Source organism: Brassica rapa, chromosome A10 (genome assembly GCF_000309985.2).
Source record: "Brassica rapa cultivar Chiifu-401-42 chromosome A10, CAAS_Brap_v3.01, whole genome shotgun sequence".
NCBI lineage: Eukaryota > Viridiplantae > Streptophyta > Magnoliopsida > Brassicales > Brassicaceae > Brassica > Brassica rapa.
The window spans coordinates 7,002,320-7,124,215 of NC_024804.2; the positions used below are offsets into that span (position 1 = coordinate 7,002,320).

Here is a 121,896-nt window from a genome sequence, read left to right on the forward strand (position 1 = left end):
GGTCTCCGGAGAGATGCTCGATTCATATCAAACAAGTCGTATAAGCCGAGAACCTATCGCGGACTTTAAACCGATACGAATCAGGAAGAAATTGTAACAGGAAAAACGATAGCCGGCTAGTCACCGCACAAGCCTTAAACCGAAAGTAAACCTAGGTCTTGCCCTAAACCCAGCGCATTGGTCTCTAACATCTCAAGGCATGATATCGAAAGATACGAGATTCCTAAACCATGCCTCTATGTTTATTTTTGACATCTTCAGCGCCCTCGCGAAGCTCACATCTCGCGGAAGAACTCTCAAAAGAGATCTCGAATGAAACATTTCACAATCGAAGAAGAATATGAGACGACAACTCATCGCCTTCCTTCCCACTATACACAAACTCATAAAAAAGTGCCATTTGATTATCTTATCATAAAAAAAAGCCGCAGAGCGGCAGGGACTCAAAGCCACACACGGCCAGTCTCGAAATACAAAACAAGGCCGTTCAAGGCCGAAACATAAAAACATAAAAACATAAAAAAAATCTCTCGCAAGAGATCTAACCCAAGTCATCCTCAGAACTCACACCCGCTCTTCACCCATCGCCTCGTCCGAGCCTGGAGCCGCGTCACCTCCGTTTTCTCTGACAACCGGGTTTTTCCCCTCTGGGTCTTCTGAACACGTCGGAAGGAAGCACGCGGATTTTAGGTCAGCTAGGATATGATCGAAATCTCCATCCACGGCCGCCATACCTCCCTTACAACCGGACAGTCAGGCCTCTTCCGCCTCCAAGGTCGGGGGAGTCTCGTTTTGGAACGACCAAACCACGGCCATCCCGTCCTCAATCGTTGCCAAAGCTAAATCCCTGTTCCGGATACGCTCGAGGGAACCCAGGGAAGCAGAAATTTTCGCCAAGCAAGCCTGAAACTCTCCGCGAAGAGCATCAGTGGCCTCTTCGATCCCGCGGCTCGCTAGTCCCGCATCACCCCCGATCTGACGCTGGAGCCAACGCACCTCCGAGGATTTAGCCTTCCTGGCCTTCTTCTCCTTAAGCAGGGAACTCGCCGTCTTCCCAAGATCCCTCTCGAGCTCCCCTATCGCGACCTCGAGCTTCGACACTTTTGCGGAGTGGGAATCCTTGACAGCCGTCAGCATGGCCTCGGTTTCAGACCACCTACCCTGAAGCTCCACCAACTCCCCGTCAAGGCGACTGGTCTCAGAACCGCATCGCTGATCATCCCAATCAACGACATGAACTGCGAACAATAAAAATCCTTAAGACTAGGTCCGAGAAAGAATGTACATGAGACGATCAAGAATTGAAGCAAGAGACAAACCTTTCCGCGAAGTCCCGACGCTAGGCTCGATCCACCTTGCTGCGAAGTCTCCCCATCACCACTCTTGACAAGTTTCCTCATCCGACTCTTAGGCTGAGCAACCGGAACAGCACTAGGAGCGCGCAACGCCAGAACGATTACTTTCCTTGCTGGAGGAGGAGGCATAGAGTCAGCGGCCCTTTCCTTTTCCTCGACGAGGATCGGAGTCGTGGATGATCCCGTAGGTAGCGCTTGCGGAAGAGGAGCCATGACCTCGGTCCCATGACCCGGGGCAACAACCCGCGCAGAAGAAGACGGGAACTCGAAGCCAGCTTGAGCCAGTTCTTTCTCGGCTTGGCGACGATCTAGTTTCTCTCGGAAGGAGAGATGACCAGCAACACAAGCCGGCGCTTCAGTCGGAAAACACGGAACCGGAGCCGGAGAAGTGGTCTCGCCCATCTCGACGTCAGAATCGCTCTTGTCACCTTGGGAGGAAGACATGTTAAAAGCAAAAGTTTTGCAACTAGAGAGGTTTTTGAAGGTATGAAGGAGGGGAGGTGTGAAGAAAATGAATGACAAAAGCTCACTACTTATAGAAGTATGGGTTCGGAATTCGTAACATACATACTGTCTCGATAACTTTCCTTCCGCGGAGTTTAAAGTGTGAATTTCGTCCAATACGCTTAACCTTGTCAAAATCATCAATCCGCCCGCTAGAGTCACGACTCTAACGAGATGGGGGGCTAACTGTTGGGGTCAAAAACGGTTGCAAAAAATTTAACATTTAAAACGCCCGAGGAAGAAAATAAGAATTTATCCGATGAATACTTTTCGAAATAGATTCTTTCTTACGAAAAAGCTTTGCGGAAGAAAGAACGAGACGTCCGACAAAAGCTCGAAACAGGTCGTTACGCAGCGACTAAGCGCGCCACGCTCGGTCGCTACGTAGCGACCGAGCGAGACGCGCCCGAGCCAAGCTCGGTCGCTACGTAGCGACCAAGCCTGAGCCAAGCTCGGTCGCTACATAGCAACCGAGCGCCGTAGCGACCGAGCCCGAGCCAAGTTCGGTCGCTGCGTAGCGACCGAGCTCTTCCGAAACGTCGAGATGACACCAGTCCATGCATTCTCGTTAAACCTTCAAATGCTATCTCCCGAATACCGTAGCGAGCTCAGTCTATGATTTCTGCTATTCTAAATCATCGATCAAACTTTGCGGATTAATACTGCGGAAAGTTCGTTCCTAATCGAAAGAAATCGTAATAAACACTTCGAGTCGGAAGACGGCGAAAGGGACCTAAAACATGACTCGAGGCCCATCCTACGATTTCTTAACCAAAAGCCTGTAAACCACAGCACGGTTTACGCTTGGTCCACAAGAAAAGATAAATGTCAAGTTTCCGCGGATAAATACGGATGTTTTAAGGATAATCACGAAGATCGGAAAAAGCAGAATATCTCTATTTTATGCTATGACGGCTTAAGGGCAGAAGAGTAAAAGTGTAAACCGACCTTGGAGCTAGTATATAAGGAGTCCTAGGCAAGGAGCGTGAGAGGGACGATATTTTCAGAGCAAACTTAGCACTTAGAGCAATTTAGGCAATTTTCCGTTTTTGTTATTTCGAGCTGCGACTCAATTAGGTTTAGCAGTCTTAGGGTTGCTAGAACTAGGAATCTCGTCGACAGCTCTCGAGCCCTGGCTTATACCTTGTTGTAAACGCTCATACGCAAATTCGGAATAAGATCTTCTTTGCTCTCTTTTCGATTTCTTATTTTTATCGTTGTTATTCTTGTGTTCTGATTGCTTGACGTGTGGTATTAGCAGATATCTGGGTCCTCTGGGAAATTAGGGTTTTCTTAGTTTCCTTATTTAAATGGAAATCGACAGTGCGAATTTCGGTTCCCACAAGTAACTAACTAGAACCATGATATTAGGATAATTAGGGACATGCCACAACTTGGTCTTTTACTTCAATTGATTCTTATTGAGATATGATTGCTAGAAACAAACGACAGTTGATCTAAGAAAACTAGTGAACCATTCAGATAACACCTTTAACCCGATTCAAGGTACCGTCGATCGACGTTAGAAAGGTAACATCGATCGATGGTCACTCCGTGTTCATATAGCGAAAGCTGAATACTGGGCTTGAGTAACAAGTAGACTCACATGCGACATTTGAATATTTTTACATTTGAAACTTCGATTTTTAGTATCCTATAAACAACTTTAGCTTCTATATCATTATAATCCTGAATACCTGAATAGAAATCCTAGATCTAGCGCTTTCATCTAATTGTTTAAAAACCTCAAACCAATCAACTGAACGAATACCTTGTTCGCTTTGCTTATTTACTGTTTTCATAATTTACCTAGCTTAATCACTGCTGATTATGATCTATTTGTGTGTCCTACCTCCTTGTGGATTCGTTCTCTAAGTACTACAAGTAAACCTCTTATTTGAAAGAGTAAAAGTCACTCCTTAGGGTAATTTGGGTGATATCAAATCTGACGCCATCGCCAGGGAGAGCTTTTATCGCCATTAGATCCTAGCTAGTTAGATTTAGTCTAGGTTTTTCTACTGTTCAAGAAATCTCATAAACAATTTTTTCTTGTCTTTCAGGTGCATGTCCAGCAGTACCAGAAGCAACAAGGAGCAACTGCTATTCTTTTTAGATCATGCACGCTTAGAACGTTCAATCCATAAAAAGAGAGGCACCCCATTGATCGACTCAGTTCGCCGACTAACACTTTTCAGCAAACGTCGACCAATACTACGGATCCGTCGACCAACACTTCTCAGCCAACATCGATCGACACCACACCGAACGCCGATCCATACTCAACCGCGAGATATGGTTGCGACTCTAGTTCTTATTTAAAAGGAGTTTGGAAACCTTCATGACAAGGATGGTCATATGCATAATGCAGAAGGTCAGAGGATAGATTATCAGGGGGCTTCAAACCCTGATCCTGAGGCAGCTGCTGCTCAAGCTGCAGACAAGGCTGCTCGACCCATAACGTTGGCTGATTATAACCATCCAGATCAATACTACGGCAACAGATCTGGTATTCATCCTCCAGCTATCAAGCATAACGATTTCGAGCTGAAGCCCCATTACTTAATACTCATGGGACATACACCATAGTGTGGTCTATCACATGAGCATCCTGTGGACCATCTGGAACGATTCGACGATCTGGTTTATGCCATTAAAGCCAAAGGAGTCCCTGAGGACTATCTCTTTTGCAAGCTCTTCAAGTACTCATTTTCTGGAGAAACTTCACACTGGCTTAAGCAGTTACCACCAGGATCTCTTACATCCTGGGCATACATCAAGAACGCATTTCGGTATAATTTCTTTGATGAGTCAGGCGCTGAGGATTTAAGGATCAAGAATGCTACATTCACACATGAGCCTACATAATCATTCAGAACCTCCTGGATCAGATTCAAGTCCTATCAGAGAGATTGTACACACCATGGATTCAATGAAGTGCAGCTGCTTAGCACTTTCTTCAAAGGCATCACGCTGGAATATCAGATGGCTCTAGACACTGCTAGTGAAGGAAACTTCAACACTAGGAATCCATAAGAGGCTGTGAGACTTATTAAGAACTTAGCATCTAGCAATAGCACCAAGAACACTGATTTTGAGAGGAGAAATTTGGCTGCCCTAGGAAAGGAGGAGATGGACAATTTTCGGGAAAAATACTCAGGTATTGAATTCCTCCAGACCCCAGGCAGGACACCGGCCTTTGGATCCCCGCTGGAAGGAACCCCGGTTCCCAGGATCCCCGCTATAAGGAATCCCGGTTCCCAGGATCCCCGCTATAAGGAATCCCGGTTCCCCGCTATGGAGTTTTCCGGGCCCGGTCCCAGGATTGCCCCCTTCCTCCGGGAAATGGAAAACTTTCGATAAGGAGAACCTTCCATATTTCCGAATATGAAAGAATTTAACCTACTCCAACCGGTAAATATCCGCCTTAAGAAGACAATATAAAGGGAATCTAAACCCTAAAGCAAGGGATCGACACTTCAAGACTTAGAGCTTATAGCTAGGCGGCTAGAACTAGAGTTTAGACACGAATCATTGTAGTTCCGGCTTGTTCTATCTAATAAAACATCTCTTCAAGTCTATTTCTCTCAAACACATACGAAATATATACAAACACTAGCCTTGTCTATCGTTCTGTGGTACTCACAAAGATCCTACAAAAAAAATCCCCTAATAGTTTGGCGCTAGAAGGAGGGGAGTAATCTAAACTACGTGATAATGGTGGTGGATGAGCATGACGAGCTACCCGAAGCTACCCAGAGAGAAGCCGAACTCAAGAGGCAAATCGATGATCTGCAAGGTCAAGTAACCGGGTTGCATCAAACTCGGGAAGAGACCAATCTCGAGCTTTCCTCGGAGTTCCAGATCCTGAGGGAAAAGCTCAAAACACTCCAAGCAACTGGAGCAGACCGCCGAGAAGCTCAGTACGCTCGAATCGGAGAATCTAACCCTCCGAGACGAGAACAAAGCCCTTAACGCGACAACCAAAAAGAAGCGTCGATTATGGACTCAGGTTCGCCTATGCCGACTCTGGAAACACCCAACTCTGGGACGGGCGCGAACTTCCCAACTACGTCCCCAGAAGGAGACGCATCTACGTGAGAAAAAGGCCAAAAAGGCCAAGGATGCTCGACCTACGACATGGAGGATAGCGACTCGGAGCCCGAGCCTGATAAGGAAAAATCAGACGGAGCAGCGAGAACATAGTCTCCCATGATCACTCACCTTCACAAGATGTTCTACGATTGGCTCGACGCCATGCAGTCCATGGTAGAGAGACTCCCGGGGGTAGCTCCCCTATTTGGAAGAGCAACCCCGACTCCTACGCCGATACTCCTTTCACGGATGAGATCACCTTGATCGAGATGCCCAGGAAGTTATCTTTCCCAGCATAAAGGCGTACGACGGCACCACTGATCCGGACGACCACATCACCCAATACAGACAAACGATACTCGCCGTAGCACTTCCAAAGGGGTCACGTGAAGCTACCATGTGCAAAGGTTTCGGCTCCACCCTGACCGGACCCGCTCTGCAGTGGTACATCAACTTACCCTCCAGGTCCATAGCCTCCTTAGCGGTTCTCAGCGACATATTCGTGGAGCAATTCGCAAGCAGAAGGGACCTGGAGAAAACCTCCGACAGCCTCTACGAAATCCTCCAGTTTCGAGCAGAACCCCTGCGAGGCTACATAGCCCGCTTCAATCAAGAGAAGGTGGCTATCCCCAAATGCAGTATCCCCAACGCTATATCCGCTTTCAAGAGAGGTCTGCTCCCCGACGGAGACCTGTACAAGGAGCTGACCAAATATCAGTGCAACACCATGGAAGACGTCCTATCTCGAGCCTGGGCGCAGGTCATGTGGGAGGAGGACGTCGCCAGCAGGGCCAAAGCGCAGCAAAAGCAATATCCCAAGACGATCAGACCAGACCGAACCGATTTAGACGAGAAACCCTCTCAAAGATCAGCTAGGGACTCCAGAAATCGAAACTGGGGCAGGTACCAGAACCGGCCGATCGAGAAGGCAAAAAGGGATGGCAGTGGCCACGGGGCCAAACATCTCTCACCTCTCTGTCTCAGTGCCGGAGCTGATCAATGTTCTGAGGCAGATGGGCCAACAGGTCAAGTGGCCTCAGAAGATGAAAGCTCCCGACTCTTTCCGGAACCCTGGCTTTTGGTGCGACTTCCATCGAGACCACGGTCACAAAACGGAGGACTGCGTCGCACTAAAGATCGAGGTCAACGAACTGCTTAGGAAAGGGCACCTCAGGGAGTTCCTTTCTGATAAGGCCAAGAGCCATCTAAGCAAGGAGACAACGGGTAAGCCCGTCTCGCCACCGCGACAGGACCGAGTGGTACATGTCATTTCGGGCGGTTCAGAAATTAGCGGCATAAGGCATGCAGCTGCAAAGAAAAGCACTTGGAACCCCAAGCATGGCCTAGAGGCGGCCAAGCCAAAACATATGCTCCTAGGAACATACGAGATAAGCTTCACGGACAAGGAGCAGGAGAAAGACCTCACTCCGCATCACAACGCTCTGGTTATCTTGCTCACTGTAGCGAACTGCCTGGTAAAAAGGACACTGGTCGATGATGGAAGCTCCGGCAACATCATCTTCCAGGCCGCATACAAAGACCTAGGGCTGGATGAAGGGGCTCTAACTCAGAGGGTAACCCCCCATATAGGGTTCAACGGGGAAGTCAAATAAACCACCGGAGAGATAACCCTCCCCGTATACGCCGAAGGAATCAACATGTCAACCAACTTCCTCGTGGTTGACTGCGACTCGTCTTACAACATAATTCTAGGACGGCCCTAGATTCACGGAATGGGGGCCGTCCCCTCGACTCTTCACCAAATGGTGAAATTTCCTACACCCTGTTGCATAAAGGCAATCAGAGGAGATCAGGAATATTCCCGCTCCTCCTATCAGACCACTCTGAAGGGAAAGACCAAGGTCTTATAGTAATTATAGAAAAAAACCTCCGGCTCGTCAAACCGAGGAACCGGAGGTAGAGGAAATGGACGAGGTGCCATTAACCGATGGATATCAGACCCGACATCTCAAGATCGATTCCAAGCTAACCGAAGGATTGAGAAGAAGACTGGTAGACTTCCTCAGGTCTAACTTCGACTGCTTCGCTTGGTCCCATGTAGATATGCCTGGGATCGATCCAGAGATCATCATGCACAAGCTACAGGTAGATCCCCTACATCAACCCGTCAGACAAAAGAGACGGAAGTTAACCCCCGAGAGAGACGTGATCATCAAGTCGAGAGCCTGCTCGGCGCGGGGTTCATTCATGAGGTGCAGTACCCAGAATGGCTAGCCAACGTCGTCATGGTCAAGAAAAAGAACGGGAAGTGGAGAGGCTGCATCGATTTCACGGACCTCAACAAGTCCTATCTAAAGGACCCCTTCCCGCTACCTCATACTGACAAGCTGGTGGACGCCACCGCGGGGCACCAGTTGATGAGCTTCATAGACGCGTTCTCCGGCTACAATCAGATACTTATGCATTCGGAAGAACAGGAGAAAACATCCTTCATGACGTCCAGAGAGATTTACTGCTACAAGGTCATTCCCTTCGGCCTAAAGAACGCAGGATCGACCTATCAACGGTTGGTCAAAACGATGTTCGCCGACAAAATCGGGAGAACCATAGAGGTCTACATCGATGACATGTTGGTAAAATCCCTGGAAGCGGAAGACCACATATCTCAACTGAAGCAAGCCTTCTCCACCCTCAGGAAATATAACATGAAGCTCAACCCGGCTAAATGCTCATTTGGGGTCAGTTCTGGCAAGTTCCTCGGCTATATCGTAACCCACGGGGGCATCGAGGTCAACCCGGAGCAAATCATTGCCATTCATTCAATGTAACACCCCCGAACTGTCCTAAGCATAGGTCGACCCACCGGCCAACAATCAAACAAGAACATGACCGACGGACGACCCACACCAAGGGTTGGAGATGAAAGGCCAACCGGCCAGCCAACAATCAAACAAGAACATGACTGACCGTCCAACCCAACACCATGGTCCAGAAGCGCTACGTGACGGGCAAGGGACAATCCGGTCAGAGTCACAAACTTTACTCCACGACCTAGACCAGTTCATCCACTAACTCGTCCCGCTGCGTCAAGGCATATAAGGCTTTGCAACCCGTACCTAGAGTTAGCGTTTTCCGTTAGATCAAGGCTTAAGGCTTTTCAACCCGTACCTCGACCTAACGTTGTGTTAGACCGGACTAGTCAAATATCAGAGTACTCATGAAGCGCATATAAAACAATTACTTTTATTGATTCAAGAAATATTCATACATTGAATAATTCAAGACTGGGCCCGGCCTAATGCCAAATCGAGTCAACATAACACAATTCACAATACCGTTTACAAAAGGCATGAAAATCAACACCGGCGGTCCTAACGTCCAGCACCAAGCTATCCGATCATCCTTACCTAAAGCGACCTGCAAAAAGGACAACAGAGTTGGATGAGTAATCTAGTATTACTCAGTGAGCTGGCGGCCTCTACCCACAACCTAGACTCTACCCAGACAACCCAAAATAACAATCAATCTAGCCCTAGCATGCAATAAAAGCTAAGGCTAAGCAAACCGTTACTAAGTTAGACTTGGCCTCCTGCCATGATCTAGCTTCAAGTAACGGGAACCTGCAATAAAACAAGTCAACAAACAATCCCTAGTTAACCATATATATGCCTGAGTTCAATACTCATGTAGTGTTAGACACTTAGACTATGCAAGTATCATTAATCGATCGACCAACAATCAAACAAGAACATGATCGGCCAACCAATGATACCGCATAGCTTTAATATCCACCACCCTTCACAAGCAATCACTCAAACACATACAGGCCAACGTCAGGCCTACACTAACGAAATACACATCAAGCCTAATCCGGTACCTAAACCAGACTTAGGACTTAATGTCATAACCTGCAAGCAAATCAATCAACCACAATTACAATAATAACTATGAGTATCACGACTCGATCTAACTAGTAACACCATATATCGGTGCTACACTGACTCGAGGGTTCCATAACCCTCTACGACACTCTAACACAACACAACACACTACCCCGGGAAATGGTGACTTAGTGTTCATCCTCTCTATCGGCAATATCCTATCTTCCTACCACAAAAACCAGAAGAAGGAACTTTCAACCGACCGCGGCCCACAGTCCTTCGGGTCACCGCGCGACAGCCCACAGTCCTTCGGGTCACTGCCACATTACACCGTCGTGTAATACTCAGCCATAGTACATGACACCGTTCGTCTGAGTCTTCCCGATCCAGCGAATAAGGGGTTTCCTTGAACCCGCTGGGTACGAGGCCGAGGAAACACTAATCACCCCTACGCACATACTGTCGGCACCACTCTCACAACACAAACTCAATCTAGAACCTAACGTAACGATAAAGTTCCAGATCCTAACTAGACACTCAACTCTACAACACAAACTAGTAGTACCAGTAGTCCGGCCTATATGGCCTAAGACCCTTAGTACTAACTACTAAACAATAATATCAATACTAAACAATACAATCAAACCGTTACCCAGATAGTCCAGCCTCCCGCTGAGAAACTATCTTTAAAGATAACGGGAACCTGCACTCAACCATATCAACACGCAAGAAGAGAAAACATGATGCATCCTAATCCTAGTCCTAATCAGGTTATCAGCTCAGTCTTAATTCCTTTCATCTCAGCTTAGCCCGTGCTAAAACTGAGTCCGGTTCCATAAATAAAATAACCCTAAGGACTCTACCATTCAATAGCGTGAGCATTCTACTCTATATGCAACTCGATCTAACCTAAGCTCCAAGTGGAACTCAAACAAAACCAACTCACAGTGTTCTTGCAGCTGGTTGATCGGAGAGAGCCTAGCCAAAACCCAATGCCTCTGTCTTTAATGGACTGGTATGGACGAATCAGGACTTGGACAGAACCTCCTCGGACTTCTGGATCTTCTTCTCGAACTTTCGGTAGAACAATGGCTCTTAAAAATGCTCTAACTTCTTCAAAACAGCTCCAAATCCTTCACTTCCTTTTTCTACTTCACTTTCTCTCTCTAGCCCAAGTTTTAGAGTGATGTTTGAGTGTGTGGAATGAATGAAACGAGCTGGGAGAGCTGGGTTTATATAGATATGGCCAACCATTGAAATGGTGCCACTCCATCGCCTGTGTGTCGTCCCGCATGCTTCCGGTCGCATGCGCGGCGACACACGGGCGTCCAAATGTCACCATGCATGACTCCTCTGCATGTCAGAAGCCAGCACCACGTCCAGATGTCATTCAGCATGGCTGGAGCTCATGCACCGCGACACACGGGCCTCTGGGTGTCAAGACGATGCCATGTCGTGCTTTGGGTGTCATGCTGCATGTGAGGCTTCATCCTGCGGAGACATGTCATGCTACGGAGACACTAAGATGCTTGGATGAAGGACAGCATGTCCTGATCCCTCAGATAGGGCCACCTCGAGCTTCCCGGTTGATTTGTGCGATTTCGGTCTTTCTGGTGAATTTTCGTCCCGCGATCAATCCCGAATATTTTTCCGCTCCCATTGTGATTCTCTAAATATTTTTAATAAACTCCAGATGAATACTGAGATCCTCTAAAAATATTTCCCGAGCCTCCGGCTTCTTCCAATAATTTCGAAAAACCGAAATTAGGGTTTTCGACCAACTTCGGGTTTTCCCGTCGTGCTTGCTTCCCGTCCTGCTTACTCCCGTCATGCTTCCAAATTATAATATCTCTGAAATAATATTCTGATGATAGATGTGAAGTTTCGCGGAAAACTTAGTGGCTAAAAAACGTCGGGTTTCTGAAACGTCGAGCTTCTAAACCCTCGTGCTTCCAAAAATGTGATTCTTCCAAAATCTTCGTCTGATCAATCTAAGACTCTTCTAAGAAAGGTAGAGCAGCTTAATATGTCTCATGGTTCACTCACGATCCATTCTTCGACCACATCCTACTTCGAACTTCTCGGTTGGCCCGTACCGCCCGCGGTTCGATCATCAAGTTGATGCTCGACCAATCTTCTGTCTTCTCCGAACCATGTTAAGTTTTGTGTGATCAAAACTCAACATTACTCCAAATATGTAATCTCCCAAAAGCTTGGCTCCAGATTCTGACTTTCCCTTGCTCGACCATTTTATCCCGAAGGGCGGGTTATCACATTCAATCCCTTCCCCGAAGAACGTCAAGGAGGTTCAAAAGCAAACGGGAAGGATGGCAGCCTTGAGCAGGTTCATCTCCAGACTCTTCGACAAATCTCACGCCTTTTTCGGAACTCTCAAGAATCCGAATGATTTCCAGTGGACGGGAGAATGCGAATCCGCTCTCCAAGAGCTAAAATCGTATCTCACCACTCTTCCTCTCCTGTCCAAACCACTACTCGGTGAAGTCATGCTGCTATATCTAGCGGTCTCCAAACACACCGTGAGCGCTGGTCTAAGTTGGCGAGGAGGAAAACAAGCAGCAACCAATCTATTATGTAAGCAAGGTTCTCCTAGACGCGGAGACCCGCTATACTCACCTAGAAAAGTTGACCTTAGCCATGGTAGTCGCCGCTCGTAAGCTCCGACCCTACTTTCAGGCTCATCCAATCGTGGTTGTTACCTCCTTCCCTGTAAAGTTGGTCCTTCATAAACCAGAAGTTTCCGCACGCCTAGCCAAATGGACCGTGGAACTAGGGGAGTACGATATAATATTTCGACCCGCCACGGCAATAAAGTCACAGGTCCTAGCAGACTTCATGGCTGAATTCTCCCCTACCTTGCTCCCAGCTCTGGAGCAGGAGGTACGCCTCCGAGGCGAAAGTAAAGGCGAGGGAGAATGGATCCTACACGTTGATGGATCCAGCAACGTCAGAGGAGATGGAGTAGGGATAGTGCTTACCTCGCCAACAGGGAACACAGCCTCAAGGGTAGTGAGGTGCAACTTCAAAGCAACCAACAACGAAAGCGAGTATGAGGCCCTAATCGCAGGCCTAACCCTCGCCCATCAAATGGGGGCAGAGAACATCCATGTCTTCGGCGACTCCCAGCTGATAATCAACCAGGTACAAGGGGAGTACCAAGCAAAAGACGACAGCATGATCCAGTATATGGCGGTCGCTCAGCGACTAATCAAGAAGTTCAAGAGCTGCAAGCTCACTCAAATCCCCTGGGAACAGAATTCACAAGCCGACGCTATGGGTAATCTAGGGTCCGCTCTTGTAACGAATAGCCAGGTGAGTATCCCTTTGCTCGTGCTTCAATGGCCAGTTACCATGGAGGAAGCCCCGTCAGAGGAGGTCTCCGCCGTCGAAGAAGGCAAAACCTGGTTGACCCCCCTAATCTGGTACCTGGAGGCCGACATCCTCCCGGAAGACCGTAGCGAGGCTAGAAAGATCAAAAAGCAAGCCGCGAGGTATTGTATCTCCCAGGAGAAGCTGTACTGGAGATCTTTCTCTGGTCCGTATCTGAGGTGCGTCCCACCCCGAGAGGACGCTAGAATCCTTGTAGAACTACATGAAGGAGATTGTGGATCCCACTCTAGCGGTTGAGCCTGGTGCTCAGAGCCAGAAGGGCCGATTACTATTGGCCCACGATGGCCACCGACGCCGATAGACAAGCCAAGCACTGCGACCAATGCCAAAGGCACGCCCGGAGAACCTCAAGTCCTTAAGCTCACCATGGCCCTTCAGAAAGTGGAGTATGGATATAGTAGGGAAATTTCCTATGGCGCCGGGGCAGAAGGTCTTCCAAGTGGGTCGAAGCAGAAGCGCTCAGCCGCAAAACAGACCTCCAGATCCGTAAGTTCTTGTGGACCAACATAATCACTCGCTTCGGCGTCCCCCACGAGATCGTCACAGAAAATGGACCCCAATTCACGAGCCACAACTTCAAGGAGTTCTGCAAGGACTGGGGCAAAAAACAAACTTTCGCCACACCCCGATAGCCCCAGTTTAACGGACCAGCGGAGTCCACGAACAAAACAGTGGTCAACATGCTTGAAAAGCGACTGGAGGGCTCTCACGGGAAGTGGGCGGAGTAACTACACGGAGTCCTCTGGGCTTACCAGACCACTCCTAAAACAACAACAGGGGAAACCCTCTACTCGCTAGTCTACGGCTCTGAGACCATTGTACCTACAGAGATGCACATAAGAACAACGGTCTCCAGATCTACCTCTCAGGAGGAGAATAACGAGCTGATGGCGCTAAGCCTCGACCTGCTCGACGAGAAGAGAGAGGCCGCTCGACTGAGAAACTGGTCCTACCAGCAAGACGTCGCCAGGACGTACAACAAGAAAGTCATAACAAGAACCTTCCAGTACGGAGACTGAGTTCTACGACGAGCAGAAAAAACAACGGGGAAACTCACCTGAGGGTGGGAAGGAACCTATAAGGTCATCGAGGTGCGGAGAGCAGGCGCCTACAGGCTGCAAGATAGCAAAGGTAAAATACAACCCAACTGCTGGAACGCCCTTTAGTTGGGTTGTATTTTACCTTTGCTATCTTGCAGCCTGTAGGCTCCTGCTCTCCGCACCTCGATGACCTTATAGGGTTCTTCCCACCCTGGGGTGAGTTTTTCCGTTGTTTTTTCTGCTCGTCGTAGAACCCAGTCCCCTTGCTGGAAGGTTCTGGTTCTGGTGCATTTTCTTGTTTGATTGATGCATGGCTGGTCGAGTCAACTTTTACTTAGACCAAATCGGGGGTGTCACATGAATGCTAATTGTTTCTACCGTGGCGGTGGTACTCTCTTGAGTCGGAATGACTTCGTCAGAACAAGTGAATTCGTTGTTGAGGATGAATTTTTTGTGTTGGGTTCCATTTCACTCTGACAGATCTTTGATCGGGCTCTTGAATTAGATATATCTTTTTATATCTCTCCACAGATGGCGCCAAATTATCAGAAACTTAATAAAGATAGAGTAAGGTTTAGAGAAACGGTTGGAAAGGTTTCTATGAGTAGATCTCTAAAATAGTTTGCACGAACTGGACTGATATATTATTTAAAGTGAATCCAAAATACACAAAGAACAAAGCAAAAGAGAACTCTATCTCTCAAGAAAGTCAATCTCCCAAAAGATATTTGTAAACGATCTTAGCTTTTCCTTTTATGCTGGTCAGCTCCCCCCCCCCCCCAACTACTCTGTCTATCTAGGGTGTATGTGTCGTGCCTAACTCCTGAAATCTTGGCATGTTTCGTAACTGCTTGAGCACGAGATGACTGGGTCTTTAGACGTTATCTGTACATTTAGAGCTCGCTACCTCAAGCTACGAGATATCTCTTTGGGCCGGAATTTCCGGGCTTCGCCGTTCACTCCATTGCGCTTTGGGCTTTTGTCGGACTGGATATATTTAATAAATCCTGCTCCAGCACTATGTAGCTACACAGGGACTCTTCCTTATGTTGTAGGATCTCATCCATATCGTCAATCGTTTCTCCAAGTATGACTTCTTTCAAATTTCTCAACAGAAAGATTAGTTAGAGCTGCAAATGAGTGAATTGAGTCATTGGGAAGGTTGAGTAACCATTGGAATTCAGGTCTAATGCAAGTTGAACCAAACCCTTTGCACATCTTGGCCTCTCATTGCTCCTTCTAGATTTTGCTATATTAAGTATCATCTACATGTATTAGGCAATGTGATTTTCTTGATTATTGCATAATACATATTCATATTCTTGATTAAATAAGTCTCATTGCGTAGGAATCCATAGCGCCTCTCCTGATAGGCAGAGAGCTACGCTAATAAGTTGTTCAATCAGCGCATTCACAACCTCAAATATGTTGGAGAAAACTACATCTAGGTAGGCAGTCTCCACTGACTTCTTAATTGTTGATGCCTCCAGTCTCGTCATCTTTACATTCAGTATGTTTCCGCAGTTTGCATTTGGGAATTTTTTTTTTATCTATGATTTGTTCCATGTTTCTTATGGGATTAAAGAGGATGTTGTTCTCTGCTCCAGTGAGAGTATTTGGGGTTTGCATTTGTCAAAATTGATTTCGAATTATCCGCCAGTTTCTGCCGGTTGTAATGTCTTATGTTTTTAATGGTTTTAGCTTTTTGTTTAGCTTATTTTTGTCCATTTATATTACATTTAGAAGCGTATATTGCATTTGCATGTTTATTTTCATCTACAGATATTGGAGCGATTCCTTTCGAATTTTGCAGCATTTTGAACAGATGTATGTCAAATAACCGGAACAAGACACAACAAAGTAAGATGGGAGAGAATCATACTAGAATGAGCAGGAATGGCACCCCAGCCGCTAGCAACAACGAATTTTAGGATTTAGAGACACAAAAATGACAGTTTTTATCCACTAATATCATACAAGGAAACCATTACAATCGTGTTACACAGCTCTTACACTTCATGGATCATATCCGTTTAGTATCGTCGAGTATCTTTAAAATGTCTTCTCCACAGTTCATTGGATCTTCGTATACCTAGTTAATAACATTTAACTCACCATTACAATCTTCAGTTCAATTATCAAATCATGAACTAATATTTCAAATTTCTAACAACTTGAACCGTATTAACATCTCATCCATCAACTTAGGACATTACGTTATAAAGAATTGAAACTTTTTATCTTTGTATGTAGTTGCTTAAGCAAGGTCGTCCTTTTTTTTTTGTGCACAACTTAAGCAAGGTCGTCAAATCATTAAAGTTTAAAAGTAAAAAGAAAACTGAAAGGCAACATCTTAGAGGGGAAGAAAAGTACCAAATCCAAATCGCTGCGTGGGGAGTACAACGTCAGATTCTTATTTGAAAACTTAATCTTTTCTATTTCTTTTACTAACATACAAATTGCAATTACTTTTTTTCGTGACGGGAATGCCATACTAAAGAATTTGTACAATAAAACAATAATACTTTCAATTTTTAATCTGTGTCTGTGACATCACTAAAACAAACAGCTTAATTATAAGGTTGGTTGAAAAAACTAGAGATCAGTTTTACTCAAAATTCTAGAGATCAACTTTGTGGAATTTAAAGAGAAGTATATTTTTATCACACAAATATAATATTTTTGTTTTTATACAATATTCCCGGACTATAAGCGAGCTTTTCACAACTTGTATTATTCTCAAATATAGCCTTGCATTCAAATTCAGATTCAACAGAATAGTCATCTAACAGATGAGTATAAATGCATTTCCTTAACGTCGAAACAATTATCTTTATTCTTTTAAAAGGGATACTAAGTGTAACTTTAGAGTATACAAGATTACATTATACATATAAAAGAAGTAAACATAAATGCTATTTCTAAATTCAAAGTCTGATGCTGGAAAGCTGAAGGCAAAAAATACAACAACTTTGGTTTGGCGGACTTTGCGATCTTTATTGCTCGACGGGAGAAAAGGAGAATTAAAAAGCAAAACCACCGGTCCAAAGATAAAGAAATTACAATATTAAAACCAAAATAATTGAAAATAAGGAAATGAGAGTAGAAAATTGAGTCAGACCAACATCTCATAACTTACTCGTTAAGTCAGCCTCTCTCTCAAATCTTAAGTTGGGATCGACTTGGACTCTCTTTCAGTTTCACTTTTGTTTTTCTAAATATACTTTTTTTAAAAAAAATTTCTTAATTCTTAATCATTGCTTATGCATTTTTCCAATCATATTTCTTGTTTAAAAACGTATTCCATCCAGACATTGTTATCTCACATGTTATCTCGCATGCGATATTGTATGGACCAAGAATTGTCTGATTCCAAGATGATTTATTCTTACATTTATGATATATGTTCGATTCATAGCCTAGCCGTATATATACGTTTTCTTTTCCACCTATATTTGTATAAAAAAGGGTTTTTGGATCTATAAACTTTTTGCACGTAAAGAATTTCGGTTACATTTTTGTTGTACATTTATCTTTAAACAAGAAAAGTTATTCCGACATTAGTATATCTTTCACATGCTAGAGAAAACAAAACTGATCCCATTATATCTTGTATATATTTATATATATGCATGCTTCAGATATGGGTCAAGTTTTTGGCACGGATTATCGATGATTCAAGATTCGGAAGCATGGCCCAACTTCTCAACTGAATTGGACGAGCTGCAGAAGCTGAAGAGCAGATTCTCAGAATTCTCTATTGTTTTTATTTCTCGATCTGAAAATGTATCGTCTGATTTATTAGCTAAGATAGCGAGATCCTTTCATAGGAACATGTATTACATTGGTTGTTCTATTCCATTTTAGTTCCCCATACCGCCTCAAGCTTGAGTAATAAATCCACCGTTTGATTCCAAAATAAAATATAAAAAAAAATACGGCGTACGCAGTCATATATACGGTTCTTTACTGTTTGGATGATGTACGGTAAATATAATTTTTAAATTCTATAGCCCATTATAGGAAAATATGGCATTTACGGGGCAAATATTTTTTTTCATTTTTTTGACAAAAAATAAAAAAAATAATCACCACACAAATTTGTAAAAACATTTTATATAATCATTATTTGTAGATTTTGGTTTTTTACTATTTTATTTTAAGGAAATCTTACTAAAAGATATAATATATTTTGAACGATAACAATGTATAACAAACCTTATATTTACTCTATTTATTCATTTTAAATAATTATGACTTATAAATCTTATTTTTTCAAAATATATATTTTATTTAATAAATCAATATAAAGTATATATGAACAATATTATATTATATTTAGTAAAAAAATATAAATAGTATATATTATATATAAACATTCTAAAGTTGTTCTCGTAACAGTGCTGGACAATTAATTTATTCACATGGGGCTGCAATCCTTGATGCTACTATTATTGTTGGATTTGAAAGACAGAAGACATTTAGGGACTACAAATAGACAGAAGGAGTTCTACGTTGACGATGCGTCGTTCTAAATGGTAGAGGAATGATTGCACCCTGCGGGAAAAGATCTGGAGAGTTTACCAAAGTATAGCATCGTTCAGCACCCAGCTGATATAGATCGACACTCATGGTTGGAGGAACTGTCATGTTGCATGATTGAGCTGGAACCAATTGAGAAGAGAATGTACAAGTCCAAGGCCTCACACCTTGATGTCCCTGAACATCTGAAACCACCTATCTGCATAGAAGAGGCTGTTGGTTTTCACAAACGAGTGAAGAGGATACATGATCCTATGAAAATTTTTGGTTCGCTTCTCTATTTATGAAGTTGAATTTCCTATCCCACCAGATAAAAGTGTGTATCAAAGTTCTTACACTGTGATATTTGATGAGCCTCTTCATGAAGTAGCTCCTTAGAAAGGCTTGTGATATAAAAGTTACGTCGACCGAGACCCATCGGTACCATAAATACCACTTCGGTATTGCTTGAGACACCTTTGGAAATTCTAGAGCTTTTGAGATGTAAAACTGCATAGATTGATCAGAAGTTTAGCAACGGATGGAGGCCTTCCCACGGTGATATTAATCTCATCTTTTGACATAAAATAGATATTTGAGTTAGCTTTCCAATTCGATCGGGTTAAGGTCAATCAAGATACTGAATCAAAAGTTATGATTGTTTTACTGAAGAGTGGTCTTTCTGACGCACGAAGAGAAGATGTCGAGAAAGAAGAAGTGTCGAATGACACTCAAGAGCGACGATCAACACTCCTCCAAATCAGCAAACCGATGATTTTTTTAATAAAGTTTCAAAAATTGTAAATGTGCCCCCAAAGTTTCCATTATTTACAGAAGACCCCATTTTGTGTCTAGATCTTATACATAATGTTTTGTTAAGCCATTGGGGAGTCTATGCTTTTATTTTTGAGTGAATTGGGTTAAAATCCTAAAAGAATCAACTAATTAGCAAAATACCGTAAATAAAAGTTGTGTGGGCAGAAATATGCAAGTTGGAGAGGTGAAATGTCTGAACTGTCCTTATGTTGCAAAGGAAAATATTAATGCTAGGTCAACCTTACGTAACACGTGACACGGGATAAGCAGGAAAGTTTTGGCGAATCAGAGGCTGAACAATTCTGACACAAGCCTTATACTAAGGGCCTGACTGGTTTAACCGCAGCGGTTGCGGGAGTTTGCGGATGCAGGTGGTTACGGTTTTTAGCGGTTTTAAGAGATTTGTACGACTGGTTCTGCGGTTAGAAATTTGTGCGTTTGCGGGATACTTATGACTGGTTAACTACCAAATGCAGCAGCTGTTAAATAATAAATTAATAATATTTACATTTTATACAATTATAAAAATATCAAAAATAATAATATTATAATAAATATAAAATTTATATTTAGAAAGTTATAGTTTAAATTTTTTAAAAATATAGAAAATATTTTTATTTTAAAGTTTTATAATATTAATTAAAATTTAATTGATATATTTTAGCATTTTTATAATTTCACTTTAATTTTTTTATTGAATTTTTTTATTTTTGTATTTATATTGTTTTGGAAAAAAAAAAAATTTATCCTCCCGCAAACGCCCGCAACCGCAAACGCTAGCTGGAACCAGCTTTTGAATTTATGAGGTTCAAAGCGATTTGGAGCGATTTGGAGCGGTTTGAGCGATTGTTGCAAAACGCCAGCAACCGCTACTAACCGCAAAAGCTGCGTTTGCGGGTGGTAGCGGGAAAACCAGTCATACCCTAAACTTCATGCTGTTCTCGGTGGAGAATCTTTTCTTGATTATTTTTTTGGTGGACAAGACCTTTGAAAAAAAACTTTCTGGTGGACCAAGTGATATTGAACCTAGAAAAAAATGAAATTGTTTTCTTTTTAATTGTTTAACAATAGATGTTTGCCATTAAATATGTTAGCAATATTAATAAATTATTATATTTTATTTAAAAGTCCTTGACTTCTGTTTGGTAGACATGAAATAAAATGTTCGGAAAATAATCATTTGCTCATTTGAAATACATAATAATTATAGCTCATATTAGTTGTCTTACATTTGTTTTATTCCAAGTGAACTAGTCTTACAATACGGTTTTGAGATGAGTTGGAGAAATTACAACTACTTCAATATCAAAAGGCAATGCTCCGATACTATAACAATTTGCCAGCTAAAATATTTTATTAATGGATAAATAATAAATTAGATATCAATATTTGGTTTTAAAATATTTTACATTAGATTTGACGGATAACTAAATTGTTACACATAATTAAATATATGTTAGCCATCTAACAATAAATTTGGATGAATAATCCAATAAATAAATTGTTATGTATAACAAGTTACGTCGGATAATTATATTGTTATATGTTATTAAATATATTACCCATATAACAATTATTTTAGAGTCTAATTCAAAGAAAATCATAACTGTCTACTATTTTTTTATTTATTACAATGTACCAATAAATTATTGTAGCCGTCTAACCCCATTTACATTACAATTTTTTTTTAATATAATTTGTGTAAATGAAATAATATCAGTCTATGTATTAGTTTTGTAAACTGGTCTTGGCATATTCTTCAAATAATATATGGTTTAAATCTGTATTGTCTCAAGAATATGTAAGTTAGCAAGTTAAACAACTATAAAAATCACAATTACAAAGGTACAGATTGAGGAGTGAAAATACACGTGCCACCGTCAGCTCAAGGAACAGGGGGAGAAAGCATAGTTTCTTAACCAGAAAAATCCATTAAACCCTTGAAAATCAGTAGTATAACACAACAATTACAAAGTATTGAACTTGGTGTAAGGAAGAGAGAGTTCGGATTTGCATAGATCATGTAGAGGGTTTAGAAACTGAAACAAGTTTAGTAGAGGAAAGAGGGTGAGTTGTAATACAAAAAAATAATTAATATCTTCGACAAGGAAATATAAAAATTCTCTCAGGAATTGGACATAGGTGCTTGCACATCGTCTTCCTTCATTGTTAATAACATGACTATGGTTTGAGATATCAAATATAAGAACAGCAAATGTATACGGAAAGAGAGAAGACTAAAAGTTTCTAGGGATAATTGTAAGTGGGGTAGGAAGAGAGAATGATGGAAAAAGATTTTGAGATTAAAAAATTAAAAAAAGAATAGAGTAAGCAAGAGAGAAGAATTGATGTGGTTTTCGATTTTATTTAAACAATAGGGGCAACACAGTAATTACAACTCAAAAAAACAGTGGGGACCATTTGAAATGTGTATATAACAAAATAGACTATAATGTGTGTGTGTAGAGTGCAAATACTCTTTATTTTTTGACTTTCTTTTAGGATTTCCATTAGATTTGGAGAGAAGTGAAAAACTCCTTCAGATTTCTTTTGAAACTCCAGTTTTTATTTATTATATGATATTTATTATTTTTTTGTTTAGGTTTTCATCTATCATATCTGAGTAGAGCACTTGTTAGGTTTAAAGTTTTCTAGGGTTTGATGATCTTCTGAAATATAGAACTTCTAGGGTGTTATATTGTGTACTTCACATGATTGTCCTTATTTCTTGTTTCTACGATAATTAACTAAAAACCTGAACATAGGATAATTGGGGCACTCGAGAGCATGGTCAATTACATGAATAAAATCATGTTGAGCCAGGTTGTTAGGCGCATACGAGAGTTGGTTTAATTAAATTCGTGAACAAATCGATATGAACATTAATGCTTGTCTAAAAGTATTATCGATCAACACTCTATAGTATCCATTGACACTCTTCCTTAATTGGCATACGGAAGTTGGATTATAGGATTCAGACTTCTGATTAGACTAGCAGCGAGAGCAGGATATCTTTCTAATTTAATTTGAGTTTGAGGGTCAAACCCTTAGTATCTATAGATTTAAGTTCTAATAACCTGCATGAAACCCAAATCTAGCATTTTTTTCATCGCTTACAACTCCTCTATTTACTTTCTTGGTATTTATATTCTTCAGCAGGGTTGAGCTCATCGGCTGCTCAGATCTGGTTCAGATCCGGTGTCTCAAAAGCGTTTGCGGTCGGGATTTTGATGATGGTGGTGCTAGAGAATAGCGGCTTCTCCTCTTTGGGTTTGTTCTAATTTATGTTCTCGTGTATCTGTCTGATATTGATTTTCTCTTTTTTTGCTAATTCCTTTAAGAGTGGTGCGCGTGTGACGTTGAGAAGCATGTCGGTACTTGTGTTCTCCTGTTTCTGGCGTTTGTTTAGGTTTTTTATTTTTTGGATCAAGAGTATTTTGCTCCTACTCTTCGAGTGGTACTTGGTAGAAGCGTGTGAGCTTCTTTGGGTTGGGTTCCATCTAGCATCAACATTAAACGCTAAGTTCAGCATTCCATCTACATACTTGGCCAACAACAATCCTCTCTCACCAGCAAGACAGATTTTTCCCTTCGTTCATCAAGTAAATGGAGGACGAAGAACTCATACATACCTCGCATGTAGATGGCCTCTAGATTACTGGATTGGTAGCACCTAAGCCTGAATGTCCTTAACAAATTAGCCTCATCAATCCAGTCATTCAAGTTAAAGAGATCCGCAGATCGGTAGAAGTATTCTTCTCTGCCAATTTGACTGAACCCGGAGAAAGCTACTCTTGCACTACTGAAGTCCCGGAGATGGCTTGTTGCTACCTTTGAGAGAATCTTATGAAGCATGGAAGGAGGGAGAGAAGCCAAGTTAAAGTTCGACATAGAGAGATATTTGTTTAATCAAGTAAATGGAGAAATTTTCGTTTACTTATTTGGAGAAGGTGATAAACCCTTTTATAATGAGGATGATCCTCTAACCGAAATACACGTAGTAGGGAAGTTCAACTGACGTGAAGAGATAAGTATAAACTGAGTATTTATTACCCAACTTAAGGGTGATTTGATAGACGCCTTGAGAAGACACGAGTTCAGAAGACACGACTCCTCGGTGCGCATGGGTTGGATTTGAAACTTTGAAAAACTCTAATCGTTAAAGATATATAACTGTGTATAAGTAAGTGAAAGTAACTGATTTAGATTATCTAAATTCATGAAACTAAGCACAAATTAAAAATTTAGATTGTCTCAATATATGAAACTATGTAAAACATTAAGAAAATGTGATATTATATTGTTAAAATTTGCTAGAAATAGCATCCGAAATAATAAATGAAAATTCTAATATTTTGGAACTTTATTTCATGTTATTTAATTCTCGATTTATTACCCCAACTATTCTGCAAGTTGTAACTCTTCCATTTAAGGGGAGACGGCTCAACGAGACACGAGTTCAGAAGACACGGCTTCTCTCTCCTACAGTCGCATCTCTTGGAATTGGAACTTTGTATAACTTTAACTTATTAAGATATATAACTATGCATAAGTAAGTGAAACTAAGTGATTTAGACTGTCTAAATTTATGAAACTAAGAAAAAAATAACAATTTAGATTGTATAAATATTTGAAACTATGTAAAACTTAACGAAATTTAGATAGTATATTGCTATATTTTGCAAGATATGATCAACATCCAAATATTATTATACTTAGTGGCTATATTTAATGACATAAACTAGCAGTACATGAGATAATAAATGTAAAAGTTAATATTTAGTTTGAGAAAAATCATGTAATTAATGATTCAAACAGTGGCGTGTCCATTTAAGGGTGATTTGATTGACTCCCCGAGAAAGCAAGACTTCTCTCACACGCCTTCTGACTCCAACAGTCGCATGTCTTGAATTTTGAAATTTGTATAACATTAATTTATTAAGATTTATAACTATGTATAAATAAATGAAACTAAGTTATTTAGATTGTCTAAATTTATGAAACTAAGAAAAACATAACAATTTAAATTGTATAAATATTTGAAACTATGTAAAACTTAACAAAATTTAGATAGTATATTATTATATTTTGATAGAAATGATCAGTATCCAAAACTTATTATACTTAGTGGATATTAATGACAAATATTAGCAGTATATGAGATAATAAATGTAAATGTTAATATTTGGTTTGAGAAAAATCTGTGACTAATGATTACACTACACTGTCTACAATCATCATCACCATTGCATTTAAACTCCACCACAGTAAGTTAAATCGTCTCCTTCAGTCCGGATATAACATCTCTCTGAAAAATTCACCAAAAAGAAAAGCAAAGAAAGGATTCATCATCTCCTCTCTCTCAACAAACAAGATGACACACTACAATAAGTTTTCTGAAGTTTCTTATAACTCCAAGATCACGTCTTGGCGTTTCAGAGTCAAAATACACAGGATCTACCCTTTCTATTCTTATGTTACCAGCAGTGGACCTTTCTATAAATATGTCCTAGCACATGAAGAGGTACGTGTTAAATCATCATCTCTCGAGTTTATTTATGTAGGGAACCAAGATGGAGATGACCATTTATGGGAATTCTGATAGGTTTCGAAGCCTAGAGAAGCAAGCGGAAAAATGGGTGGAAATCTTTCTGGTAGAAGTTAACCGTTCCTAACCAGGTTTCCATGCAACTAACTCTCAGTTCAATCTATCTGCTACGCGCAATACGCAAGTCCACATCATCGATCCTCTGAACAATCAGCTTTTCATGGACTTCAAGAACATCCATGTTATCCCTCACATGGACCACAGGGACCGAAACTATCTCATAGGTATGAATGCTACTAAAATTTAAATATATTCACATATTTAGATGTTAGTAACCGCAACAGTCGTATGTCTTGGATTCAGAACTTTGTATAGCTTTAATGTATTAACAATATAACTATGTATAAGTAAGTGAAACTAAGTGATTTAGATTATCTAAATTTATGAAACTAAGAAAAACGTAACACTTATCTGGTAGATACAATGGGAGTGGTGTTCAACACGGAAGCCCATTTCGATGATCCTGCAAGTCTAGGGATGGTGTTTTACATAAGGGACTACATGTAAGTAGAAAGTAACATATGATCAAAGCAAAATTTATCTATACAGTAATCGACGCACCTTTTTTATTCTGAATAGTGACAGTCTGATAAAATGTGTGGCAACTAGCGCTCATGCTTATGCCTTCCGGGATGGTCTTGAAAACATGAAAGATCGTGGACAGGTGATTGTGGTCCTTAAGATGTGGAGGGTCTGAAAATTTTGGAGTAAGTGTAGTTTATGTGTCTAATTTTAAATGTGATAGTTCAGTAAAACGTTTACTAAACTCATTTATACAGATTATTTTGGTCATCCTGATCTATGGCTTGAGACCAAGGGTAGATTATCTGACTTCAGGTTCAATCCGCGTTTGCCGGAGGTTGAGGAGTTCAGGCAGTCTCTACTACGCAATGACCCTTATGTTCAGCGATATGGGGTTGTAGGTCTTTTGTAAATCTTGTTGTTCTCAATGTTCTCCATCTTCGTACTTGTCTTGAACTTGGTGAAACTTTGTTTAAATGTTGGTGAAACTTCGTGGTTTTAACTTTTTCAATTTTCTAACTTCAAAAAAAAAGATGAACTACAAGTTCGTGCTCGTATAAACTGGTAAAAAATGTGTTTTCACTTAATCAATTTTCCAACTTTGTAAAATTTAGACAAAATTGAAATTCGCGTTCGTATAAATAGGTCAGACTTTGTGTTACTTTCACTTTCTCAATTGTCTAACATCGTACAAATTATAGAAACTTTTTCGATAGATCAAACTACATATTTATCTAACTTCACATAACTTAGGAGAAACTTACAAAAAAACTTAGAAAAAAACAGAAATTAGCTGGAAGTCTCTTAGGAATTACTTCTTTTACATCATAATTCCTAGAACTAAAACACATCAAGAATAACACAACCTCCTGATATCTTTATCTTGGGCATCTTGGACTCCATTATTTTGGGACCTTCACTGAGTTCACCTTCACTCCTTATTGTTGCTTTGAGAAATTGAACTTCTTCTTCTAGCATTCGAACTTGGTAGTCCAACTGTTGTATCTTATCGGTGAAAGCTTCATCAACCCATTTGAGACGTGATTGTCGTTCTCAAGCTACAACGGATTAAACATACCAATTAAAAGAAGAACGAGTAAGCCTTCAATAACTAAAGCTCAGCGGATGTACCCTTAGTGACGCCGCATAGATACACCGATAATACGAGTGATATGGGCTTTGATTGGTTTTGGAGATGAGCTCAGTGATGCCCACCCCGCACCAACACTTACTAGGCATTCCTGGAGTTCGTACTCATCTCCGACTACCGGTCGTGGAAGATGAAGCAGACATCTCCATTATTTCTCTCTCGGGGTTGGGGGAGTTTGAATGAGAGAGAGATAAATTAGGGAAGGGGGAGAAAGGAGAAGAAAGCGAATAGGGAAAACAAAAAAAATATGTCTTTAATACTTCGATTAAACAATTTTGGAGTTTTAAAAAATTGGGAAGAGGGAAATTCGAAATTAGAAAAGCTGGGCGGAAAATTTTATCCAAGGATTTTCGTGGTAGAAGTTTCACCAAATTCTTAGTTTTACAGAAAACATCAAAGTTGTACTTTTTAATTATTTCCATTTATATTAGTTATACTCTACTTAAATGACTGATTTTATAGTTATACCAATAAAATAATGTTTCCTTGGTTCATTTCTCATACGATCATGTACACATAAACTTGATTTCCTGCCATAAGCAAATTTTTAAATGTAACGAGGTGAGTATTAACGAAAAAGCTATGAGAACTCAGTGTATTTTCTAAATGATTGCTAACAAGCAATGAGATGAAATTTTTATAATTCTGATTAGATCATAATTTTAATAATAAATCACCATCTTATTACTTCTATGACTTATTAACAAGTTTAGAATTTACAATCACTCAGTTTACCTATCGTAGTTATACCAGTAAAGAAAAAAAAGTTTCATTTGGTTGTACAACACACAAATACAAATTTCACCTCACAACGTTCCCATATGATAAAAACATCAAAACTGAAAGTGAAAGGCTTACAACCTACTTTACATCAAAACTAAAAGCAAAAGGTTTACAACCTACTCCTCTTATGTTTCTTGTGGGGGTGTTGATCGTGTTCCAAACTAGTGCCCACATTCTCTTCTTCTCCATATCCACTCTCACACTCACTGTAATTCCTACTACAAGAGCTTTCTCCAACTCTTGATAGTTGCTCGGTTATTTGAACTATTTGCAATTCTTGGATGTCCTCCACATGCAAAATACTTCTTCTTTGGTCTCTATCCATTGATGTTAGATAAACAAACACATCTTCATCATCCAATATATATGATTGCCTCTTAGGTTCCACTACCAACGGAATGTAACCCAAATTGAGCCTCTTCGTTAAAGGATCTATTCCCATCTTCCTGCATATCCTCTCCTTCAACAATGAATAAGTGATCTCCTCCAATGTTGATGTCTTAAAAGATATAGCATACAAACGAGCATCGGTTGGAATCCATTCATAATCATCTTCAGCCTTCGAATAATGTCCATCATAATCAAAGTGTATGTTCGTCGAAAAATGACACATTGTCTGCAATATAAAAAAATTAAACCATTAAAGGTATACATGGTTATACAGTTATACCATTAAAGTTATACTTCGTTATACCATGTTACAGAGTTTTGTCAGTAATCAGCCCGTCTAATCTAACCAATTTTCTCCAAGTTTCAGAGTTCTAGATGTTTCTCTGAAAACCAAATAGTAGTCAGCTTTATTTGATTCAATCGTCCTTTCATTCCCGACATTCAATCATACAGTTGTTGAATATCAGTTGAGTAATAGACAGACCATCCACACTTTATGTTCCTTATACACAAATGAATAAGAAATTTTCCATTACTACGAATCGAGTCTTCAATTCAAAACCAAATTGTAATCAGCTTTGATTCCCGACATGCAATTATACAGTTGTTGATTATCGAATTCCCTAATAAACAGACCATCCAAACTTTTCGATCCTCGACTAGTTCATACACAAATATGAAATCTTCTATCCAAAATGGAATCCCTGTGAATAGATTTAATCGTCTATGGTGGATGAGGATTTTAAAACGATTTGAGAGATACCATGTAAAACGGAATCAATAGCTCAATGATTCAGCATTCAAGCGATGCAACCGAGTTAGCAATTCGATGATAGCGAGGATGAACAGCACGACGAGGACGAGAGAGGATCGAGGGCTCGAGTGGAGGCTCGAGAGAGAGTAGAAGAATTGAATTCGATTAATTAATTATTTCATTAATTTAAGTTTAAATCAACCAGGGGCACTTTCGACATTAACAACATTCCAAGAAAGTATCAGAATAGAAAAGAGTACGCCAGAATTCGTAAGAGTATGCCAGAATAATTTTTGTCTTAGATTATGACTCCACTACAAGAAAATAGAGATATTGTGACTAAATTTTGGTACTGATAATATTTGTCACAGATTTGTGACATTGTTGATACAATATTGTAACCAAAATTTTATGTGACAAATACGTTGTTATTTTGTCACAATGTTAGAACTATTTTAACTGTAGCTAAATTTCGTCCCAATTAGAAACAAAACTGTGACAAAAGTGATAGTTGTAACTAAGGGTGACAATATTATGACCAAATGCATGGTCAGAACTTTGTTATTTGTTATGAATTGGTTGTCTTAGTTTATGATGATAGGGTGACTAAACATGAGTTAGTAGTACGAATGCAAATTTTTTTTTATTTGTAGCAGACTGCAACCAAATGATGTAATTAACAAGTTCATTGTATTTCTAATGTATTATATAAAATTACTTATTATCATTTTAGTCATTCGTATATATACTATCTTTATAACAAAAATGAACATATCATATTATAATTTAAATCATTATTTTGATTGATATTTGTACAGAATTGTTTTTCTATTAGATAAAAATATTAAGTCAAAAATGAAAGAGAAATACTAACTTTTTATATATAATACCCTCTACAATACATATATATATATATATATATATATATATATAATTTGTACCAAATTGTTTTAATATATAATTCCCTCTACAATATTACGTGACACAAAAATCATGAGACTTAATAATATTTACAGTTAATTATTTTACCTATATCCTTAAAGCCCATTTAAAATCTATTATTATGTAACCCTAAAAAGAGGTGCCTCTGTATATATATGTACAGACTTTCTTGCATTCTATAAAAATCTAAAGCTGCCGCTGGCTTAGAGAGAGAGCTTATCGTTATGGTTAAAAAAATCGAAGGAGTTTCTCTCCGATACTATCATCATTCATCCTTGACGCTGAGGTGGTGTTTGCCGGCAGCATGGTCAGTAAGGAGAACAATGGAGAAGTAAGATTGCCCAGTCAAGGGAAGAGGTGGAGCAGATCGGGGTCGGGGTAAAAGAAATCATCGAAGAAGACGAAGACAATTTTACTGTTAGATTTTGTTTAGAGATTATGGCCGGATCTGAATCGAAAATATCATAGTATAGGAAGTCTCCATATCGTTTGCTTTATGTGCAAGAATCATAAAGTGTTAAGTTGTTAACGCTATTGTCTATATGAATGTTATCTTGTATTGTATTTTTGTATATTCTAGTTACAAATAATGAATAGCTTCAAACGACTAGATGCTTCTATCAACACATAAGTAACTGCAACACTTCATGAATTAGTGAAAAAACTATGACAAAGTAGTAACTAATTGCAATGGCTTTATGATGATATTTAAGTTATAAAATATACAAATTTGTGACTAACAGGTAGTCGTAACTGAAGACACATTTGTGATGATTTTTCAGTCTTTATTTGTGACAGTTTAAGACTAAAGTTCTGTTGTAATGAGTGACGGAGTTAACACGTTATCGCAGTCACATAATATGACAGTTTTGTGACATTATTTTTAGTTGGTAATTATAACCAATTTGTAACTTGTATATATTGTTACTGTTTGTGACTGAATCATTACTGTATTAATGTGTCGCAAACACAGTGACAATTTTGTTACTAAGAAACATTTGTGACGATGGTATTGTAACTGTTTTCAAATTGTCACAATTATGTCACAATATCTTTATTGTTCTGTTACGGATTATTTAACATTGTTACTAAAAAAATTGTCATAATATAGTATTTTTTTTGTAGTGCTCCCACGCAGAAAGAAAAGTCGTATTTAGAATCTTAATAACGTTGACTGCATGGGCACATGCACAACAATTTAATCGCGATCCTCCCTTTTTGTTATACAAAAGTAATATCAATTGAACTCCAACTCTGAATTGGCAGTTAAGTAACGATAATTTATCATTTAATCTCTTGAAATTAATTGTAAAGTATTTAAAGGAAAAGTATTATCCGCTTTACTAAAGGTGATACTCATATCAGTATATAAACAACATAAACCAAACACAAAACATATCTATAACTACTGATGGACATTTCTACCCAGAGATTTTCCATGAACGGAAGAAGTATGAGACTACCTCCTGGGTTTCGGTTCGATCCGGATGATGAAGATCTTGTTTTCGAGTATCTAGCCAAGAAGGTCCTCCACCGTCCGATGGACTTCGACCTCCCTGAGCTCCGTTCTTGCAATGTTGATCCTTGGGACTTGCTAGGTTTGCTCCAAACTCTTCTCTCTAGTCATATTAAATGTATTGATTAATGTGGTCTAAAGAATGTATTTTACGTATACGTTGTTATAGGAGATAAGAACACGGAAATGTATTACTTTGTGAAGAAGGAAGAGCGAGAGAAGAAGGGAAGAGAGACGTTATCCGGTTACTGGGAAGAGTGTGAAGAAGAGGAAGTAATGGAATCTGGAGATCGTGGTTGTAATTATTTAGAAGGAAGGAAAAAGACATTTGCTTTCTATATTGGGCAAAGACCTCGTGGAACAATAACTCCATGGATAAAGTACGAGTTTCGGCTTCTTTCCTCTAGGGCTACACGGTGGTCATCGTCCTCTCTGCCTCGCGTAAGCCATGCGTCCACTCGTTCGTTCTCGTATTAGATTCGAGCGGTTATTTTAATGTTTTGATAGTTTTGGTTAATGTTTTGGGGGTTAAGGGTGCGGTAGAGAACTGGAGAGCGGTGAAGGTGATCGTAAAGGAAGAGAATGAGGAGGAGATCGAGGAGGATGAGCAGGCGTCGGATGAGTCAGATGGCGAAGAGGTTGTTCAAAGCCGGTGACGACCGATCGATGTCATGTTGATGCCACATGTATTATGTACGCAAATGGTTTTGTAAGTGGCAAATCATTTGAGTTTAGTTAGTAACTTGGTACTGATAGAATATAGGGAAGTATCTTAGATGAAAATGAGGCTGCTTAATTTGTCTTATTGGCTTCCAAGCCTTTTGGAATGTAATAGAGGATGTGTTGCGACATGTGGCTTTGACTCTCCTGTCTTATTTATCTTCTCCCAAATATATATTTAATTATCTATTATCCTATCATCAATAGCTATCTTGAATTCTAGATTCCTTAATATAAGAACCCTGAAATCCATATTTTAACTTCTTAGAAAAACATATACATGGTTAGTTCATGAAGGTTATTGACTAATTAATTATATAGATTTCAAATCCATATGGATGACAATAATAATTTATTCTTTTTTTTTAATGACTGTCCTTGGTTTATTATTTTCTACAGTATCACACAGTTCGAGATACTCGATAAAATAAAATAAAAGATTGAAGCAATGTTTTTTTTTTTTGTCACGAAAAGATTGAAGCAATGTAACTAGAATAATTACAGCTCTTAATTTGTTGGTTGTGTATGAGTTCAATTTAGGTTATTATTTTCATATTCTTTTGTACGCAAGTGGTTCAACTACTTTTATGTGCATCAATAGAACCAATAAAGAATTTTTATTTTTGGTATTATATATACATAATATTAAGAGCTTCATAAGTAAATACGAAGAAGATTCTTCTAAAGTAAAAGATCAGGCAGGATACGTTGAACAATGCGTTGACGATTACAATAAATTAGTCATCGAAATTATCTGTAATTGAGGAGAGGCTAACTGTAAGTCAAAAATGACAACAAGAATGAATATGTCACTTAGATAAATTTGCCTTAATAAATCACTAGTTGCCAAATTTAGCAAATAAATTGCAACTAACCAATTAATTCATCATACAATCTCAACCCTTTAACAGTATCGCATCCTCTCCCTCTTCTTCATAAATACTATCTTCCATTCATCACCCTCTCAATTAATTGGCTCTCTTCTCTCCTCTTGTCTCCTTTTTTCTCAAGAATATACTCCCGCCACCCACGCGCCGCCGTATGATCTGTTTCGTGGCAGCGGTTAAATTATCTTTTTGTTAATTGTATTGATATGGGTTGCGGTGGTTCAAGGCTAGGAGGTGCAGCGGCGGCTAGAGCGGATGAGGGCGGCCTTGTCCCACTTCCGGTGGGAATACGTCCGCTTCTCCGGCGGAGATTAGAGGAGATGAAGAAACGGAGCCATGCAAACGTTTTTAAAGGGAACGATACGCTATCCAAGACGGAGCTTCTAAGGCACAACTCATCCGAGGACGGAGACGAGAAGGAGGAGAACGTCGACAGCTTGAAGTTATCGGCTAAGGTGGCTCCTACGCCTGATCATCACGTGGAAGAGAAGAAAGAGGTTATTTACGAGAAGATTTCGTCCATAGATGAGATTAAAGAGGAGAAAGAGGTTGTTAAGAAACAAGATGAGAAAAATGATGATGCCATCAACGTTAATAAAGAAGGAAATAATGGTACAAATCATGATGGGGTCCTCATTGCTAAGAAGGAAGGAGATGATGGTGTTGCTCATGATGATTGTATAAATCTTGATGAGGTCATCATTGCTAAGAAGGAAGGAAAAAAGGGTGTTGATCATGATGAAGGGAGGATGAGCAATTTAGATGAGAGGATGATATGTCCTGGATCTCCAAGCTTTAGGGTTTATTGCATCGATGTTGCTTCTGATGATGACGAAGAAGGTAAACCTTACGTTCTTAAATTTTTTTTAAGAAAACCTAAAGTTCTTAACGCCATTTTACATATATGCGTACCAAATAAAATTGTAATAAGGTGAAATACGCCATTTTACACCATCTGTGGTGGCCTAGTGGTTTCCACTGGAGGAGGAGTTGCCTTGTTAGTCCAAGCCAGGGATCGATTTTCCTACATTGCGAAATTATTAGCTCCACATGTAGCTACGCGGATATGAATCCATGTTTACGGTCCATTTAAATACCCAGGAGAGGATCCATCCGTGAGTTACACCTCCCATCTGAGGATTAGTTCTGTGTCTTTAATAGATTCGGATTTAACTCTTTTTCGGTTCAAAAAAAAAATGGCAACATTAATCATAGCGACATGCACGTTACACGTATGCATAAATTGCTGAAAATTCTTAAATTAAAAAACTATGCAGATATTACGTAAGATATGTTTTGTTTAGTTTTTATATGGTTTTCGATGCACAATAAGGTTCAAAATTGACTTCATTAAAACAAATTATCCATTGTCTTGTGCAGAAAAAGAAGGTGAAGTCCCGAGAAAGTCGATGGAAACCGAAAGCGTCATCATAGAACCAAAAGAGGTAAAATATCGTTTTACAACAATTTAAATGAATTACCAATAAACAAAAAGTGAATCACATTCATTCATTATACAATAGGAAGAAAGCATCGTGAAAAAGGAGAAAAGAGAAAGAAAAGGAAATATATTCGGAATAGCATTGCCAAGGAAGTATTTAGCTAATGTGACTGCACAGTGCTATGCAAATGCAGGATGCATGGGCAATAACACTCACACTCGTCGTGTGCAAGAGAAATCGAGCCAGTGAATAATATGTTTGCCATCTTTGAATTGATTTGTTGAGGGAAGAATAATGTGTGGTGTTCGTACGAGGCCAATGGATATTTAAAAACCACCCCAACATGGAAAACACTAATACCCTTTTAATTAGACCTTTATTTGTTTTGAGAGACGCTTGTTTAAGAATTTGTACACCTCTTCGTCTCTTTGTTTTCTCTCAGGATAAGTTAGTGTTTAACGAATTTTACCTTTTTACTTTCACGTGGATAAATGTAAGTAATTGAACGTGTGCAATGAGAAAATGTTGTCTATCTGTATTTTTATTTTTGTTTAAGTTTCGGCAGAAGATATGAAAATTGGAACTCGACTATGATCTGGTTACTCTTGCGGTTCATCTCTTTCGTCCAGTTGATGATGCCCTGACGGCAAGCATTGAGCTTACCAATAACCGATCTTAGCGGATCCTGGTTCCACGTTTCCTCCACTAGGTCTATAACTTCCGCATTCTCTGTTAGGGTTCTATTGAACCGGAAGATACCTTGCTTTCTGGATCGCGATTTATTGGAGTATGTGAGCAGGGGTCTGTGATCACTGCCTTCAAAACGCAAGTAACTGCTTCGCCCCATAGGGAAGGCTTCTGACCAACTGCAGTTCGCCATGGATCTATCCAGACGTTATCTAATAAAATGACAGTATCATCTACCTCGCCACGAGAGATGATTGCCGGAGTGCTTAAGATCCCAAAGGCCGTTTTGTGAAACAAAGGAGCGAAAGGCTGTGAATGACCCTTCCCATCGTACTGGTCCTCCCACCTTCTCCTTGTTGTTTAGAATATCGTTGAAGTCACCCGTTAATAGCCATGGTACATCACTTCCTCTGCCAATCTGAGATACAGTATCCCAAAAATATGATCTATTTCCAACCTCAGGAGCTCCATAAATGAAGGAAACATAAGAAGAGGTTCCTTTGAATTTAATTTCAGCATCAATAATGTTTGGAGAAGATTTTAGTACATCCAAGGTCACTGCATCTCTCCAAAACAAAGATAAACCACCACTAAGGCCTAACGGTGGAACAAAGAAGTAACCAGAAAAAATTAACGACTGGAGCTTTCCTTGATGAAGTTGTCTTGCTGTTTTGTCTCCATGAGGAACAGGATATCTGGAACGAAGGAACGATTGATATCCTTCAGACGTCGAATTGTCGAGGGGTTCCCCAACAATTCATCCCTGATTGCTGAAGCTCTGGCGATCCGGAAAGCGGTGCTTGAAGCGTTTATATCTAATGCGGACTCCCTATTAGTGTTATCTGATTCACAGGCGCTAAGTGAAGCTATTCAAGACTAAGGGTTCAAGGACGGAATTGAACAATATCCTCACCGATATCTACTACTATAGCAGCCAGTTAAAGGCCTGCTCTATTTATTATATTTCTCGTTTATGTAATGTTCAGGCTGACTTAGTGGCAAAGTTAGAGCTTGTATCTGTAAACTCATAATTCCCTAGAGGAGGCTAAACTTTTTTTTATGCAATGAAATCGTAGTTTGACCAAAAAAAAAGATATGAAAATTAGAGTCAAAGAAGAAAAAATAATTTATGTTAGGGTAAAATTAAATCAATTCTTGGTAATACTATGAAAGGAAGAAATCAAAGTCTTCTTTTATTACCTTTATGATCAAAGTGTCCAGATACAACTTGTAAAATACGAAACCCTATGTAACGACCCGGTTCTCTGGTTCTCTAAACCAATCAGTTTATATATTAATTGTTTTTAAATCATATAAGTCTAGCTAGTCTTTTAATTTGATACATGTGTTGTTTACATATTTATTTATATATATAATAATAAATATCTCCTTCTTACCTTTTAACCTAGCCGTCATCACGAAGAGGTGAAAGAAGTCTTCAATGTTGCCGTTCACCCCATCTCTCCTATGGTCAATTCCTCTTCTTCTCTTCTTATTTTGTTCCTCATGTCATGATCTGCTTCTGTTCGTTTGCTTGTGCTCGTGTGAGGGAAAGAGGTATGTCGCACCAGAGCCGATTGATGGAGGACGTGAGCAACGCCATAGTCACCGTCTCAACACCACCAGATGTGGAGCTGTACAACCGTGAGTAGAACGTCACCGGAAATGATGTCTTGATGTTGGAGATCCTGTCTTGTCATTATCCGAGGAGAGATCTAGTCCTTGCTTGCCCAGAAGTTAGAAGTCTTACTCTTGCTTAATCGCTTAACCCTCATCAATCCATATTGAGTTTTATTTGTTTCTTGCGGTGAAAGCAATCCATCTGCTCGTGAACTTAAAATGTTCCTGTGCAGTGAGTAACCTTGAACTGGATACTTGACTTGTGCAGCAAGTGATCTATTCTTTAACCTAAGGGCGAGTCTTGTGGGGCAAGGTATATCAGCTTCCAGACCTTTTTTACACATCTTCGATATTCGCTAAGGTGAGGGTTACTCCGTTAAATCCAAAGCTAGTTTAGTATTACTATTATAGAAAGTCTAGTTTTGAAACATGATTTGTCTCTGTGAATCGAGTTTGTTTGAGGGTCTTGCTTGTTTATTCATTATTATTTGCTTGTTAAATTGAAAATATGATTATAGAGGATTCAACAGCTGACTTAATTGAATGAGTTAATAACTGTTACATATACACATAAGTCTGTTATGAGATTGCGGGGCACATACGTTGTGCTAACGGCGCATTGTGTGGAGATTGCGGGACACATAGACGTTTTGTGTTAGTGGCGCATTGTATAGAGATTGCAGGGTATATGGACGTCTATGCTAGCGGTGCATTGTATGGGATTGAAGGGTACAAAGACGTTGTACTAGCAGCGCATAGGTGATTACGGGGTACAAGGATGGACTCTTGTACTAGTGGCGCATAGAGTTATATATTTATATCCGTATAAGGGGAATGCAAAGTGTGTGATCTAGTTATGCATTATCAGCACATTTGATGTTTTATCTGGTGTATTAGATACCGTGTTTGTTTCATGCTAAAGCTAGGCCTACATAGTCGTAGTGCTATGTACTGAGTCAGTAGTTTGCGGTTTAGCATTCCATACCTCATTGAGTGACTCTCCTGTTGCTCATCCCTCTTTCTTTCTCCCTTTCAGGTGAGACCGACGGACATGAGTGATTGCTATTGGATTGGTGCTTTAGAAGTTTTATTTCTTTCTTTTTCAGACTTTCAGTTTTTATGCTTTTATCATTATTTTCGGGATTTATTATGTTATTTGGATTCATGGCTATTTATTGAATTTATAGAGTGTGGAGACGATTCATGAAGATTAATAAATGGAGATTTCAGGATTATTATTTATTATTTTATTTTTGAGAATACGGGTGTTACAATTTGGTATCATAGCGGAGTTCCGTCCCCGCTCTGACCCAGGAAGGCAATTTATGGGACTCGAATTTCAACGATTTTTAATGTTTCAGGATTGGGAAATTTTTGAAAAAAAAATGACACCCTTCTGTCCAGTATTTTTCGGTTAGTTGTTAGTGTTTTTAACTCTTATATTTGCAGTAGAAGACCAAGTTTCGATTCGTTTCGATTCGTTTCTATTGTTATCCCGTGTTATTCAATCTTTTGTAGACGTTGAAGTTATTCTCGGGTTCTTGCTTGGAATTCGGGACGAATTCCGTTTAAGTGTAGGAGAATTGTAACAACCCAATTCTGCGGTTCTATAAACCAATCAGTTTAGATATTAATTGTTTTTATATCAAATAAATCTAGCTAGTCTTTTAATTTGATACGTGAGTTGTTTACTTATATCTATATATAATAAAGATCTCTTTCTTACATTTTAACCTAGCCGTCATTACGAAGAGGTGAAAGAAGTCTTCAACGTTGCCGTTCACCCATCTCTCCGATGGTCCATTCCTCTCCTTCTCTTCTTATTTTGTTCCTCATGTCTGCTTATGTTTGTTTGCTTGTGCTCTTGTGAGGGAAGGAGGTATGTCGCAGCAGAGCCGATTGATGGAGGACGTGAGCAATGCCGTATTCACCGTCTCAACACCACCAGATGTGGAGCTGTACAGCCGTGAGTAGAACAACACCGTAAATGATGTCTTGATGTTGGAGATCCCGTCTTGTCATTAACCGAGGAGAGATCTAGTCCTTGCGTGCCGAAGAAGTTAGAAGTCTTACTCTTGCTTAATCGCTTAACCCTCATCAGTCCATATTGAGTTTTATTTGTTTCTTATGTTGCGGTGAAAGCAATCCATCTGCTCGTGAACTTAAAACATTCATGTGCAGTGAGTAACCATGAACTCCATGCTTGACTTGTGCAGCAAGTGATCTATTCTTTAACCTAGGGAGAGTCTTGTGGGACAAGGTATATCAGCTTCCGAACCTTTTTTACCCATCTTCGATATTGGCTAAGGTGAGGGCTACTCCGTTAAATCCCAAGCTAGTTTAGTAATACTATTATGGAAAGTCTAGTTTCGAAACATGATCCGTCTCTGTGAATCGAGTCTGTTTGAGAGTCTTGCTTTTTTGTTTATTTTTATTTGCTTGTTAAATTTGAAATAGGATAATAGAGGATTCGGTTGACTGAATCGAATGAGTTTATAACTGTTATATATATATATATATATACATAAGTTTGTTATGAGATTTCGGGGCATATAGATGTTGTGCTAACGGCGCATTGTGTGGAGATTATGGGACACAGAGACGTTTGTGTTAATGGTGCATTGTGTGGAGATTGCGGGGGCATATGAACGTCTACGCTAGCGGCGCATTGTATGGGGATTGCGGGGGTACAAAGAAGTTTGTACTAGCGGCGCATAGGTTATTGCGGGGTACAAGGATGGACTCTTGTACTAGCGGCGCATAGAGTTATATATTTATATCTGTAAAAGGAGAATGCGGGGTGTGTGATTTAGTTATGCAATATCAGCGCATTTGATGTTTTATGTTGTGTATTAGATATCGTGTCTGTTTCATGCAAGAGCTAGGCCTACATAGTCTTATTGCGGTTTAGCATTCTATACCTCACTGAATGACTCCCCTGTTGCTCAACCCTCTTTCTTTCCCCTTTTCAGGTGAGACCAACAAGCAGGAGTTATTGCTATCGGATTGGTGCTTTGAAAGTTATATTTCTTTCTTTTTCAGACTTGCGGTTTTTATGCTTTTATCGATATTTTCGGAATTTATTATGTTATTTGGATTTATGGCTATTTATTGGATTTATGGAGTGTGGAGACGATTCATGAAGATTAATAAATGGAGATTTCAAAATTATTATTTATTATTTTATTTTTGAGAATACGGGTGTTACAGTTTGGTATCAGAGCGGGGTTCTGTGCCGGCTCTGACCAGGGACGGCTATCTATAAGTCAACGATCTATATCCACATAGACTCTAGGATTACACAGTCGATTTATAGTCTTCGAAATAAAGCTAGACAATTAGATTTTAAGCAGTAAATGAAGTGGTGAAAAAGGTAGTTGTTCTATTGGTTTGAGTTGAGGTTGTTAACAGTTGGGGAAATAGCTAGATTCATGTATTATCTTAGGTATGATAAGTAAGCAACTTATTTGGGTTATTAGGGATTTATAGATATTAATTGTTCTCGAACTCAAATTTGGGTAAAATAAATTAGATTATCTATATCTAGATCTCAGATTTTAACTTGCGTTCTCACAAGAAAGTGTCCACTGATGATTCTTAAAGAATATTGATTGATACACTTTTCCATATATCGATCAAAACAACGATTGTCGTGTCGATCAATGCTTCTTCTAGAATGCTTTAAGAGCGGGATTTATTAGTGTTCTCTAACTTACTAGACCAACTTTCATGTGTATCTAGTCAGTTAAATCATACTAATTTAGTTTTAGGTATTGGTCCAAGCTATTGCTTGTCTCAATTAATCCTAGGATCTAAGTTAAAGGGTGATCAATCCTAAACTTAGCACTAAGAGCAACTAGATGAAGAACTATATTTTAAACACCCTAGCAACAGTTCATGTTAGCAATACATAAATCAACCTTATGAGAAACATAAATCTAACAGTAAGAGTACTCAGACATATTCATAAGAGACATAGTTATGATGGTCTGAATAATACTTTAAATAAATTAATAACAAGAGAAACAATAAATAGAGTAAAGATAGCAAGGGAGTTTAAGATCTTCTCTGTTATGAAGTTCAGATCTCTCTCTCCACTCCTAAGCTCTCTCTCCAATGGTAATTGGATTGCTTCTCTCCAAACTACATCTAAAAGGTCTCTAGGCAAGTTTGACTCTAAAATGGTACAAAACCCTAATAATATAGCCTAATAGGCGGGAAGGGACTTAAGATGTAATTATTGGAACTTTTGTGAAACTTGCAATCTTCTAATTTGTCATTAACTCCCGGGTGGTTTCGCTGTTGATCGATGGTAAGAACCTTCTGTCGATCGATTATTCTTGGTAATTGCCGCTCGATATTCTGATTCAATAATCGACTCCTTCTCTGTTTCCAGCAAAGCTCTCAAGAAGTCTCAAAATTGCCCCAAATATATCATTTTCCTCAAGTAAGTACCTGAATCTGTAATTACTCTAAAAAGGGTCAAAACCATATAAAAGACTCTAAAAACATATATAAATCATGGTTGAAAATGGGTAAAATCCATGACCTATCTACTCCCTCAGACTTACCATTTTGCTTGCTTTTAGCAAAATAAGAGCAGTTTCTCTAAGAGAGGTTTGAAAACAACTGGAACTCAGCTAATTTTTAAACATAGAATCATCACTTCTATAAATGTTGTTAACCGCATCAATGAAATCCTAACTTTAGAAGCACATCATACAATATCCTAGTATAGCAACCAAATTCATCTAGCCAACAACTCAACAAATCATGTCTGACGCTCTCCTTCACTAACCTCATTTCTTGCATAAATAAAAGTTTAGGCTTTACCTTGGGAATATCGGTCACAGGATGCAAGGATGCTCAAACAAGTATCTGGACCTGCATGTAAAAAGAAGTTTCTATCCTCTCTCTCTCTCTCTCTCTCTCTCTCTCTCTCTCTCTCTCTCTCTCCCTCCTTATTTCTCTCTCAGTCAAAGTCTGCTTTCATCACAGGATCATTGACCAAGATTGAACAAGCTTCCATGAATCAAGCTTTAATGGTTTTAACCACCAAATCATGTTCACTTCTTTTTGACCTATATGGTAGGATTCTTTGTCAATCAAGCCTTAATGGTTGTAGCCACCGAGTCTTGTTCGAATCTTTTACTTATAAAATTCTTATGAATCAAGCTTCAATGGTTGTAGCAACCAAGTCTTGTATGAATTCTTTTCCTAAACTATTATTATTATTGATATATATATATATATTTAAAAAAAAAACATAATAGAGAGAGAGAGAGAGAGTGATAAATTTACACAAGGTTTTACCTTCCAGACTTGTTTGAAGTATCTGATCCCATGTATACCAAGCCCCAAGACAAGCAGTTGAGTCATATTAGGTTGGAGGTCAGATTTGGTTCCTTTAAACATTCTCAGCAAGTGTTGTCATAGTTGGCAAGTTGATCCACTTTAGTATCTCTAGTACTTTCTGCAGTCAGTAAGTCTAAGAGTGGCGCTATAGAGTGGTTAGATAACATGTACAAATTTAAAGAAGTTCATTGTCTCCTTCTTGACTCGATAAAACTCTTTTTTAGGAAACATTTTAATAAGAATCAAATAACAAACTAGTATCGGTAAATATCTCCCACAAACTTAAATTTCACTGTCCTCAGGGAGATTCAGTCTAAGATTGGTTAGAGAATAGATCATAAATACTTAGTTTGATGTTTGACAAGAGAAGATATTTTCGTAACCTTCTGTCTTGAGCGTCGATCGACATAAGCACCTCTTTGTTGATCGATGACGCGGAGACAGAAATTTTTTGTGCTAGCTGCAACGTGTTGAAGGGTCCAACTCATCACAATATGACTATTAGTCAGCGAGGTTAGCTCTGTTAGACAATCCAAACACATGCAAGATCAACAATAGATAAACTCAAGTCATAACATAATTGAATAAATCTGAAAAGAGATCCTAATAGTATGATAGCAAAATAGAACATAAGTAGATAGGGATAGAAATATGAGGACTAGTCCTCATCAGTAGTCTCGCCGGTGGTCTCCTCGGAGTCATCCCTACGCTGGCGTGATGGTCCTGCAGCTGATGGTGAGCTGGCTCTGGCACTCGCCCTGCTCGAACAGCGTCATCTCGATACTCTAGCCCAGATGGCGGTAAGAGCATCAACTACGACGCGCTGGAAATCTCCCTCAGGTCGTGTAGACATGTCTGGCATATGCGGGAATGGTGGGAGTGCTGGCTCTGGATACTCCTGATGAGGTCTTGCAGCTCGCTGTACAGTGTAGTGGCATGGAATGGTAGCTGGGTCACGGAGGAGACACGGATCAGGGTGAAACTGGATGCTGGCGAGGCCATCTGAGAAGTCTGTGACTTAACGCCTGGGTAGCTCTATCAAGTATGTGCCATCCGCATCCCTGAAATTCTAGTAGGAACTATCCTTGAGACAATGTGCGCTCGTTAGGTGTGTTGTATTCATGTAGACGCGCTGGTCAACAGCCTCAGCCTCATCCAACGGTATCCGCAGTGCATGAAGATCAGTGTGAGCAGACTCCCGACCGTCTACTTATTCGCTCCCGCTGTCTGGAATGGCTGCATCTTGAGCTTGACGAGGTGCTCAGCGAAAAGGGCTCCAAGGTTGGGCCACATGTCATCATCATCTGGCTCTGCTATACCTTCCATGTGAACCAGGCTCTTCACCGCATAGTAGACCAATGAAAGCTCATGCACCCGAACCTTGTTCGGTTCCATTTTGCACAACAGAGTGTTGGCAAGTACCTTGATGAAATAGCGCAGAGTCGGGTGACGAATGTCTGTGTGAGTTGCTGAGCCTGAGTCGAAATGGCCAGAAGCTATATGCTCCTAGAACTGCGAGCTCCCCACAAAACCGGGAACAGAGACACGCTGATGCGCCTCAGTCCATGGATTTGTACATGGAACCGGACCAGAACGAAAATCAGGCCGTTCAGAACAACTCAGCCGATGTTCGTCTATCCAGCCGTGCCGACCAGAACGATCGAGCCGTGTACCGTCTCGATCCTCTTACATCCGGAATGGAGCTTCGGCCAGATACACGACCAAACATCCGAACTGACCGTACCAGAGCTCGTCCTTCCCAGCCATCTTGACAAGCCAAAGCTAACAAGCGAGCCAGACTTGACTTGGATCGTGAGGTTTCCCAAAATGATTACGACTTTTCTCTCTTGGTCCGTTTGGCGCGAACCAAGTGTCCTAAAGACCGAAACGAAGGACTATCTCTCATGTCCAACACTCTTGGATTTCTATCATTCAGATTTATCTAAGGCACAAATCATCAAGCTATCTGAAGACTTAGACTGCATCAGTGCACTGCTCGATCACCCGGAAGACTGTCCAGACCATCCCGTGTTCGTCCAGCTCCTTACCGCGACAACTCCAATTGGCCAGATGAATATGGACATCAGCCGAAGAGTCACTTTGACCAGATCTGATCTGAAGAGTTTATTTGACTGCCTTTCAACATTCTCAGTCAACTTTATTATTTCCTAAGTGTTTTATTAATGTCTTTCTTTGACTACAAGTAGTATAAATATGTAAACTCTTTCTCATTATCGATCAATCGATTCCAAACCACAATCGAAGACGGTAGTATCAAGAGGTCTTTCCGCAACCTTTTGTGTCGCCTCTCAAACCACCAAGCTCTCTCATCTTTGGCGAGTTCATATCCAAAATCCCGTTGAGTGATCCTGTCCGAATCTAAGACGTATCAAAGTGGTATCAGAGCCACTCAACCGGTACTATCTTTTCATCTTCTCATCGTCTCATCTTCTCATCTTCCATTTTCTTCTAAATCTTTTCATCTTCTTCTTTCTATTTCAAATCAGGGCCATCTCTTTACCAGTCACGAGTTTTTTTTTTTAAAGAGAACTATTTTAAAAAAAAGAGATCTAACTTAAAAAAAAAAGATTCAAAAGTTCGATTAGTGGCTAGGTGGTGAAAGAAAAATCCTGCTGGCTGAGGAGAAATCCAGCCTTAGAGTGGTTAAAACGAATTTCAAAAACCAAAGTTATTTTCTTTCTATCTAGTACTACCTCTGTTTGCTTGGAGATCACAACTGGTTACTAGTCTTGTTCTCCTAGAACTTTGAGAGACAACTTGTTGAGTGACCATCCAATTTCCGAGAGAAACACTAGAGTTGGCGAGATCAAACACTTGAGTGTGTGAGGATTTTTGTGTTCTAATCTTTCGTGGTTAAGCTTTTTATGAACTATGGACAGTGAAGAAGAAAGAAACCAAACCGGAAATTCCTTTGCTGGCTTATCTAACTTGCAGATGAGAGCTTTCAACGATTCTATGGCTAACCTTATGAATGCAGGTTTGGAGCAGATCTATCAGAGACTTGATGATATCCAAGGTAGCCAACAGACTCGATCTAGAACCAGGAGAGATTTCCCACGGAGGAACGGCCGGCCTAGTGAAGAAGTCTGAGAGGAGGACCTTCACGATGATCGATTCATCAACCGCCCTAGGAGAGGTACACAAAACCATGATCAAGGTGCTGTCAATTCTTTCGCTAGAACTGAACGAACTGATGAAGGTTTGGGTGGTGTGAAACTTAAAATCTCAACTTTTGATGGTAAAAACGATCCAGATGCTTTCCTTGAGTGAGAAAGAAAAATTGAACTTGTTTTTGATTGTCAAAATTTCTCTGAGTTGAAAAAGGTTAGATTGGTCGCAACTGATTTTTTTGGCTATGCTATTAACTGGTATGATCAAGTTATGACTCACAGGAGAAGGAATCGCGGACCACCAATCTTGACTTGGGATGAGCTCTCGGCTTTGATGAGGAGACAGTTTGTTCCAGAACATTACCACCGGGAACTCCACCAACGAATAAGACGTTTGCTTCAAGGAACCAAATCCGTGGACGACTATCACCAAGAGATAGAGATCTTGATGCTCAAGGCGGATGTGGACGAGCCCTTGGACGCCACTATGGCCCGATTCCTTTCAGGTGTCAACCGAGACATTCAAGATCAAATGGAGCTTCATGAGTATGTTAGTATGGAACAAATGCTACAGAAGGCCATTCTGATCGAGCAGCAAGCCAAAAGAAAGAGCTACTTTAAACCGGCCTTTGCTTTCAAACCTAGCTATCAAGACAAAGCTAAGTCTCCGATCACAGCAAATACTCCTTTAAAGACTAATGCCCTGGCTCGTATTGATAAAGGTAAAGCAGTTGAGACTAACAACCGGGCAAGAGACATTCGGTGCTATAGATGTCAGGGTCTTGGCCACTATGCCAGAAAATGTCCAAACCAGAAAGTGATGATCCTCTTGGAGAATGGAGAAGTTGAGTCAGAGGATGATAAGGACGACTGGACGATAAAGAAGATCACGGTCCTATTTTTGATGAGGAAGAAGAGTCCTTCAACTACCCACACCAAGGACCACTCCTAGTCGCCAGGAGATCAATGGATGAAGGCCTTGGTCCGATCTTTGAAGAACACTCGGACACAGACCTAGACCCGACCTTTGATGAGACACTTGAGCTGATCTTTGATGATGAGAATGGACACCTCGATACCCAGCTCATGGTCCACTTCTTGTTACCAGGAGAACATCGAGTGTTCAACCCAAAACTAATGAATGAGAACAAAGGGAGAATCTTTTTCATTCTCGATGTTTAGTTTCAGAAGAAGTTTGTTCCTTGATTATTGATGGTGGAAGTTGCACTAATGTTGCTAGTGATTCTCTTGTCAGGAAGCTTGGACTCGTAACCAAACCACTTCCTCGACCTTTCAGGTTGGAATGGCTGAACGAAACTGGCGAACAGTATGTGGGGGAACAGGTCGTGGTCCCTCTCACTATTGGTCGATATGAGGATGAAGTCCTTTGCAACGTCCTTCCCATGGAGGCATATCCTGCTAGGACGACCATGTCAGTTTGATAAGAAGACAATACATGACGGTTACACCAACCGACACTCTTTTGATCATAATGGAAAAAAGATCACCTTGGTTCCTCTCTCACCGGCCGAAGTCCAGGATCAGCTCCAGCTGAAGAAGAGCCAATACAAAGAGCCTAAACAATCCAAACCTGAGGTATCTCCTAGGAACTCAAACTTCTTTATCAAGGGAAGCCAGGTAAAGAAATCCTTATGCTCACAACAGCCATTTCTCTTGCTTGTTTACAAAGAAACTCTAATGGCTTCCTCTTCTAACATTGCACCTGAAATTCCGAGTGATCTGACATATGTTTTGCAGGAATTCTCTGATGTGTTTCCAGATGAAAACCCTAAGGCTTTGTCACCAGTAAGAGGTATTGAGCACCAGATTGACTTCGTCCCGTGTGCGTCTCTTCCAAACCGGCCAGCTTACCGAACCAACCCAGTGGAGACAAAGGAACTTCAGAGACAGATTGGAGAGCTTCTTGAGAAGGGTTACATCACGGAGAGCCTTAGCCCATGTGCCATTCCTATCCTCCTTGTGCCCAAAAAGGATGGCTCTTGGCGCATGTGCGTGGACTGCCGAGCCATCAACAACATTACGGTAAAGTATAGGTGATACCACTCAAATTACCCTAAGGAGTGTTACTCTCATCAAAAGAGGTTCAAATGTAGTACTTAGGGATCGAATCCACAAGGAGCTAGGGAACAATTAAATCTAGTGTTTATTAATTCTAAAGGTTGTAATGTTTTAAATAAAATAGCAATAGTGACTAGCGAGTAAATGATAAATGTAACTTAGGTTGGAAATGATATTAGATGCAGAGCCACTATTCAGGTGTTGGAGATTATAATTCCTATAGATGCCTAACTGTTGCATGCATGATATATTAGAGCTCATTCGCTTAACTCAGTGATCAGCTGTCGCATGTACCACTGGTTAACAGACTAGATCTCGTGTCTCACCGGTTAGATGCAGACACAAGAGAGTGTCGATCGATAGTCTATTAAGACGTCGACCGATACACTTTTGCCAACATCGATCGATTGTCAGTTGAGGACATTGATCGATGGGTTCTAGCCAGGCCTATGCGCGAGTATGAAAATGCTCTACTAAGATTCTAAATTGGCGGTTAGCCCTCTCTAGCAATCCTAATATGATAGATATATTTCAGGATGGGATAACAAGGGTGCTTGAATATGCAATCCTATGATCATGTTCTAGTTAGCTAGGCTAAAACAAACAATGAGTACAAATCTATCATGAATATCACAACAAGGCAGATCTATAGTTTGGGGCTAATCCCACAAACCTATCTGAACCCTGGATCTAACAGTTGAACTACTCAGACATAGCAAAGCAATTCATATCAATGGATAAATAGAAACTCATGGAATACATGATAGGGAAAATGAAACAAGGAGTTCCAATCACAAGTAATCTTCTCTCCCAAATGAAACTTGTAACAAAACTAGGTCTAGAAAAGAAAAGCTCTCTCTGCCGTCAAACACTTAGGCAGTATACATTCTACTAGGTTAAAAACTCGTCAGGACATTTTGGTAATTTGGCTTGGCCTTGGTTTTTAAGTCTGCTGAATCCAAAATGTCGCGTCTGGTGTCTCGACATCGATCGACGGTACATGTGTACATCGATCGATATTAATCTTCATCTGACGAGGCATTTCCTGATATCGATCGTCAGCACTGATGTGTATCGATCGATTATTCTTCCTCTCGTCGACCTCTAAATGGTCAGCTCGGGTGAAGTGTCCTTTATGCTCCAAAATGATCCAAAGTCATAGCTTTACTCCGAAATGCACCTGAACCTGAAAACATACCTAGAAGAGTAGAAAACATAGATATATATATAGTAAAATAGTAATATACCATGGATAAAAATGGGTCAAATCCAAGGTTTATCAACTCCCCCAGACTTACCCTTTTGCTTATCCTCAAGCAAAACATACAGGCAGTCTCTCTGAAAGAGGTTTGAAAATGTTTGGGAACTTAAGATTTTAAAAACATAGAAATCTTTCCTCAACAATTTTTGCAACCACATTTAAACAGTCCTAATCACAAAAGCACACTATGCAATATCCTAGCTTAGCAACCATTTCTAACATAACACAACTCATCAATTCACGTCTGACATCCCCTCTACTGATTTCATTTCTTAGCATAAATATAAAGTGAATGCTTTACCTTGGGAGTATCGATCACAGGATGCAAGGATTTCAGACAGGTTTCTGGAGCTGCAGGTAAAAGTTAGTTCCTAGTTTCTCTCTCTCTAAATTTCTCTCTTGAGTTAAAGTATGCTTCCATTGCAGGATCAGTGACCAAGATTGGACAGGCTTCCATGAATCAAAACTTAATGGTGGTTGCCACCAAGTTCTGTTCACTTCTTTTTGACCTATATCCAAGAGTTCTTTGCGAAAGCGAGCCTTGAAGATTGCCGCCTCCAAGTCCCGTTTCGAACTCCTTTATTTGAGTCTTTATGAATCAAGCCTTAATGGTTTTAGCCACCAAGTCCTGTTCAGACTCATCCTAATTAAACAATAGATCTTTCTTATATATTTTTTTTATTATTTATTATTATTTATTTATTTATTTTTTTATTTTTTATAGAACTAATCTAGGGTCGAAATCTAGAGAGATAAAATGTGATAAATAATCTAAACCAGGCGTTACCTTCCAGACCTATCTGAAGAATCCGATCCCATGTATACCAAGCCCCAAGATAAGCGGTTATGTCAGGTTTAGTGTTGGAAATCAGCTTTGGTTACTTCATACGGTTCAAGGCAAGTGTGTAGTTGATAGGTTGATCTGTTTTAACATCTTTAGTGCTATCTGCAATCAGTAAATCTAAAATGGTGCTAAAGATTGGTTAGATATTCATGTTTAAACCAGTATAAGATTATAGTCCCTATTTTCGATAGCTAAGCATAATTTATTTGAAATTCCTTTTTACGTAAGAATAAAATAAATTATATCAGTAAATCTCCCCCCAGACTTAAATTACACTGTCCCAGTGTAACTCAGCCGGAGGTATGATAAAAAGTAAATGATGTACGAAATGTAACAAGTAGGTAAGATACATCTGACCGTGTTAGATATCGATCGATGGGTAAGTGTTACATCGATCGTCGTGTGGTTGCCTATGTCGAACGATGTCGACGTCTCGTCGTCGATCGATATACAGGTCTTCCTACTTGGATCTCCTAAATCTGAAAGAAATAAAACGAAAAAAATTAAATGCTAGCTAATGAAACCAAAGTAAAATACCTAATAGTGGGTTGCCTCCCACTCAGCGCTTGGTTATAGTCATTTAGCTTGACTGTGGTGGTGATTGGCTATTGGGTAGAGAAGCAGCTGCTTGTTGGAAGCAAGCATCCACGTCATCTCTGCGCATTCTGGACCAAGATGCAATGAAACTTCTTGTGGCCTCATCATTTCTTGTCCATTTGTCATCCATCTTCCCAAGTACATTGGAGATGTTCTGTAGCCTTTCTTGAATGTTGTCAATGCTGACCTGGTGCCAGCCTATGTTGTCATAGGCGTATGCTGAAAGATCTGTCAGTTCCTTTTGCATTGACTCCACTGTCTTGTGTATCAGCTGCTCGCCGATTGTTGTAGACTCGGCGTCGATCGATGCGATTATGTGTTCGTTGGTCGATCTCGGTGAGTTGCCGTCGATCGATTTTGCCTTTGTCCTGTCGATCGATGCTGATATCTGATGTTGAGCTGCGAGTTGCCTCTGAATGGCTTTGACTTCTTTCTGTAGCCATTCTGCGTAGTTGTCTAATCCACTGATTTTGTTGTCGAATGGAAAGTAGATGTCATCGCAGCGTTTGTCAAGTCGTTCCTCCATGTTGTCTAGAGCAGTGTAGATCTTGGATGTGATCTTGTCAACTTCTGCTGCTGTGTAAGGAAGTAACTCCACAGGTTTCCTGCCATCGATCCAGGGTCCTCTTAGCCTGTCGATCGATGTGATTTTTCCTGCAAAAAACTTTGATTAGTAATGTTCTCAATATCCTTTTGGACATTAAGTAATTGACTAGACAATTTGTTTAAATCTATCATGACTGGTGATATAAAACGGTCATGCATATCTTCGTAAGTCCTCAGCCTCTCATTCATTGCTGAGACTTTGGCGTCGAGCGATGTGAAGGTGCACATGTCGATCGATGTGGCTGGATGTTGGTCCTTCTTGCGAATGGTGTCCAGGTCTTGCTGTAGTAGCTCGATTTTGGTGCTTAGCCAGTCCACGTTGTTGTTGAGAGGGCCGTAAACGTCGTTTATCCTTGTGTCGATGTATGAGACTTCCCATTCATCCCTGTGTTGTGTTGAGCATCGCGGTTCTGCAAGGGTCTGAGCTGTAGGAAGACTAACGTCGATCGATTTTGCACATGGTGCGTCGATCGATGCTGAGGTCGTAGCTTCCTTCTCAAGTTGCTGACGTAAACTATCAATTTATGTCCTCATTTCTGCCATACATCTGAAAAGCTCATTGTATGCTCTATCCAAAGGCTGATGTGTTTCATCTACCAGTGTTTTGAGCTCCTCTCCCAGTTTCTCCTGAGCTCCATAAATACCAAACACCATTTCATCGATTTCTTCTTTGGTGTAGAGTTCTGGTTCCAGTCTTGTGGGTGTGAGGGAAGTGGCATGTTCTGGAAAACAGATGTGGCTCTCTTCAAAAAGAGATGCTCTTTTCCGTATTTTCCTGATGTTGTCCTTTGTGACAGGTATCATCTCACCAGTTGCGCTTCGTGCGTGTCCACGCTCATCTCTGTAGACTCCATATTCGTCCCTTTGTTCCCAAGTGAACTTTCTGGCTCCATACTTGTCAAAAGCGCGGCTGCCACATTCATAGCGTCTGTCGATCGACGTCTGATTATCCATATTGATCGACGTTGGTGTTACCCTGTCGATCGATGTCTCCATGATACCGTCGATCGATGCTTGCCCTTTTGGGTTGGCGTGATAGATCTGGGTTGGTCTCTGTTGTGGTAACTCCTGCGTGGTTGTTAGGGATCTGTTAGAATGACGTCTGGAGTGCCACGTTGCTGTGAGAACAGGTTGTCGGGTGCATTGGTTACTTGAAGGATGTCTGCTATGTCCTCTCTGGACACTTGTAAAATCCTTCCATCCATTGCACGTGCGTTGCCATCTGGATCCCTGAAAATACCAAATTCATCAGGTGTTAGAAAACCGTAATCAATGTTTGCATAATTATTCTTTTTAGAAATAGAGAGATTAGGGTTTAGAGTAGTATCAATCGACGTAGATACAGTTACATCGATCGATGGCAGAGTAATTTCTGCAGAATTTGTGTTCTTGAGATGATTGCTCTTCATGGATTTTTCTGTTGATGTAGAAGGAAGAGTGTTCATCTTATTTGCTTGTGTGTTTGCTCTGATGTGTGTAGGTGGTTTCGGAGGTGCAAAACGATTTATATAGGTATCTGTAAACCTAGTTAGGGAGGGAATATTCTCCTGCTCTTGAATTTTCGCTGCGGCGCGAATATCGATCGATGTTCCTTTACTGGTGTCGATCGATGTGAGCGGTTGTTTTCTGGACGAGGGTGGGTATCGACCGATGTGGAGTGCACAGCGTCGAACGATGTTGGAAACGTGTTGGTGAAGTTGTGTGTTTCAAGTCTTTCATCCTGCAAAGACATTTCTATTGCACGTTCTTTCCAGTAATCCTCATCGTATTCCTCGGTATGTTCCTCATGAGGTGAAGTAATTACAGTGTCAAGTACAAAACTTTCATGGAAACCACTGTCTGCCCAACTGCCTATGGAATAATCATCATGTCCTCTCCTGGTTGGAGGTTGGAAGGCAAAATGTTGGTAGCAATGATTAGGTGAAGCGAAATGGTCAAGTGGGTGCATTACGTCGAGTGACGTGTTGTTGTGGTCATCGGTCACCATTGACACATTGGAATCGATCGATGGAAAGGTTGGGGTGTCGATCGATTCCGAGTACTCTGTTTCGTACTCCGATTCATACTCTGCTCCACAATGGCATGCGCCAATGAAGCCAAGTTCTTTCCCATAATCCACAGAATTAATTACCTTTCTCTTAGGTCGGATGGGATCGTAGTGGATGTTTGGGTCTATGAGCGTTAGACACAATTTGTTTTTGTTCATGTCACATACAGCTCCTACTGTAGCTAGGAAGGATCTTCCAAGCAGAAGTGAAGAGTTCCAGTTAAGCTCGATGTCTAAGACATGAAAATCTACAGGGACAAGGGCATTACCAATCAGTACCTCCAGATCTCTTATGATGCCTCCGGATCGTTTCTCTGAAAGATCCACGAAGGTGAAGGATTCTGTTGAGGGTTCGATGGTCAAACCAAGCTGGTCCGCCATGATCCTAGGGAGGATACTAACCGATGCTCCTGTGTCACACATTGAATGGGGAAATTCAACACCCTTGACTATGCATGGTATTGCAAACTTCCCAGGATCACTCTTCTTCGTCAATGTGATCATGTGTTTCATCTTTCCTCTGACTTGATGAAACATTCTCCAAATGTCCTCCTCAGTTACCTTTGTTTCTCTGAAGAACATCCACAACCGGTGTGTGAAGTAAGCTTCATCAAAAGGTTTTTCGATTGGGATTCTGAGGACTCGTTTAGTGAAACCATCCATCTCCTTAACGTTAGCTTCCCTCTTAAGGTTTTTAGGAATCTTCTCCTTCCTTTTCCTTAACCTTCTACCTTCAGATTCTTGTTCTTCTTGAACAAGTTCTGTTGAACTATTTAAAGGGTTGGGTGTTGGTTCGGGTGGGTGTGCTAATGGTTTAGGTGGTGGTCTGAGTGCATTGATGTAATCATATCGATTGAGGGTAACCGCACTAGGTATGTCAGAGGTGCTTGTCGATCGATGGGAGGTGTGTTGTGACGATCGACGTCGGGCTCACTCTGTCGATCGATGGTTGAGTTAACCGATCGATCGATTTTTTCATAAAAAGGGGAGGGTGGGTGAGGATGCTTAGCTGCGAATTCTTCATGAGTTAAAATTCGAACCGCATTGCATTCAGTCGAATCGGCAGACGACGTCGATCGATGTCTGGAGCAATCCGTCCATCGATCTTCATCATGGTATGTCGATCGATGCGAGTTCATCGACATCGGTCGACACCATTGGGATCCGCCGAGACTCATGGAGCTTTCGATTTCGAAATCTCCTTCCTCAAGGTTTTCATTTCTCACCACTTGCCAGAATTTATCATCTATGATGGCATTTACGTGGTGTTTCCCTTTGTCGGCTCCTGCTTCTCTAGCAAAAGCTTCTTGCCTCTTAATAGTCTCGCCCGTCTGAATTACTTGGGTTTCAAGTTTTCTCACCTGAGTCCCTAAGGTCTCGATTTTGGTGTTCAGATTGTTGTAGGCAGAGTCTATCTTACCGTTGAAATCCACGGTGATTTGTTGTTGTCCCAACAGTACTCGATCAAGCATTTCTTCGATCTTGCTTTCCTGAGTTTGGGGTGGTGGATTTTGATAGTAAGAGTTCGAGTAGCTCTTGCTGTTGTTGAAGGGTTTTTGAAATTGTGAACTTTGGTTACTTCTTTGGCCATTTCCAAAGAAGTTTCTGTTTCCGCCCTGGTTTCCAAATTTTTGGAATCCGGTACCTCCGATGTAGTTCACATCTTCTTCTCCTTCGGTATCTGCTACTTCTCCTTCAGCTGAACATACTTGCTTCCTAAGAAGTTCGTGCACCACATCTAACTTAGCTCTTACTTCGTCCATCTGTTCCTTCCCGATAGAGGCTACAGACTTCTTCCGTTCAGAGTCAGTGTTTTTGGTGCTGCTGCTGTTAGCAAGGTTTTCGATAAGTCTCACAGCTTCCAACGGATTCCGAGTAGTGAAGTTTCCTTCACTCGCCGTATCAAGAGCCATTTGATACTGTAAGGCGAGACCTCGGAAGAAAGTGCTTAGCAGCTGCACTTCATTAAATCCGTGGTGTGGACAGTCTCGCTGGAAAAACCTAAATCTAATCCACGCATCTTTGAAGGACTCTCCAGCCTTCTGCGAGAATGTGGAAATTTTGTTCCGAAGTTCTTCAGCGCGCGCCTCATCGAAGAAGTTTCGTAAGAAAGCATTCTTGATGTCGCTCCAGGATGTTAAAGATCCTGTGGGTTGCTGCCTAAGCCAGTGCATCGCTTCTCCATTCAGTGTGTATCTGAAGAGCTTGCACAGCAGGTAATCTTCGGGGACTCCTTCCATTCGAATGGCAGCGATTAGATCCTCGAACTGTTCCAAATGGTCCATAGGATGCTCGTGCGGTAACCCAGAGTAGGGTATCTGCGACACGAGAGTGTAGTATTGAGGCTTCAGCTCGAAATTCTGCTTCTGGATCTCCGGAAGTCGAATCGCTGATCTGTTGGAATAGTACTCATCTGGGCGATTGTAGTCGGCCAGTGGTTTCGATCGAGCCTCCTCATCTACAGGTTGAGCAGCTCCTGTAGCATCAGCATCAGGGATTACAGTTCCCTGAGCATCTATTTTCTGACCTGTTGCATTACGCAGATGACCGGCCTGGTCATACAGGTTTCCGTTCTCATCCTGAGTTAGAATAATAATGTTTACCATTTTTGACGACACGTTATCGATCGACGTACACGGTGTAGTATCGATCGTTGTCGGACGACTGGGATCGATCGACGATGACGGTCTGGTGTCGGTCGACGGTTGGTTGTGCGTATCGATCGACGACGAAGTGGTTGCGTCGAGCGATGTGGAACGTTGACCTCTACGGATGGTGCGTTCCAAATGAGCAGGATCGTCTGAGAACAGCAAGTCTTTCTCCTTGTTGCTTCTGGTACCGCTGGGCATGCACCTGAAAAGACAAGAAAAAGAAAGATTATTAGAAAAGGGGGTAAAGAAAAGAATAAGAACTAATAAAACTAAATCTAATGGCGATCAAAGCTCTCCGGCAACGGCGCCAAATTTGATACCACTCAAATTAACCTAAGGAGTGTTACTCTCATCAAAAGAGGCTTAGATGTAGTACTTAGGGATCGAATCCATAAGGAGCTAGGGAACAATTAAATCTAGTATTTATTAATTCTAAAGGTTGTAATGTTTTAAATAAAATAGCAATAGTGACTAGCGAGTAAATGATAAATGTAACTTAGGTTGGAAATGATATTAGATGCAGGGCCACTATTCAGGTGTTGGAGATTATAATTCCTATAGATGCCTAACTGTTGCATGCATGATATATTAGAGCTCATTCGCTTAACTCAGTGATTAGCTGTCGCATGTACCACTGGTTAACAGACTAGATCTCGTGTCTCACCGGTTAGATGCATACACAAGAGAGTGTCGATCGATAGTCTATTAAGACGTCGACCGATACACTTTTGCCAACATCGCTCGATTGTCAGTTGAGGACATCGATCGATGGGTTCTAGCCAGGCCTATGCGCGAGTATGAAAATGCTCTACTAAGATTTTAAATTGGCGGTTAGCCCTCTCTAGCAATCCTAATATGATAGATAGATGTCAGGATGGGATAACAAGGGTGCTTGAATATGCAATCCTATGATCATGTTCTAGTTAGCTAGGCTAAAACAAGCAATGAGTACAAATTTATCATGAATATCACAACAAGGCAGATCTATAGTTTGGAGCTAATCCCACAAACCTATCTGAACCCTGGATCTAACAGTTGAACTACTCAGACATAGCAAAGCAATTCATATCAATGGATAAATAGAAACTCATGGAATAGATGATAGGGAAAATAAAACAAGGAGTTCCAATCACAAGTGATTTTCTCTCCCAAATGAAACTTGTAACAAAACTAGGTCTAGAAAAGAAAAGCTCTCTCTGCCGTCAAACACTTAGGCAGTATATATTCTACTAGGTTAAAAACTCGTCAGGGCATTTTGGTAATTTGGGTTGGCCTTGGTTTTTAAGTCTGCTGAATCCAAAATGTCGCGTCTGGTGTCTCGACATTGATCGACGGTACATGTGTACATCGATCGATATTAATCTTAATCTGTCGAGGCATTTCCTGATATCGATCGTCAGCACTGATGCGTACCGATCGATTATTCTTCCTCTCGTCGACCTCTAAGTGGTCAGCTCGGGTGAAATGTCTTTTATGCTCCAAAATGCTCCAAAGTCATAGCTTTACTCTGAAATGCACCTGAACCTGAAAACATACCTAGAAGAGTAGAAAACATAGATATATATATATAGTAAAATAGTAATATACCATGGATAAAAATGGGTCAAATCCAGGGTATATCAATAGGCATCCAATCCCTAGGCTTGATGACATGCTTGATGAGTTGCATATTCTTCTGTGTTCTCTAAAATTGATTTGAAAGGTGGCTATCACCAAATTCGCATGGAAGAAAGAGATGAATGGAAAACTGTATTCAAAACAAAACTAGGATTGTATGAATGGCTTGTCATGCCATTTGGCCTTACTAATGCACCTTGTACATTCATGCATTTGATGAATCATATCTTGCTGTCCTATATTGCTCATTTTGTTGTTGTCTACTTTGATGATATTCTCATCTACACCAAGACTCTTGATGATCATAAACTGCATTTGAAATCTGTTCTTGAAATCCTTAGAAAAGAACGTTTGTTTGTTAATCTTGGTAAGTGATCTTGTGGAAAAGATACATGGTCTTTTTAGGCTTTGTTGTAGGTGCAGATGGGCTCAGGGTGGACGAGTAAAAGATCAAGGCTATCCGAGACTGGCCCAGTCCAACGACCGTGAGCGAGGGGAGAAGCTTTCACGGCCTAGCCGGGTTCTACCGAAGGTTTGTCCAGAACTTCATCTCTATAGCCGCTCCTCTCACCGATGTAATCAAGAAGAACGTTGGGTTCAAGTGGGAACAAACCCAGGAAGAGGCGTTCCAGATCCTCAAAGGGAAGTTGACTCAAGCCCCATTACTTGTTCTTCCTGATTTTTCTAAGACTTTCGAAATCGAATATGACGCCTCAGGTGTAGGTATTGGTGCAGTCTTGATGCAGGATAGGAAACCCATTGCTTACTTCAGAGAGAAGCTTGGAGGAGCCACGCTCGATTGTCCAACCTATGACCAAGAATTGTATGCTTTGGTCTGTGCTCTTCAAACGTGGCAGCACTACCTTTGGCCGAAGGAGTTCGTCATCCTTACATAGCACCAGTCTTTGAAACATCTTAAGGGTCAGCAGAAGCTGAACAAAATACATGCACGTTGGGTCGAGTTCATTGTGACCTTTCCTTATGTGATCAAGTTCAAACAACGTTAGGAAAATGTGGTGGCTGATGCCTTGTCCAGAAGGTATGTTCTTCTGTCCACTCTTGAGACTAAGTTGCTTGGATTCAAATTTATCAAAGATTTGTATGCGACTGATCCCGACTTCAAGGAAATTTTCAGAAAATGTTCTAAGGCTGCCTATGGGAAGTATTATCAAGTTTCTAACTTTTTATTATTTTATAATCGTCTTTGTGTTCCCCAATGTTCTTTGAGGGAGTTGTTTGTCAGGGAATCTCACGGTGGAGGTTTGATGGGACATTTTGGAATCAAGAAAACTTACAAGGTGGTTTATGAATACTTCTATTAGCCGAGTCTGATGAAATATGTGGAAAGGATAAGCAACCAGTGTGTGTTGTGCAAGAAGGCCAAGTCCAAAGTGAAAAACCAAGGTTTGTATTCCGCTTTACCCATTCCATCTCATCCATGGGTAGATATCTCTATGGATTTCGTGCTTGGATTGCCTAAGACTAAGGCCGGATGAGATTCCATCTTTGTGGTAGTTGATAGGTTTTCAAAAATGGCTCATTTCATTCCATGTCATAAAAATAATGATGTTGTGCATGTTGCTGAACTATTCTTTAGAGATGTTGTCCGATTGCATGGCATGCCTAGAACGATTGTGTCTGATCGCGATGCTAAGTTCCTTAGATATTTTCTGGGGAACTTTGTGGTCTAAGCTAGGAACTAGACTTTTATTCTCGACCACTTGTCATCCTCCGACTGATGGTCAAACTGCGGTTGTGAACCGGACCTTATCTGAATTTTTTAGGTCTTTGGTTAATAAAAATCTTAGACTTTGGGAAGAATGTTTGCCACATGTTGAAGTTGCATACAATCATTTTGCGCATTCTGCTACTAAATTATCTCCGTTTGAAATTGTTTATGGTTTCAACCCTCTGTCTCAACTTGATCTTTTGCCTTTGCCTTTGAGTGGAAGTGTTAGTACAAATGGGAAGAAGAAGGCAGAGTCGATCAGAAGTTGCACGAGCAAGTATGTGCCAACATCACGGCCAAGACAAAGATCTATGAGAGAAAGGCAAATAAGAAAAGAAACAAGGTCGTTTTTGAGGAAGGTGATCTTGAAGGAACGATTTCTGGAAGAAAGGAAGTCCAAACTTATTCCTAGGGTAGATGGACTATTCTAGATCCTTAGGAGAATCAGTGACAATGTGTATCAATTGGATCTGAAAAGTAAGTATGATATTTCTCCAAGTTTTAAATTTTCTGATCTATCTCCGTTCATTGCAGATGATCTAGATTTGTGGACAAATCCTTTTGAAGAGAGAGGGAATGATGCGTCTCAGTCCATGGATCAGTACATGGAACCGGACCAGAACGAAGATGAGGCCATTTAGAACAACTCAGCCGAGGTTCGTCTATCGAGCCGTGCCGACCAGAACGATCGAGCCGTGTGTTGGGGTCAAAATCGGTCACGACGGAATCAATGTCTGAAAGTTAGTAAAAATCAGCATGAACGTTTTTACGAAAAGTAATCTTCGTAAAAATATCTTTACGAAGAGCCTTGCGGTAAAATCTTGTTCAAATCTCAATCGAACCACTAAATATCGATTGTCCGAAGGCAACGGACATGTATCCAAATCGGCCGCGGACAAGCTCGAGTATGGAAATCGGACCGCGGACAAGCCAAGCTCGATCGATACGCGGCGACCAAGCATGCACACAGCTCGGTCGCTACGTAGCCATATGGTTAACGCTTACGCAAACGCCATATTGTTCAGCAAAATCGAAAACTTTGTCGCGACCTTCCGCCATAGGAAGAGCACTAAAACAAGCTCGCGATTTCTCTTTCCAAACATAAAGGGAAACGATAAATCTAATCAAACCCCGTAAGTTTGGCTCATTACCGCCACAGGAAGAGCACGCACACGGCTCGGTCGCTACGTAGCGACCGAGCACACACACTGCTCGGTCGCTACGTAGCGACCGAGCACGCACACAGCTCGGTCGCTACGTAGCGACCGAGCTCAAGCCAACTCTCCACTCTCTACGTAACGACCTGTAAGGCGTCAGAAAGATCCTCCTTTGAGTTCTCTTTTGAATCCTCATCGAAACGCTTTTCGTTTCGTCTCAATCGGAGTTTCCGTTGAGATTTTACAACGAAAAAGAGTAGGACTCTTCTTGGCTTGCTTCCACTCGCTACGTAGCGACCTGTCAGACCGTCAGTCGCTACATAGCGACCTGTAAGGCCTCAGAAAGGTCCTCCTTTGGGTTCTCTTTTGAATCCTCATCGAAACGCTTTTCATTTCGTCTCAATCGGAGTTTCCGTTGAGATTTTACGACGAAAACAAGTAGGACTCTTTGGCTTGCTCCCACTCGCTACGTAGCGACCTGTCAGACCGCCAGTCGCTATGTAGCAACCTGTAAGGCCTCAGAAAGGTCCTCCTTTGGGTTCTCTTTTGAATCCTCATCGAAACGCTTTTCGTTTCGTCTCAATCGGAGTTTCCGTTGAGATTTTACGACGAAAACAAATAGGACTCTTCTTGGCTTACTTCTACTCGCTACGTAGCGACCTGTCAGACCGTCAGTCGCTACGTAGCGACCTGTAAGGCCACAGAAAGATCCTCCTTTGCGTTCTCTTTTGAATTCTCATTGAAACGCTTTTCGTTTCGTCTCAATCGGAGTTTCCGTTGAGATTTTACAACGAAAACAAGTAGGACTCTTCTTAGCTTGCTTCCACTCGCTACATAGCGACCTGTCAGACCGTCAGTCGCTACGTAGTGACCTGTAAGGCCTCAGAAAGGTCCTCCTTTGGGTTCTCTTTTGAATCCTTATCGAAACGCTTTTCGTTTCGTCTCAATCGGAGTTTCCGTTGAGATTTTACGATGAAAACAAGTAGGACTCTTCCTGGCTTGCTTCCACTCGCTACGTAGCGACCTGTCAGACCCCCAGCTCGCTACATTGCGACCTTTCACGCTTCAAAAAGCTCCTCCTTTGTGCTCTCTTTTGAATCCCGATCGAAACGCTTTTCGTTTCGTCTCAATCCGAGTTTCCGTCGAGATTTTACGACAAAAACAAATAAGACTCGTCTAAACTCCTTCGCTCGCTCCTACTCGCCCTTACCTCCATCTTTGTATTCTCCTTCAAATCTCGATCGAAACGTCTCTGGTTTCTATCGGAGTTACCATTGAAACTTTACGAAGAAAAAAAACCGCAAAGACTTGTTTTCTCGCATGGATTCAGATTAATCGTATAAAACGGCAACGGTTAACTTAACATCTTAGCCGCCTTAACTATACGATTACGTTGAACCTTTTTACAAAAATCGACGTCTTATCTAAGGAGAAGATAACAGTCAAGTTCAGAAGATAAATGTCAAGTTTCAAAGGATAAACACCAATATAGGAAATGGCGAACATACACGAGAAGAGGAAAGGGAAATGAGCAAGCAAAACTGAGAAGAGACAAAACTGCATCTTCGAGCGAACTAAGTTTTAAGCGATTTTTTCTGTCTCGATATATTGTTCCATAATTGTTCATCCAGATCTTGCAAACCGATCTAAACTCTCCGAAAGTTGAGAAACGATCGCCACGCATATCAACCTCGCTTCCTAAAGAGAGAAAAAGTTAGAAACATGAACATCGTCTTAAAACCGATTTGTTTCTGGCAATTTTCTCGGAACCGACATATCCCAAGTCGTCAACGTGGAAACAACCAAATCACAGTCCAAGCGTCGTCTATAAATTGTCCCGAATTATCGATCATTCCAAACATCAGAAGAAGAAACGTACACAACCCTTCAAAGTATCGGTTCAACCCTTTTCTTTCGTAAAAAAAAAAGGGGGGGGAGTAGTATATTATACTCGTATACTCCCAAACTTAAAAAACTTCTGCAAATCGTCAAGAATAGGCAAACGACAATCTTAATATTCGTCTAAAACGCTAGCAACATATCCAGACGATCATGAACATAATCTCAAGAACTATACATCATTTCTTGTCGCAATCATGCGTATAGAAAACTTGTACCAATATCAAATTGAAACTCGACGATTAGCCAAAGTATTGAAGCCTTTTCCGGCTTCAGAAAGCCAGTTTTGTTTTAAAATTTTCTACGAGAAATCTTCAATCACCAAAGCATTTTTTTCAGTTTCCGTTGTACCAAGTAAGTCACAGAAAAGCATCGAAAACATTTGCGACGAAGAAAATTCGAGAATAGATGTAGCATCGTGCACATTAAAAGGAGCATTTTCCTCCCGATGATTAGCTAGATTCACCTCTGGTTGACCAATTCGTTCAAGAAACGAATGTATCATGAGAATCCTCTCAAAAAACCTATGAAAAACGTTTTGCGACTAGATCGTATTGAAATAAACTTCGGTAACACTCCATGAGTAACTCCAAGCAACTTTCGCCTAAGATCAAAATCACAGCAGAAACGTTTCTCGTAAAACCCGCAGAAACAATGCTACTTTGACATATGTATACATATCACTGATTTACAACCTTCGTAAAACCGGTTATATGATATGATAAATTATCATATAGCCCACAGTCGGAAAGCATATGATAAATTCTTCGCAACGAAACTAAGTCCTAACAATCAAACGGTTAACGGAAAATCTAAACTTTTCAAAAATTGACCAAGTTCAATACGCTCCACAATTCACTTTAAGCCCGCAATGGTTTACCTATAATACGCGGAATGTAAGGAAAAAATTCGTAACAAAGCTTCTAGAGCTATACGAAACATCCTCAAAAATGCACGAAATAGATCTCGGAAGGCCAACACTTCAAAAAATATTATGAAGGAAAACGCTTCTTCCCATGGATAAATTTACGCTACACCTCAATCCTAATTCCTCAATCGAAAATCAGATTATTAGCATCCAAACAGGAAAAACAATTTTTGCTGCGAACATCCGTAGTCAAACAAGAACGTTTCTCAAACGCAGGGCTAAGACTAAACCCTTGCAACATCGCGAAACAACTCAAGCCCGCGAACATTTCAAGCACGAAACGCGGCATACGAAAGAATAACAAATCTTCAGCATCGCGAGAAGTCGCAGACGCCTGAAGATTCGTTCTTCGACGAAATTTCCTTCCTCGATAAAAACATTTTCTTGGAAGACCAGACAGTCATACGCACTAACATCTTCTCAAAACATATCCTTCGCGAAGACTCGAAACGGTATTTTTTACCATTAAGTTTGTTGCTGATCACAACAAACTCTCAACGTCCTAAACAGACTTAGCCATCTCGTAGAGATGACTCTTGTACATCCGACACAAGGATAATAGCGCTATAAAAGAAACCCAAAATTTTTGGTCTGCACTTCCAGGAGGCTTTAAAATCGTCCTTGGAGAGATGCTCGGTTCCAACCATACAAGTCGTATAAGCCGAGAACCTATCGCGGACTTTAAATCGGTATGGAATCAGGATGAAACTGAAACGGGATACGTAAGTCGAATTAGTCATCGCACCCTCTAAAACCAGGAGTAAACCTAGGTCTTGCCCTAAACCCAGCGCACTGCTATCTAACATCTCTAGGCATAGTATCAAACACCCTGATACGAGATCCCAAAATTTGTCTCTCTGCCGTATTCGAGAATCTTCAGAAATCCCGCAAGTTTACACACTGCGGAAAACTCTCGAAACAGATTACGGATATAGCAGTTCACACAGAGTTAAATTACGAGATGACAACTCGTAGTCTTCCTTCTACACCCATACAAAATGCCATCGGCAGCAACACTCCTGATAACCGCTACATAAAAACTAGACGGTCTCGCTGGAAAATTAGTCATAAGAACCTTAACAACAAGACGAATTACGAAAGGCTTGATCCCTTCAACAAGGGTACGTAGGAAGCCGTCATAAGGCGCAGCCCCAATCTTATCGTGTTTTACTTTTAGAAGAGCGAGAAGACCACTTGTCACTGACCTTTTCAACCATTAATTCCGCCTAACTCACCTAACTTGCCTAACTTGCCAAGCCACTCGCTAGAACCTCACGCTAGAAGCTCATGGTTCTAATGAGCTGGGGGGCTAACTGTTGGGGTCAAAATCGGTCACGACGGAATCAATGTCTGAAAGTTAGTAAAAATCAGCATGAACGTTTTTACGAAAAGTAATCTTCGTAAAAATATCTTTACGAAGAGCCTTGCGGTAAAATCTTGTTCAAATCTCAATCGAACCACTAAATACTGATTATCCGAAGCCAACGGACATGTATTCAAATCGGCCGCGGACAAGCTCGAGTATGGAAATCGGACCGCGGACAAGCCAAGCTCGATCGGTACGCGGCGACCAAGCATGCACACAGCTCGGTCGCTACGTAGCGACCGAGCCCGAGCCTAGCTCGGTCGCTACGTAGCGAACGAGCGTCCGTCAGGCTCGGTCGCTACGTAGCGACCGAGCTCGAGCCAAGCTCGGTCGCTACATAGTCACCAAGCGTCCATCCCGCTCGGTCGCTACGTAGCGACCGAGCTCGAGCCAAGCTCGTTCGCTACGTAGCGACCGAGCATCCGTTCCGCTCGGTCGTTACGTAGCGACCGAGCTCTTCCGAAACATCGACACGACACCAGTCCATGCATTCTCGTCTATCCTTCGATGCTATCTCCCGAAGACCGTAGCGAACTCAGTTCTTGTTTCCCGCCATTCAAAATCATCGATCAAACTTTGCGGTAAAAACCGCGGAAAGTCCGTTCTTTATCGAAAGAAGTCGCAATAAACGTTTCGAGTCGGAATACGGCACAAAGGGACCTAAGACACGACTCGAGGCTCATCTTACGATTTCTTAACCAAAAGCCCGTAAACCGTAGGATGGTTTACGCTTGATTCGCAAGGGAAGATAAATGTCAAGTTTCCGCGGATAAATACGGAATTTTGAAGATAATTACGAAGATCGGAAAAAATGGAATATCTCCATTTTATGCTATGACGGCTTAAGGGCAGAAGAGTAAATGTGTAAACCGACCTTGGAGCGAGTATATAAGGAGTCCTAGGCGAGAGGCATGGGGAAGAGCTTTTAGATTCGGAATTCTCTGCACTTAGAAACTTTAGGCTTTATTCTCGACAAGTTCGGTTTCTATGTCTGGCACTCAATTACTAGACGAACTCGCCCAGGCAATTCGGTCTCTTGTCCAGCTCTATCAATTGAACTACGTTCGGCTTGATCCTCGAAAGGGGTACATAGGCAGCCTTTAACAAGGTTCAGTCTGAAATCAATCAAAAACCTTTTATGTATTTTTTTCGTCTTTTGTTATCGAGCTGCGACTCAACTAGGTTTGAGCTTTTAGGCCGCTAGAACTAAGTAACTCACTGACAGCCTTTGCGGCCAAAGCTTTTATGATCTCTTGTAATGATCGCAACGCTCTTACGCGGACTCGAAATAAGATCTACTGTTTTCTCTAAACTCGTTTGTTATCTTTTCATGATTTCCGCCTATCTTCGGTCACATGTTGTTGGCTCTCGCAGAGATCCGGGACCTCGACAGTGCGAATTTCGGAAATTAGGGTTTTCCTAGTTTCCTTATTTAAACGGAAATCGACAGTGCGAATTTCGGTTCCCACACCGTGTACCGTCTCGGTCTGCTTACATCCGGAATGGAGCTTCAGCCAGATACACGACCAGACATCCAAAATGACCGTACCAGAGCTCGTCCTTCCCAGCCATCTCGACAAGCCAAAGCCAACAGCCGAGCCAGACTTGACTTGGATCGAGAGGTTTCCCAAAATGATCACGACTTCTCTCTCTTGGTCCATTTGGCATGAACCAAGTGTCCTAAAGACCGAGCCGAATGACTATCTCTCATGTTCGACACTCTCTTGGATATCTATCATTCATATTTCTCTAAGGCACGAATCATCAAGCTATCTGAAGACTTAGGCCGCATCAGTGCACTGCTCGATCACCCGGCGAACTTTCCAGACTGTCCCGCGTTCGTCCAGCTCCTCACTGATATCACTCAAATTACCCTAAGGAGTGATTTATACTCTCTCAAATAAGAGATCGGGTTGTAGTACTTAGGGATCAAATCCACAGAGAGATAGGACACACAAAAGATCTAATAGTTATACGATTAAGCTAGGCCAATAGTTTATAAAGCAGTGAATATAGTAAATTGCAGTGGTGAGCAAGGAAGTTGCTCGGCTGATTGATTGAGGGTTGTTTGATGGAAGGATGGTTTCTAGATCTAGGGTATCTATTCATGTAATCAGTATTATAATGATATAGAGACTAATTCTTGTATGCAAGATATCAAAGAGCTCAACAATTAAGAACAAATCGATCGGTTCTCGCTTTCTAGATTCTTCTATTGACTAGATCTAATGATTTCAACCATCGTTTGTCAGTCAACTAGAAAGTGTCGATCGATGATTCTAGAGGAATATCGATCGATACACTTTTCACGACGTCGATCAATTATTCTATTGGAATATCGATCGATACGCTTCTAGCAATCTTTGCGCACGGTTGATAAAGTACTCACTAGGGTTCCTAGATCAGTTATCACTTGTTTCTAGTAATCCTAGTTCAATGAAGATCTATTCAGAGAAAAGACCAAGCTATCGCTTGTGCCTAATGATTCTAAGATCAGGGTTCTAGTTCGCGACTCTAGAACACAAGCAGTAAGAACATCCTATTAATGAATATCACAACCTAGCAATTCTATATTTAGGGCTAATCCCTCATAACCTATTTGAACCCTAAACCTAAAAGGTGGATCTATTCAAACATGAAAAATAAATAAGAAATTGCAATAGATATAAAAACCAATGGAGTTCCAGGAGGACTCTGAAGGAGTTCCTCCTTTCTCTCCAAACCTAGAACAAGAATAATAGAAGGCTTAGTCGTCAACAATGGCTTAGAAAACACATAAATAGAGTTTTAGGTCATCCAAAGGTATTCTGGTTATTTGTGGTTGCTTCTGGGCTTCAGTCGGTCATAAAATATGCTCAGCCCATATTCTGGCATCACCGTCGACCGACGGCAAGGGTGCACCGTCGATCGATAGTCCTTCATCTCCTCGACAGCTTCCTCTCGTGAGGCAGACTGACCACTCTTCAGTAAAGCGGGCATAACTTCTGCTATAGGTGCTGTTTGACCTCAAACCGGTGGCATTGGAAAGATAACTCATGTTTCAAAATATGGGCTCAATATAACGGTGGAAAAGTCTCTATCCATAGCTAGACATCTGACGCGTCTGTGCAGCTCTGCACTCAAAAAGGCTCCAAAAGACACCAAAATCACCACATTCCCCCAAATCATCCCTGAACCTGTAAATACTCTAAATAGACTCTATATAATAGTAAATACTCTAAATAGGCTCTATATAGTAATTAGTTACTTAAATGGAAATAGCTAGACTTAGGGTTTTTATTCAGGAATTCAGGATTATAATCCTACAGATGCCTAATAAGTTGTATGCATGATATTATACAACTTAATACTTAATAACAAACCCGTAGGCTTTCGCTTTCTATCTTCTAAATCTGAATTATCTTTTGAATTTATTGAATTTCCTATTTCTTCATCCAACTTTTCATAGGATTTTCTCGTTGCTACATTTTCGATAAGGCGTCTAACATCTTCGGGGCTCCTAGTGACAAAATTTCCTTCGCTCGCCGTGTCGAGCGTGGTTTTATAAGTCAGGTTAACACCTCCGTAGAAGATGTTAAGGAATTGTGGTTCTGAATAACCATGATGGGGATATTCAAGTTCATAGCTCTTGAATCTTCCCCATGCATTTTTAAACAAACGATTCCCGTGGATATTGGCAGAATGTAAAGGTTTGTCTCCTTACTTCCCAATAGCGATCATCATCGAAAAATTTCTTAAGGAAGGCGTTTCTAATCTCTTCCCAACAAGTAAGGGATCCTGTTGGTAAAAAGTTTAGCCATCTGAGAGCTTCTCCTTCTAAGGAAAATGAGAATAGTTTGCAACGATTGTATTCATCTGGGATTAATTCTTCCAAACCTTCGATGTGATCTTGTGGGTGCTCAGAGAGAGATCCACGGAATGGGTTTCGACGAACCATACATTAGTAATCTGCGTTAAACTTAGATTTATTGGTATCGTCTCCTGGTATTTTAGTAGCGGACCTATTGGAATAGGTTCTACCAGGATCTAGGTAGTCTTGCATAGGCAATCTTATCTCTTCACCTTTTATCAAGGTGGGATTTATCTTAACAGGGATTTCAGTCCCCTGTTTAGTTTGGCTAGTTTCATTGCTTAATTGACCTATTGGTTCAGTTTGGACTACTTCCTCATTATTAAGCTCGGTAAGAGAAGACTTACCTGCTTCTGGCTGGGCGGTGTCGATCGATGTCAGGAGCTCCGTGTCAGTCGATTCTTCGGTCTCCACATCGCTCGAAAACGTTACATCTTCGCCGATCGATGCTCGGCCGAGCTCAATGTTCTCCATTCTTAGTGTCTGTGTAGACAGAGAAGAAAGAAAACTCAGCAAGTTTTTCGTAACAAGTCTATACTAAATTCTAAATTAAATCTAATGGTAATAAGAAAGAGTCCCCGGCAACGGCACCAAATTTGATATCACTCAAATTACCCTAAAGAGTGAATTACTCTCTCAAATAAGAGGTTCAGATGTAATACTTAGGGATCGAATCCACAAGGACTCTAGGATTACTCAATAGATCTAAGGGATTAGAAATAAAGATAGACTAAGATAACAGTAAATGATGAGTCAAACAAGGTAATTGTTTGGCGGTTTAAGTTGAAGTTGTTCTAAGGATGTGAAAACAGCTAGACTTAGGCAAATTCTCAGGTATGAAAAGCATGCAACTTAGTTCAGATTAAAGGGTTTGACGGTTTTTGAACTCAAACAATGGTAAACTAGATAGATTTTATTTACTAGATCTCGAATCTCAACTGTCGTCTATTGATCTCGAGAAAGAGTCGATCGATGTGACTTAATGCACATCGTTCGATACACCTTTCAAACAATCGATCGACGCCAGTGTCATTACATCGATCGACGGTTCTTCTAGCAAGCTTTGCGAGGGGGTTTGAATCTGTTCTCTAACCTTCTAGACCAACTCTCGTTGTTATCTAGTCAGTTAGATCACGCTGACTATTTCAGGTATTAAAGCTAACGATTGGTTATCTTAATTAATCCTAAGATCTAAAATGAGGGTGATCAATCCTAGTTTTAGCATTAAGCTTAACAAACATGAAAAAACTATCAAAACACCTTTTTAACAGTCTTATTAGCAGCACATACTTTCAACTTTTATGAGAAATCTAAATCTAACAATTGGGTTTACTCAGACATATTCATGAGAGACAAAGTCATGATGGTTTGAAATAAACTCAAATGAAATATTGAACACAGAAAGTAAGAGTAATAGAAATAAAAGAGTTCAAGATCTTCTTTGTTATGCAGTCTCAGATCTATCTCTCCAATCCTAAGCTCTTCTAATGGTAACCAAAATGCTTCTTCTCCAAACTAGGTCTTTAGGCAAGTTTGCCTCTAAAATGATACAAAACCCTAGTACATATAGCCTCACAGGCGGCTAAGGGCTTAAGTTGCAATTAATAAACTTTTAGGGAATGAAATTTTCTAATTTCGTGATTAATCCTCGGGTGATCCAACATCGATTGATGGCGCTCAGCGGCTGTCGATCGATTTTAATTGGCTCTTGTCGATTGAGATATTGCTTTTAAGTGTCGATCGATGCTGTACGCGTAAAAATACTCCAAAGCGTCCCAAAAGCATCATTTCCTTCTATCAAGCAACTGAACCTGTAATTGCTTTGAAAATACTCTAAAACATAGTAAATAGATCCTATAACACTTATATATCATAACTAAAAGTGGGTGAAATTCATGGTATATCACACCCCCCCCCCCCCCCCAAGATTTAAATTTGAAGATGAAAGTTTGGGGTGGAGTTTAGGATTTTTAAAAATAAACAAATAAATACTTAAATTTAATATATATTATTTAAATAGTTTTAAATTTTAATTTTCGGATTTCAAAATAAATTTCTAAAAAAGCTTCAAAAAAAATTATAAATAAGTTTCAATTCAAAAATATATAATTCGAAAACTACAAAAAAAATTGTTTTTAATATTTTTTATTTATTAAAATAATTAAATATATTTATATATTTATTAAATAATAAGGGTATAAAAATGTGAAATGTCTTTTGGCTCTTTAACGAAAATCTTTTGGTGAAAAAAACACATATTTTAGGATTATTTGTTAGAATTACCCAATAAGAAAATGTAATAATAAAAAATGTCAACCATTAATTTTTTTTTAAAAAAAAGAAAAAATATATATATATATATATACCATTCGATCATAACTAATCTACGTCTCGTCTAAGTTAATTAAAAATCTCGTGTGCTGTGTGTTGTTGTTACAACAACAGCAAGTAAGTACCCTTTCGCTCAAGCTTTGAGTCGTCGTCGTCTTCTTCTTCTCTTCTCCGAATACGCCGGTGCGGTAGATCGTACAAACCTAACGTAATCCATTCCTTCTCCGCTATCGTTCGACTCTGCTTCCTTCGCCCTTCTCTTCTCGGGATGATGATTTCTCTATTCGTTTTTTTTGTCCTACGATTGTTAGATCCATGGCGATTTTGATCATTCGTATCTTAGAATACTGCTGATTTTGGTTTCAGATAGAGAGAAAATGTGGGGAATCTTGAGGCAAAGAGGCATTGATGGAGGCGGCTTGGTAAGAGGATACGATTTGAGAGTTCTCCTCAGTCTCTGGGATATAGATGGATTTCTCTTTTTTTTTTTTTTTTTTTTTTTTCGCAATTTCGTGATTTTTGAAAATTGATTTTGAACAGTCTCTTAGGAGGACACGATCCGCATTGGTTTCCGCAAGGAGCTACGCAGCTGGGTCAAAAGAGGTATTGTCTCTATCCAATTCAGCTGCTTGGGAAGACGATTTTGGTGCTCTTCATTTCTCCTAAACTACCTGAAGATGACCTCTATACTCTCCCCTTTAAGTGAGCAATAGTCGTTAATTAGACGAAATGAAGAGATAGATAAACATAGAACAAATTGCTAATGACTCATGTCACTGAAATTGGTGAGTTTTGAGGACTCACATAGTAACATTCCTGAGACTACAGTTTTAGTTCTTATAGGAGCTAACTAGTAAAATGAAGCTGATCAACCTGACTTAATCTTCAGTCTTTTATTCAATATTTTCTGAAAGATGTTGTTCCTTAAATACTAAAATTAAGGTCACTTACATTTTCCGTGTGCAAATCCTTGTTTAGATGACTGTCAGAGATGCCCTAAATTCTGCAATTGATGAGGAAATGTCTGCAGATCCAAAAGTCTTTGTCATGGGTGAAGAGGTTAGTTTCTGCTGACATGATTGATATCATCTAATCCTTTATAGTCAGATATTTATATTTCGTCTTTCGTCTTCTTTTTTTTTTTTTAGGTTGGACAATATCAAGGTGCCTACAAGGTTAGAAACTCTGAATTATCTGGCCTGACGGAAATTGAATTTTTTAGTTAAATTTCTCTTGTTTTATCCTTATCCGATACTGGTTTTTTTATCATCTACTCGCAGATCACTAAAGGACTTTTGGAGAAATATGGTCCTGAGAGGGTTTATGATACCCCTATTACCGAGGTCTGGATTTCTTATAATCTTTTTTCTTGTGTATCCTTATGTCCATGTTTCTCTAGTTTGGGAATATTTCTGACAGTAATCTGTTAACCATGTTTTAGGCTGGATTCACTGGAATTGGAGTTGGTGCCGCCTATGCTGGCTTAAAGCCTGTTGTAGAATTTATGACGTTTAACTTTTCAATGCAGGTTAGCGTTGGTTTTCGTTCTATTTTCTAATACTACATTTTGCCTCTTTCCTTGAGTTTGATTACGCATCATTGTTGCATTATGAGGATCATGCACTATAGTGCAATTATGTTACCAGGCATCATTGACTTTATTCTCTTTTGGCATCTCGTCATCGTTGACACTAAAGTAGACAGACAGTTTTTATCTTACTATCTCTATCCTAACATCCTTTTGGACTTGTTTCAGGCAATTGATCATATCATTAATTCTGCTGCGAAGTCAAATTACATGTCTGCTGGACAGATAAATGTACCCATCGTCTTTAGAGGACCCAATGGTGCTGCTGCTGGTGTTGGTGCTCAGCATTCTCAGGTAACCACTTACACAAATTCTGTACAACGTATCTTTTCCTTCATACCAAAAGAAAAATGAATAATCTAGGATGAAGAAACTGGCTTTGGCTCTAACAATGAACAAATTTTCCCTTAATAAATGCATTTGATTGATTGATTAAAACAGCCTTGTGCAACTGTTCTCGTAAGCTTGGTAATGATCGCATGGAATTATGACTGTCTCAGGGAAGGGCCTAAAATGTTGTACTGTATGACTAGCTTTATCGATATGTTAAATTTAGGATTTTATCTCTGTCTTTGTAGTTGTAGTATTCATTGTTTAAAAAACATGATACAAGGATCCAGGAATAATCTGTGCTTACGACTGATTTTGAACTTGTATCTGCATCTCTGGGTGTTAAACGGAGGTATTATGCTCTACATTTTGCAGTGCTATGCAGCCTGGTACGCCTCAGTTCCTGGTTTGAAAGTTCTCGCTCCATATTCGGCTGAAGATGCTCGTGGTCTTCTTAAAGCTGCCATTAGAGACCCTGACCCTGTTGTCTTCCTTGAAAACGAGTTACTGTAAGTAGAACGCTTAATCTGAATTCTGGACATTTGATTAGAGCCTAAAGTACATATTAATTTGATTCCCGTCATGCAGATATGGTGAATCATTTCCAATTTCAGAAGAAGCACTTGATTCAAGTTTCTGTCTTCCCATAGGCAAAGCCAAGGTACTGTCGCTCATATTTGGCGTGTTTTTGTGTTTATCTTCTATCTAGCAAGTTGGATGCTTTATTGTTGTATTGGCTATAACAGATTGAACGAGAAGGAAAGGATGTAACAATAGTAACTTTCTCGAAGATGGTCGGTTTTGCCCTCAAGGTTTGAGATTTCCTATCTTCACTTTATCACATTTCAGTATTTGAAACTGAGAACATTTTTGCTAGTTAGTTCCCTGCCTACCATACCAGATCAGATGTTACTTTCAGATGATTTATGCCTCACATGCTTAAGTATTTTTATGGTTCTTTTTCAAATTGGTGCACCTGTTTGTTCTGTCTCTGAATTACGTAATGTACATGATTCCAGGCAGCTGAGAAGCTCGCAGAAGAGGGAATAAGTGCCGAGGTATGAAGATTTTCAGTCATCTGTCTTGCAATTCTTCGTTAAAGTGATTCATAAGCTCTGAAACTTTGGTTGTTGATAAAAATGGATAGGTAATAAATCTGCGGTCAATCCGTCCGCTAGACAGAGAAACCATCAATGCTTCAGTGAGAAAAACAAGTAGATTGGTAACAGTTGAAGAAGGTTTCCCTCAGCATGGAGTCTGTGCAGAAATCTGGTTAAACTTCATTTCATCGACTCAAAAAGAACCATATATTTATTGTCATTGTCAAAACTAATGTAATCTGTTATTGGTGGAACAGTGCGTCGGTTGTGGAGGAGAGCTTTTCATACTTGGATGCACCGGTGGAGAGGATAGCAGGAGCTGATGTACCAATGCCTTATGCAGCTAACCTAGAGAGATTGGCTCTTCCTCAGGTAGAGGATATCGTTCGAGCAGCCAAGAGAGCTTGTTACAGATCCAAATGAAAAAAAATGATCATCGTCAAGAACACATTTTTTCTTTGATGAAAGTAAAATAAGAAAAAAAAAGAGGAGAAATTGATGTCTCTTTTGCCACAAAACCACCGTTCGTGATTTTTATTTGATTTTTTCCTATTATTATTCTTGCTAATCTTCTCTCACTGCGGTTTTCTTTTTCTCTATCCTTTCCTTTCCGAATTGAAAATTTTAATTTTCTGGGGTAATTGATAAATTGATCGAGAAAGCTAGTGATGGAGCTCACAGCACCTGTCTTTTCTTTGTGGAAACTGGAGCACCACAAAGGCCCCCACCAAATAATGAATTAAATGTCCGTATTCCTGTTTTTTTCTTTTCTTTGTCATCTGTTTTTCCCATCTCAAATCACTAAAGGTCAACGAGAATGTAAGATCAATAGGTCCACTACTAAACCTCAGAAACTACTATTAACTATTACGTAATTGATAAAGAGATAATTATAAAAAGAATGATTATCTAAAGGAAGACATATGTCTTTCATTGATAAAAACAGTCACCCATCACCTCTTAGTGATTTTGTTTTTTTCTTTTAAATCGATCAGAATTAACTGATTTTACCTATCTTTTTTTTTCTCTGAGTTTTATTAAGAGACAGAAGCCCAAAACGGGTTAAAGCCCAACAACAGAAAAGACAGAAGACCTAAACAACGGGCCAAACTTTACAGAAACGATTTTGGGCCCTCAACCCAAAAAGGGAAAAACCATCGAGGAAGTAAGGCGTCTCTGTCCACCACGTGGTCGGTTGCCCTGCAATCTGAGTCCACGCGTCAAGACAAGAGATGACTAACTTCCACCGGTGCCAAACTGGAGATGCGACGGAACTCCGCCGTCAGCGGAGGCAAGCCGAAGAAAAAACCCGGACAAGCCAAGCAATCTTCAAATCAAACAAGTCGCTCACCAGATCTAAGCTTCTGAAAACAATCTTCATCGATCCATCCTACAACTTCCGATCTTCTTGCATGGAAATCAATCATCTTTATAGATGAGAAATAGCCCGAAGATGAAAAAACCTTTAAGAGAAAGGAAGAAGAAGGCGTCGGAGGTGAGGAAGGAGAGAGGATTGAACGGTGAAACATCAGGAAGCGTTGATCGACAAACCGAGAAAAAACTCGGGGAAAGCCGCAGTCGCCATGGAGCACGACGCGGAGGCAAAAGCCGAACAGCCCCGTCAAGGAGATCGCGAGCCGCCGGAGTCAGAAGCCAGCTATACCCGTCGAGAAGACCACGGTATACCGGAGACAAAAGTCACCGAAAGAAATCGGCGACGGGAACAAGCTTCATCTCTTCATCTTCTTCGTGAAAGATTTTTGAGAGAGAACGAAGAAGAGAGAGAGAAGCTCTAATAGTTGGAATAGGCCAGAGTCTAGATCACTGATTTTACCTATCTATAAATATTGATTCTTGTTGTGTATTATTTAAATGGAAGTGAGAAACAAAAGATATAAATATAATTTATGTTCTTTGATGTGAGATGACGTAAGAAGAAAAGAGAAACTGATTTTTTAATTATTGTTTCAATCGTAAACTAAACTTACAACAAAGAGGTAATACACCTATTTATAGTAAGATGAAAATATTAAAATAACAGAAGGTGGTCATTTCAGTCGGTCAAAGAAAGATCTGGAGAATCATTATTTTATTACATGTTTATCTTCAACACTCCCCCTTGATTCTCCATCTTTATTACGTAGTGCCTCGTTAAAAACCTGATAATGGAAAAACCCATTTGGACAAAAACCATGACAAGGAAAAAAGAGTACACTGTCGTAGTCTTCCCCTGAAAGTAGTAGACCTAGCTTCCTCGTTACAGGTCACGCAAATGCCGCGTTCCGATACCATAGACGTGTTTTCGGAATGTTGTAGTCGGAAGAGCTTTGGTGAACAAGTCAGCTGGATTTTCGCATGACCGTATATACTCGATGTCCACTTCTTTATTTTTCTCGAGCTCCCTTATGTACGAGAAAAATCTTGGAGGGATGTGTTTTGTTCTGTCGCTCTTGATATAGCCTTCCTTGAGTTGAGCAACACAAGCCGAATTATTTTCAAATATTTTCGTCGGCTCTTTCTCGTTGACCATTCCACTTGATTCTTGTATGTGGTGACTCATTGACCGAAGCCACACACATTCTCGACATGCTTCGTTAAGTGCAATAGTTTCCGCATGATTTGAAGATGTCGCAACCAGAGTTTGTTTCTGGGACCACTAAGAGATCGCGGTTCCACCAATTGTAAAAACATAGCCGGTTTGCGATCGAGTCTTATGAGGATCTGATAAGTATCCTGCATCTGCAAAACCAACCATACCAAACTCGGGTTTTCTAAAATACATTAACCCTAAATCATCTGTACCTTGACGGTAACGGAATAAGTGCTTTATTCTGTCCCAATGCCTGCGAGTAGGAGCAGATTTATATCTCGCCAGTAGATTAGTAGCAAAAGCTATATCTGGTCTGGTACAGTTTGCAAGATATAACAGCCCACCGATAGCACTCATATAAGGTACTTCTGGACCTAATATCTTCTCGTTATCTTCGCAGGACCTAAAAAGATCACTCTCAACATTGAGAGATCTACCAATCATTGGAGTACTCAAAGGAGTTGCTTTGTCCATACGAAAGCATTTCAATAACCTTTTCGTATAGTTTGATTGATGCACAAATATCCCTTCTCGGAGATGCTCTATCTGAGGCCCAAGACAAAACTTTGTCTTGCCGAGATTTTTCATTTCGAACTCCTCTTTCATATGAGTTCGAGCATCATCAACCTCCTTTTGAGTTCCAATTATGTTTAGGTCATCTAGATATACAGCAATGACCACAAAGCCAGATGGCGATTTCTTTATAAAAACGCATGGACATATCGCATTATTCACATATCCTTTACTCAAAAAATATTCACTTAAGCAATTGTACCACATGCATCCGGATTGCTTTAATCCGTATAGTGATCGCTGTAACTTGACCGAACAAATCTCCCTGGATTTTTCTTTCAACGATTCAGGCATTTTCAATCCCTCAGGGAGTTTCATATATATATCGTTATCCAACGATCCATACAAATATGCAGTCACAACGTCCATAAGATGCATTTCAAGATTTTTAGACGCCGTTAGGCTCATCAAAAATCTAAACGTAATTGCATCCATTACCGGGGAATACGTTTCCTCAAAATCAATTCCCGGTCTCTGAGAAAAACCTTGGGCAACTAATCGGGCTTTATATCGTGTTACTTCATTCTTCTCATTTACTTTTCTCACGAATACCCACTTATACCCAATAGGATTTATATTCTCAGGCGTTATGACTATAGGTCCAAAGACATTTCTTTTATTCAGGGAGAGTAATTCAATTTGAATGGCATTCTTCCACTCCTCCCAATCATGTCTTTTTTTACATTCTAAAATGGACCTTGGATCGGGATCATCATTTTCATGATTGATCTCTTTGGACACAGAAAAAGAGAACATTCCATCAACATCTTTTATCTTATTTCTGATCCATATCTTTTCATCTCGGGCGTAGTTGATGGAAATCTCATACTTTTATGTTCTCTTCTCGTCATCTGGATCATCTTTATCTATGTCTTCTTTCAGACATTTTTCACTATCAGGTTCTTCTAGAACCTTTCCATTTATGTCTTCTTTCAGACATCTTTCAATATCAGGTTCTTCTAGAACCTTACTATTTTGCTCATCCAATTTCTTTTTCTTTCGGAGATTTTTATCTTTAGAACCCGATGGCCTCCCCCCTCTTTAACTGAACCCTATGTTCATTCATTTTATTTCCATCAGTTTGTTTTTTAGGAATATCAACTCTGGATAGAACATTTTCAGCGGGTACACATGATTTCGTCACCCTTTTTATATTTGTGAAATTATGCAAATGCACAATTTTCTGAACTTCCAACTTCCTTTGATTCGTAGGGAGATCAAGGTGTAACAACGAAGGTGTACACCAAGTAATCTCTTTAGGAATTTCTCTAATTCCTTCCCCTAACGCTGGAAATTCATCCTCATTAAAATTGCAATCGGCGAACCTTGCCGTAAACATATCACCAGTTACTGGTTCCAGATATCTTATTATACTTGGTGACGTATAACCCACATATATTCCCAATCTCCTTTGTAGGCCCATTTTTGTTCTTTGTGGCGGAGCTATCTGTACATAGACCGCACACCCAAAGACACGGAGATGGGATACATCTGGGTCTTGCCCAGATACCAATTGTAAAGGGGAGTATTTATGATATGCACTTGGTCTTAGCCGAACCAGTGCAGCCGCATGCAATACAGCATGACCCCATACATAAATTTGGAGCTTTGTTCTCAAGACTAATGGTCTTGCAATCAACTGCAACCGTTTTATCAATGACTCGGCCATGCCATTTTGTGTATGCACATGGGGAACTGGATGCTCCACATCAATCTCCATTGACATACAATAATCATCAAAAGCTTGCGATGTAAATTCACCAGTATTATCAAGCCTTACTTTCTTAATGGCATACTCTGAGAACTGCGTTCTCAGCTTTATTATCTGGGCAATGAACTTTGCGAAAGCCGTATTTTATGTCGTCAAAAGAGACACACTTGACCATCTACTAGATGCGTCAATCAATACCATGAAATACTTAAATGGCCCGCAGGGTGGATGGATCGGTCCACATATATCACCATGTATTCTTTTCAAAAACATTGGTGATTCATTGCCTACTTTTGCTGGTGATAGCCGAGTTATAAGCTTTCCTTGAGAACATGCATTACATGTAAACTCGCCCATTTGCAAAAAAATTCCGTTTTTTTAACGGATGGTCATTCGAATTTTGCAATATCTTTCTCATCATGACTGAACCAGGATATCCTAGCCTTTCATGCCATGTTTTAAATGTATCAGTAAACTTCATGTTTACAACGGCATAGGACTCAGTCATGGTTATTTTCGTACAATATAGTCCAGAGGATAACATTCTTAACTCTTCCAATATATGTTTCCTCTCGGACTTAATGCAAAGAAATTCAATGCCATCTTTACTCATAGTCTCAATATGATATCCATTTCTTCGGATATCCTTAAAACTTAACAAGTTTCTATGAGACTTGGGGAATACAATGCATTACTTATTTCAAATATCGTCCCCTCTGGCATTGAAAATTTCGCTCTTCCAGAGCCCATAATAATCTTTGCTTTACCAGATATTGTACTTACGCTTCCAGCGTAATTTCTTATTTTGAGACTGGAGAAGTATTTCTTATCTTTGATTATCATGTGCGTTGACGCACTATCTGCCAAACACAAATCTCCATCCATAGTCTCAAAGTTTGGCATTTTCTGAATATAAAATATTCATAAAACATATATTATTAAACATCAAACATAACACACATAACATATATCTTGCAACAAAAGATACATATACTATAATACAGTCTACTTATATCACATCAATTTATATCACTTATCGATACTCTATGGCTCAACCAGAAAGTCCGATACGCCGAGATGAGTATCATCGTTTAAACCATGAAAGGATGGCCCAGGTTCATCAGAGATGAAGTTAGTTTCACCTCTTCCTTTCTCTTTTCCCTTTTGGGATTCTCTATACAGATCGGCTAAATGTTTTGGTGTATGACAGGTACGTACCCAATGACCTTTGATGCCGCATCTGTAGCAAACCTTTCCCGTTTGCCTTTTATCATCCTGGCCCTTTTTATTCCTTTCAATTTCGTGGAAGTCTTTATTATTTCTTTCATCATAGGGACGGAATCTTCTTCCTCGTCCTCTTCCACGACCATGATAACGGTTTCCACCACGTCCACGACCTCGTCCTCTTCTATTATCATAACTGGATGATGCAACATTCGCTTCAGGGAATCGAGCAGATCCAGTGGGACGAGCTTGATGGTTTAAAGTCAAGAGTTGATTATTCTGCTCCGCTACAAGGAGGACTTGCATCACCTCCGAGTAACGGGTATATCCATTCACCCGGTACTATTGCTGCAGGATTACATTTTCAGGATGGAACGTGGAGAGAGTTTTCTCGATCATATCATAATAACTTATTTTCTCTCCACATAACATCATCCTCGAAGTAATTCCGAACATCGCGGAATTAAACTCACTAACACTTTTGTAATCCTGGAACCGGAGATGGATCCACTCGTGTTTAGCTTTCGGTAAGATCACATATTTTTGGTAATCGAACCTCTCTTTTAAAGATTTCCAGAGGTCACAAGGATCCTCTTTCGTAATATATTCATCCTTTAAACCATCATGGATGTGGTGTCGTAAAAATATCATGGCTTTTGCCTTTTTCTCATCCGACACCGTTTTTTGAACTATCAATGGTTTCCAAAAGCTCGTTTCCTCTCAGGTGCATCTTTGCACCCACTGCCCAGGTCATATAATTATTTCCCGTAATATCCAGGGCATTAATTTCGAGCTTTGTCAAATTCGACATGATAACTGTATTCATAGAATAATATATAAGTATAATAAAGAAGGGAATTTAAATGCATAATTTAAATGCAAAAATTAAAGGCATTAAATAAAAGCATAAACTTAAATTGCAGAAATTTAAATTGCAGAAATTTAATTTGCAGAAATTTAAATAGCATAAATAAAATTGGGAGGCTCAGCCTACCTCATGATCCGAGGAGTCATAGACTATCATATTGATCATTTTTTAAAGTCCGAGGAGATATGGTCTACCATTTTGACTTTTATTTTTTTCAAGGTCCGAGGAGACTTAGTCTACCATTTTTGACATTTTTATTCACGGAGGCAAAGCCTACCACGTGTTTTTCTGATCGTGAAGGCATAGCCTACTGTAACAATCAGTCGGGAAAGGCAGCGCCTATCATCCCGAATGGAGAAGGTCCAGCCTATCATACCGGTGAAGTCTATCATCCTTGCATGCGGCTGCACTGGTTCGGCTAAGACCGAGTGCATATCATAAGTACTCCCCTTTATAATTGGCATCTGGGCAAGAGCCGGATGTATCCCATCTTCGTGTCTTTGGGTGTGCAGTCTATGTTCCGATAGCTCCGCCACAAATAACAAAAATGGCCCCACAAAGGAGATTGGGAATATATGTGGGTTATACGTCACCAAGTATAATAAGATATCTGGAACCGGTAAATGGTGATATGTTTACGGCAAGGTTTGCCGATTGCCATTTTAATGAGAATGAATTTCCAGCGTTAGGGGGAGGAATTAATAAAATTCCTAAAGAGATTACATGGTGTACACCGTCGTTGTTACACCTTCATCCCCCTACAAATCAAAGAGAGCTGGAAGTTCAGAAAATTGTGCATTTGCATAATTTGGCAAACCAGTTACCAGATGCGTTCACAGATACGAGAAGGGTGACGAAGTCAAGTATACCCGCTGAAAATATTCCGTTAAGAGTTGATTTTCCTAAAAAACAAATTGATGGAAATAAAATGAATGAACCTAGAGTTCAGTTAAAGGGAGGGAGTCCAGCGAATTCTAAAGATAAAAATTCCCGAAAAAAAAAAATTGGATGAGCAAAATAGTAAGGTTCCAGAAGGACGTGATATTGAAAGATGTCTGAAAGAAGACATAAATGGAAAGGTTCCAGAAGAACCTTTTAATGAAAAAATGTCTAAAATAAGGCATGGATAAAGATGATCCAGATGACGAAAAAGGAACAGAAAAAAGTATGAGCTTTCCATCAACTAAGCCCGAGATGAAAAAGTTATGGATCAGAAATAAGATAAAAGATGTTGATGGAATGTTCTCCTTTTCTGTGTCCAAAGATATCGATCATGAAAATGATGATCCCGATCCAAGGTCCATTTTAGAATGTAAAAAAAGACATGATTGGGAGGAGTGGAAGAAGGCCATTCAAATTGAATTACTCTCCCTGAATAAAAGAAATGTCTTTGGACCTATAGTCATAACACCTGAGAATATAAATCATGTTGGGTATACGTGGATATTCGTGAGAAAAGTAAATGAGAAAAATGAAGTAACACGATATAAAGCCCGATTAGTTGCCCAAGGTTTTTCTCAGAGACCGGGAATTGATTTTGAGGAAACGTATTCTCCGGTAATGGATGCAATTACGTTTAGATTTTTGATGAGCCTAACAGCGTCTAAAAATCTTGAAATGCATCGCATGGATGTTGTGACTGCATATTTGTATGGATCGTTGGATAATAATATATATATATATATATATATGAAACTTCCTGAGGGATTGAAAATGCCAGGGGAATTGAAAGAAAAATCCAGGGAGATTTGTTCGGTCAAGTTACAACGATCACTTTACGGATTAAAGCAATCCGGATGCATGTGGTACAATCGCTTAAGTGAATATCTTTTGAGTAAAAGATATGTGAATAATGTGATATGTCCATGCGTTTTTATAAAGAAATCGCCATCTAGCTTTGTGATCATTGTTGTATATGTAGATGACCTGAACATAATTGAAACTCAAAAGGAGGTTGATGATGCTCGAACTCATATGAAAGAGGAGTTTGAAATGAAAGATCTCGTCAAGACAAAGTTTTGTCTTGGGCTCCAAATAGAGCATCTCCGAGAAGGAATATTTGTGCATCAATCAAACTATACGAAAAGGTTATTGAAACGCTTTAATATGGATAAAGCGACTCCTTTGAGTACTCCAATGATTGGTAGAACTCTCGATGTTGAGAGAGATCCTTTTAGGCCATGTGAAGATAGCGAGAAGATATTAGGTCCTGAAGTACCTTATATGAGTGCTATCGGTGGGCTGTTATACCTTGCAAACCGTACCAGGCCTGATATTGTCTTTGCTACTAACCTCCTAGCAAGGTATAGTTCTGCTCCTACTCGTAGGCACTGGAACGGAATAAAGCATGTATTTCGTTACCTCCAAGTTACAGTTTATTTAGGGTTAATGTATTTTAGAAAAGCCGAGTTTAGTATGGTTGGTTTTGCAGATGCAGGATACTTATCAGATCCTCATAAGGCTCGATCGCAAACTGGCTATGTTTTTACAATTGGTAGAACCGCGATCTCTTGGCGGTCCCAGAAACAAACTCTGGTTGCAACATCTTCGAATCATGCTGAAACTATTGCGCTTCACGAAGCATGTCGAGAATGTGTGTGGCTTTGGTCAATGAATCACCACATACAAAAATCAAGCGGAATAGTTAACAAAAAAAGCGCCGACGAAAATATTTGAAGATAATTCGGCTTGTGTTGCTCAACTTAAAGAAGGCTATATCAAGAGCGACATAACAAAGCACATCCTTCCCAGATTTTTCTCGTACATAAGGGATCCCGAGAAAAATAAAGAAGTGGACATCGAATATGTACGATCATGCGACAATCCAGCTGACTTATTCACCAAAGCTCTTCCGACTACAACATTCCGAAAACACGTCTATGGTATCGGAATGCGGTATTTGCATGACCTGTAACGAGGAAGCTAGGTCCACTAATTTTAGGGGGAGATTACGGCAGTGTACTCTTTTTTCCTTGTCATGGTTTTTGTCCCAATTGATTTTTCCATGACCAAGTTTTTAATGAGACACTACGTAATACAAGTTTGGATAATCAAGAGGGAGTATTAAAGAGATAATTATAAAAAGAATGATTATCAAAGGAGGACAGATGTCTTTCATCTGTAAAAACAGTCACCCATCACCTCTTGGTGATTTTGTTATCTTCTTCCAAGTCGGTCAGAATTAACCGACTTTACCCATTTATAAATAGTGCTTCTCTCCCTTTTGTAAAATAGATATGAGCAATAATAATTATATCTTTCTCTTACTCTCTCGTACCTTTCACACAAACACAAAGCTACTCTCTCTCTCTCTCTCTCTCTCTCTCTCTCATCTCGCTCTCTCTCTCTCTCTCTCTCTCTCGCTCTCTCTCTCTCTCTCTCTCTCTCTCTCTCTCTCTCTCTCTCTCTCTCTCTCTCTCTCTCTCTCTCTCTCTCTCTCTCTCTCTCTCTCTCTCTCTCTCTCTCTCTCTCATCTCTCTCTCTCTCTCTCTCTCTCTCTCTCTCTCTCTCTCTCTCTCTCTCTCTCTCTCTGACTCACACCAAGAAGAAAATACATATATAATAAATCAGTCCTTTTTCTATTTCTTCACCTATTTCACAACAGTAGTGACGTATTATTGGGTTCGTAACCAATAGGATTATGTTATTTCATATTAAATATCTTTTAAAAAGAAAATAAAATATTGTCAAATTATATTATGTTTTTAAAATTAAAAGGTAAAAAATGAAAATAAAAAATAGTTGTAATTACAAAAAAAAAATTTAACGTCATTAACAAAATACTAAATCTTAAATCCTAATTCCTTAACCCTAAACTCTAAATCAAAATCATTAAATACTAAAAGACTCAAGGGTTTAGGGTTTAGGATTTAAGATTTAAGATTTAGGATTTTAGTGTTTTTTATTTAGAGTTAAGGATTTATCCAAGGGTTTAGGGTTTACCCAAGGGTTTAGGGTTTAGGATTTAGGGATTAGGATTTAGGGTTTAGGGTTTAGGATTTAGGGATTAGGATTTAGGGTTTAGGGTTTAGTGTTTTGCTGACGACTTGAAAAATATTTTTTTTTTACTTTTTTTTTTAAAACAAAATATAACTTGATAAAATTTTGTTTTCTTTTTTAAAAAGTATCGAATTTGAAATAATAAAATCCTATTGGTTGGTGAACCTAGAAGTTCACCATACGGGAACGCGAACAAAGAAAAGACATCTTCCTTTGCCAATTTAACAACTAGACCTTGTAGAGGGTGAAACTTTTTCATCATCAAGAACCTTTTGTAACCAGTGAGGAGCATCAACGGCCACATATGACTGAGTTCTCCATTTTTTGGTTAACTTTAGATAATGTGATTAGCCCTCTGTTGATATTTTTATCTTCCTTACTTACTCAATACCCATCCAAGGTTCCAAGATTTCAGAAGATAGAAACTTGAAAGATGGCCATCGCTTAGGCCGAGTTATCACTCCAATTATGCACTCATCATTCATGGCTTCTTCCATTTTATTTATTTTGGTGACTGATTATACTTCTAACCATTCACATAAACAAATGAACTTTCACTTCATGTAAAGAGCTTAGGAATGAGAATGTATGTCTACTATGTAGCAGTACATTCCCGAGATGGTCTCTCTATACCCAAGCAACTCATCTAACCTTAAACCTTAGTTCACATGTTCCATATTACAGTTGAGTGAAGCAGTAGGAGGAGGATTTTATCTGTTGAGGACAATGTTTGCCCTCTGTTCTCATGCGCCATAAACCACGTCTCAGCTTCTTCCTTGATTTTTCAAACAATCTCATTAGTTTGGTATCATTTTCCTTTTAAACATATGTCATTTCTATTTTTCCACAAAAACTATAACCCTGGGAAACACTTTCATGATCTCTGACATAATCTTTTTAATTTTAGCCATTCCACTGATATAATGATACTTCTCGCATAAAGAGACTTTATCAAAATCTGAAAGTGACGAAGGGATGTTAGAAAGTGCCCAAACCTATTTTGCAAAATTGCATTAGAATATCAAATGGTTGACCGATTCTATTTGAAATCCATATATTTGATAAACTGTGATCTTGATGCCTTTCTTCTCTAGAAACTAAGAAGCTGAAATTGCATTGCTCAGAGCTCTCCACGTAAAAGCATTAATTTTCAGGACCGTCTTCATTTTTCACATTGATTCCTTCAGACCATATGGTTGAACATTAGCCTCTAGTTTCACTTCTGACCGAATCCCATTATTGACATTCAATATCCACATTTGACATGATACAATCATTGTGAACCCAAAATCAGTAGTCATCTTGATTCCCCACAGGTTTGAGCTTGACAATGCTTTGAATGTCCTCCGGGTAGAAATTTTCTTTTAAGAGGTCCATGTTCCATGAGTTATTTTCTGGGTTTATAAGAGCACTGACCTTTATATCGATGTTTACCAAGATATTCTTCATCAATGGTCTTCTCATCGATACCTCTTCAAGAATCTAAGTATCCACCCAAACCAAAATAGATGACTCATTTCCATACTGCATTGTTAACCGTTGAATCAATAGCTCTTTCCAAATTATATAATTCTCCAAGCATACGAAAGCCACGGCCCCATCGTAGCATCACAAAATCACTATTGTCGAAATATATTCTCATAAACACTTTTGAAAAGAATGAATCAGGTTGATCTACTATTCCCCACCCTAGTTTAGAAATAATTACTCGATTAAACTAATGCATATCCTTGATTGCCAATACTCTTTGTTCTTTTGCTAGACATAATTTTGTCGAGCTCAGCCAATAAGTCCCAAGGAATTTCACCAGAAATCTGCCATTGCTTTCGACAGATGCTCATACAATTTCTTTGTCTGCTTAAAACAGGGCACGTCATACACTGGCATGCATATTTCCACAACTTTTAGAATTGTCTATTTTCCACCTTATGATAGCTTTCTGGTAAACCAGTTCGAAAGTCTGTTTCTCAATCTATCATAGATGAAGGCCAACATGTTTGTCATGGATCCACTAAAATATTTTTGCAGCCATAGATTGTTTCATGTGCCCACTTCCTTTTGAATGTCGGTGATCCTTTTGATCTTCTCTTTGATCATATAGGACTTTTTTTGGGGGCAAAATCCTATTGGACTTTAGCACCAAAAGTTACTCCTGATTTCTCCAGATTTAGTTTTTGGTCAGTCGCTAGACTATAGCTATCAAGAATCTTCATTAAGATAAGAGTTTGATCTTCAGCTACTCTATAGATGAACAAGCTACTGTCAAAAAATAATAAGTGATTAACCATTGAACATGTGTCTGAGAATTGAATGCCTTGCAGCTTCCTCACTTTTATCCTTTTTTTTTTTTGAATGAATGCTAAATTTTATTCATCAAAAAAAACCTGTGTACAACTAGTGTAACTTGGTTATTTGAACCTGAACTACTTCTACTCCTTTTTCCTAAACATTTACACCTCCCCTGCTAAACCTTGCTAACATATTAATGTGCTCTTCAGTGCATAAAACAAACAAGAAAGGGAACAAAGGATCCCTATGCCTTAAACCTTCTTTCGGGAGGATTCTTTCATAAGGTTTATTATTATTCAAGGCTAAAAAAGGTAATAGACGATACACACATTATTACTCTAGCTTTCAGTCTGGATGAAACCCCATAGATTTCATCAATGCTTTTGCATAACCTAACTCTATTATGTCATAAGATTTGGACATATGTCTTTGTTGACATAAAGTCACCATAGAGTTTGACATTGGTTCTTAAGTTGTGGATGATCTCATGAGCAATTACGAATTGTTTGTTATTAGGCCTTCTTCAATAAAGGCAGATCGTGATTCTGATATAGTGTCAAGAAGAAATGGCTTGAGTCTCCATGAGAATCTTTGAAATGGTCTTCTAGAGCACCAAACATATGCTGATGGGGCATAAATTGGGCATCCTCATTATGTATTGAACTTTTGGAAGGAGACATGGAAAATGTACCAGAAATGGAAAAAAACCATGTTATTTCATCAGCTCTAGAAGCACTGAAAGCTTTCACTGCAAAACATATTTCCTTACTAATTTCAATACTTTCCTCACCAATGATCATTCATCTAGCATGAGCCTTTAGAAAGTAAACCTTGGAAGAACTGATCAAAGTTACCAACATTCGCTGATTTGAAAGATTTATATAAGTACTTGAAAGCCTCTTCAACGTTGGCTTCTTTTGAATACTGAAGTTGCACATTTTCATCCAAAAGATTTGAGATGCGATTTTTAACTTTGTTTCCTTCACATAAACGTGAAAAAAATTGGTATTTATGTCCTCATTACAAGCCAAATTTTACTTGATTTTCTGACTCCAATACTTTTCCTCTTCTTTGTAGTCTTTGACCAATGATTTCTTTAGATACTCCACTCTTATACTTGACAAAAAGAAGGCGGACTGCTCTTTTTCAAGAGTTTTTTCAATCTGATAAATCTTATCCCTTGCTTTCAAGTTCTGGTCCTTTCATTTTCTGAAATATTTCTTACATCTTTTTAATTTCTCAGCAACAGATTCCCCAAGAAGAGGATGGTTAGTTAACGCTTTCTTGATGATCTCCTTCACCAAGGGTTTATTAAGAAATCTACTATCAGACCTGAAACTGCCCTGGTATGAATCAAAATAGGCAAGCAGCTTAACCAATACAAGTATGTGGTCATAGCCTCTCTTCTCCAAAAATGTTTGGTTAGATGCCGGAAATAAGTGAAGCCAATTTTTGTTCCCCAAGCATCTATCCAGCTTGCTTTGAATCCATAAAGTCCTTCTCATTCCATCCCAAGTGAATCTATTACCATACAATTGGAGCTCTTGAAGTAAGCCAAGTCAATCATACTATTGAAGGGCTGGAAAGATGCTTCACTTCTCCTTGGCCCTCCCAATCAGAGTTAGGCATCGGTGAGAGCAAATGAAATACGAACAGCATATTTTTACAAAAAAAATTAATGGCATCATCTAAAACTAATCTTAGGTATATACCAAAGGTATAAAATTATTTAAAAAACATTAGTTTGTGCGATGAAACAACTGTGGTACTTATAATAAAGAAAAATTGAAGTATAATAAAACCTTGAGTTTCTTAAAGAACAAAATGAAAACAATTGCTAATTATTACAAAATAGAATAGTTAGAGCAGTTTTTGAAAGAACAGACAAAATTGTACCGTTTGTTTGAGTATTGCATAAGAAATATTGATTGAGATAAAAAAAAATTATCAGCAGTATAAACAGAATCATGTAGACTCTTCAAACCAAACTGGTAGCTCCGATTGATTACATTAGTTATTTTATCTATAAATCCAATTAAAAATTTATGATTTGTAAAAATAAAAAAATATTTTTTGTAGTTAATATTTTGTTTCTTAGTTTAATTTAATAGGTGTTGTTATTTTTTATTAGAAGTTTTTATGAATTTGTTTTATTTCTTATGGCAGCTACAAAGGTTCGCACGGTTTTGCTCCCAATTTTCTCCATTATTTTTTTTCTTTCATTAAGATCATGGCTGATGTCTCTGAATGCTGCTTTTGGTGAGTCTTCCGCATATTTGGATTTGTCTTTTCTTAGTGGTTCACCGTATACACTAGAAAAAAATAGTTATTATCCGCTGTACACCAAAGTCGATGAAATTCTTATCCACATATTTATATCTACATCAAGAGAATTCCTCCAAAATACTGCCAAATCGTTACTCAAATCAACAAAGGCTTACTGTCATAACTCTATAATATCCCAACAAAAACGTCACGATATTGTTTTGTTTCCAACAAGAACATAATATCAGGGAAGATTTATTTCTCATCTTTCTGAGTCTTGGAATCACCAAGTCTTGTGCCCTGCCCAAATCTTGACAATTCAACTGAGCATTGTCATCTAAAGTTTGAACGGTCCCTCACTTTGGAATACCAATGGTTTCTTACATCTTGAAGAGTTTTGGGATGTCTCCATATCTTCAAACACCTATCTTTTTCTGCACCAGACTCTTCTTGTTCCACATTTTTTTTCTCTATCTTTTGTTAGTCTTCCTCCATGATGACGTTCTTTATATTTGTTTTGTATGTACTTAGAAGTTTATTTGGCTTAATATTATAATTTGTCTGGAACACACTTGTGTCATCAACACCAATGCAGAAATCCGTTGGGAACAAAAACCACTAAAACATTATTCGAATACACTTCTGTCTCAGTCTATAAACAGCCAATAATTGGGTTCATGGTCAGAGTCATTCCCGCTTTTGTCACTCTCCCGTTAACTTGTTTCTGAGCATACTCTCATCCTTCTTATTCAGAATATGTTTATGTTAAAATTCAAAGACCACTCCTTTACCCTTATCCAGCATTGGAGTACTTAATGGAAAAGGTTCAAGCCGTAACATCGTTTTCTGACCGATGTAATCATTTTCCAGTTCCAATATGAATTGTTTTATCCTTTCTTGTCTAGCTATCTTTCAGCTCTATCAGCAACCATCAGGTACTCTTTCATTCCTTGAAGCATCTATGTTGGCATTATCGGTATGCATGTTATTAGATTGATCCCACCTGAAACACTTTCACTACTCCAAACTGAGGATTTTTTTCTTTGATGATGCATTCTTCTGTTATTTTATGTTTTGAATCTTTAGAACTTGCACTACCAACATGCAGCTTCTTTCTTAACTTTATAAGAGGGAACATATTCTGCTCGTGTGTTAACCGTTGGAATGAGTAACATCTCTTCTGAATCATTTTGTAGTCACAAAGGATTATGAACACTTGGAAGGTTGACATTCTCAGATCTCCTCAACAGTTAAGAAATGTCAATCATGACTTTTAATTACCCTAACATAGTCTTTTAGTTTGCGTCTTTTCTGGGCCAAAGCAACAACAATAACTTGAAAAGAAAACTCCACCAAAGAAGTGATAGATTATTGGATGTAATGGTTCAAAGGGATGTTCCACATTTGAATCTAAATCTCCAGAAATGGCAAATAATCCATCAGTTGTTTTTCGAACCATCATTTCATTGCCTGTGACCACATATTGAAGGTGTGAACACCTACTCAGAATATCCTCCAAATCGTTTTCCACCAAAGTCTTCTTCAACAAAGCTGACATTTTCCAGTTAAACACTCTAGTAATCACCTTTTCTTATGACTAGTGATCAAGAGAATAAGAAGATAAGATGGAGAGTAATAGTAAACCCGAACAAACCCTAGAAATTAGGTGAGATTTTCTTTGCAAAGGGTTTAAAACGTGTTAAATGGGATAGCTAAGTTGAAATATCAATGTTTTTAAATGCACTTAAACTCGGCGAAATCAATTTTTTCGAAACTCCCTGTCCAGAAAAACTAGCGATTGATGAGTTACTTGAAGTCAGATATGATAAAGGTGTAATTCCTTACATGATACAAAACCTCAAAGATAACCAAAACGACTGCCATGTCGCTAACTGCGTTTACTAAGTAAGGATTAAGAAACACAGTAGAACCTCTATAAATTAATACTAACGAAATGGGGGAAACGTTTACTAAGTAACATACTAGGATTAAGAAACACAGTAGAACCTCTATAAATTAATACTCGATAAATTAATAATCTCTGTAAATTAATAAATTTCGCCGGTCCCAACTTGGGTCGGTTCAAAATTTGACGCAAATCGATAAAATGATAAGATACTATTTTTTTAGAATATTCTATATAAATATATGGTCCATTAAAATTATAAATTAATAATTTATATGTATATATATTTTATATAAATGAGATCCTATAATTATATTATTTGTTTTATATTCACAATGAAATTATCTTTATATTTTCTTAACACTTAATATGTTTTTGATGAGATTTAGTGATATTATATTTAAAATCACATTTAAGTTCTATGCAATATATATTATATACACCAAAAAATAAAATAAAGTTAATATAAATGTCAACTTTCAAAAATAATAATTAATTTCTATACACTAAAATCAAATATTTTTCTTTTCTTTGAATAAATATATCTTAAAATAAAAAATCTAAATAAGGAAAATTTTATAAATTAATATCTCTATAAATTAATACAATTTCAAAGTCTCAACATTATTAATTTATAGAGGTTTTACTGTATAATGGTTCATCAATTCAGTGCCCTCTAACGCAGATGATACCGCTAACAAATCAATTATTGGATATCGCTATTTAATAATAATGGTTAAGTAGTTCATGTAAATGTTGGATATAACAAAACATGATTGTATGTATAACAAAATTCAGCCCTAACCAAGTATTGTATTTCACCCAACAAACTTAAAGCCAAAAATGAGATTGGTGTAATTCTTTTACAATATACAGAGTCTTGTAGATAACCAAAACAATTTTGGTTAGTATAATATTTAACGCTAACAAATGAATCATCGGACATCGGATGTTTTAATAAAGCATCAGCTAAAAACAACATTACAAATACTTGTAACATTAACTAATTATTACCCACTAACAAATATATTAACATTGATAGATAAATTACTCCACATCAATAATTTAGTAAGTAAAATTAATACACATAAAAGTTAATATAAAATAAAAAGTTAATTAAGACATTTGTTAAAGATAATATAACATAACTATTTATATTATAATTACATATACATGTACACATATTATATTAAGCAATTTTATGTATGTGAATGAAAATGACCTACGAGCAGTTTAACAATTAACAAAGGGTATGATTGGTAGTGGCTGTGAGTGCTCTCTACAGCCTCATTTTTTTCTAGAGCACTAATTTTACAGCAATTTTGATTTCTATTTTTTTTAAAGCTCACAGCCATTTTATAAAATCTACAGCACTTCTTTGAATTTATGTCTTTACAATTTCTCTGCAGAAACAAAAACCTACAGCCTAAATTTAAAGATTTTTAAAAATTAAAAATCCAAAGCCAAAGTAATAAAACCACAGCAATATTTCTATAGTCAAAAAATGAAATCACAGCACTTACCAATCAACCCCAAAAGGTTATGAAATCCAGAGGAAAATCTTTTTATAATTTTCTAGGTGTAATTTTCTGAAACTTAGTAAAGTATAGTTAGTGTTAGAGACTAGTTATAAAATTTGATTTAATATTAAATAGTAGATTATTTTAATAATCTAGTCATAGCAAAAGGTTTAGAGGTTTAATACTATAGCAAAATACTTTAAGCTACGATCTTTTCACCAATCAGGTTCTTTGTTGTCACAGCAAAGGACAAATTCGATCAAAAATAGGTGGAATAAACCCAAAAGCAGAAGTCAAACATTTTGAACATCTTAATGCCTCAAACCACAAAACCCATTTCAACAATCTGTACATTCTGAAAAAGTACCTGAACTGTGTTTTTACATGAGAGTCAAACCACATTTCCATTTGTGCAATATCTCGCTCATACTATTCTGCTACAAAGAATATGATTTTCTTCAACTAATCTCTCTCCTTTGAATTGAAATGGAAACAACCTCTTATTCTTGATGCACTAATGTAACTTTCAACTTGTTTCCCGTTTACCTATCCTATCTCCGGTTCCCAAAAACTTCTGATCTGCTTCTGAAAAGTAAGTCCATAGATAGCCCCAGCGCTGGAGGAGGTTTAAGCCCCCATATGTTCTTTCTAGAAGAAGACCCCCGAGTTCCTTCTTTGTTTGAAACCTTTCTCTTTGACGTCCCTTCCCCAGCCTTCAGTGATCTCGATGACCCGAAAGAAGCCTCAGGCTTTGCACCAAATACAGAGCTTTTCGTTGACTGATCTTCCACTGGGTGCCCAACAGCACCGTCCTGGTGAGGAGGCGGAAACTTCTCGCTCTTGCTCTTTCCATGTGTTTGTGGTACCACTCTGCACCTCTGCAAGACGCATTAGGGAAGTGTCAGATACACATTTTTAACTACTCGCTCCTGCTCTTTCTATGTGTTTGTGCATGAGTATGAATGAGATTAAAAGGGGATTTTCTTTCTCACATCTAAGTTTGCTTGAATCTCGGCATTAGCTTCTGGAGCTGGAATGGCTCTCCCAGTTCGATCACCACGATACCTTATTCTTCTTGCTCCTTCAACACCCCTAGCTTTTCCAGCAAGACCCTTTTGCCTAGACAAACAAATGCAGCCACCAGACAAGACAAATTACAAATCAATCTAATCAATAGCAAGTGCAACCAGAAAACGCACAGAAGAAGTAAAAATTAAGTACCTTCTTGCCTCTTCGTCCCTTAGCTTTATATTCAGCTCTTTGGAAGGTGGATATTTTGGTAGACTTGATGGATCACACGCTAAAGGTTCACTCGTAAAGAACTACACACACAAACCAGAAGTGTTTTTTTTCATCTAATCACGAACTTACCATATACAATCAAACAATAGAAAGATTTGGAGAGGAAGGATGACTCACTTCACTACTCAAGGCCGAGGTAGAAGTTCCTCGATCACCAGGATCTATGGCAAGAAGTGTCTCGACTAGATGCACAGTGGATGGATCGAAGCCGTTGAATGCTTCAGCCACACAACGTTTGTATGGATGTTGGGGCTTAAAAAGGGTTGCGTTTGCCAATTTGTACTTCTTCCAGTACAATTCTGAAGGCGAGCCACATAATTTAAATATCTTATGAAGTTGTTCCACCTACAAAAAGAACAAATCAGCAGTTTAAAACAACAGTCTCATTAAAATTTTGGGTGTATATGCATTTAATATGGTCCCATGATCATGCAAGTTGGTTTCCAAAAATAAGTCAACGAAGCAATAACTTCTCTCTGTAATGCAACTAAGATAAAGAGGCCCTACACATCTGTATATGATAAAGATAGACAATGATTTTGTTTTACCTCTGTTCTTCCTGGCATAACGGGCTTGCCCGCAAGTAACTCTGCCATGATACAACCGGCACTCCAAAGATCAACGCCAGTTCCATAGTTGGTAGCCCCAAGAAGAAGCTCGGGAGGGCGGTACCAGAGCGTGACAACACGACTAGTCATCGTTTGCTTTTGCTTTGGATCGAAAAACGTAGCCAACCCGAAATCAGCAATCTTCAGTATTCCATCGTTATCTATCAGCAAATTAGAACCTTTGATATCCCGATGTAACACTCCTCGGCTATGGCAATGCTCTAGCCCCGATAGTAGCTGCTTCATAAAACATTTCACCTGAAGAAAACAAACAAATTGTACTTGAGATTATGTAAAGATTATAAAAATCAATGAATGACAATTCATAAAAAAAAACATTAAAGTCACTTATATAATGACAACACACAAACCTGAGAAAGATCAAACTTGACACGTTGAGCTGCAGCGAGGCCAGTGAGATCATGCTCCATATACTCAAAAACAAGGTAGAGACTACACGAAACCCTCGAAGCAACTAACCCTTCAAGCTTTATGACATTAGGATGATTCAGCCGTCGCAGCACAAGAATCTCTCTAGCCATGAACTTAACACTCTCTGCTTCCAAATTATCAAATCTAACTTTCTTCAAAGCTACAATTTTTCCAGTCAATAGATCCTTAGCCTTATACACATTGCTGTAAGTTCCTTGCCCAATCTAAATAATTACAACATTCATTACATCAAAAAGTATAATTAATTAATCGAAAAAAGTAATTAACTTTCTAATTATATCACTTTTATGCTATTAGTGTTTTGATTATTATACTTACCTTCTCGAGCTTCTCGTATGTGGTGGCTCGCCGTGGAGTCAAGTCTTTGATCGACTCGCCGCAAGCAGCAATCAGCCAAGGTGGCCATCCTTCCGGCGCACGGAGACTCATCCCCAACGGGCGGCGAGAAGAGCCGGCGGAGAAGTCACCGGTGTGCCACGTTCTCGCCGTTTGAATCTGAGTCGAACCTAAATCCTTCTTGCTCTCTCCGGTTTCGATGACCTCCGGTACAGATACGGCGGTGGAGGAGGAAGAAGGCAAATGATTCGGCTTGGTTTCACGGCGGAGGTTTCCCGGAGGAGCTTCATCGGGATTATGCTTTCCTCCAGCGGACTTCTTGCAGAAAACGCAGCCCATTGTTTTGAATCGGCGAAAGCTCTTTTCTTTAGTTTATCATATCGCCGCCGTGAACGGCAAACCGCTAAACTGATGTTTCAGCTTTAATGTGTGCTGTTTTTGTTTGTCTCACTTGGAAATATACATTACACTGTGGGAATAGGATTTTGTCAAAACGACAGAGTTTTGAATCAGTGGAGTCTTTTGCACGTAGGAGAGTGAAGACGGGTGGTTTTCCGTTAATAGTTAACGGTGGTTTCACATGGAAGATCTTTTTAGAGTTTTACTTTGAGATTTGTCTCTCTGTGTTGTAACTAGAAGACCTGTGTAAGGCTATTAAAGCTGGAAAAGAAGTCTTTCTCATTGGCAAAAAAGAATTGAAGCCCAAAAGTTATTCTACTTTTTCGTTCAAACAGATTGGACTTTATGTTCCCTTCTTTATCTTAAATTTAATTTTTATTTTATTATGAATGTTACTCAAGCCGTTTGTCAACTACCAAAATAATTTGAAAACCAGTACTGTGTACAACAGAAATTTTAAGAATATCAACATTGGTTTTCAGCATTTATCACATTATTAAATTGTGTAAAGATAATGCAGATACTTTATTAGCAATTTCAATTAAATAGTGTAAAATACTTTATTTTCCTATGAACTAATCATCGTGTTCTAATTATTCATACATAATTTGTTAATTGATATCATATACTATATGATTTAAATATTTAAATTTATTGTATCATCTTAAAACAACTAAACTAAAACTATTGTGTCACTGCCTAGCCTAAACAGAATACCTAAACTCCATAAAAATAGGGCTAAATTAACAAAAAAAATCTTAATTAGATGGATGGATCTTAATTAAAGTTTTTAGAATTTTTAGTGTGATTTTTTTTATGACACATCTATTGAAATTCTGTAATTAATTTAGAGGTTGTTTACCTCCACAATTATTTCAGTGTAGGTCGATTTCTAATCAAAATCATATAGCATATCAAATAAATTTTGAATTTAGTTAATTTTTTCAGTTTATTAATTAAATGATAAATAAAACTCTACAGCCTTCCTTAATGATTTTTTCCAACGAATTTTGCCAAATTTGTTCAGTTTCAAAATGGCATAGAATTCCTTTTTAACACAACTTCTACTAAAAAGGAAAAAAAAAAACCTAAAAAGAAAAGATATCTGGCAAAAACTCTACCACTAAAACAAAACATTCCAATTTAAATATGTAGTTGATTTCATCTCACATCAGTTAACTTTTTGTTGCAAAAATCTCATTTCAGTTTAAGAAAATTACATATTTCTTATATCATATAGAAACATACGAAAATTAGAAAAACTACAAAAATATCCCGCTAAATCTGTACCATAAAATGAGAAAAAATTAAATTGAATATCTTTCTCATATGAGTTTAGGCAGAGCAGAGGAACATCAAATTTAAAATATTTAGAAGTTGATTGTTTACAAATTCTGAAGTAGTTTTGGTTTTTGTTTTGTTTTTTTTTAAATTAATATTTAGACAGTGGAGTTTTTATAGAAATATCTTTCCTACTATCTATGGAAACTAGTTTTTTAAAATTTGTTATTTTAAATAAAAAACAAAAATTCATTTTATTGGAGATGATTGATTGAATTGTAACTATAGAAAAATTATTGTAAAATTTATTATGAATGACTTTTTGATTTAGTTGTAAGGGATATAGTTTTAAAATTTATTACAACAACAATATATTTCTTACAGCAAACAAGACATGTTTTAGAATTTAATGTTTTTACAGCTATTTAAAAAAAATTGTAGCATGATTAGTGATTTTAAAGGATGTATATAGACTCAAGGAAGGACCTTTTCTCTCTCTTCTATGTTCTCTCTCTCGAACCTTTCACAGAGAGGAGAGGAGATTACGCGGTTTGGCTCGACGGATCTCTTTCCGCCGAGTGTTATCCTGTCGTTCGGGAACTTTTCCGGCATAAACGGCTTCTAAAGCGTTTATGGCTGGCTTTTGGCTCCGATAAACCACCTTTCCCTTCGGAGATGCATCGGCTTTTGGCTCCATCGACGCTGATGACGGTTCCTTTTCCGGTGGCGTCGGATGGCTTCTCTCCGGATTATTCCGGCTTCGTCTGATCTCCGCTTCACGCTATTTCGATTCATCTCTGCTTCGTTTCTGAAGCTTGCAAATGGATCTCTTCAAAGCGAAGATCCTTTCGTGGCAGTTTTGTTCGTTTGGGTGGTTCTCCCCAAAGATATGCTCTCGGCTTCGGCGGGTTGAGCTTTCTGATTTGGAGTCTCGGCGAGCAAAACCGTTTAATTTGGACTTCATTTTGGCTAAGGTTGTCTCCACGGTTTCTTCTTCTTTGAAATCATGTTCTGGTGTGTTCCGGTGGAACGAAAGGAAGATGCTCCGGCAACGATCTTTCAGCGGTGTAGTCGGCGGCCTATCGTTGGACGCGTGTATACTCCTTCGCTGAGTTTCCGACACGTGTCCCGTACATGCTTATCTTCGCGTGGCGTCGAGTGGGCTTCCGGCTTTCTTGGGCTTCTTTGTTGTTGGGCTTTGTGGGCCTTTTCTTGGTTATATATTGTTTTCGTTGGGCATGCTTTCTTGGTCCTTTTGATGTACTTTTGTTGTTTTTTGGGCTTGACCTTTTTTAATAAGATTTTCAGTGAAAAAAAAAAGATGCAGATAAAAAATTAAAGGTAAAATCATCTACTACAACCCAACCAGTCACGTTCATTAAGTTTTTCAACAAAAATGTTGGTTTTCTATTATTATTTTTCTTTTAAAAGTATTTCTATTAATTTCATTAATCATGTTTTAGAAAAAATATTATTTTATATAAAATAACAGATATTTTCTATCTTGAAATTAGACAAAAATAGAAAAAAAAATCAACAAAAACATATTTTAAAACTAACTATTTTAATTTATTAATAGAAATATAGACAAAATACATAACCATAAAATATGTGTGCACAAATTTGTTAAGAAAATATGTGTGCTCAAATTTCTTTGGAAACAAATTCATCAAATATCTGATATTAATATGTTTTATTTATAATGTTAAATTAATTATATAATAATATATTGTAGTATGTCTAAATATTAATTTAATTTTTTATAAAATTGAAATTTTAAATAAAATTTTATATAACTCTCTTTGTATGTTTTTCCTTGGTAATAATATTTATACTTTTACTTAGAAGAAATATTTTTTATTATTATTAAATTATCCATTCAAGTATTTCAAAAAAGAAAACTAAAATCTACAACAAAAAAAAACAAAAACTGAAAACTAAAATCTATAAAATAAAAGCTAACAACAAAATACTAAAAACTAAAATTTGAAAACCAAACAAACAATCATCACTTTAGTGACAAAACATCGGATTTATGTAGGATACAAACAAAATAAAACCAATGATTTGGTACAAAATGTACGATCATGCAATTTATAGAAAATGTATTTGAAAAAATGAAAGATTATATAGAAAATGTACATCAGCAAGGACATTTGCTTGTCTTATTGACTGACACGTAATCTAAACCAACCCACAAATTAAAGTTGATGTAATAAGCCCTCAAGATTCCATCCTCACAGCTGGAGACTGAACTTAAGTTTATTTTAATGATTAATACTCGAGAATTTATTTTTTTCAAAAAAAAAAAATATTCGAGAATTTATTGACAAGTAGATATTAAAGCAACTTCGTAAACATTTATATCAAGGAATGTTGCACTATTTCAAATTGATTAATGCAAGCAAGTCATATAACTTTTTTGACGATGGACATGTTGTAATTGCATGTCTCCCACAAAAGACTAATTCAAATCCTAGTGCCATTATGTTATCATTCAAAAGAAAATTTAAAAGTGTTATCAAAGAACCAGAAAAGGAAAAAAAAGAAAAAAAGAGTAAGCAAAACCAAAGACCACGACGACGACAAAACTCATGCACGTTTTGTCAAGATATTTTTTTTCTTAAAAGACCCGTGAGTTTTCCAAAGTAGGCCTGGGACCTTTTAACCGGATCTGAATACCGAACCGGATCCGACCCGAAATGGACCGGTTCGGATCGGTTTCGGATAAGGCATATTAAACCGATGGGTAATGTTTATAAATATCCACGGGTATCGGGTCGGTTCGAGTTTTTATCCGGATCCAATCGGGTACCCGTTTAAATCGAAATAATGTTTAAAAAACATGGATTTCCGCTTTATGGGTTTCGAACCCGGATGGGAAAGTTGAAAGTACATCAACTTTTACCACTGCATCACTTCTATTTCATTGTAATTACTTTCAAACTATACATATATACCCGATTTGGATTAAACTATATTTTAAAAAATTTAAAAATAAAAATAGAAAATATAAAATAAATAAAAATATTATTTTCGGTTTAATAATTTAATACCCGGAACCGATCCGGAACTGACCGGAAACTGATCCGAAACCGAACCGAACTGTTCCAAGTATTCATTGGATATAATTTGTAAATAACCGAATATCCGGACCCGAACGGGTCTTACCCAAAACCGATCCGATTACCCGAAATCCCAGGCCTATTCCATAGACGGTGATTTTAAAAATAATTCAGTAATGTTCAGGAATTTAAAATGAGAGAAAAAACTGAGAAGGCAGAAGGATTGGTCAACATTAGAATTTAGTAGTTGAGTTCCAAACTAATTAGAGCATCATTAAGGGGGTATGCAACTCCCGTCTCTTAGTATTAATTGAACTAGATCCTTTCTCCGCGCTACGCGCGGATAATATATTTAAATTTGTTACATTTGACATTTTTATTTGTATGTGAATTTGTGTATATTAAATTATATATAACTAATTTTAAAATTTTTTTTTATATTTTTAGTTTGAAGTAAGTATTTCTTTATTATATAACATAATTAATTAATAAAATATGAAGAATCAAGTCCGAGATTTTAAAGTTATGTAAAAAAAATATAATTATTTATAGAACATAAATTATCTTAGTTTAAAAGATCGAAATCTCATCTCGAATAAATTCACGAAAAGAAAAAAATACTTCAATAACCTACTTAAAATATAAAACCTCTTTTTCAAAAAAAAAGCGTACTTAATAATATTTGTTTACGTGTAATAGTTGAAATCTGGCAATTGAATATCGATCTAGAATATTATTTTAATATATTTAATCGTAAAATATTAATTGTAATAAACAAATTTTGAATTTTGTAATATTACATGAATTAGAAGTCTTTAAAATCTATTTTATTAACATAATATATTTTTATTCATTTATTATTTTGACGTTACAAAATATTGCTTTAGTTTTATTTGTATATTAATTTTTTAATAATTTAGTTTCTTTTTAAGTAATGTTAAAATTATCAAGAATATAATATATTTAAAATTATTTATTTAAATATATCTAAATATGATGTCTCATTTTTATGTGTGTTTGCGTTGAACATATTTAATTTGTAGTTTGTAAATTTAATAACACCTTGTTGCGTGTCGTTCTAAGGTTTTAATAATTGTGTTGTCATTTAATTTTTATTACTACTAACATGATTTTTTAGTGATCAGTGATAATGTATTTTTAACGTTATGATTTATATTTTATCGTATATTTTCTAACTCTTCATGATGGCATTTTTTTAGAATCGTTTTAATTAGATAATAGGTTTAAAGATGTAAATAAAACTGCGTATGTTGTAAATTTAGACTTTCTAGTGTAATTGAGCACTATCAATTATGTAAATTATATTATGATTTTATTTTACTAAATCTTTCTTTATGTGTATATTTTTTGTTTTATTTTGTATTTTTACAATTTTATTGCCTTATTCTTTAATTGAAGAGAATTGCTATTTCCAATTTTTGTTTCATATACCTTAAAAGTCTTCGGTTGATTTTTGTTTGTTTTCTTTCACCAATTACAATGAACAGTTCGACAGTTTTTTTTTGATCAAACTACTAATATCATCAGATAGAAAAGCTTAAACTCCAAGAATGAAGTGAGTATTTGTGCTAGAGAAAACTGATTTAGCCACTAATATAGTGAGATATTATAATATTAGAAGGTATGAAAACTCTTCTCTATTGTCCTATGCTGGACAAATTAAGTTGTTGTCAATTGATTCTATATTTGTGATAACTGAATTTATTTTAGTATATTATAAAATTATGATATTATTTACACTAAATATTTCTTTACAAACTATTATGTGAATAAAAATATAATTATATTTATATAAATAATATATTTCACAAAAAAATATTTTTGGTTATAATTGTTTAAGTAAAAATTTAAAGGATCATTTTGTAAATACAAATAGAGGAGGTGACATGACAAAAATATAGTTTCTCATTGGCCGATTATTTTCGCCTACGTGGACATTCTATAATTATATTTATATAAATAATATATTTTACTAAAAAAATATTTTCGGTTATAATTGTTTAAGTAAAAAGTTAAAAGATCATTTTGTAAAAACAAATAGAGGAGGTGACATGGCAAAAATATAGTTTCTCATTGGTCGATTATTTTCGCCTACGTGGACACTTTATCTAAGGCTTATATCCTCCTTTTATTACTTACTAGATTTTTAACCGCGCTACGCGCGGATAAGATATTATATGTATTTCTCAATTCTAAAAAAATAATGTATAATATTGTATTACATTATTTAAAGAATTTAAAATAAAACTACATAACATAAATATATTTTTTAAATTTTCTTTGTGGAAATCATTATGTTGTTTGATTGTTGTACTTGATTCACATATTTGCATAGTTATTTGTGATGGATGAATAACTATATTTTTATTATCACTAAATAATATATATTTATTATATAATATAAGGAAAATAAAATTATTTACTTTTAAAACAAACTTGTCTCATTTTGGGGACTCGGTTATAGACATATCATATTCGAATGAGACATTTTTACAGTTATCAATCTTCTTAACAGTCAAGAAACAAATCTGAATATCAAAACAATATCTCATATAATCTCTTTGTGGAATAACTGCTCTGAATAAATTGAATTTAGGCATCAAAAAGGACTGAAAATGGATGTGCATATGTGTTATCTAAGTCAGCTTTACAAAATATTATTCATAGTTCATATATCATTTATGTCCATCCTATTTTTTTGTCCATCCTTTCTTAAACATCTTGAAATAACTGATGTTAATTAATAATAAAATTTTAGCTGGCAAAAAAATCAAATGTCTAATATCGTTTAATTTGTCTAACTGATATATATGTATTTCTCAATTCTAAAAAAAATAATGTATAATATTGTATTACATTATTTAAAAAATATAAAATAAGACTACCTAACATAAATATATTTTTTAAAATTTTCTTTGTGGAAATCATTATGTTGTTTGATTGTTGTACTTGATTCACATATTTGCATAGATATTTGTGATAGATGAATAACTGGTGATATTCGTCATTTATGTCCATCCTATTTTTTTGTCCATCCTTTCTTAAACATCTTGAAATAAATGATGCTAATTAATAATAAACTTTTGGCTCGGAAAAAAAATCAAATTTGTCTAATTATCGTTTAAATATTTTATTAATATTGTATAAGAAGCTTTCAATTGATATCATAGTTTAATTTTTATTAGTTTTTTTTTGTTAATTTTAGAGTTTTTTGTATTTAAGATTTTTTTCTATATTAAGCTTATATTTCTTTCACATAATATATATATATATGTCATAAAAATTACCACCATAAAAATTACCATCAAATAATTTAATTTAAAATAAAATTATATATTAATTTGTTGTATTCTAACAATTTGATTGATTTAATTAATTTGCTTTGGTGGATAACTTAAAAAGTTTTCATATGAATCGGGGAAAGCAAACTTATGTTGTTATATTATATTTATTTGTGTATATGAAATCTATATATAATGCTAGTGTAATAAAGAAAGAACATTATGTTTTATAAATTCAAAAAGATACATTATTACAATTTGAAATTATTCAAAATTGAATAAAATGGTTAAATAAATCTAATTATTTTTTTATCTTGCTTAGTTGGATTCTCATGAAAAAAATCAATAGGTTAAACAAATGTTTCAAAATTTGTTGTGTTATTGTTTTGTCTATAAATTACAAAATTTATTGAATTGATATATTTAATTATTGCACCCTTAAATAATATTTTATTAAGACATTAGAGAACTATGTTTTGAGTTGTTTTGTCAAAATTGTACAAAAATCTATGCTTTTTCATATTTGTCACGAAAATTTATATGTTAAACTTACTTTTACAAAAATTTTATCTTTGTCACGAAACAAAAATCTATGTTTTTTCATATTTGTCAATGTTCTCACACTTTCAAAGAATATATTAGCTTAGTCTCTTACTTATTTTTTTTTACAAAACAAAGTATCGGAGTCTTGAAAGTTGAATTTATATTATTGTAAATGTATATAAGAGTTTGTGATTACATATTTAGTGATTCTTGTATATGTGTCCAAGAAAGTTTCAATGGCTTAGTGGTATTTGTCATATATTTATGTCATACTAACCCGGGTTCGATCCTTTCCTTTGCATTATTTTTTCATTTTTTACGGAAAATAAATGAGATGACGTGGCAACTTCGGACTCTTTGATTGGTCGATTTTTTGTGCCTACGTGGACACTCTAAGAGAAGCTTATATCCTCCTTTTAGTATAGTATATATATATATATATATATATATATATATATATATATATATATATATATATTTACCTTCAACAAATATTTTATGTATCACGTATTTCTGTTTTAATGATTTGATTATAGAATGTGTATGAAATATTATTTTTTATTTTTTATTTAATTTTATCATCTTTTCAGTTAAAATTGTTTGATGTTATGATAATGTTTGATGTTATGATATTTACCTTTTTTCGTTGATTTAATTTTATACTCTTTTTGTGCTTCTTCAATTATTTTATATTGTAGTTCTTATTTGCACGTATTAGAATTGGATCTGTGCTTGCAGATTTTTAGAATTTAAGAAATAATATTTTTGATTTTACCTATTTATTTGAATAAATTACTTTAAATCTATTTTTTATATCATGAAATAATATTTTATTTTGCTTAATTTTGTTTTATATTTTTTAATAATTTTTTTGTTTTTGAAATATTTATTTTTAATATGTATTATTTGGTTATGTTATTTTGTCCATTTCTTGTTAAATTTAGATGGTCTGATGAGTTTAGTGGCCCGAACGAAAAAAAAATCGTCCAATTTATAAATGTTTAGTAATCATTTATAAAATTTTAGTAATCATTTATAAAAGTTTATAAACCTAAACCCCCTTTAAATACAAAACTTTAGCCAAATCACTAAATACTAAACCTAAATGTTATGATATTTTTGAATGAAGATTTATTTTTTAAAGATGGTAGCCAATTTATGGTATTTCAACCAATTTCTCATTATTATTTTACAAAAAAAATTCACCTTATTCCAAAAAAAAATTCACTTTTTCAATTTATGTTATGTATTTTAACTAAATTTTAATTTTACAATTTTTTCTATTTTTATTTTTACTTTTCAAAATTATTATTAATTTTTTTTATTATATGTTAGGTTTTGGTTGTGGCTGATGAAATGTGGATATTATTTAAATTTATTTATTCTTTTTCGAAGTTCTTGGAGTTTAAATTATATTATTTATTTCAGTAAATTATTATTTGTTGAGAGACTGATGTACTGTTGGATTGAAAATGACTTATCGATTTAAATAAATGATAAATTATTAAATGTTTTGTTTATAGATTTGATCTTAAAAATGAAAAATGGAAGACAATTCATAATTTGCTCAAAATAAAGGAAGACAATTCATAAATTCTTTTAAAAAAACTACTGACTTGGTGATGCAACTAAGAAATAGATAACAATAGTACTTGGGTGTTCGAAATCAGAATTAAAAACATAAACTGGAAGGGGTTAGCTATTGTAAAAATCAGAAACAAAAACTTAAATCTGTCTACCGCATCATTGGTTTGTAACTTGTAAGGTTAGTTCGAACCCTTTTAAATGGTATCATAATAATACAGAAGACCCTGACTATCTTGTAAGTAACTTGAAATTAAAATCCGTGAGCTTGACTTGAAGTTGCATAAGCATCCAACAGTGTCTTGGAAACACTGTGGTGTTGTTATGGCTGCTTCTTCATTGGGAGCACTCTCATGAGACTTATAGATATCTAGTGTTACACTTATTGATTGTAAGTATCTCTCTCATCTCGTTCATGACCAATGGCGCTTGTCCACCAACCAGTTTCAGTGCTGCTTAAAGATGACAAAGGTTGCCTCACCACCACCGTCATCACATACTTTAACCTCAAACCAATATTTATATATATATAGCATACGATTAGTAGCACAACTTGCGAATAATATATATATATATATAGACATATATAAGACAAAAAGGGGGTAGATTCATTGATGATGCTAACATAACTGTTTGAAAACACTTACGTGGAGGCTATTGATAGCTGCGGAGGAGCTTTTGATAGCTGGTGTGGTATCTCCATTTGCTCCAAACCTAGCTCGAACATGGTTGAATATGAAATGTGTTTATGTAGAATTAATTTCGAGAGCGGTGGACGACGACATGGTTTGGCATTCATATTTTAGTACTTATAACTGGAGTGACGGTGAGAAGGGAAGATTTATTCACGATTACCTTGATAGATATTTTTCTGTCACACTGACGACGGAATCAAAGAAGAGTCATGGGGAATTTGTGAAGCTAAGGGTTACAACACCTGAAATTATAGATGGAATGGTATTAGTAATGATACATATCCGTAGAGAAGTCGTTAATGTGTAATTTTTCAAGTCTATGAATAACTACAATTACTATATGAAACATAAAGATGGAAAGAGACGTACCTCCAAGTATTTTTTGAATTTAGACTGGTTAGCAAGAGTATTGACGTTCTTGTCTCAGTATCATTCCACCTACCTCGGAAAGTGGCTGCAAAACCAATCTAGACCCACTTTTAATCTTCTCACAGAGTCGGAACTTCTCTAACTGCATTATGATTTATCTCGACGCTTTCTCCTAAAGTATTCACTGTCTAACTAATAGCACTCGACGCAATGCTTATAGCTTCAAACTCTGTCCATGAAAGCAACCTTCAGGAAGAAACAGATATAGTTTGAATCCGCAAGAAGAACCCATAAGCTTTTCTCTTTGCGGAAAGGGAAGTAAGCCCAATGAAGAATAGCGCCTAATATTCAACTGAGGCGTTTCAGAGTGTCACTGTCGTAAAGTTGCTTTCTCGAAAACTTCCTCACCTTTTGTTTTGCAAGTGACTTCTACTTTCAGAGAGGTATCATTCTTACACCTTCACGATGTCCACAACATCGCTCTCCGTCAAACCAGCAACCTCCGTGAGTGGTTAAGAATGTTCTTCCAGGTGCACCTCTTGAAACTCTCAAAATAATCTAACCTGCAACCCAATCCTTTTAGCGTTAGATTATTTAAATAAGGAAGTTGTAACTTGTAAGAAAGGAGCACTGAAAGCAACATCCTACAATCAAAGAACAACATTAAATATTAATATACCTGAAAAATCCTTAAAACGTTTTGGGCAAAACTGCAAAAGTATATTTGCAGAAAAATCTTAATACTTGAACAATGCACTGAGAGAGCTCCATTACTCAGAGTTGAGGATTTAACCATCCATGGCCTTGCTCATAGCGGGACTAACCCACCATTTGCAATAAACTCCATGATCAAGCTTCCGTGTACCTGATAAACCAGAGATGATTTCACAATTTTTTTGATTTTCAATTAAATCCATTTTTCATAATAGAGAAAAAACCCACGATGCTTTTGATCAAATAATCAGAAGACAGGAAAAAAAAACTTACTTTTGTAGTTATGTTAGGTGATGGAGTTTTCACGGAAGCAGACACTGATAAAGTTAAAGAGAATTAGGTTTACAGATAGTCAACTAATGAGAGAGAGAGAGAGAGAGAGAGAATTCACCGTTAGTAGAGTTGATGAGAGGTTGCATAAACGTTAAACGGAAGGTAAGGAAGAGACGAAGATGAAGATATAGGCTGAGATTTAGGGACACCGGTTCCGCTGCTATGTTTGATGGGCTCGGCGGAGGAGACAACGGCCTTGCCGTTTGGTTTCTTCGACAGAGGATCGCCGGAGACAGCTTTGGCGGAAGACACACCGCTTTGGCCGGTACATTCGATCGGCTCGTTGGAGGAGACACCGTCCTTTCCGTTTGATTTCTTGGAGATAAGATCGCCGGAAACATGGGATTCGCTGTTGGGATTCATCGTAGAGAGCACAAAGAATTTACTCTATGCATGTTCGAAACAATGCCATTAATGAGGTTAATGGAGGTTTGATTGCAGAAGAGTTAGAGATGTTTATTAGGATTGATCCGTTAGGGAGAAAAGGAAACGACGAAGAGGTGTGGGAACCGAAATTCGCACTGTCGATTTCCGTTTAAATAAGGAAACTAAGAAAACCCTAGTTTCCCAGAGGACCCGGATATCTGTTAATTACCACACGTCAAGCAATCAGAACACGAGAATAACAACGATAAAAATAAGAAATCGAAAAGAGAGCAAAGTAGATCTTATTCCGAATCTGCGTATGAGCGTTACAACAAGGTATAAGCCTGGGCTCGAGAGCTGTCGGCGAGATTCCTAGTTCTAGCAACCCTAAGACGGCTAAACCTAATTGAGTCGCAGCTCGAAATAACAAAAACGGAAAGTTGCCTAAATCGCTCTAAGTGCTAAGTTTGCTCTGAAAAAAGTTCTCCCTTCTGCTCCTCGCCTAGGACTCCTTATATACTAGCTCCAAGGTCGGTTTACGCTTTTACTCTTCTGCCCTTAAGCCGTCATAGCATAAAAATGGAGATATTCCATTTTTCCCGATCTTCACAATTATCTTCAAAACTTCCGTATTTATCCGCAGAAACTTGACATTTATCCTTCCTCGCGGGCCAAGCGCGAACCATGCTGTGGTTCACGGGCTTTTGGTTAGGAAAAATCGTAGGATGGGCCTCGAGTCGTGTTTTAGGTCCCTTTGGGCCGTCTTCCGACTCGACACGTTTACTACGAGTTTTCCGCGGTTTCTAATCCGCGAAGTTTGATCGATGAATAAGAATAGCGGGAAACATAGACTGAGCTTGCTACGGTCTTCGGGAGATAGCATTCGAAGGTTTGACGAGAATGCAAGGACTGGTGTCGTATCGATGTTCGGAAAGGTTCAATCGCTATACAGCGACCGATCTTTGGCTCGAGCCCGGTCGCTATGTAGCGACCGAGCGAAACGATCGCTCGGTCGCTACGTAGCGACCGAGCGGGACGATCGCTCGGTCGCTACGTAGCGACCTGTTTCGAGCTTTCGTCGGACGTCTCGATTCTTTCTTCCGCCAAGCTTTTTCGTAAGGAAGAATCTATTTCGAAAAGTACTCTTCGGAGAAACTCTTATTTTCTTCTTCGAACGTTTTGAATGTTAAATTTGTCGTAACCGTTTTTGACCCCAACAGTTAGCCCCCCAGCCCGTTAGAGTTGTGACTCTAGCGGGCGGATAGATGACTTTGACAAGGTTAAGCGTATTGGACGAAATTTACAGTTAAAACTCCGCGGAAAAAGGTTGTCGAGGCGACATTCCGAACCCATACTTCTATAAGTAGTGAGCTCTTGTCATTCATTTTCTTCACACCTTTCCTCCTTCATTTTCTTCAAAAACTCTCTAGTTTCATAACTTTCCTTTCAACATGTCTTCCTCCCAAGGTGATAAGAAGGATTCCGACGTCGAGATGGGTGAGGCCACCTCTCTGGCTCCGGTTCCAACTTCTCCGGCGGAAGTGCCGGCTTGTGTTGCCGGTCATCTTTCTTTCCGAGAGAAACTAGTTCGTCGCCAAGCCGAGAAAGAATTGGCTCAGACTGGCTCCGAGTTTCCGTCTTCCTCCGCGCAGGTCGTTGCCCCGTGTCACGGGACCGGCGTCGCGGCTCTTCCCCCGCAAGTCCTACCTGCGGGATCTTCCACGACTCCGATCCTCGTCGAGGACAAAGAGAAGGCCGCTGACTCTATGCCTCCGCCTCCAGCCAGAAAAGAAATCGTTCTGGCATTGCGTGCTCCTAGCGCTGTCCAGGCTACTCAGCCTAAGAGTCGGAAGAGGAAACTGGCCAAGAGCGGTGACGGGGAGACTTCGCAGCGAGGTGGGTCGAGCCTAGCATCGGGACTTCGCGGAAAGGTTTGTTTCTCGTTTGAATTCTCGATCGTCTGTCGTGCATTCTTTTCATGGACTTAGTCTTAAGAATTTTTTTGTTCGCAGTTCATATCGTTGATCGATGGGATGATCAGCGAATGTGGTTCTGAGACCAGTCGTCTTTCCGGGGAGTTGGTGGAGCTTCAGGGCAGATGGTCCGAAACCGAGGCTATGTTGACGGCTGTCGAGGACTCTCACTCTGCGAAAGTGTCGAAGCTCGAGGTTGCGATAGGAGAGCTTGAGAGGGACCTCGGGAAGACGGCGAGTTCCTTGCTTAAGGAAAAGAAAACCAGGAAGGCCAAATCCTCGGAGGTGCGTCGACTCCAGCGTCAGATCGAGAGTGACGCTGGACTAGCGCGCCGCGGGATCCAAGAGGCTACGGATGCCCTTCGTGCGGAGTTTCAGGCTCGCTTGGCGAAGATTTCTGCTTCCCTGGGTTCCCTCGAGCGTATCCGGAGCAGGGATTTCGCTTTGGCGACGATTGAGGGCGGGATGGCCGTGGTTCGGTCGTTCCAAAGTGAGACTCCCCCGACCTTGGAGGCCGAAGAGGCCCGACTGTCCGGCTGCAAGGGAGATATGGCGGCCGAGGATGGCGATTTCGATCTCATCCTGGCCGACCTAAAATCCGCTTGCTTCCTTCCGACGTGTCCAGAAGACCCAGAGGGGAAAATCCGATGGTCGGAGAGAACGGAAGCGACGCGGCTCCAGGCTCGGACGAGGCGGCGGGTGAAGAGGGAGCGTAAGTTCTGAGGGTGACTTGGGTTAGATCTCTTGCGAGAGATTTGTTTTTTTTTTTTATGTCTTTAAGCTTCGGCCTTGAACGGCCTTGTTTGTATTTCGGGACTGGCCGTGTGTGGCTTTGAATCCCTACCGCTCCGCGGTTTTATGGTATGATAATCGGATAACGTTTTTTATGAATTTGTGAATAGTGGGGAGGAAGGTGATGAGTTGTCGTCTCATATCCTTCTTCGATTGTGAAATGTTTTATTCGAGACCTGTTTCGAGAGTTCTTCCGCGAGATGTGAACTCTGCGGGGGCGCTGAAGGTATCGAACGTAAACATAGAGGCGTGGTTTAAGAATCTCTTATCTTTTGATATCATGCCTTTGAGATGTTAGAGACCAGTGCGCTGGGTTTAGGGCAAGACCTAGGTTTACTTTCGGTTTAAGGATTGTGCGGTGACTAACCGGCTATCGTTTTTCCTGTCGCGATTTCTTCCTGATTCGTATCGATGTAAAGTCCGCGAAAAGTTCTCGGCTTATACGACTTGTTTGATACGAATCGAGCATCTCTCCGGAGACCGGAAGTGCTAGACCAAAATTTCGGATTTCTTTTATAGCGCTATTATCCTTGTGTCGGATGTAAGAGAGTCATCTCCATGAGATGGCTATGTCTGTTTAGGACGTTTGTGAGTTCGATGTGATCAGCATCGGACTTGGTGGCGTGTGCCGTTGTTTTGATTAATTTGCGCAAAATAAATGTTAATGTGTGCATATATGTGTCTTTTGGCGGAGATTTCGTTTGCTCGGAAGAAACCAATTTTGAGGCATCTTTTGCGACGTCTCGCGATGCTAAAGGTTCGATTCTCCCAAGCGGCCGACCAATTTCCGAAGACCTCGTTGCGATTTCGCGGGTGAGGATGTTTTGATAAGTCGAAAACACCAAAAGTGCGGTAAGAAGTTTTTCGATTTTTTGGGAGTATACGAGTATACGTACCCACTCCCCCCCTTTTTAATAAGGGAGGACAGCTGAATTTGCCTTTCGGCAAACTGCCTACGTACTCCTTGCGGAGATCAAGCCGTCTCGTAGTTCAGTGATTGCGAGTTGGTTCGTTTAGTGATAGTATTTTTTGAGATGCATCGCATTCCAGGTTCTAGGGATTTTTATGCCCTGCATGTTGGCTATTTCGTAAGAACCTGGTCGGACGACTTTTTCGATTTTATAGGGACCTTCCCAGTTTGCTCCGAGTTTTCCCGCGTTTCGTTCAGCGGTGTTTTGGAAGACTTTGCGAAGGACCAGATCTCCCTGATTGAACCTTCGGTTCCGTACGTTGGAGTTATAGTATCTCGCAGCGGCGTGCTGGTAGTTTTGAATTCGGATGAGCGCTCGATCCCGGCGTTCGTTAATGAGGTCGAGATCGTCCAAGAGCATAGCATTGTTGAGTTCCTCTCGTTCGGGTAAGAACCTTCTTCGAACACCGGGAAATTCTACTTCCGCGGGAATCATGCACTCCGCGCCGTATACCAAGGCGAAGGGAGTTTCTCCCGTTGCTCGCCTTGGGGTGGTACGGTGAGACCAGAGGACTCCCTCGAGTTCGTCGGCCCATCTACCTTTTTTGGCCTCCAAGCGTTTCTTCAGTCCGTCGAGAATGGTCTTGTTGATTGTTTCAGCCTGTCCGTTGCACTGCGGATATCTGGGAGTTGACTTGTTGAGTCGTATCTTCCACTTTTCGCAGAATGCCTCGAATCGGGTGGAAATAAATTGAGACCCGTTATCGGTTACGATTTCGTAAGGAACTCCATGCCTACAGATGATGTTTTTCCATACGAAATTCTCGACTTGGACGTCTTTTATACTTGCGTACGAGTCCGCCTCTACCCATTTTGAGAAGAAATCGGTAAGGACTAGAAGGAAACGCTTTTGCTTTGAATTATGCAGAGGTCCGACAATATCCATGGCCCAGCGCATAAAGGGATAAGGCGACGTGATGGAGGAAAGAACTTCGGCGGGTTGTCGGATAGTTGGCGCATGCCTTTGGCATTTTTCGCATTTTCGTGCGAATTTTTCGCAATCTCCGATCATTGTTGGCCAATAGTACCCGTGGCGTTTATTTTCACGGCTAGTGATCTTCCGCCGGAATGGTTGCCGCATGAGCCGGAATGTATTTCCTCCATTACTTTCCTCGCCTTTTCCCCTTCCAGGCACGTCAGGAGCGGTCCGGAGAATCTCCACTTGTAGATTTCGCCGTCCACTGTTACGTAGCGTGCGGCCTGTGTTCGGATCTTGCGAGCTGACCATTTTTCGGCGGGCAGTTGCCCGTCGATAATGTAGTCTCGAATCGTCTGAAGCCATGGGGTATCACAACCGTAATCGGATTGCTCCGATGGTGGTGGTATCGTAATCTCTTCTTCCTCGTCGTCTTGACCCTCTATGAGATTGACAACGACTGGGGGTCCGATACTCGGATGTTCGATGAACTCGACCGGAATTACCCTTTTGAGTCCTGGATCGGAACTTGATGCTAAGGCCGCGAGGGCGTCCGCCTGGACATTCTCGGAACGGGGGATCCGGGTAAGGGCGAAACAGTCGAAGTCTTGAGCTAGACCTTGGACCAGTTTGAGGTACGCGTCCATCCGTTCGTCTCTGGCTTCATATTCTCCGCTGAATTGACTGGCCACTAACTGGGAGTCGCAGTAAGCGTGGAGATTGCGTATTTTTAAGCCGTGAGCCAAACGTAGACCTGCGATCAATGCTTCGTATTCGGCCTCGTTGTTTGAGGCATGGAATTCCAGTCTGAACGATTGTTCCAGGATCTCGCTTGTTGGAGATGTGAGACGGATCCCGATACCCGATCCTTGCTTGGATGAAGATCCGTCGACGTGGAGGAGCCAGGTGGAATTTGGTTCCTCGTTGGTTATTGCTCCCGTTGGAAGTTCGACCAAAAAGTCCGCGAGCACCTGTGATTTTGCGCTCGTCCTTGGTCGGTATTCGATGTCATACTCGCTCAACTCGACCGCCCACTTCGCCAATCGGCCTGATTGACTTGGGCTATGCAAAATTGTCCGTAAGGGAAAAGTCGTGAGGATAACAATCGTGTGGGATTGGAAATATGGTCGTAGTTTTCGGGCCGATGTTACGACCGCGCATGCCAATTTTTCCATCAACGGATACCTAGATTCGGCATCCAGCAAGGTTTTGCTTATGTAAAAAATAGGTTTCTGCTCCCCGCGTTCTTCCCTGATCAGGACTCCGCTTACGGCTGTTGCCGATACCGCGATGTACAAGAACAAAGGCTCTCCTTCCACGGGTTTTGCGAGGACTGGAGGAGTAGCTAAATAACGCTTCAGCTGTTGGAAGGCGTTTTCGCACTCTTCCGTCCATTCGAATTTTTTATTTCCTCGCAGGACGTCGTAGAAGGGCAGGCACTTATCTGTTGATCGTGAGATAAATCGGTTAAGTGCTGCGATTCTGCCGGTCAGTCTTTGGACTTCCCGTTTATTCTTTGGCGAAGCCATCTCGATTAGAGCGTTGATCTGTTTTGGATTTGCTTCGATACCGCGGTTGGTGACCAAGTAGCCGAGGAATTCTCCTGATGCCACGGCGAATCTGCATTTCGTCGGGTTGAGCTTCATGTTATGGGAATTTAGTTGTGCGAAACATTCTTCGAGATGTGACACGTGATCCCTTGCTTTGAGGGATTTGACAAGCATGTCGTCGATATAAACTTCCATCGTTTTTCCGAGTTGTTTGGAGAACATTCGGTTCACGAGTCGTTGGTAAGTTGCTCCAGCGTTTTTGAGGCCGAAGGGCATTACCTCATAGCAATAGGTTCCGCGATCGGTAATGAACGCAGTCTTCTCACGATCGTCGGGATTCATCCTAATTTGATTATAGCCTGAGAAAGCGTCCATGAAGGATAGGAGTTCGTTGCCCGCCGTTGCTTCTACCAATCGATCGATATGTGGTAGAGGGAAGCTATCCTTTGGACATGCCTTGTTTAGGTCGGTAAAATCTACGCAAACTCGCCACTTCCCGTTTTTCTTTTTGACTACTACGGGGTTGGCGAGCCAGTCGGGGTACTTACTTCCGTTATCGACCCAACTTTAAGCAGTTTTTCGACCTCATCGTTTACTGCGGTAGCACGTTCGGGTCCCAGCTTCCGTCTTTTCTGTTTGACGGGTTTGAATGTTGGGTCGATGTTCAGCTCGTGACATGTTATGTTAATGTCGATTCCTGGCATATCTTCCGCAGCCCACGCGAAAGTATTAAGGTTCTTTTTAAGACAGGTTATGAGTTCTGTCTTTAAAGGCTCGTGGAGATTGGCTCCGATCTCGACGCAGCGTTCTGGGAAGGCTTCGTCGAGACAGATCGTTACCACGGGTTCACAAGTTGGCTCGCGTTTTTCATCTAGAGCTGCGAAGATACGAGATTGCCAGAAGAATTCCGCTGAATCCTGACTTCGCGTATCTTTGCTGGAGGTTTCTTTCTCCGCTTTCTTAGGAGTGATTTCGAGGATCGGTCTCTTTCGTTTTAGTTCCGCGGCGAAACAAACCTGAGAAACTCTTGGATTTCCCCAGATTACCTCGACTCCGTTAGGGGTCGGGAACTTGAGGCAAAGATGGTAGGTTGATGGGATTGCGCGCATGGTGTTCAGCCATGGCGTCCCCATGATAACGTTGTAAGATGCGGGGCGGTCGACGACTAGAAACTCTGTGATGTTTGTCACGGTTCCGGCTTTGACAGCGAGTCTAATCGATCCGTAGGCCATGGTCGTTTCCCCCGAAAGCCCTAGCAGTGGGCTTGGGCATTTCGCGATCTCGGATTGACTGATCCCCATCTTTTCAAGAGTGTCTTTGAAGATGATATCGGCCGAGCTTCCGGTATCGATTAGTACTCTAGCGACGTCGATATCTCGAATTGTCAACTCGATAACAAGGAGATCGTTCCGAGGTTTGGCTCGATCGACCGTTTCTCCCCCCCTGAATGAGATGACATTCGCGCACGTCGAATCTCGCATGTCTTTCCTGATCGTTGAGTGGTTTTTGCGGGTTAGATTGATCCGTAAGTCCCCCTCCTTCTAGCGCCAAACTGTGGGAACCGAAATTCGCACTGTCGATTTCCGTTTAAATAAGGAAACTAAGAAAACCCTAGTTTCCCAGAGGACCCGGATATCTGTTAATTACCACACGTCAAGCAATCAGAACACGAGAATAACAACGATAAAAATAAGAAATCGAAAAGAGAGCAAAGTAGATCTTATTCCGAATCTGCGTATGAGCGTTACAACAAGGTATAAGCCTGGGCTCGAGAGCTGTCGGCGAGATTCCTAGTTCTAGCAACCCTAAGACGGCTAAACCTAATTGAGTCGCAGCTCGAAATAACAAAAACGGAAAGTTGCCTAAATCGCTCTAAGTGCTAAGTTTGCTCTGAAAAAGTTCTCCCTTCTGCTCCTCGCCTAGGACTCCTTATATACTAGCTCCAAGGTCGGTTTACGCTTTTACTCTTCTGCCCTTAAGCCGTCATAGCATAAAAATGGAGATATTCCATTTTTCCCGATCTTCACAATTATCTTCAAAACTTCCGTATTTATCCGCGGAAACTTGACATTTATCCTTCCTCGCGGGCCAAGCGCGAACCATGCTGTGGTTCACGGGCTTTTGGTTAGGAAAAATCGTAGGATGGGCCTCGAGTCGTGTTTTAGGTCCCTTTGGGCCGTCTTCCGACTCGACACGTTTACTACGAGTTTTCCGCGGTTTCTAATCCGCGAAGTTTGATCGATGAATTAGAATAGCGGGAAACATAGACTGAGCTTGCTACGGTCTTCGGGAGATAGCATTCGAAGGTTTGACGAGAATGCAAGGACTGGTGTCGTATCGATGTTCGGAAAGGTTCAATCGCAATACAGCGACCGATCTTTGGCTCGAGCCCGGTCGCTATGTAGCGACCGAGCGAAACGAGTGCTCGGTCGCTACGTAGCGACCGAGCTTCGGCTTGAGCTCGGTCGCTACGTAGCGACCGAGCGGGACGATCGCTCGGTCGCTACGTAGCGACCGAGCTTTGGCTCGAGCTCGGTCGCTACGTAGCGACCGAGCGGGACGATCGCTCGGTCGCTACGTAGCGACCGAGCTTTGGCTCGAGCTCGGTCGCTACGTAGCGACCGAGCGGGACGATCGCTCGGTCGCTACGTAGCGACCGAGCTTGGTGATCGCTCGGTCGCTACGTAGCGACCGAGCTTGGCTGAGCTCGGTCGCTACGTAGCGACCGAGCTTCGGCTCGAGCTCGGTCGCTACGTAGCGACCGAGCGGGACGAGCGCTCGGTCGCTACGTAGCGACCTGTTTCGAGCTTTCGTCGGACGTCTCGATTCTTTCTTCCGCCAAGCTTTTTCGTAAGGAAGAATCTATTTCGAAAAGTACTCTTCGGAGAAACTCTTATTTTCTTCTTCGAACGTTTTGAATGTTAAATTTGTCGTAACCGTTTTTGACCCCAACAAGAGGAAGACCAAAGGAATCGACGCTCGTGGAAAGGTATTGGGATTTCAATGGGCCAAACAAACAAAATTATTTGACGGATCAAATGAAATAAAAAGCCCAACCGAATACTAATTTGGTGGCTTACGTGGCAAAAACAGATTACCCTATTGGCTGATTTAATTGTCCTACGTGGACACACTCTCTGATGCTCATATAACCCTTTTAGTATAGGTTAGATTTAAAAACAATTAGCATAATTATGAAGAAAGTCCCCTGTTTGAAACTACGCTAGGCGCTAGTCGGACGGCAATCCCGGGCCTAGCGAGTTACCAAAAAATCGGAGATTAAGCGGGGATTAAGCGGGGCCTAGTTTTTTGTACTTTTATTATGTTTAAATGTGGATATATATAAGTATATGCGTATTATGGCAAAGAAGACGATGTCTCCCAGTGGTTTGGTCTTTGATCTGGCGCGCTATCAACCTGGGTTCGACGCTCATTTCCTTCATTTTCATTATTTTCAATTATTTATCTCTCTGAGAAAAAGTCCCACATCGGTTACTAAAGGAAAAGGACGCCAAATCTTGATCTATATAAAGACTCCTACATGATTGAAACATTTCAAGATATTCGGGCTTTATAATAAGCCTTCGGGATATTTGGGCTTCTTAATAAGCCCCAAAAAATCTTTATTAGTTAAGATTTATTTTTTTGAGTTTTTTATTGGTCTGATTTATTTAATAATCGGCCGCCTAATCGGTAAATAGGCCGATTAATCGGTTATTGGGCCGATTAATTGGTGACCGATTTTCTGGTCCGATTATGGTAAACTCGGGGCGGTTAGTCTCCGTCCAGCGCCTGGGCGGACGCCTAGGCGGCTAGGTGCCGTGGCTAGGTGCCCGCGTTTTAGAACAGGGGAAGAAACATATCTTAATTAGGGAAAATAAGAAACGCGTCTTCTGAGACACGGGTTGTCTTTTGGTTGTTCTTGTGTGTTCTCTCTCCACGGAAGCAAATCACCTCATCTCTCTATCTCCCCTCGACGGCAGCAAACCCGTCGACGGAAGCAAACCCATGACTCTATCGATCGTAATCGAACGGGTTTACTGTTAGAGAAAAAGGTTAAGACTTGAGAAGTTTCTCTTCGATCTTCTTTAATCCCCTCGCCTCCAATCGCCCGACTTGTCTTCTGGCTCCGAGCTGGTGATCAGTTCTTCGTCTTCTTCCTCCCAGGTAACCAAATGCGAACTTCTCTTCCAATGATCTTGTTCGATCTCTAGTTCAAGCTGGTTTCGTTCTTTGTTATCTGATGAAATTTTAAACTTGGGTTTGATTTTTGTTACCTGGATCGGAGCTATTGAACGTATGACAATTAAAATGTGCGTTTTGATCAGTTTCGTAGGGCTCGAATTCACTTCAGTCGTATGTGGCTCATGCTAATTTGAATTTTCTATGGTTTTGGTTTTAAAGGATTAGACTTTTTGCGTAGCTGATCATCGAGCTTATAGTTCTTTAGCTTCTTAGTTATACATGGCTCAAGTTCGATTCTTGTTCATGATTTAGTCACTACCATATAAAATGCTTCTTGTGTGTTAGCCATGTGTGACTCTGTTTGTAGCTTGTGGCATTGGTAAAACATGTACTTAGAACATATGAAACTGATTGAATCTCAATGAGTCGCTTCCTCTCCGTAGATGTAGTTTGTAGTTTCTCATATGATCAATTGGCATTGTAGAATCCACGACAACTGCAATATGAAGCTGACATTAACAAGCTTTTTATGTTTACAAGGTTTGTTTTTCTTTGTAATGAGTTTGCTTTTGAAAAAGACTTTATAGTGCTATGCTCTTGTAACGTTTGATTCTTTAGTGGCTTGTACTTTGTTGAAAGACTGCAAGTTCATTGATAGGGATTTTCCCATGATCTTGTTCTGTTTCAGGCAAGCATGGTAGAAACTGGGTGCTATGCCTCCTGAAGAAGCGATGGAGAAGTTTATTGAGGTTTGTCACTCAGCTATACCCAACTTGGTTAGACGGTGGCGTGGTACAAACCTTGTTATCTCTGCTTTGTTATCTTCCAAGTCGAGAATTTGCTTAAAAGAATTGAAAGCGGCATTCCTGTATATGCAAAGGGTTAGTCTCTGCTTTGTTATCTTCCATTTACGTTCTCTTAATGTTGGTTTTGCATTCTAATTTTCCCGTAAACTGCAGACAGTGAAGGTCGCACACCATTGCACTGGGCTATAGACCGTGGACACCTCGACATTGCTAAACTTCTTGTTATCTCTGCTTTATTCATATGTTTATTGGTAATTCTCTTGAACAGGACAACAAAGGCCAAACCGCTTTGCATTACGCTGTTGTCTGTGACAGAGAAGCCATCGCCGAGTTCTTGGTGAAGCAGAAAGCTAACACAGCCTCTAAAGATGATAACGGAAAACTCTCCACTGGATTTTTGCAAAGCCATGGAGGCTCTCTCTGAAGGAAACTTCGATGATGCAATTGAGCATCCGACATCAGCTATCATGTACGGGAACAGAGGTGAGTACTAGTTGAGTTTTGTTCGTCTAACTTGAAGTTATAAGGGAATCAGTATGGTCCAACACCCTGTGTTTTGTCTTTGGTTGATGAGGAAGACGTCGACGATGGGTTAGACCATGATTATCGGTGGTTTTTAAAGGAGTCCTTAAAGGAAAATGGTGATTTAATTAAATCCAAAAGAAATTAAAAGGGAGTTATCGATCCTTAATGGGGCACTTTGGTTACCGATTTTAAGCGTGGTTTTTGAACCACGTGTCAGCCACACAGAATTTTTATTTTTTTTCTTTTTCTTTTCTCGTTGTTTCGTGTCTTCTCGTTTACTCCTTCACATGCGAAGGATCGATACAGACGACGGAGGACGACTCTCTCGGTTGAGTCGACGTCTCCTCCGTATCTTCATTTGTTATCGTTACCTTCGCGAAGGTCTTTTAGTTAAAGCTTCGAAAAGCGACGATGGGTTTTGTTCAGCTCATTCGATCACTGAATCAGACGAGAAGCAAAAACCCATTTACTGGAAAAGTCACGAATCCAACACTCTCTCCTTCACACCTCCAAGGTTCGAAATGGTTTTCTTTACAACAATCTTAGTCTCTAGCTTCGTGTCATTGAAAGTTTGATACTTTTGTCGCTTAACTTCTATTTCTTGTTAGAGATTGGTTTAGTGCTTAGTCTGAGAGAATTTCAAGCTCTTGTATTTCTCTTAACTTCTAGAAGATCATATTGGTGTTGACATAGTAGATATGGAAGCTTAAAGTTCAATTCTTTTGGATACAGATTCGTCTCTTTTATAAAAGGTTGTCCCTTTTTGTATATTTAGATTAGTTTTCTAATATAAATTTGATACCGAAGATTCTGCATTTGGATGTTTGTCGTAGTTTTTTAAGTGATGAAAAGCTCGTGACTTTTGGTTTCTCTTGTCAAAGCTGATCCACAGACCAAACCTATGGATTCTCCACAGCTCTTGTCAAAATTTATTATTCATCGTTGTTCTAGTTTTGGAGAATTGAGTTTATATTTTTTGTTCCTGCAGGTCATTTATCGGATTAAGCTACCAGGACCTGCAATACTAGGAGAGGTAATTTCAATTGTTCAATTTGTATTTGTCATCGTGGGTTATGATTGTTTAGTTGGTAATCTGATTCATTATCTTTGACACACTGATACGTCCTTGAATGTGGTCTAGTTCTGTTGCCTGTTAACAAGAGAGGACTGTTACATTCCCCAAAACCTGATCTCTGTCAGAAAGTATCAAGCTTTGAGCTTGATGATTCTCTAGTTCATTGTGTTCTTCCAAGATTTGAGGTAATTTAAATAAATGGGTTCTCACTAGTTTCCCATTCTTCTTCTTCTGATCTGTGCTTATATAGTGGTTTGATATTTTGTCTTTAAGGTAGAAGATGTAGTAGTTCAAAGAGAGGAAGTTCGCAGAGAATGTGGTAAAGGTTTCACTTCTTCTAAAGCTCTTTGTGGTCACATGGCTTGTCACTTTGAGAGAGAGAAGAGGGTGTCATGTTCTCATTTTTTTCAGGTCAAGAAGAGTGTAAAGTCGTTAGTCATCAGTCATGAACTTGTGTAGGAATCACTTGTGCAATGCTTACGTACTAACTCTTGTAATTTAAGAACTCTAATTAAGAAACTCCCATTGGACTGCTCAAAATGGAAGTTTCTTAACCAGAATTCTTAACCCCACTTAAGTACATTTATAATATTAAATAATCATAAAGAAACCTACTTAAGGATCATGGGATAATCATGCTCTTAGAATCTGGTGGTTTTGGTCGTGAGGAGGAGCTAGAGTTTTAGGACGATGATGATTCTCATGAAGACTTTTGGAGTAGTTTATTTTCTAGCTATATTCAGGATGATGATGATTCTCATGATTTGGTCTTGTTTTTTTGAGCAACAAAAAACAATATTTTTTTAAGAACTCCTAAATAAGAAACCGTTGTAGGGTATGAATCAAGGTGTTTCTTAAAAAAGGTTCTTAATTACATTTAATTAGTAAAAAATTCATTAAGAGACCCAATGAGATTTGTGGGTTAACGATGCTCTAAACGTCTAGCTTTCTTGTTTACTAAATGCAAAGCTTCTAATAGTTCAACCCCTGTCTCTTTCTGCCTTTGACAGATTTACATTTGGTTTCATTTTTCACTAACCAAAACTCAAGAAGACTAAAAAGCTTTTCAATATGAATTGTAGTTTGGTTTTGGTTGAATTTTAAATTACTACCTCTATTTTTTACTATTTTATTAGAATTAGTTAAATGAATTTAAAATATATTTAATGTTTATCTTTTCTATATAAAAACATCATTAACATTTACAACGACACATTCAAACCAATACGAAAAAATTGAACCAACGTTAAACAAATTTCTTAATACAAATAGCCATGAACATAAAAAATGGAAAACAAAGAAATTTTTTTTTTCAGGTATGAACCAGAGTTATCACTATACAAAAATACTATAGTATAGATGTTAGTAAGATTTAGGTTCTTCTACATGACTTGCAATCACACTCCTATAAATAGTCATGCCTTTGCGTTATTCTTATCACTACACCAAGAATATAGACTCATTGAGTTACGAAGCGAGGAAGATACTGACTAGGTAAGTCCTGGTCCTTCGCTTCTTTGAAAGAGTATTAGACTTTTTTTTGTTGGCTCAAATGGTAATGTATTTTCTGAAGGCAATTAAAATTAGGAAAAATTGTTTTTTTAGAGCAAAAAAATAGTAATTATGTCCCTTTATACTAATCTATACTACTTTATGTCCCATTAGACTAATTTTTCTCAAAATGGCAGTAATGCCCTTAAAATTATAATTTTTTATTCATTTTTCTTTTTTTTTTTGTTTTTTT

At 39.1% G+C, this 121,896-nt stretch overlaps 7 protein-coding genes, 4 long non-coding RNA genes and 1 other non-coding gene across 18 annotated transcripts; 7 read left to right on the plus strand and 5 right to left on the minus strand.

The window, feature by feature from the left end:
- The first annotated feature begins 6,348 nt into the window (after window positions 1–6,348).
- Window positions 6,349–7,564, plus strand: LOC103848658. Its single transcript, XM_009125518.1, has 2 exons — window positions 6,349–6,879; window positions 6,965–7,564. The coding sequence occupies exons 1-2, from the start codon at window positions 6,349–6,351 to the stop codon at window positions 7,562–7,564; spliced, it is 1,131 nt and encodes a 376-aa protein (XP_009123766.1).
- Window positions 7,565–11,929: 4,365 nt separating this feature from the next.
- On the plus strand, window positions 11,930–18,263 carry LOC108870454. The gene is made up of 2 exons (XM_033282180.1): window positions 11,930–15,425; window positions 15,590–18,263. The coding sequence occupies exon 1, from the start codon at window positions 12,449–12,451 to the stop codon at window positions 13,436–13,438; it is 990 nt and encodes a 329-aa protein (XP_033138071.1). The 5' UTR covers window positions 11,930–12,448; the 3' UTR covers window positions 13,439–15,425; window positions 15,590–18,263.
- A 12,619-nt stretch (window positions 18,264–30,882) lies between these two features.
- Window positions 30,883–32,118, plus strand: LOC103864878 (NAC domain-containing protein 41). Its single transcript, XM_009142642.3, has 3 exons — window positions 30,883–31,325; window positions 31,413–31,684; window positions 31,777–32,118. The coding sequence occupies exons 1-3, from the start codon at window positions 31,139–31,141 to the stop codon at window positions 31,897–31,899; spliced, it is 582 nt and encodes a 193-aa protein (XP_009140890.1). The 5' UTR covers window positions 30,883–31,138; the 3' UTR covers window positions 31,900–32,118.
- A 294-nt stretch (window positions 32,119–32,412) lies between these two features.
- LOC103864877 lies at window positions 32,413–34,877 on the plus strand. Its single transcript, XM_009142641.3, has 3 exons — window positions 32,413–33,690; window positions 34,231–34,295; window positions 34,374–34,877. The coding sequence occupies exons 1-3, from the start codon at window positions 33,057–33,059 to the stop codon at window positions 34,539–34,541; spliced, it is 867 nt and encodes a 288-aa protein (XP_009140889.1). The 5' UTR covers window positions 32,413–33,056; the 3' UTR covers window positions 34,542–34,877.
- Window positions 34,878–42,179: 7,302 nt separating this feature from the next.
- Window positions 42,180–42,641, minus strand: LOC117128990. Its single transcript, XR_004452533.1, has 2 exons — window positions 42,439–42,641; window positions 42,180–42,340 (listed from the first exon to the last, which is right to left on the minus strand). It is a non-coding gene; the product is annotated as an uncharacterized LOC117128990 (long non-coding RNA).
- Window positions 42,642–54,487: 11,846 nt separating this feature from the next.
- On the plus strand, window positions 54,488–54,593 carry LOC117129414. Its single transcript, XR_004453063.1, has one exon. It is a non-coding gene; the product is annotated as a small nucleolar RNA R71 (small nucleolar RNA).
- A 15,478-nt stretch (window positions 54,594–70,071) lies between these two features.
- Window positions 70,072–73,659, plus strand: LOC103864874 (pyruvate dehydrogenase E1 component subunit beta-1, mitochondrial). Its single transcript, XM_009142640.3, has 14 exons — window positions 70,072–70,255; window positions 70,414–70,469; window positions 70,588–70,650; window positions 71,026–71,106; window positions 71,196–71,222; window positions 71,328–71,390; window positions 71,489–71,575; window positions 71,804–71,929; window positions 72,341–72,474; window positions 72,554–72,626; window positions 72,712–72,777; window positions 72,985–73,023; window positions 73,113–73,237; window positions 73,323–73,659. The coding sequence occupies exons 2-14, from the start codon at window positions 70,425–70,427 to the stop codon at window positions 73,486–73,488; spliced, it is 1,095 nt and encodes a 364-aa protein (XP_009140888.2). The 5' UTR covers window positions 70,072–70,255; window positions 70,414–70,424; the 3' UTR covers window positions 73,489–73,659.
- A 5,324-nt stretch (window positions 73,660–78,983) lies between these two features.
- Window positions 78,984–79,469, minus strand: LOC117129305. Its single transcript, XM_033282872.1, has one exon. It carries the CDS (start codon window positions 79,467–79,469, stop codon window positions 78,984–78,986), a length of 486 nt encoding a protein of 161 aa, XP_033138763.1.
- An 8,944-nt stretch (window positions 79,470–88,413) lies between these two features.
- On the minus strand, window positions 88,414–90,924 carry LOC117128999. Its single transcript, XR_004452546.1, has 2 exons — window positions 90,532–90,924; window positions 88,414–90,476 (listed from the first exon to the last, which is right to left on the minus strand). It is a non-coding gene; the product is annotated as an uncharacterized LOC117128999 (long non-coding RNA).
- A 1,340-nt stretch (window positions 90,925–92,264) lies between these two features.
- On the minus strand, window positions 92,265–96,727 carry LOC103864872 (probable serine/threonine-protein kinase At1g54610). Its single transcript, XM_009142639.3, has 7 exons — window positions 94,692–96,727; window positions 94,292–94,576; window positions 93,861–94,178; window positions 93,430–93,657; window positions 93,232–93,332; window positions 93,003–93,129; window positions 92,265–92,888 (listed from the first exon to the last, which is right to left on the minus strand). Exons 1-7 carry the CDS (start codon window positions 95,046–95,048, stop codon window positions 92,562–92,564), a joined length of 1,743 nt encoding a protein of 580 aa, XP_009140887.1. The 5' UTR covers window positions 95,049–96,727; the 3' UTR covers window positions 92,265–92,561.
- Window positions 96,728–103,976: 7,249 nt separating this feature from the next.
- Window positions 103,977–107,490, minus strand: LOC103845696. 7 transcript variants are annotated; one of them, XR_004452401.1, is made up of 7 exons: window positions 107,053–107,490; window positions 106,935–106,978; window positions 106,692–106,812; window positions 105,948–106,510; window positions 105,739–105,820; window positions 105,531–105,597; window positions 103,977–105,382 (listed from the first exon to the last, which is right to left on the minus strand). It is a non-coding gene; the product is annotated as an uncharacterized LOC103845696 (long non-coding RNA). The 7 variants fall into 7 exon arrangements; XR_004452400.1 differs by having other exon boundaries at window positions 106,627–106,812; XR_004452402.1 differs by lacking the exon at window positions 106,935–106,978.
- Window positions 107,491–119,613: 12,123 nt separating this feature from the next.
- Window positions 119,614–120,777, plus strand: LOC103864871. The gene is made up of 4 exons (XR_004452399.1): window positions 119,614–119,829; window positions 120,066–120,110; window positions 120,219–120,337; window positions 120,426–120,777. It is a non-coding gene; the product is annotated as an uncharacterized LOC103864871 (long non-coding RNA).
- The last annotated feature ends 1,119 nt before the right edge of the window (window positions 120,778–121,896 follow it).

Coding starts and splice junctions, on each gene's coding strand:
- LOC103848658 (XM_009125518.1), top strand. CDS start 6,349: ATGTGCAAAGGTTTCGGCTCCACCCTGACCGGACCCGCTCTGCAGTGG. Junction 6,880..6,964: donor AGAACCGGCCGATCGAGAAG/GCAAAAAGGGAT, acceptor GTTCTGAGGCAG/ATGGGCCAACAGGTCAAGTG.
- LOC108870454 (XM_033282180.1), top strand. CDS start 12,449: ATGGTAGTCGCCGCTCGTAAGCTCCGACCCTACTTTCAGGCTCATCCA.
- LOC103864878 (XM_009142642.3), top strand. CDS start 31,139: ATGGACATTTCTACCCAGAGATTTTCCATGAACGGAAGAAGTATGAGA. Junction 31,326..31,412: donor TGATCCTTGGGACTTGCTAG/GTTTGCTCCAAA, acceptor ACGTTGTTATAG/GAGATAAGAACACGGAAATG. Junction 31,685..31,776: donor CATCGTCCTCTCTGCCTCGC/GTAAGCCATGCG, acceptor TTGGGGGTTAAG/GGTGCGGTAGAGAACTGGAG.
- LOC103864877 (XM_009142641.3), top strand. CDS start 33,057: ATGGGTTGCGGTGGTTCAAGGCTAGGAGGTGCAGCGGCGGCTAGAGCG. Junction 33,691..34,230: donor TTCTGATGATGACGAAGAAG/GTAAACCTTACG, acceptor TGTCTTGTGCAG/AAAAAGAAGGTGAAGTCCCG. Junction 34,296..34,373: donor TCATCATAGAACCAAAAGAG/GTAAAATATCGT, acceptor ATTATACAATAG/GAAGAAAGCATCGTGAAAAA.
- LOC103864874 (XM_009142640.3), top strand. CDS start 70,425: ATGTGGGGAATCTTGAGGCAAAGAGGCATTGATGGAGGCGGCTTG. Junction 71,576..71,803: donor CGTTTAACTTTTCAATGCAG/GTTAGCGTTGGT, acceptor GACTTGTTTCAG/GCAATTGATCATATCATTAA. Junction 72,627..72,711: donor TTCCCATAGGCAAAGCCAAG/GTACTGTCGCTC, acceptor TGGCTATAACAG/ATTGAACGAGAAGGAAAGGA.
- LOC117129305 (XM_033282872.1), bottom strand. CDS start 79,469: ATGCAAGTCCTCCTTGTAGCGGAGCAGAATAATCAACTCTTGACTTTA.
- LOC103864872 (XM_009142639.3), bottom strand. CDS start 95,048: ATGGGCTGCGTTTTCTGCAAGAAGTCCGCTGGAGGAAAGCATAATCCC. Junction 94,179..94,291: donor TCAAGTTTGATCTTTCTCAG/GTTTGTGTGTTG, acceptor TGTTTTCTTCAG/GTGAAATGTTTTATGAAGCA. Junction 93,333..93,429: donor CCTCGGCCTTGAGTAGTGAA/GTGAGTCATCCT, acceptor TTGTGTGTGTAG/TTCTTTACGAGTGAACCTTT.